General features: G+C 42.0%; 2 protein-coding genes, 1 long non-coding RNA gene and 1 pseudogene across 23 annotated transcripts; 2 read left to right on the forward strand and 2 right to left on the reverse strand.

The window, feature by feature from the left end:
• Window positions 1–25764: 25764 nt before the first annotated feature.
• On the reverse strand, window positions 25765–34468 carry LOC108586760. Of its 2 annotated transcripts, XR_001904453.3 has the most exons (4): window positions 33105–34468; window positions 30837–31006; window positions 28646–28782; window positions 25765–26155 (listed from the first exon to the last, which is right to left on the reverse strand). It is a non-coding gene; the product is annotated as an uncharacterized LOC108586760 (long non-coding RNA). The 2 variants fall into 2 exon arrangements; XR_001904452.3 differs by lacking the exon at window positions 33105–34468 and having other exon boundaries at window positions 30837–31123.
• Window positions 34469–34529: 61 nt separating this feature from the next.
• ADPGK (ADP dependent glucokinase) lies at window positions 34530–70583 on the forward strand. 17 transcript variants are annotated; one of them, XM_031668501.1, is made up of 8 exons: window positions 34530–34851; window positions 43812–44037; window positions 47050–47112; window positions 59749–59829; window positions 62372–62492; window positions 66224–66420; window positions 67075–67173; window positions 69012–70583. In XM_031668501.1, the coding sequence occupies exons 1-8, from the start codon at window positions 34619–34621 to the stop codon at window positions 69564–69566; spliced, it is 1575 nt and encodes a 524-aa protein (XP_031524361.1). In that variant the 5' UTR covers window positions 34530–34618; the 3' UTR covers window positions 69567–70583. The 17 variants fall into 17 exon arrangements, with proteins under 17 accessions (XP_031524361.1, XP_031524362.1, XP_003901210.1 ...); XM_031668502.1 differs by having other exon boundaries at window positions 69015–69645; XM_031668503.1 differs by having other exon boundaries at window positions 34583–35064.
• A 16554-nt stretch (window positions 70584–87137) lies between these two features.
• On the reverse strand, window positions 87138–141988 carry BBS4 (Bardet-Biedl syndrome 4). 3 transcript variants are annotated; one of them, XM_031668517.1, is made up of 17 exons: window positions 141953–141988; window positions 138459–138509; window positions 124446–124523; window positions 123006–123085; window positions 118075–118138; window positions 114722–114833; window positions 113271–113343; window positions 101868–101921; window positions 100079–100206; window positions 96701–96755; window positions 95021–95089; window positions 93572–93724; window positions 93304–93475; window positions 90399–90468; window positions 89621–89762; window positions 88633–88834; window positions 87138–88115 (listed from the first exon to the last, which is right to left on the reverse strand). In XM_031668517.1, the coding sequence occupies exons 9-17, from the start codon at window positions 100147–100149 to the stop codon at window positions 88006–88008; spliced, it is 1044 nt and encodes a 347-aa protein (XP_031524377.1). In that variant the 5' UTR covers window positions 100150–100206; window positions 101868–101921; window positions 113271–113343; window positions 114722–114833; window positions 118075–118138; window positions 123006–123085; window positions 124446–124523; window positions 138459–138509; window positions 141953–141988; the 3' UTR covers window positions 87138–88005. The 3 variants fall into 3 exon arrangements, with proteins under 3 accessions (XP_031524377.1, XP_031524376.1, XP_031524375.1); XM_031668516.1 differs by lacking the exon at window positions 124446–124523; XM_031668515.1 differs by lacking the exons at window positions 124446–124523; window positions 141953–141988 and having other exon boundaries at window positions 138459–139286.
• On the forward strand, window positions 118527–119886 carry LOC101014293 (annotated as a pseudogene). Its single transcript, XR_001904451.3, has one exon. The product of XR_001904451.3 is annotated as a histone-binding protein RBBP4 pseudogene (transcript).
• Window positions 141989–144179: the final 2191 nt, after the last annotated feature.

A 144179-nucleotide genomic window follows, 5' to 3' on the forward strand; every position in this document is an offset into this window, starting at 1 on the left:
AAAAGAAACTACCATCAGAGTGAACAGGCAACCTACAGAATGGGAGAAAATTTTTGCAATCTACTCATCTGACGAAGGGCTAATATCCAGAACCTACAAAGAACTCAAACAAATTTACAAGAAAAAAACAAACAACCCCATCAAAAAGTGGGCAAAGGATATGAACAGACATTTCTCAAAAGAAGACATTCATACAGCCAACAGACACATGAAAACAACGCTCATCATCACTGGCCATCAGAGAAATGCAAATCAAAACCACAATGAGATACCATCTCACACCAGTTAGAATGGCAATCATTAAAAAGTCAGGAAACAACAGGTGCTGGAGAGGATGTGGAGAAATAGGAATACTTTTACACTGTTGGTGGGATTGTAAACTAGTTCAACCATTATGGAAAACAGTATGGTGATTCCTCAAGGATCTAGAACTAGAAGTACCATATGACCCAGCCATCCCATTACTGGGTATATACCCAAAGGATTATAAATCATGCTGCTATAAAGACACATGCACATGTATGTTTATTGCGGCACTATTCACAATAGCAAAGACTTGGAATCAACCCAAATGTCCATCAGTGACAGACTGGATTAAGAAAATGTGGCACATATATACCATGGAATACTATGCAGCCATAAAAAAGGATGAGTTTGTGTCCTTTGTAGGGACATTGTTGCAGCTGGAAACCATCATTCTTAGCAAACTATCACAAGAACAGAAAACCAAACACCGCATGTTCTCACTCATAGGTGGGAACTGAACAATGAGATCACTTGGACTCGGGAAGTGGAACATCACACACCGGGGCCTATCATGGGGAGGGGGGAGGGGGGAGGGATTACATTGGGAGTTATACCTGATATAAATGACGAGTTGATGGGTGCTGACGAGTTGATGGGTGCAGCACACCAACATGGCACAAGTATACATATGTAACAAACCTGCACGTTATGCACATGTACCCTAGAACTTAAAGTATAATAATAAAAAATAAATTAATTTAAAAAAAAAAAAAGGAATGAGGATGAGTGAGCCCTTAAGAAGAGTGCGTTACTGTGATTTATAATAAGAAATATATATTTGGTCTCCATCTAAATACAGATGACCCTTGAACAATGTGGGTGTTAGGGCACTGACCCCCCATACAGTTGAAGTTTCACTTAACCACGTACAGCCCACTGTTGACAGGAAATCTCACTAGTAATATAGTCAATTAATACATATTTTGTACGTTATATGTGCTATATACTGTATTACAATAAAGTAAGCTAGAGGGAAAAAAAAAAAAAAAGAATGTCCTGGGAATGCAACATCCTGAGATAGGGAGGAAGTGGCTGTAACAGTTCTGGCTCTGTTTTTCTCCCTCGTAGAACAGGATATCCTTTAACACTTTATCCCAGCAAGTCATGTTACCATGGGGTAAAAAACCCAGAGCAGGCTGCTTTCAGGGGTCCCTCAGCTGCGGTGCAAGTGGAGCACACTCAGACAAGACTCCACCCAATTTTGCTTCTTTCCTGAGCCATGGGGATTGGCTCACCATGAATCCTAGGCTTCTGTTGTCCCTTGCTGCCTATCTGTAAGTAATAACCTACTCCATGTAACTTGTTATGTGAGAGTGTCCTGTCTCACTGGACTCAAGTAAGTGACGAAAATTGGCCAAGGTGCAGTAGACAATGTGATTGATACTGGTGCATAGTGTTATCTGCCTTGCCTTGGGTATTTAAGTCCACGGACCAGCAGGCAGTTTCTCAGCTGCTTGACTCTGCCCAGAGCCTCTTGAGAGGTACAAGATCAAAAAGACCAGTCCAGCCCCAGAGTTACCCCCCACCCACAAGACAGCTTCCATTGGGCCAGATTTGCAGTCCTCTCACCCCCAGCCCAACCCTGAGACACTCTGCTTCCTGGACCATCTCATTCACATGCACTTAGGAGAATAGCCCCAAGCCAGGGTAAGGGTAGTGCAAGACCTGGAAACTCAATGACCAAGATGCTACAACATTAGGAAGCAATAGTCTGAAAGGGGTCTTCCTGGGAGGAGACAGGCCAATTCTAGAGTTTTATTTAGCTCTGTCAGAAAAGACTGAAGAGAAGTCCAGGAGACACTGGGCTGGGAGTGGAGGGAGTTTGGAACCAAGGGTTCCGGTTCCTTGTCCCTGCTCAGGTCTCTGGCCTCTGGAATGAGATAAATTATCAAATATTTACCTCCCTGCAGAACACAGGCTCTGGGTTCTCTCAGAAGTGAAGGCAGGATTGGACCACCATGAATGAAACCTCCACACCAAGAAGGATGGAGGACTGTGTGGCCTTTCACATTTAACCCAGAACCACTCCCTCCACTTTGGGAACACACGCAACATGCATGGGGCATGTGAACATGTTGGGGCTCAGGAAATGATGCCTCAAAGTGAAGACCTCAGAAGCAGCCTCAGAAGCAAAGTTTCTCTGTGACATTCCCCTGCCCTCCTGTCTCTTGTCCCTCATTCTCTCCTGAGGCCAGCCATAGAAACTAGAAGCCCTCTTCCCCCAGGTGGGTCATTGAAGAAACCAGAACCCCCTTACCCCAAAGCCAGCCATAAAACCTAAAGCTATGACTCTTACCTTCCCCCCACCTTTCGATGTAACAGCTGGCCATAAAGAAATTCTCTGACCTACCTCGTTTGGGAGTCATAAGATCCCTATTCCAGAAAGGGTCCTATCCTATAACTGGGAGAGGGGATGCTGCACAGAGAGGCCCAACAAGAATCTGGACAGACAGGCCCTGCTGGGTTTCCCCACTCAGTCTATTAACATGAGATCATACCCTTTTTGTGCAGTCCTATTTCTACATGGCTGTCCCAGCTTCATCAAACCTAAGCATAAAAATAGATCGTTTTCCCTGTATTTTGAAGTTTTCATTTCTGAAGTCTCCCATGTCACATAAAACTTTGATTAAACGAATCTGTTGTGCTTTTCTCTTGTTAACCTGTCTTTTGTTATAGAAGTATCAGCTGTGAGCCTTATGATGGTGAAGGAAAGATTTCACATCTTTTCTGTTCATACATGTGTATAGCCATGTGTGTTGTGGGGGCATATACTGCTTTATTGCGATGTTGGTGTGTATCTACGAACTTACATAGCATGTATGTGTGTCTCATAATGTGAAAGTGATTGTAGGAACATGGCCGTGCACAAGCATGTGTAGGTGTGTGCAACTCACATAAAGGATAAGGCAGAATGAAGTGCCACCATGTGATAAATGAAGAATATGGAGAGCTCATAAGGAAAGAAGAAAAAGGAGTTAAAGTTGTGTTTTCCCCTTCTCTTCCATGATTCCTTCTCTGACTTTTAACACATGGTGACTCAGAAAAGCTCTGAAAATCTCAAGGTTGGAATGAACCATCTAATGCTGGAAACATTTCTGTAACCTCCCCAACAAGTCACTGTCTGTCTTCTCTTTAAGCACCCCTGTTGCTGTTTCTGGTGCTCACTACTGCTCCAGAGAGTAGACCCTATCATCAGTGGCTCTAATCACTGGAAATACCTTCCTTATATTGCTTGAAATCAGCACCCCTGTAAATTTCGCTTACTGATACAGCTCCTCCTTGATGCATTTCATAAACCCAGGGTCTCTTCTCTGTCCCAGACTCATCATGGCCTCTTAAGATATGAACCTCAGGCCGGGCGCAGTGGCTCACGCCTGTAATCCCAGCACTTTGGGAGGCCGAGGCGGGTGGATCATAAGGTCAGGAGATCGAGACCACGGTGAAACCTCGTCTCTACTAAAAATACAAAAAATTAGCCAGGCACGGTGGCGGGCGCCTGTAGTCCCAGCTACTCAGGAGGCTGAGGCAGGAGAATGGCGTGAACCCGGGAGGCGGAGCTTGCAGTGAGCCGAGATCCCGCCACTGCACTCCAGCCTGGGAGACAGAGCGAGACTCCGTCTCAAAAAAAAAAAAAGATATGAACCTCAGAACTCAATACAGTTCTCAGACTAGACAAATCAGAGTAAGCAGGACCATTGAAAAGTATTTGCCTTGTCCAAAACCAGGTAGAGATAGGGACTGACATCTAGGAAATTCTAAGAACTCCTGAAAATTAACACAAAAAGACAAGCATCTCAATAGAACAATGAGCAAAGGATAATTACCAGACAATTTATGGAGTAGAGAGCCCAAAGCCTCAGTAGCATTTGAAAATATGCTCAGGCGAGGAGCAATGACTCACTCCTGTAATCCCTATACTTTGGGAGGCTGGAGTCGGGGAATCACTTAAGCTCAGGAGTTTGAGACCAGCCTGGGCAACATAGGGAAAACCCGTTTCTAATAAAAATTTAAAAATGTGCAAGCCACATCAGTAATCCAAGAAATGCAAATGAAAACAACAGTGAAATATGACTACACCTGTTACACTGGCAAAAACAGAAGCTGAGTACCAAGTATTGGCAGCAGGGTGTGGGAACAATGGAACTCTACCACTTGTGAGAGTGTTGAATAGTGCACCCAGCTGGGACAACCACCTAGCACTGTCCAGGTACAATAAGGATGGACTAGCCTCTGTTCCAGCAGATCCTCACCTGAGCATATATCTCAATTCCATTCTCATTCAGATTCATAAGGCACATGTATAAGGATGTTCATCACAATTGTTTGTGGTTGCAGGAAATTGAAAGCAATCTGGATGTCCATCACCAGGAGCATGGATAGGTAAAACATGGGGGGATTCAGCATTTAGAAGCAATGAAGTTGGTATACTCATGGCAACATAAGTGGAAATTTAACAACAAAATGCTGGATGAGAAAAATAAGAAATAGAATGTGCTCCATGACACCACACCATTCACACAAATTCAAAACAACAGCAATACAAACTTTGTAAGCATAGGAAGGCATACAGACAAAAAGAATGTATTCCATATGGGAATGGAATGGAGATCAAAGGAACACACAAACAAACAAAACAGGAAAGGGATAGTGTATGGACTAATGATGGTGGTGTGCCAAGCATCAGAGTTTAAACAGTAAAGAGATAGGGAGAAACAGTATATTTCCATTAATGTGGCCCAAGGTTATCTTAGCATTTTTAGGTAGCCACATAAAGACAACTAAGCATCTTTTCCAGATACTCCTACCACCCCCACCCTATACCCAAACAAATGCTTTTTAGACTTCAATATCAGGCTCCACAGTTAGTTCTATTTCAGTTCATCTTGACAGATTTGGTCCATTTTTCCAGGCTACGGAGCTCTTTATAGATTCTCATTCGGTTATCCGTGATCCTGGCTATTCTTTCTACCTTGATGACACGTAGGATTTGGGCCCATGTGACATCCACATTCTCCTTATAACTTCTCTCATTCAACACTTAATAGGGACCCACTCTAGGCCAGACCCTGTACCAGATACAGGCAATACTGAAATGTAAAGTGAGAGTCCCTGTCTTCAAGGAGCTCACAGTCTAGAAGGGAGAGTCATGAAAGCCCCAAGTTACAATGTAGCAGCATCACTGATGCAAAGCAAAGGACCCTGGGAACAGCAGGAGGAGGGGCCTCCAGGTCTCTGGGGAGTTAGGGAAGGAGGCCCCAAGGAGGCAGCACAGAGGCTACAACTTGACAGAGGAGTCAGTCAGTGGGGAGAGCTGGAAAGAGAGCTGGCAGGAGGCGCAGTCCTGCAAGAAAGGAGGGTTCAGTGCTCGCCTGTGTTGGCCAGCCCATTCTCCATTCCATCTGCTCCTAGAGTCACTTCTCCATTGTTTCTGGGGAAAGCTGCCCTGCCCCACTCTTATTCTACGTGCTTTGGGAAAAGCTGATTCCAACCCCTGCTCTGGGGACAAACATATGATTCAGACCTGGATTACCAGAGCATCGCCTTCCTCTGAACACTGTGACTGTTTAAGGGATGGGCACCTGACCCAAGGCAAGCCGATCAGGTTCAAGCAAAGGTAATCCTGGTACTTGGTTTGAGCAGCAATGGGAGAGGGATACTCTTTCTGCTGGATTTGTTCCTGTGAGGAGGTAGCAGTCTAGAGCTGCTGGCAGCTATCCCACCACAACATGAAAAGAAGCCTGCCAGAGAATGGAGCTAACAAAGCAAAAAGCAGAGCTGAGAGATGGAAACAGCTTTCTGATGACATTGCTTGAGCCCTTGGATCCAGCCATGCCTGAAACTGAGCCAGATCTATCCCTGGATGTTCAGTTGTGTGAACCAATATATTTCCTTTTTGCTTAAGTCAATTTGAGTTGGATTTTCTCTTCCTTGCAATGTTGAGTCTTAACTGGTTCAAAGTGACAGAAAATGAAGTTAGACAAGTCAGCAGGCACCAGATGGGCATTTAGATGATATCCAATGGAAGAGATGTTGTGGAAAGTGGAGAATCCAGAACAAGGAGTATAATTTTGTGATCTGTATGGTTCACATCAGATATCAGTACGCTGACCAGGATGAGGGGTAAGACTAGAGGCGGTGAGACCAGTTAGGACACCAATACAGTAATTCAAGCAAGTGAGGATGGCATCCCAGGCCAGGGAGAGGAAGAAAAGGGAAGAAAGGATCTGAGAGAGATTAAAGAAGTGGGATCTATTGGATTCAGGAACAGAGTAGAATGGAAGGAGATGTGAGGGTAAAGGAGAGGGAGGATTCTAAAGTAACCCTTGGGTTTCTGGTTCTGGTGACTAGTCTGCTGTATTTAGAAGGATAACCCCATAGTGCCCTGCCTGGAAACACAGAGCATGGAAGAAGAAGCAGGTTCACAGGAGAAGAGAGGGAAGGGATGAAGGTAGAAGGGAGAGGGCAATGATGCATTTGGTTTGGGACATGCTGAATTTGAGGTTCCTGTGAAACATCCAATGAAATGTCTGATATTAATGAGTGCACAGGTCTGGAGCCCCAGAGACGAATCCATGACTGTGGATATCGACACGGGGTCAGAGAAGACTTCCAAAAGGGACCTGCAGTTGAGCTAAGAACCCAAGCACGACTTAAACAGAGCCTGGTGGCTGGGCGCAGTGGCTTATGCCTGTAATCCCAGCACTTTGAGAGGCTGAGGCAGGCGAATTACCTAAGGTCAGGAGTTCGAGACCAGCCTGGTCAACATGGCAAAACCCTGTCTCTACTAAAAACACAAAAAAAATTAGTTGGGGGTGGTGGTGCATGCCTGTAATCCCTGCTACTCAGGAGGCTGAGGTAAGAGAATCACTTGAACCTGGGAGGCAGAGGTTGCAGTGAGCCAAGATCGCACCATTGCACTCCAGCCTGGGTGACACAGCGAGACTCCATCTCAAAAATAATAATAAAATAAAATAAAATAAAGTAAAAAGAGCCTGGTAAGAGGAAGGAGAGAGGGTATTTTAGGTAAAGTCACTAGGTATGCAGAGGCACTGGGTACACAGAGGCCCAAAGGCCCAGGAAGGCTTGGCCTCTACTCTAACAGTCTGGCCATCCTTTTGAAGATAATGAAGAGAATGGAAACTCCTGGAAAATGCAGTACATTCACCTTTGCACATATCTGCTGCTGGTCCCTAGGAGGGTTGGTAGAGAGAGCACAGCTGGTATATGAGAAACAAGCCATGGGAGCTAACAAGCAGAGGTATTTTCTTTTCAACCTTGAGCAGCAAGGTGACAGACATAAGCAAAAAATAGTTGAAGCTGTTGCAAGAATGACATTCCTTTGAAACATCACAAATGAAAAACAAAATCCTCTTAACCTATTGACAGTTCCCAGTGGAATAAAACCTTTTCTCTGAAATTACCTCCAAATTAGCAAAACCATAATTAGGATTACTAAATGAATAGATCAGAATTCCATGGAGAAAATATTTACTCCGGCTAAACCTCCCCAGTTCAATAGCTCTTTCAATGAATTTTTTCTAAAGTTTTGTATTTCCATTGACTAATCTGCTGTATTTAGAAGGACTTGTAAGCCACTTGCCAAGTAGTTAAAAGGTCTAAAATGTCTTTGCCAGGAAGCTCTTTGGGAACCTTAGCAAGAACATACAGAGAGGCAGTGGATTGTCCAAAATGCATCCCTGCAGCCAACAGGACACCACTTTCCCCAGTGCCAATCCATCTGCCACTGGGCTATGCCTTATGAACCATCCAGAGCAGCCTAGGATTGCCCAGTGCCATGGCCAGTTCCTAAGACGGTGGTTGCCCCTGCAGGTGGGAGCCTTCTTACCCATAGAACTGAGGGTTCCATTTGGAAGAAGCTAATGGATTATAAGAGACAATATGCATTGCACAATGAAGGTGAATTGTGTTGCTTGGAATGTGTTACTGAATCAAGCCTGGGCCACATGGTGCATTGAGGTGTATTTGGATTACCCTAAGATTTTGAGTGGTAGGTCAGCTGAGAGGACCTCTGATGTGGAAGATAAGCAAGGCCCTACCTGGAGTCCTAACCTACTGTTATGAGTGGAATGTTTGTGTCCCCGCAAAATTCATATGTTGAAACCCTACCCCCCAGTGTCATAGTATTTGGAGGTGGGGGCCTTTGAGAGGTAATTAGGATTAGGTGACTCCAAGAGGGTGGAGCTCTCAAGAATGGGACTAGTGCCCTTATAAGAATCCTGAGAGAGCTTGCTTCTCTCTGCTCTCCACCGTATGAGACTACAACTAGAAGTCAGCAGTCTGCAACCAGAAGTGGGCCCACCGCAGGAATTCAGCCACCAACCACGCTGGCACCCTGACCTTGGATTCACAGACTCCAGAACCATAAGAAACAAATTTCTGTTGTTTATAAGCCACTCAGTGTATGGTGCTTTGTTACAGCAGCCTGGATGTACTAATTCATCTATTAACACCATCTTCTGCCTCTGTTCCTCACCCCATTTCTCAACAGACTCACACACATTCCCCACCTGCTCTGGTCTCTCCCTCCCTCTCCAAACTCACCTTTTTCTCTGGTCGTGCCCTCTACCTGAAATGTTCTTTTCCTTAAAGAAGGGAATGGCTAGACTGGAGAGCATAGCATGGAGGTACCTTGTGCTCCATGTAACCCTGAACCCAGTCCTGGCAGCTTCCACTGGGAGCCTCTGATCCACCCCTCACCAACGTCAAAACAAGATTCAGCATTTCTCTTCGTTCCTTTAAAGAAAACCCACTCCACAATGCATTAGAGTAAGAAACTGATAGTGTTCTGAAGTGTCAACAGGAGAGATGTAGTAAAGGATCACATCGCATAGCACACAGCAAACTCCAACTTTTTTTGTAACTCTCCCTGCAAAGTTTCTCCCCAGCCATGTGCATTCCCCTCCCAATTGGTCCTCCTCCACAAAGCTTCAGCCTCTACTTCCCACCCCTCCCCGTACATATCCCTCTCCTTCTGCAGAGCAATTTAACCCTTCCCCACATCGCTTCCAATTTTGTATTCTCCCTTCCATGACCTTCAACAAATAGTCTTGGGGCTTCATTTTCTTTAGAAGGCAATGAGGGGTTATAAATAACAAATATTCTATTTCTACATCACACCTTTTCCATGGTGAACAAGCTCTGGGAGGAGCACAGTACATGGCCTGGGCTGAGGATGAGTGAACAGCTTGAGTGGTCACTCTGGCCACCAGGCCTTCCAGAAGCCACCTAGGCATTTCTGTCCTGGCAGCCCAAGACAGACATGAGGCTGCCCAAAGGTCCTTCTGAAGACCTCAGCAGAGACAGCTCTACCAAAAGTGTTCTCAGGCCCCACATGTACAGAAGTCTCACCAGACCACAAGAGCAGAGTCCCAGACTAAAGCAAGAAAGTAGAATAAATCCATTTTTACAGGAAAAGACGTTCATGTTTCAGTCATCTGAGGGCAGTTCTGTAAACGAAAATAAGTCATAAGACATGTTGGCTGGTTAGCAGTTGGCTTCCCACAGACTGTGGAAAAAGGCACTAACCACACCCTTCCCCTCCTCTTCAAGCCTACCCATCCATTTCTGTGTGAGTAAGCTGGGGTTGCCATGCTGATCCGAGTCAGGTAACACACTCCCTCCAATATGTCTGTTTCCACAGGGGTGGGCCTGAGAGCTGCTGGCAGTAGAATTAAGCTGAGCCTTTAGTATCTAGCCTTTAGTGTAGTTTGCACCACACATTGCTATGGGACAAGCACAATTATCATTCTTGCCCCTTTGAGGACAGAAAAATATGTCTTATGGACTGGGGCAGCCCCAGACAGAGTCTCATTTCAGGAAGAGACAACAGTACAACTAGGAGGGGCTCACCTTAATGCCACCTGAACTGAGGGCTGTGAGTTAGAGCTCCCGGGGCCTGGGGAGAGAGTAGGCAGCAGTAGCTTGGAGTCCAGGCTAGTGGGGAGTAGCTGAGTCTCTGCCCCACCAGCAGAATGCAGATAGCTGTAAAGTGTCATTTTCTCCAGAGCCATCAGGATCATTCTGAGACCTGGACTTTGCCTGAAATTTCACCCTTACTTGACTTCCTCCCCTTCCCTGTCCTGCTCCCCTGCTTCCTTCCCGTTTCTCTTGGGAGCACTTCCATAACAAATTGCTTGCATAAGAATCCTCATCTCAGGGTCTGCAACAGGGAACATTTCAACTACACATCCTAGTCTCACAGGGAGCAGACTTCAGTGAATGTATTAGAACAGACGGGATTGAGTAGGAGAAAACAGGGTGGAAAGGGAGACCCTGGGGACAGACAGCTCTTTTGAGGGGTTTTGCTATAGCGGGGCTAAAAACTGACACAGTCATTGGAGAGAAATGAAAGTTGTATTATATTGCTATGTAACACGGAACCTCCAAAACTTAGCAGCTTAAATTTATTTGTTATCTCATAGTTTCTGAGGGTTATGAATGCCTCAGAGCAGTCCTGACTCAGTTTCTCATGAGGTTGCCATCAAGACGCCAGCAAGGGCTGCTCTCTCATCTGAAGGCCCAGCGGGGGCTGGAGGACGTGCTTCCAAATACTCACATGGTGGCCGGCCAGAGTCTTCGATTCCTCTCCACTTGGGCCTCTCCACAGGGCTGCTCATGATCCTGCTCCCCCAGTTTGAGTGATAAGAGAGATAGGTGTTTTGAAATGTGTAGGCAAGAACTGGGAAGGACACACTGTTAATAGTTGCTAAAAGTCCTTAACTCATGGAAGTGGGATTGAGGAGCACAGGGCTTAAGTGAATTGGCAGTAGTTGGTAATGAGTACAGCTACATCTACGGGAAAAATATCAATGAGAAGGAGAGATAAGGGCAGGACATTGGAATTGGGTCATTAAAAATGTGGGTGACAAAAAAGATACATGGATGATTTTAGAAATATGTACGATTTCCTGGGAGCATGTGGTAAGCTCTGGAACTGCTGCTGACCCCTGGCGGAGTGTGAGTGGGAGTTCCTATCTCTGCTAAGAAATCCCAAGGCCTTCTGGGCAGCTGCCTCATCCTTTCTGTTTCCCCACTGCAGGAAGGCATCAGCTCTACATGGACTCTCTGGTGCTGACAGCTAAGCCCAGGAGAGGTCCTGGCTGGGTGCAAGGCCACATCACATTCTCAGAGTTGAACCCCGGCTCAGAAGCTTCCTCTCTCGGCATGGCATTCAAGGCCCTTCATCATACACTGATATGGGGCCACTCAGGAAGGAGCAGGAGCTGCAAGGCTGGTGGAAATGGAGGGGCCATAGGGAGCTCCACTTGTATCGGGACAGTAAGAGAACGTGGCGTGAAATGAAAGCCACATGGCACAGGCGAACGTGCGCACACAGAGACTGAAAAATATTGTGGGGCAAGATTCAGCCTCGTAGTTACTGGTACCACTCTTAGACAGAGGCAAGAAGGGTCCCTACCCTGAATCTGGTGACTCCAGTGACTCAGAGCAGTCCTCCACAAAGAAGTGTGGTTGGTGGACCTGTGCCAGCGCACACGTGGCCTGTTACTTGTTCTTGATGAGTTATACACAGAAACTAACAGTAAAGTTATTATCTGTTGAATCTTTAAAATTTGGGGCTTGTAACTTGTATAGTTTTTTTTTTTTTTTTTTTGAGACAGAGTCTCACTCTGTCGCCCAGGCTGGAGGGCAGTGGCGTGATCTTGGCTCACTGCAGCAGCCTCCTGGGTTCAAGTGTTTCTCCTGCCTCAGCCTCCCGAATAGCTGGGATTACAGGCACCTACCACCACGCCTGGCTAATTTGTATTTTTAGCAGAGATGGGGTTTCACCATGGTGGCCAGGCTGGTCTCAAACTCCCGACCTCAAATCATCTACCCACCTCAGCCTCCCAAAGTACTGGGATTACAGGCATGAGCCACCCCATGGGTCCTCATATAGATTTTTTTCAATTTCATTTTTCTAGTGAATTATTTCTATTGAATCAAAGAATTGATCTGTGTTGGGTTGGGAAATTAAAAATAATAATTAGAAACTGAGAAGTCCTACTTGAAAAGGTTGCATATATCACAAACACCCATAAAATGTATTGGTTATGGAGCACATGGGATCGAGTGCTCAGCGCTGGCATGGCACTGCCGGCAACAGAAACGTCAGTTCCAATGACAACACCGGTCAGGTCCCCGGGAAATGCAACTCCTCACCTTTTGCCCTGTGTCCTCAAAACAGAAAGCAACTATGTCTGAATGTCACGAAGGTTTCTGGGTTGTGCTTCTGCCAATATTGGAGACAGACACTGCTTCAGAGAACAGGGAGGATTTGAGTGGCGGAAGCACTTAGGTAAGGGAAAAGATAAATTCATTAGCTTGTCAAATCCTTTATCTCTGATAACAAGAATGCAATCATTTCTTGCACAGTGAAATACCATTTCCCAGTAGGGCCACACGTCCATTTTCATGTTTCTCTTTGTGCTCCAGTTCGTGTTCAGGAGGTCTCACGAATTAGTGTGGTATTGACAGTTGCATGGTGGCTGAGGAACATGTTTGCAAAATGAACCTTTATTTTACCTTCAAATCAGTAGAGGTGTGAGTGTAGATGTAATATGTATTAAGCTAATTCTTCATGTTACTGCTTAAAAGATAGCAAAAATTGCAGTATGAAAGGAATTTCTATTATGAAATTAAAATATTTTACAGTATTTTCTACAATAATTACAGTTTACCTAACACAATTCCACTAAAGCATTTGAACAGGATATGTAAAATTCATGGTTCATTTCCAAATGTAAACATCACTTTAAGATTTTAAGGAAAATTCCATTTATTACTGAAACTTTCTCCAAATTGAAATTAATTTTTTTAATTATCTAAGAATTATAATTCAAAAAAGGTAGTCTAATTTGGTGTCATCATCAATAAAACACAAATTATGCAAAAATCTTGATTATAAAAACATAATTAGGTAATTTTGCAATAAGGAAGGTGAGGAAAACAAATTTAATGAAAAGATATATAATAATTTGAATGATTTATAATATGAATTAGGTATATGTTGATTTTATAGCTTACCAAAACATCACCAGCTCATCAACAGAATATCCAAATAGGTGCACAAATAATTAAATTCTGTCATCTTTACTATTTTACCAACTTTTGTTCATATAAAAATCATAGTGCTATACTTCTAAAAAATTTTGATCTTAAGAGGGCATATTTTTCAAGACAGAAAGATGGAAATTTTTATCTAATAGTTTATTGGCCTAGTTTATGGTTTTAAATATTTATACATGTGCTATGGGGGCCTTCACTTAGTGTTAAAGGCCTGCTTAGGGTTACCTTCCTAAGCTAGGCCAGGGCTGTCCAACAACTGACCGGATGTTAGGGAACTGACTCTATTTTAATTCACCTAAGGAAGAGAGAATTTTAGGTAGATGGAGATGTGACAAACACAAACTTCAGAAGAGAGGCATGATTTTTAGAAATAATTATTTGCAATTGATTCCATGTCTCCTTTATTCTTCAGTTAGTAGAGATGTTTGCCTGCCTTTGGCTTAGGAAAGCCATTTTAAATGAGACCTGCAGTGGATGTCGATAAGAGCCACCTCTGTGATCCTTTGTTGATGTCACTTCTTTGATCCTGGAGGGATAGGAACTGAGTCCTGCCAAGAGGGGACATGGGAATATCCGAGCTCTAAACAGTCACTTCTCCAAAGCCTGCTCTGGAATCCATGCTACTGGCTCAGGCTAGGAGGAAGAGGGCTTCTTATCATCCATGACTCTGCCCACCCCACTCCCAGACCACCCCCTCCAGAGGTGAAGACCTCCTGTGAACCGGCAAGAGTTTACCCCAGCCCTCTGGACTGTGAGCCTCAAGGGAAAGTACTGCCATTTATACCATTTCCCTGCTGAGAGGCACAGGCTTTGTTTTCTGTGTGTGTGCGTGTGTGTGCACACCATGAATGCACCTCTGCAATCAATGCTGCAATAACCACCCTTGTATATGGACCCTTAGGTGAATCCTTCTATTTCTGTGGAATAGATTCCCAGGAGTGGGATCACTAGGTCAAAGGATATATGTATTTTTAATTCTAATGGATTTTTCCAGACTGATTTGCAAAAAGGCTGTAATAATTTACATCTCTACCAGCAATGCTGGTATGATGAGCATGCTCCTCACAACCTCACACGCAATAGGTGTAGAAACTCTTTTTAATTTTGCCAGCCAGAAGAGTGTAAATGAGTATCTTATAACACTTTAATTTGCATTCAACTGAATTCTAATGAATTTGAGAATCTTTCCATCAGTGGATATTTTTCTTCCTTGAATTACCTACTCATATCATTTTGCCTATTTCTTTATTGGGTTGTCTTTTTGCATCCATTTATAAGAGCTTTTTGCATACTGTAGCTATTAGCCTTTGTCTATCATCTGCATTACATTTTTTCCAAGTCTTCTACTTGTCTTTTGACATTGCTTACAGTATCTTTTCCCACAAAAATGCTATATATATGTGTATATATATGTATATATGTGCAAAAATACCTATCTTTTTCATCTGCTAGGTTTCCAACCTTGGTTGAGAAAGTATTCTAATCCTTAGATTATATGATGCCTCCTTGCCAAACTTTTTATTGAGATATATGTATGAAATAATGCACATCTTTTTATGGATCAATAAATTCTCACGAGGTGAACACACTCATGTAGCCAGGACCAAAATCAGGAAACAGAATCTTGCCAGTACCCTAGACATTCCTTCACTTCATGCCCCCTTGCCAATCACAACCCTCCTCAAAGATTAACCTGTACCCTGACTTCTAACATCATAGGTTAGTGTTTAAATGTTATTTATTTATTTATTTATTTTATTATACTTTAAGTTCTAGGGTACATGTGCACAACATGCAAGTTTGTTACATATGTATACATGTGCCATGTTGGTGTGCTGCACCCATTAACTTGTCATTTACATTAGGCATATTTCCTAATGCTATCCCTCCCCCCACCCCCTCCCCACAATAGGACCCAGTGTGTGATGCTCCCCTTCCTGTGTCCAAGTGATCTCATTGTTCAATTCCCACCTATGAGTGAGAACATGTGGTATTTGGTTTTCTGTTCTTGTGATAGTTTGCTGAGAATGATAGTTTCCAGCTGCAACAATGTCCCTACAAAGGACACAAGCTCATCCTTTTTTATGGCTGCATAGTATTCCATGGTGTATATGTGCCACATTTTCTTAATCCAGTCTGTCACTGATGGACATTTGGGTTGATTCCAAGTCTTTGCTGTTGTGAATAGTGCCGCAATAAACATACATGTGCATGTGTCTTTATAGCAGCATGATTTATAATCCTTTGGGTATATCCCCAGTAATGGGATGGCTGGGTCAAATGGTATTTCTAGCTCTAGATCCTTGAGGAATCGCCACACTATTTTCCACAATGGTTGAACTAGTTTACAGTCCCACCAACAGTGTAAAAGTGTTCCTATTTCTCTATATCCTCTCCAGCACCTGTTGTTTCCTGACTTTTTAATGATTGCCATTCTAACTGGTGTGAGATGGTATCTCATTGTGGTTTTGATTTGCATTTCTCTGATGGCGAGTGATGATGAGCATTTTTTCATGTGTCTGTTGGCTGTATGAATGTCTTCTTTTGAGAAGTGTCTGTTCATATCCTTTGCCCACTTTTTGATGGGGTTGTTTTTTTCTTGTAAATTTGATTGAGTTCTTTATAGGTTCTGGATATTAGCCCTTTGTCAGATGAATAGATTGCACAAATTTTCTCCCATTCTGTAGGTTGCCTGTTCACTCTGATGGTAGTTTCTTTTGCTGTGCAGAAGCTCTTTAGTTTAATTAGATCCCATTTGTCAATTTTGGCTTTTGTTGCCATTGCTTTTGGTGTTTTAGACATGAAGTCTTTGCCCATGCCTATGTCCTGAATGGTATTACCTAAGTTTTCTTCTAGGGTTTTTGTGGTTTTAGGTCTAACATTTAAGTCTCTAATCCATCTTGAATTAATTTTCGTATAAGGAGTAAGGAAAGGATCCAGTTTCATCTTTCTACTTATGGCTAGCCAATTTTCCCAGCATCATTTATTAAATAGGGAATCCTTTCCCCATTTCTTGGTTTTGCCATTGAATGTTATTTAAATGAAATATCCATGTGTACTCTTTTGTATCTAGCTTCTTTGACTCAACATTATGTTTGTGAGACTCATTCATGTAGTTCATTCATTCTTATTGCTGTGCAGCAGTCCTGTATGTAACACACCACATTGTATCTGTTTTACTGTGATAGACATTTGGGTTGCTTCCAATTTGGGGCTATAACAAATAGTGCTGCTATGAACATTCTTGCACATGTTCTTCAGTGAATTTATGTCTGCATTTCTGTTGAGTATTTACCCAACGGTGTAATTTTTGGGTCATGAAGAATGTGTATGTTCAGCTTTTGTGGATATTGCCGGTCATCCAAAGTGGCTGTATGAATTACATGCTCACCAGTAATGTCAGAGACTTCTAGTTGCTCTACATCCACCCCAATAGTTTATATCATCTGACGTTTGCATTTTAGCTATTCTGGCAGGTATGCGCTACTGTTGCATTGTGGCTTGTCTTGACAGATAGTTAACATTTTATTTTTTACATTTTCAAGCCATTAATCCCTCTGGAATTTTATCTTTGTATATGGTTAGAGATAGGGGTCCACTTTGATTCTCTTCCAGGCAAACAGCCAGATGTGTTAGACTAAATACTATGTGTTTTGTCCTGATAAGTTTTGAGGTATAAGTGAGCATTTGCCAGGTGCAGTGGAGTGGGAAAGAACATTCCAGGCTGCAGGAGCTGCATGAGCAAAGGTACGGAGGCATGAAATTCACGATATGTGCAGGAGATTGCATGAGTGTGGCGAAAATTAAAAGCATGTGGCCATGAGTGGCACAGGACGGCAGGCAGGATTGGACTTTGCCGTTCTCAGAGTAGTACACAGGCACAAAGCTGCTGTTGAATGGACACACTAAAGGAAAAAAGGCTCCCTCCTCCTCTAATGTTTGCGGATGTTCTTTGAGATCCTCATTTTGAAAAGGTGTGGTTATCAAAACGTCACTCTTAGGAGAGGGAACTTATGTGTTGACTGAGACGCTTATTAAGATCCATGATACACATTGTTTAGTTTACTTCTCACAATGACTTCATGATGTGGGCATTGTTTCCCTTGATTTACAGATAAGGGAATGAGGTACAGAAAAATCAAGTGGCCCTTGGACACACAGCCAGTAAGTGACAGAATTGAGGATGGAACGGCCTGTTCCTCTTCCTGTGTTCCCACTCTTTCCCCTAGATGCACTGCCAGTAGATGCATGAATTGAACTTCCAGCCACTTCCCAAATAATGCACACGCGATGAAGCAGAGATTTACAATCCTTGCATCAGCCCCTGCCAGCAGACCTCTTAATGTCTGTTTCCTTTTCCCCAGTCGCACAGAGAGGTTGATCCCTTGGGAAAGTGAGTGACTGTTGCAGGCAGCAATTGTTCCTTCAGCTGAAAGGCATGCAGAGTCAGACCAGGGTGACTGGTTTCAGCCCATGGGCACATTTATGGGTCCACAGAGAGAAAGCAGCCTCTGTCCTCTATCCCTTTCCCATATGCAGTTCTTGGTTACAGAAAATTCCAGTTGCTCTTCTTTTCCCAACTGGGAGAGATCTCTGTCTCCTAAAATAAACTTCTCGGTAACCTGCGCTTTCCTGAGTAGGTCTCTGATCCTCAAGGAAGGGAGAGGTAAACACTCACTAACATGAACACGCTGGCAGTCAGACACACATCACACACACAGAGGTGGCACACAAGCTACACACTGACACAGAGCGGAGACAAACACACACTTGCAGAGAACCTGCCTCTTGGAACATGAGAGCCCAGGGAATCTGTTGAGATCAAGGGTTTTCGAACTATGCCACTTGAGTTCTTCTGCAAAGGGAAGTCACAGAAAATAATGAAGCAATTTCCTACCAAAGGGAATATTGTAACAGCTAGAGATAATTGTAGAAAAGTACACTGAAATTATGAGGTATAATTTTCCCTCTATCAGACTGGCTAAGATTTAAAAGTTTGATAATACACAATGTAGGCGGGGGTGTAAAGATATGGCATGTAGCAGAAAAAGTAAATGATTGCAATTCTGGGGAAGAGAGCTCAGCAAGGTATATCAAAATGTTAAACACAGCTACCGTTAAACCTAATGATTCCACTCCTAAAAAGTTTACACAAACACACACACGTACGATACTGATTAAGGAAGTTCATTATAGCATTTGTTTATATTACTGTAAAATCAGAAACAACTAAAAAAAATCTATTAATAGAAGTATAGTCAAATAAGTTAAGGGACAGCCATACCATGGAATACTCTTAATCATTTAAAATGCTGAGGTGAACCTCTATATTCTGACATCAGAAGATATCCACAATGTATTTTATCCTGTTTGTGTTTTTAAAAATAGATGTTTGCGGCTGGGCGCGGTGGCTCATGCCTGTAATCCCAGCACTTTGGGAGACCAAGGTGGGTGGATCACTTGAGGTCAGGAGTTTGAGACCAGCCTGGTCAATATGGTGAAACCCCATCTCTACTAAAAATACAGAAAATTAGCCGGGCGTGGTGGTGGGCACCTGTAATCTCAGCTACTCAGGAGGCTGAGGCAGGAGAATTGCCTGAACCTGGGAAGCAGGGATGGCAGTGAGCTGAGATCATGCCATTGCACTCTAGCCTGGGCGACAGAGTGAGACTCCATCTCAAATATATATATGTTTGCTAGGTGCAGCGGCTCACACCTGTAATCTCATCACTTTGGGAGGATCACTTGAGCCCAGGAGTTCCAGACCAGCCTGGGCAACATGGTGAAATCCCATCTCTACAAAAATTAGCCCGGTGTGGTGGTGCACAACTGTAATCCCAACTACTTGGGAGGCTGAGGTGGAAGGATAGCTTGAGCCCGGGAGGTAGAGTTTGCAGTGAGCGGAGATTGGGCCACTACCCTCCAGCCTGGGTGACAGAGCCAGACCCTGTCTCAAAAATTATACATATATATGTTTGTATATATCTGTAGAGTGTCTATCAGGTACATAAGAAACTGTTATAGTACGTGGTTCTGGAGAATGAGAAGGGGACAGGGAGAAAGGGGAAGAGAAGGGAAATGAATGTTTTACTTAACTTTCTGTACTATTTGACATCTTTATGGTAAGCATATATTAACTGTATAACACATTATTTTAACCCTCTGAGATGGTAAAAAAATATATATATATTCGGGTCAAGTGCAGTGGCTTATGCCTGTAATTCTAGCACTTTGGGAGGCCAAGGTGGGCATTATTGTATCTGTCACCCAGGTTGAAGTGCAGTGGCATGATCTCAGCTCACTGCAGCCTTGACCTCCCCAAACTCAGATGATCCTCCCACCTTAGCCTCCCAGGTAGCTGGGAGTACAGGTGCATGACACCACACCCAGAAATAATTTTTGTATTTTTTGTGGAGATGGCTTTTTGCCATGTGGCCTAGACTGGCCTAGAACTCCTGAGTTCAAGCTATCTGTCCACTTTGGCCTCCCGAAGTGATGGAATTACAGGCGTAAGCCACTGCGCTTGACTCAAATATATATATATATATATTTTTTTACCATCTCTGAGGGTTTCTATTAGATAGATAGATAGATAGATAGATAGATAGATAGATAATTAGGGTTTGCTGTTACATTTCACTTAGAAAAAGAGTTCCACCACTAAAATGTTTGAAAAATCTTTATGCAACTCAAGCCTGTTATATAAGCGGCCAGAAAAAATTGTGAAAGACTTTTGAAATAGGGAGAAAATGTACCCTATAGAATGCAGGGCTGGTGTGCCCTTCTAGGTTATCTCATTCTATGGTAGTCTCCATTTTTCATTGTCTTTAAATCTGTAAACTGTAGAAAACTGAAAGTAATACAAATTATTATTGTCCACGGCAATGCGAACAAGTTTAGTCAGGTGGAGATGCAAGTGATCCCCACCACCGCCAAACACACACACACACACACACACACACACACACAGTGGATGAAGCCAGTTTTGTATCAATTAACAAACTTATTTCATTACATCTGATGCCAATGTGTGTATCTGGCCTTTGTGTTGTCCTTTGAATCAGTTTTTAACTTAATTAATGACTTAAATAAAATCTTTGACACTCTTTATTTTATATATGTATGACAGGCATGATTTCTCCCTTTAAAAATAATCATTTAGTGGCACGTGCCTGTGGTCCAAGCTACTGGAGAGGCTGAGGTGGGAGGATCGCTTGAGCCCGGTAGGTGAGGCTGCAGTGAGTGGTGATTGCGCCACTGCACTGCAGCCTGGGTGACAAAGTGAGACCCTGTCTCAGGAGGGTCGGGGGGCGGGGGGGAGGAAGGATCATTTAACAAACCAGGAAAACAAACAAACAAACAAGAGACAACAAAGACTGTGAGGAAGAGATTTCCCCAAGGTTAGAGGCCTGTTGTAGCAAATACAGCACCAATCCCTAACCCTCAAATGTGAGCTTCTGGACTGAATTCCTTGGCTATTGTATACACACCATCAAGTAACAAGTATTGAAATCACTTTCTATTTGACTTGACTATTTACCCCACACAGATATATTCTTAATTTAGAAGATGCTTTCCCACAAATATATACACACACAGACTTACACATGCACAAACACAAACACCTGCGGCCATCCACAGGCCCCCCCGCTGACACGCTGCACAAAGTCCCACGCAGATCCAGAGCTCCCCTCCCCGCCACTGGGACAGCCGCCCTCCCCGCGCCAAGCCTGCTCTTGGTTCCTTCATCTCAGCGGAGCTTAAGATTGGGGATGAAGCAAGGTCCCTTCCTGCGGACCCTCGCCTGTGCCACGCAGGGAGAAGAGGTGGCTCCCTCACTTATAATATTGGCCAGGGGTCAGAGTGGCTCTGGGGTGCGACGTTGAGGGATTCAAGGGGATGGAGGCCAAGCCCCATCCTCAAAGACTGCCCATCGTGGAAGAGGCCCGCACACGGGCGGAACCAAGCCAGCCGGGGAGCCACGCCCCCGAGTCCTGGAGTAGTCCGGGAAGGCTGCCCGGAGGCGGTCACCTCAGCGCTGAGGTTTGAAAGCGTGGGGGAAAGACTGGGAGCCTGGGAGCCGCACAGCCGCGGCTGGGCCGAGGTGTTTGGGTGGAAAGACTGAGCCAGGGCTCCTAGCACGGATCTGTTAAGTGGATGACGTTTTTGATTTTGCGGAAAAAGAAATCCCGCGGAATTCAAGGACCTCCCGGGCGCTAGACTTCACTCTCCGGTCCAGAGTAGAGCGGCTCGCACCCTGCTCCGGGGTAGCCCATGAGGCCCCGCCCCGCCCCGCACCGCGGCCGCTCTCGCGGTGGGCTCGCGGCGCCCCCTGCAGGCTCCGACCCACTCTCCCCGCACTGCTACCACGGGGAGGCGCCGGCGGGAAGAGGCGGGCCGGCTGCGGCTGCGCCCAGCCTGCGGACCAGGAGGTCCGGTCTTCCGTCCCCACCAGCCCCCGAGTTCGCTCCTGCAGGCCGGCCTTGGTTCTGTGCACCCCCGAGGGCGCCGCGTCCACACATCCCCATTACCGTGAGATCCCATCCCCATTGCGCAGATGGGGAAACCGAGGTTCAGAGTCGGAGCCTGATGCATCCACGGCACGAAGAGGAGTCTCTGGGATCCCGAGGCCCACCCTCACCCGTGCTTGTCTCTCTCCGCCTAGGTGTGGCCACAGACTCAATGGCTTGCGGTGCACCCCACGCACCCTCTCCTCTGGTTCTCTCTGGGCCACAGCATCGCCTGGTTTGGCCTTTCAAGAGCTGTGTGGACAGGAGTGCGTGTGGGGTGGGGTTACTCATCCACTTTACATGAGGGAAATCTGACAACCACAGGGGAGCGCCTTGGGACCTGATAGTTTCACTTGCGTGGTCTATACTAAGGAGACAATTCAGAAACTCAGCAAATTTTGCTGTGTGAGTGCTTCTCCCTAGTTGTTCATAATAGCAAAACTTGTGGAATAGTCTAACTCTCTACTGCTTGGTTAAATAAATGGTATTCTACGCAGCTATGAAAAATCATTCTGGGTAAAAAGTTTGCATATATTAAAGATGCCATTCTATTGTTAAGCAAATAAGCAGGTTACAATGCAGCATACATAATAACAAAGTTCCATTTCTGTGAAGATGCATGCGTGGGCACACATTTTTTTAAAACTCTGCAAAGGTATACACCAACAACTTGAATATGAAGATTAAAGGTGATTCTAAAATAAGTATGTGTACCTTTCTGTATTTTCTAAATAATATTATACAGTGAATATGTATGTTTTGTATTTGTTTTGTTTTGTTTTGACAAGGCCTCACTCTTGTCACCCAGGCTGATGAAGTGCAGTGGTGTGATCAAGCTCACTGCAGCCTTGACCTCCCACACTCAAATGATCCTCCCACCTCAGCCTCCTAAGTAGCTGGGACAGCTAATTTTTGTATTTTTGTAGAAATGAGGTTTTGCCATGTTGCCCAGTTTGGTCTCGAACTCCTGAGTTTAAGCAATCCTTCCATTTTGGGATTAGAAAGGTGGAAGGGATTAAAAGTGCTGGGATTACAGGCGTGAGCCACAATGCCCAGCCAGTTTTTTGGTTTTATTTTCATTTTTTCCTTACACAGAAAAGCTCCAATATTCACTTACATACTGCAGAAGGAAAAGAGAGGCTGAAATTATTGGATCAAGGAAGTAGGAAAGGGAATTTCTGGGGCATTTCCTTTCCCCCAATCCCAGAATAGCCAGAGAAATCATGGTCACCAAGAGCTGCTGCTTCTGAATAACATGACAGTGACGGTAAATTTTCCAAAAGGTTGATTGTAACAGAGTTTGCAACATGACCAAACTGGTGGATCACAGAGTGGACAGACATCAGGAGCTCTGGAAGAAAAATTGCTACTCGGTATCTACTCAAGTTGTAATGGAGAGAGAAATGGACTGACATGCCGGGATTTTTGTTGCAGAGAGCTGGCAAATTTGCAGTAAGTAACTAGCTCCATTCAAACTGACGGAAGCACATAGATGGAGCCCTGAAATCCATAGCTCCATTGAAGAGGCAGCAGGATTTATCTACTCTGACTCAGGTTTGTGGAATTTATCTACTCCGATCCAGGTGCTAGGCCGCTTGTGGTAGGGAGTGAAGCCATCATGCTGATGGATTCGGTGGTGGCAAAGCAGGCTGTCAAGAAGGAGTAGGTCCCCCAGATTCTCCCAGGCAAGGGGACAACACTGGAAACTACATGTTAGGCTTTTCCTTCTGAAACTTGGCAAAGTAGAATTTGCTGAAAAGTAAGTAGTACCGCTTGTTTTTCATTTCGTTTTTCAAGAAAACCCGGCTCTCATCATGACTGTTTACTCTTGTTTCTTTTGGGAAATTAAGTTCTTAATATAACTTTGACTAAAGATATGTAGATTTGTGGTATGAAAAGAAAATCTGTTTGTTGGATGATGTTCCCAGTGAAGTACTATCCGTTTGTTATTTTAAAAGTTATTCTCTATTGTTCTAAACAGTAAATAGTGCCAAAACTAAGAAAAACATGTATTATAGTTTCAACGTCAGGCTGACTTGCTTGCAGATCTGTTCACAATAAACTGTAATGCCTCTTTAAAGAAATATTTAGAAATACATTATTAAAAGTATTAATTCATTTAAAAAAATGTTAAGCATGAATGGGGACAAGGTGGGGAGAATGATTTGTCTGCTCTTTCTGGGAGGCCGGGGAGAAACATCCACGAGAAACCTGCAGGCCCTGCCACTGCTGCTGAGAGCCAGTGACCCCAAGGGCTGACCACTTGGGATGTTAGCTGCCCCTAGCCCAGGCACTGTGGTCTGGGTCTGTGGTATAAAGAAGGGCTATTGCCATAAAAGGAGATAGACACAACCAGCTTCAGTCTATCCTGCTTCCTGTCTCAGAATTATTATTATTATTTTTTTTTTTTTTTGAGATGGAGTTTTGCTCATTGCCTAGGCTGGAGTGCAATGGCGCGATTTCGGCTCACTGCAACCTCCACCTCCCAGGTTCAAGCAATTCTCCTGCCTCAACCTCCCAAGTAGCTGGGATTACAGGCACCTGCCACGACGCCCGGCTAATTTTTCTATTTTTAGTAGAGACGGGTTTCACCATGTTGGCCAGGCTGGTCTCAAACTCCTGACCTCGCGATCCGCCCACCTTGGCCTCCCAACAAAATTTTTTTAAAAACAAAGTATGGTATGTCTTTGGAAATCTGAGATTCAAATCTTAGCACCCTATATCCCCACCACCACTGCCATTAACAGTGCAGTTTGGAGCAAGTCACTTAATCTTTTCCAGCCCAGTTCCCATTTGTAGAATGGAAAGAATGACATCCATATAATGTGGTTGCTGAAAGATTCATTATTTTATTATTCAACAATTATTTATTGAGTGCCAGGCATTAATCTAGTCACTAAGACGAGGTCCATGTTCTCATGGAATTCATATTCTAACAGGGTAAGGTCACAACAAATAAATAATAAATGAAAAATATCAGATATTGATAAGTTTTAGACAGAAAATAAAATAGGGAGCTGGGAATGGTGGCTCACACCTGTAATCCCAGCTACCCAGGAGGCTGAGGTAGGAGATTGCTTGAGGCCAGGGGTTCAAGACTAGTGTGGACAACATAGTGAAACCCCCTTCTCTAAAAACAAATTAAAAAAAAAAAAACATTAGCCAGTGAAGGTGGCATGCACCTGTAGTCTCAGCTACTCAGGAGTCTGAGGAGGGAGGATTGCTTGAGCCCAAGTGTTTGGAGTTTGAGGCTGCAGTGAGCTATGATCATGCCACTGCACTCCAGCCTGGCTAACAGAGTAAGACCTCATCTCTAAAAATAAACAAATAAATAGGAAGAAGCAATAGAGACCTACAGGCTTATTATATTGATTGGTCAGTATAGCCCTTTTTGAGGAAATTGTATTTGAGCAGAGATATGAATGACATAAAGCAGCCAGGCATGCACAGATCAAGTCACAGAGTATTCCAGATGAAAGTAAGAGCCAGAGCAAAGACTCTTAGGAAGGGTAGGCTGGGCACGGTGGCTTACGCCTGTAATCCCAACACTTTGGGAGGCTGAGGCAGGCAGATCACGAGGTCAGGAGTTCAAGACCAGTCTAGTCAACATAGTGAAACCCCGTCTCTACTGAAAATACAAAAAATTAGCCACTGTGGTGGTACGCATCTGTAATCTCAGCTACTCAGGAGGCTGAGGCAGGAGAATCGCGTGAACCCAGGAGGCAGAGGGTGCAGTGAGACAAGATCGCACCATTGCACTCCAGCCTGGGCAACAGTGCGAGACTCCATCTCAAAAAAAAAAAAAAAAGGATATCAGGTAGCTTTTGTTCAATAATAAACCACTTCAAAATTCAGTGACATAAAAATAATAACCATTTATTTATTATTATTTTGTGGGTCAGTAATTTGGGCTGAGCTCAGCTGGGCTGTCTTCTGGTCTCAGATGATCTTACTTTTGTGTCAGTGGTCAGCTACTAATCAGCTAGGTGGCTTTGCTTCTTAGAGTTTGGCTGGCTATCAGCTGGAGTGATGGGAGCAAGCGGGCCATATATCTTTCATCTAGTAGGCTATCCCAGGCTTGTTGATAAGTCTTGTTGATATGTGGCAGTGCAGGGTTGCAACAGAGAGTGGAAACATGCAAGGCCTCCTCAGGCTTAGACTCAGAACCGGAACAATGTCACTTCTGCCATATTCTATTGGCAAGGCCAGCCCAGATTCAAATGGAGAAAGAGACATCACTCCTTGATGGGAGACTGAGAGACATGGTCACAGAGAAAAGAATTATGATATTTGTAACACACCCTGAGCAAGAATGAAAAATTCCAGCATGTCCAGAGCAATTGTTGGGGAGTGTTATGGGCTGAAGTCCTAATCCCTAGTACCTTGAATGTTACTGTATAGTATTTGAAGATAGGGTCTTTAAAAAGGTAACTAAGGTTAAATGAGGTCAGTAGGGTGGCCTCTAATCCAATATGACAGGTAAGGGAATGGAAAGACAGACAAGAAAATATTTCCAAATCACATGTCTAATAAAGGACTTGTATCTAGAGTACTTTTTTAATTCGGTAATAAGAAAAAATCAATCTAATAAAAATAGGCAAAAGATATGAACAGATACTTGACCAATGAAGATATGAAAAGATGCTCAACATCATTAATCATTAGGAAAATAAAAATTAAGACAATAGATATATCTACATATTTATTATAATGACTAAATTTAAAAGACTTACCATACCAAGTCTTGGCAAGCACATAGAAGAACTAGAACTCTAATAGAATGCTGGTAGGTATATAAAATGGTACAACAACTTTGGAAAACAATTTGGTAGTTTGTTAAAGAGTGAAACATACATCTATTACATGATTTGGGTATTCCATTCCTAGATATTTCCCAAGAGAAATTAAAGCCTACAAAAAGACCTGTACACAAATGCTCATAGCAACTTTATTTGTAATAGTCAAAAACTAGACAGAACCCAATGTCTATCAACAAATGATTAGATAAATAACGCTATATCCATACAGTGGAATACTATTCAGCAACAAAAAGCAATAAACTAGCACAATCTATAGAAGAAAAAATAACACATTTAAAAACTTTTATTCTGTGAAAGACTCCATTAAGAGGATGAAAAGACTGGAAGAAAATATTTGCATACCATGTATCTGGCAAAGGACTTTTATCTAGAATATATGATATATATTCTCAAAATTCAATAACAAAAAACAAACCATTCAATTAGAAAATGAGCAAAAGGCTCAAAGAGACGGCCGGTAGTAGTAGCTCATGCCTATAATCCCAGCACTTTGGGAGGCTGAGGCAGGCGGATCACTTGAGGTCAGAAGTTTGAGACCAGACTGGCCAACATGATGAAACCCCATTTCTACTTAAAAATATAAAAATTAGCTGGGTGTGGTGGTGCGCACAGGTAGTCCCAGCTACTTGGAAGGCTGAGGCTGGGGAATCACTTGAACCCAGGAGGCAGAGGTTGCAGTGAGCCAAGATCGTGCCACCACACTCCAGCCTGGGCAACAGGGCAAGACTTTGTCTCAAAAAAGAAAAAAAGAACCTGAAAAGACATTTCACTGAGGAAGATATATGGATAACAAATAAATACATGAAGAGATGCTCAATACTACTAGCCATTAGGGCAATGCAAACTAAGACCACAAACAGATGTCACTATCCACCCATTAGAACAAAACCTAAATTAGTGACAATATCAAGTGCTGGTGAGGATGTGAAGAAACTGGATTTCTCATATGCTGCCTATGGGGATGCAAAAAAAAAAAACTAAACATATGACCCAGCAATTGTATTCCTGGGTGTTTATCTCAGAGATATGAAATATGTCCACCCAATACTCTGTACATGATTGTTTATTGCAGCTTTATTTGCAACTGCCCCAAACTGGAAACAACCAAAATGTCCTTCAATGAGTGAATGACTAAGCTAACTGTGACACTTCCATACTATAGAATATTACTCAGTCAAAAAATAAAAATAAATAACAAAAATGAACTATTGACACATGCAACAGCGTGGATGCATCTCAAGGGTATTATGCTGTCAAAAGATCACATACTCTATGCTTCCATTTATAACATTCTCAGAATGACAAAATTAGAGTGATGCAAAGCAGATTGGTGGATGTCAGGGTCTAGAAATGGTAGAGGATGGGGGTTGGGTGTGACTCTAAAGGGATAGCGTGAGGGAGATCTTAGTGGTGATGGAACAGTTCTTGCACCTTGATTGAGTGGTGATTACCCGAATCTCCATATATAATAAAACGGCACAAAACTATACACATACCTTGCAGCAATGCCTGTTTACTGGTTTTGATGCTGCACTATAATTATGTAAGATATATCCATTGAGAGAAACTGGGTGAAGGGTACACAGACCCTACCATTTTGGCAACTTCTTGTGAGTATATAACTGTTTTGAAATTAAAAGTTTTTTAAAGAGCAATTAACAATTGATATTCGCTACAACCTAGATAAATCTCAAAATAATTATGCTGTAAGAAAAAAGCCACATCAAAAAGATTATGTACTGTATGATCCCAGTTATATAAAATTCTGCAAAGTATAAACTGAACTATAGTGACAGAAAGCAGATTGCCTAGGTACAGGGTGTGGGGGGATGTACGGGCAGGAAGGAGTAAGAGGGAAGGGTTACAAAGGGCCATGAGGAAACATTTGGGGTGATGGATATGTTTACTATATTACTATATTACCTTGATTGTAGTGATGGTTTTGTCAGAGGCATTCGAACCAGAGAGACTCCATTTTGAGTGAGGGCTAGGAAAATGAGGCTGAGAGTTGCTGGACTGAATTCCCAGAAAGTTAGGCATTCCTAGCCTCTAGATGTTTACTGTTAAGGGAACAAATTATTAATGTTTACTAAAACGGACCCAGACTTGGGAGTGTCCAGATATCTCAATATCTGGGGAACAAAGGCATTCCTAATTTTGCTTTAAAGATAATAATATTGATTCTTGCCAAATATCATAATTAAGAAAAGTAATAGTTTATCACAAACCCTTGTAGCAGAGCGCATCTCTCCATATATACAAGCATTGTACCTAGGGTGGATGCGTTCCTCCTCTTAATTTCGGAAACGTCCTGTTCTGTCTATGGAGTAGCCGTCCTTTCACCACTTTGCTTTCTTAATAAACTAGCTTTCGCTTTGCACTACAGACTCGCTCTGAATCCTTTTTTGCACAGGATCCAAGAACCCTCTCTTGGGGTCTGGATCGGGATCCCTTTCCTGTAACAGTTTCAGGGTGTATACATATGTTAAACTTATTAATTTGCACACTTTAAATATTATGCGCTTAATGCATATCAATTTCACTTCAATAAGCATACTAAAGATATTAAGTGCCTAGTAATAAAACTTACTAAAGACGTACAAATCCTCCACAAAAAGTCTAATATGCCATTGGGAGACATTTAGGTAGATCTAAATAAATGAAGGGCTCTACCATAGTCCTAGAATGATAAAAATCCTAATTGGGTTTTTTTGGGAGGGAGGGCAACAAGTTGATTCAAAAATGTATATGGGAATTTTATTTTATTTTATTTTATTTTAGTATATGGGAATTTCAAAAGGCCAAAGATAGCCAAGACAGAAGAGTAAGGCAAAAGAATTTACATTAACAGATATCAAGACAGAGAGATGCTGATAAACAAATAGACCAATGGAACAGATTGAAGAGCCCCAAAACAGATCCACACATACATAGACACGTGGTATTGGACAGAGGTGGGAATGCAGAGTCATTGAGAAATGACCAGTAAAAGGCACTGGGTAAACTGGGTATCTATAAGCATTCTTCTCACAACACACAAAAATCAATTCCAAGGTAGATTAAATACCTAAACATGAAATGTGAAAGCTTATAGCTCTTAGAAGGTTGTACAGGAAAATACCAGCATGATCCTGAGTACAGGAAGATTTTTTAAATAAGTAACAAAAAGCACCAATGATAAGGGGAAAGTAGTAATAAAAAAAAGAACAAAATGTTAACTATATAAAAAACTAAGAACTTTAAGGCTGTGCATGGTAGCTCACAATCATAATCCCAGCACTTTGGGAGGCCAAGGCAGGAGGATCTCGCGAGGCCAGGAGTTCAAAACCACCCTGAGCAACATAGAGAGATCCTATCTCTACAAAAATACATAAATAAGAATAATTTTTCATAGAACTCTACTCACTAAAGACATTATAAAGAGAATGAATAGTGACTGGGAGGGAGGCAAGATACTTGCAACTAACCAACAAATAGAAATGTCAAAACCACAGTAAGATACCACTACACACCCTACAAAATGACAAAGCTTTAAGAATCTGTTGGAGTGTATGTAGCTGGAGCAACAGAAATTCTCATATGCTGCCAGTGAGAAGATAAACTGGCATACTGCTTTGGAAAGATGTCAAACATTATATAGTAAAGTTGAAGACAGGCATATCATTGACCCAGAAATGTTATTTAGTTTCTACCCTGAAGAAATGGCTATACACATGTAACACAGCATGTACACAGCAACACTGTAATAGTAAAAAACTGGGAAAACTCCAAATGGTCTATTCATAGTACAATAGATAAATTTTAGTATTTTCATTCAGTGGGATATTATATAGATGCCAAAAAATAGAAAAGGCTACTGCATAGTGACCTATGCAGAAATGGCTGTCTTCCTTATAGTAAGAGAGTGACAGACCAGCAAGAAAGACTAAGAAGAAAATTAAATATAGCTCTCAGAACCAACCATAGCAACAGCAGGGAGTGTTTTGAATTCCAACATGTAGCAGACACTGTGCTAGACTGTCTTAAGATAACTCTACCTCCCACAACCATTCTGCAAAGTAGGAATTATTTTGCAGATAAGGAAACTGAAGAACAGAAAAGTTAAGTGACTTACCTGAGGACACACAGATAGCAGGTGACAGTGAAGATTTGCGACAAGGAATCAAATCCCACCTTCTTTCCATTGAAGTATGAACTGTTGATTGCTTGCAACAACCATTCACCACCTCTCCCTTCTTCCAGAACCCTGATTTTGTTAAGATGTACTGCCTCTTCTGTGCTGTCCTAGGGATGGCAGAGCAAAAGACAGAACAAGCCTGGGTCCCTGAGGACTCTCTGGCAATGCTGCCAGGCCATACCAGTTAGGTGTTTTTGCTACCTTTTATTTATTTTTCCTTTATTTTAGCTTTAGGCCCAGTGGTTGTAGAACTGCTAGAGTTCTTGAATCAAAAAGAAAATGTAGTTAGAAGGCAAACTTCCCATTTCCTTCCAAACCATTGCAAGTAATACCAAAACCCAAACCAGATCACTGTAGCAGATGCTACAAGGTCTACAACAGGACTGGTTTATGCAGCCTGCAGAAGAGAACGCAAGCAGGAAGGCCTGTGAGTGTAAAGGGCTCCAGCAAGCAGCCTGGTAGCAGTGTTCTGGGAAGCCTGAGATGGCTAAGAGAGCACTGTAAGGGTGGAGGACTGTGCTTTATCCTGCCCCCTGATTCATTTCCCTATGAAGCTCATAGGTCCTGGCCAGACAGAAGCCCACACAGTCCTGTGCCTCCTGCCTTTCTAGGCTCAGCGCTTCTTCCTGGTCCAAAGCAGTTAATTCCAAAGTGAAAATTCCAGGCCACTACGTTGTCACATCCTCTCAAGCTACAACCCGGTTCCCAGTCTGTGTAGGAAGTTCTATTACTATCAAGAAACTCTCATGTTCTTCTTACTGCTTTGCTGTTGACGTTCCTCTCATCTGGCTCCTGTGCCTCAACACCCCTGCCTCTCCCCTGCACTGGCCAGAGGCAGTCCATCCTCTGAGCACTTCTAGTCCCCTCCTGACCTCACATGAGTGAGGAGGATGTCTGATTGCCAAGGGCTATGGTTACAGACACAAAGCTTTCTCTTTTCGGGTGCTGGGATCCTTTATTCCATCTCTTTAATTTCTTTGGAGTTTTCTGTAACCTTCAAAATTGTGCTCTGACTCTGGCCTTTGGGTATGGCCTGTGGTGGGCTGTGTCCCTGGCATCAACAAAGGCTTTGACACAGCGTGGCCTTCAAAGAGCAGCTTGGATGAACCCGCAGGGGCCTGGAGCTGCAAGGAAAGTGGGTTAGCCCAGCTTTCACAGGGACTGTTTGGGCCCACTTTAGTTTTTGCTACATGTGGGAACAAATGTGCCCCTTCAGGCACACATGGGGGTGGGTATTTTTGTTAAAGCCAAAACCTTCAGCTAATTTGGAAGCTGACAGGATTCTGCTAAGTCTTTGTGTTAACACAGTATCTGCTCCCTGGCCTTCCAGGTCAGGATCTTGGGTGGGACACCTGGAGCCTCCATTTGCCTCTGAATTTTCTGGAACAAAATTGCTTTTCGTCTCTCATTTCAAGGTCCTAGGAGAAATAACCAATAGCAAAGGCCATGTCTGGAAGCCATTTGGGTGGGGGCAGGGGGTGTCTTGAGGTCTGCCCAGCCCAGCCCTTTCCTCTTTGTTCAGCCTAGGCAATGAAGTCACAGCTGCCCACTCAGAGCTGTTTTAATTGTCCCCAGAAACCTAACTTCTAGAAAAACAATTGGCTTGCAAAGGATTCCAGACTCTCTGAACAGACAGATGATCAGAATCTTTTCTGATTTTCATTAAGGAAATATTTCAAGAGGGACTGTGGCACCAAGACAGTGAATGCCTGCCCCTGAGCCCCTGATGAGAAGGAATTAAGGGCCCTGTGACTATGTATGTGACCAGAAGCCACATCAGGCTCCACCAGGCCTGGCAACTGTCCCTGATGGTCTGTTCTTCACCTCCTGTGGCTCCTGACTCTTCAGTTCTCAGTTGGAATTGAGGTCAGCCCTCTCGTTTCCTTGTCTGGCCCCTTCACCACCCACAATGCAAACCCATACTGAGGGACCAACCAGCAAGAGGCCCAGAGCAGCCCCCATAGCAACCAGAGGGGGCCAAGCTTGCTGCCACAGCCCACAACACGCCAACACCCCATTTAGACTTTTACATGAGAAATAAACATCCACTTGGTTCAACTGCTATTGTTTCGTCTCTATGACTAAATCAAAAGTCCTCCTAGAGGACTAGGACTAGATCTACTGTCTGTTCTATGGCCTTCCCACAGTTCAGCTTCCTGTGCTCCCCAAAACTTCACCTTGGAAACATATTTAACTGGTTCTGACCTTCAGCCTTGTGTGACTGTGGGTCCACAGCTAATATCAAATAACTGCAGACACCAGACACTTGGTTAAAATTCTCAATAGAGGAAAATGGTCGCTGGACAGTCAGCAGACTCACTGTTTTCAGGTCAGCTGCTGGCTCAGTCCCCTCTGGGTGCCAGGGAAACCTGACAGCTGAGGGTTGTGATAAGGAGCAGTTTCTCTAGGAACTGACTGACATGTCTCCCTGAGGAGAGAGAAGTGACAGGCAACTCTAGGGAAGATGGCTTTCATGGCTTCACAAATATCTCACTGGCTCTTTGGCTTCTTCTCCAAGGTAGCCCAGATCTCTTCCTGTGTGAATATCTTTGTCGAAAGGGATGGCATGGTCAGGTAGGCCAGGTAGGATCAACTGAGGGAAGGTAGATGACCAGGATGGAGAAAAGCTGATGAGGTGGGGCTGAGGAGAATGAAGACTAATGCCCAAGATCAAAGTTAGGGAAATAAAGTGTCGCTGCCAACTCCAAACGTCAGGGTCACACTGGAAAACTGGACACAAAGCCAACGTCAGGAGCCAACAGAGCTGGAAAACTGGAAACAGGCCAGGGAACAAGACTAGGCCGGGCATGATGGCTGCTGAGAATGAGCTGGTACCAAGCCTAGCTTCATTGTCTCTCAACATAGCCTCATGCACAGAAAAGTCATATCAACGAAGAGAGAGCTGGGTTTAAGTGATGTCACCAAGGGGGAACAAAAGAAAACAACGTTCCTTAACCCAGGTCCGTAACTCTCGTGTTGTGCACAAGATTGTGTACATTTTCCAGAGTTTGCTAAAGGGAACAGCGCCCCCAAAAGGGTTATTTTAAGGTTTGATTGTGGACTCTGGTTATCCAGAAGAGGACGATCTCTGCCGATCTCTGCGGGCTCTCCTGTCTCGACGAAGTCCTTTAGTGCCTGAGGGTCTCGGCCACCTTCCAAAGGGGCGGAATCCCCCTGCCTCGCGTACCCCAGGGGTCTCAGTAGCGCTGCTGTTCTGTGAGCCTACTCCTCTTAGAAGCGCCGAGCACCAGGCCTGGAAGAGGACGAGTCTAGTAAATGAGGGGACACGGGGCGGACGGAGGTATTAAAAGATGGGGGTGTGATCTGTGCCAATGGGGACACTGACTGGTTCGAATATTAACGCGAGGTTTGTCCGCTTCTTCACAATCTGTCCGTTTTACTGGGAAAGCAAATGTGTTCCCATCCCTCTATCTGGGGATACGGTTAGAGTTCCGGGAAGCGGGGTGCAGCGCCCGGACTGGCACAACTGCCATTGTCCCACCTCCTCCGGGGCCGCAACACCGCAGTGCCGGGACTCGGACTGAGCCGAGGGCTCCCCACTCGCTACGTCGTGGCACCGCCCGTCGCCCCGCCCCTTGGGGAGCCCGTGGCGCGCCCTTTTGACGTAGTGCTTGTGTCAACATCAGCGCGCGCCGAGCCCGGAAGAGGCGCGGACTAGGAAAGGAGTCGGTTCGCGCAGCTGCTGCGCCTCGGTCCCCATGGCGCTGTGGCGCGGCTCCGCGTACGCGGGCTTCCTGGCGCTGGCCGTGGGCTGCGTCTTCCTGCTGGAGCCAGAGCTGCCAGGCTCGGCGCTGCGCTCTCTGTGGAGCTCGCTGTGTCTGGGGCCCGCGCCTGCGCCCCCAGGACCCGTCTCCCCTGAGGGCCGGTTGGCGGCAGCCTGGGACGCGCTTATCGTGCGGCCAGTCCGGCGCTGGCGCCGCGTGGCAGTGGGGTGAGTGCCAGCGGGGCCTGGGTCTCTGAACCTCCGAGGTCCGCCTTGGAGGTCGGGCGGAGCCGGCCAGAAACAGGGCTTCCCAGAGGTCCCCGGGAGGCGCTGCTGTCCGCGCTGGCCCCTTGGCAAGAAGCGTCGGACGTCTGAGTGGAACCCGGTTCGTCACCGCTGCTCTTTCCACTCGGCTGGCCTCTGCACCTTTCTCTGATCCCGGTAGGACCAGCCCTAACAGCTTCTTGCTAATCCCTCTTTGTCTGACACCTTTCTCCGAGCCTTGTTCCTCGTTCCAACTTTTAGCCCCTTCTCTTCTGGCGACTGTTGTTTTGCAGTCAAAGATACTTGACCTTACCCACTTTGACAACACTCGTCTTCCTCTTTCTTCTGAACTTCTTGAAGACGAGTGATTTCTGCCTTTACCCACTTGCTTTCGTAACGCCGTGTAGTCTGGAAACCACACGACTGTACTGCAGCTCCTCTCTGATTTGCCTTTTTGAGTCTTCATTATCTGCTCTCTGCAGCCTTCCATGCATTGAACACGTCCTTCTTCGTGAAACTCTTTTCTTCCCCTGACTTCAGTGACGTTGCATATTTAAGGTTCTTCCAAATCACAGTGCCTCCTTTCTTTGTACTTTTCCTTGGGAATGTAATTATTCCCTTTATAGTGTTGATATTGTAAACACTAACTTTAGTCTCTGACTCAGTTCAATTTGACTTTCTTGCCATGACCTCAGAGTTATGTATAACCACCACATAAAAGCAGGCCCTCTACCATGTAGACTACTACTTTCTGTGGAGTGTTGGGACTGGGAGGGGTAAAGTAGAGCAAACTTGTCCTGAAGATTAAATGACATAATTCATGTAATCTCTCTAGCATGGTGCTTGCTTTAAAAAGCATTCGATATTAGCTATAATTTTTTTTGTTTTATTTTTTTGGACACAGGGTCTCTCTCTCTCTGTCGCCTAGGCTGGAGTGCAGTGGCGCAATCACTGCTCACTGCAGCCTCGACCTCCCAAGCTCAAGAGATCCTTCTGCCTCAGCCTCTGGAGTAGCTGGGACAACAGGCAAGCACCACCACGCCCAACCATTTTTTTATTTTTTTTATTTTTTTTATTTTTGTTAGTAGAGTCGAGGTCTTGCTATATTGCCTAGGCTGGTCTCGAACTCCTGAGCTCAAGCGAACCTCCCACCTTGGCCTCCCAAAGTGCTGGGATTAAATTGTCCTTCCTTGCTTTATGTGCGTTCATTCAGCAGATATTCACCAGCTACATGGTTAGTGTCAGTTCTGTTCTAGGTTCTTAAGATACAGAGATGGGTGAAGCAAGGTCCCCGCCTCACTTATTGGAAAAACACATATTATTGTATCAGTCTACTTGGACTGCTAGAACAGAATACCACATATTAGGTGGATTAAACAACAGAAATCTGTTTTATCACGGATCTGGAGGCTGATAGTCCGAGATCAAGGTACTGGCAGGATTGGTTTTTGATGTTGCCTCCCTTCCTAGCTTGCAGCGAGCTGACTTTTCACTGTTAGCCTGCGCATGCATGCTCCTGGTGCCTTTCACTCCTCTTATATGGACACTAGGTCCTTTTGGAACAGGGCTCACCCTTGTGACCTTATTTAACCTTAATTACTTCCTTAAAGGCCCCATGTCCAAATATAGTCACATTGGGAATTAGGGTTTCAGCATATGAATTGGTGGGGGGTGGACAGTTCAGTCTATAACAATTATGGTTAGAAGAGGAACATCCCACGAGGACCAGGCAGACGCCTTAATGCCTTTTACGACCTAATCTTAGAAGCACATAGGAACTCTTCTACCAGAGTCACAGGTCCACCTGGTTTTAAGGGAGGGGACATAGAACAAACATTGATGGGAGGAGCATCCGTGTCACGTTGTGAAGAGAACATGTGGAATGGGACATCTTATTGCGACCATCTTGGAAAATATATTTTACTACGGTGACTTTCATAGGACAGACACTAAAGAAGAAATGAGATTTCTCCAAGCCAAAGTGGGAACAAGTCCACCTAGGCAAGAGAACCAAATGTGAAAAAGTACATGGTTGGTTTGGGAACAGGTCAGCCTTGTTTTCGAGCAAGAATCTTATGGTAGAGGGTTGTAAAGAGATGATGCTGACAACGAAGGGCCGGACCAGATTGTGAAGGGCTTTTTATGGGGAAGCCATAAAGGCTTATAAGCAGTTAACTGATGACAAGTTCTTTGTTGAGAATTGGTGGGAATGTGAAGGGTGGATTTTGAGCAGTGGTTCTAACCTGTTTCACTGCTTCTCATCATTTATTTCCCAAAGAGGATTTTTTTTGAGATGGAATCTGGCTGTGTCGCCCAGGCTGGAGTGCAGTGGCGCGATCTCGGCTCACTACAAGCTCTGCCTCCCGGGTTCACGCCATTCTCCTGCCTCAGCCTCCCGAGTAGCTGGGACTACAGGTGCCCACCACCATGCCCAGCTGATTTTTTGTATTTTTAGTAGAGACAGGGTTTCACTGTGTTAGCCAGGATGGTCTCGATCTCCTGACCTCGTGATCTGCCCGCCTCGGCCTCCCAAAGTGCTGGGATTACAGGTGTGAGCCACTGCGCCCGGCCCCAAAGAGGATTTTTAGCCCAAAGATAGGGGGATTTAGGAGGGACGAGGGGAAGCAGGTGCAGTACTTGTATTCTTGTATCAGAATCTCATTTTGAGGTTGTAGTTTGACTTCTCTAGAGACGTATTCACACTCTCACACAGACACACTCAAAATGCAATTTAATGTGATTCATAAGGAGGAATATCTTGAGACTCTGACACTGGTATAAGAGGCCGTTGTAGGGTTTGTGTAAAGGGAGAAAGGAGCCTGAACCAGACTTGGCAATGATGTAGAACAGGTGAGATTTGAGAGATAACCTGAATAATAGGTTGGATGTGGTGGAGTAAAGAAAGGCAGTCAAAAACGACAGGTTTTAGTATTGGATATCTTGTTTAGTTTTTGTTTTCTGTTTGAGACAGCATCTCGCTCTGTCACCCAGGCTGGAGTGTGCAGTTTCATGATCAAGCTCACTATGGCCTTGACCTGTCATGCTCAGTGTCCCAAGTAGCTGGAACTACAGGCATGTACCACCACGCGCGGCTAATTTTTATATTTTTGGTAGGGACAGGATTTGCCAAGTTGCTCAGGCTGGTCTTGAACTACTGAGTTCAGGCCTTGCCTCCCATCTTGGCCTCTGAAAGTGCTGGAATTACAGCTGTAAACCACCTCACCCAGCCCAGTATTAAATATAACAACTAATATGATTAGGCTTTGTGTCCCCACCCAAATCTCATCTTGAATTGTAATCCCCATAAGCTAATCAAAGGAGAGACCAGGTGGAGGTAATTGAATCACGGGGGCGGTTCCCCCGTTCTGTTCTGATAGTGAGTGAGTTCTCATGAGATCCTTTGGTTTTATAAGGGGCTCTTCCCTGCTATTCGCTTGGCACGTCTCCTTCCTGACACCTGAAGAATAGGGTGCCTTGTTTCCCCTTCCCCTTCTACCATGAGTAAGCTTCCTGAGGCCTCCCCAGCCATGCTGAACTGTGAGTCAATTAAACCTCTGGCCTTTATACATTACTCAGTCCCGGGCAATCATTATACCATTATGAAAATTGACCAGTGCAACAACTTTATGAGGCAGGCAGATAACAGACATTATCACCAAGTCTTCACACATTGATTTATTTGCCCAAGATCTTGCAGCTATCAAGTGCCAGAGGAGCAATTGAAGCCTGGTCTTTCCCATTTCTGGTTCCTGGTTGATGCCATGTTATTGCCATTAAGAGAGATTTAAGAAAAACAAGTTTAAAAAGATAAATTGGATTTCAGAGGAGAAATATACATACATTGTTATGGGATTTCAGATGAAGCTTCTCTGTCAGCTACTGAAAATGAGAAGCTGGTTTTTAGGAATATATTGAGAAACAGGATTGCAAATTTTGGAGACACTGGTACTTAGGTTGAAGCCAGAGACTGTATAGGATCACCCAGGAAGAGAAGAAGAGAAGGTAAAAATGGTAAAGGTGGAATTCTGGGAGGCACTTAAGGGGCTGGTGGAAAGGGGTCAAAGAAGTAAAGGACAGGAGTTTTAAGGTGTTTAAGGTGTTTCTAGGAAACTTCCCCTGCTTCTAAATCAGACTCTGGTACCTGTTGTTCATTGGTTTAAAAATGATGAAACCCAGCGGGCACGGTGGCTCACGCCTGTAATCCCAGCACTTTGGGAGGCTGAGGTGGGCGGATCACCTGAGGTCAGGAGTTCGAGACCAGCCTGACCAACATGGAGAAACCCCCATCTCTACTAAAAATACAAAATTAGCCGGGCGTGATGGTGCATGCCTGTGATCCCAGCTACTCGGGAGGCTGAGGCAGGACAATTGCTTGAACCTGGGAGATGGAGGCTGTGGTGAGCCGAGATCGTGTCATTGCACTCCATCCAGCCTGGGCAACAAGAGTGAAACTCCGTCTCAAACAACAAAACACCCTTATGCTAATATTTATTGCCTCTGGAACTGGCTTCACCCCTACCCTTGAAACATATCTTGGTCTTCTCCCCTGTATGAATTCTCCACTGTAGCTAGATCATTCTTTATTGTATCCAAACACAAGGTTAATCCCTTCGTGTACAATTTTGCTTGTGTGTACTTCCTACGTGGGCTTCAGTATCAGATAAATCTGGGTTTGAATTTCAGATCCGCCTGTCTGTGGCTTTTGAAATGTTAGTTAATCCACAGCTTCACTTTTCTTAGCTAAAAGCAGTGATGACTACTTAGCAGTCTTACAGCATTTTGCAAATAGGTTTAATCTATCTGAAAATGCCTGCCTAGCATGGAGTGCTTCTTAAAGATCAGCCGCCTTTCTCTGTCTAGATGCAGGAGCTAGGGTTCAGCCCAGGGACCACTGCCTTTTTTTCCCGTCTCTTTACAGTTCTGTGTCTTAACGATTATGATTAGCTCTTATAACAGCTGATGCATGTAATGTAAAACTAGCGAAAACCTTAGAAAAATCTCCGGACGCGGTGGCTCACGCCTGTAATCCCAGCACTTTGGGAGGCCAAGGCAGGTGGATCACGAGGTCAGGAGATCGAGATCATCCTGGCTAACATGGTGAAACCCCGTCTCTACTAAAAATACAAAAAATTAGCCGGGTGTGGTGGCGGGCGTCTGTAGTTCCAGCTACTCGGGAGGCTGAGGCAGGAGAAAGGTGTGAACTCAGGAGGCAGAGCTTGCAGTGAGCCGAGATCGCGCCACTGCACTTCAGCCTGGGTGATAGAGCGAGACTCCGTCTCAAAAAAAAGAAAACCTTAGAAAACATTTTACAGGTGATGAAACAGAAGGGAGGAGATAGGAAACATCATCTTTACCTTAGAGGCACTTAAGGTCTAGATGGGAGAACTATGCCCTCTTTCCCAGCCCCCCCAGCCCATTTTGACATTCAGCATCTATTGTCTTGACCTATTTTCCAGTTGTTTCGTCTGTGTTTTCTCCAAAATCACACTGTCATCTAATACACATTTTTTACTGATGTGTGAGATTCTGCTTGCACGTCAGATGAGCATAATTTTGTTTTCTGATTCTTTAACTGTGTCTCCCTTTATTTCCCCTTGATAATACAACATCTTAGGTAATAATGCTTTTTACATTTTGGGATGCTATTGAGATGAGAAAGTGCAGAGAAAGATTCTTATTCTGGTTAAAGTATTATAAAACAGAACAAGAAAGTACATGTAAAGTACTCGTTTGGCATCTAGCATGTAGTAGATGTTCAGTGTTTTTTTGAGAAAGGGTCCTGCTCTCTCGCCCAGGCTGAAGAGCAGTGGTGCCATCTTGGTTCACTGCAACCTCTGCCTCCCAGGCTCAGGTGATCCTCCTGCCTCAGCTTCCTGAGTAGCTGGGGCTGCAGGTGTGCACCACCACACCTGGGTAATTTTTGTATTTTTTGTAGAGATGGGGTCTTGCTATATTGCTCAGGCTGGTCTGGAACTCCTAGGCTCAGGTGATCTACCCGCCTTGGCCTCCCAAAGTGCTGGGGTTACAAGTGTGAGCCACTGTGCTCAGCCTGGTTATTTTAATTATAAAAAGTTATCAAGTAAACCATGAACCAGTCTGAGAAACTGGTTATTTTCCCTCAGTATTCCTGATGTGATTAGGTGAGGGATGGAAAATGTTCCATGATAGTGATATTTTGTAACTCAAAATTAGTTCTGTTGGGTTTTGCCTTGTGTCACAAAATATACTGAACAGCTTTCCCCATTCTCATCTTTGAGGAGTCAGACTGTTTAAAATCTCAGCAGTACTAGATATGGAGAGTGGGGTGTTTATAGTTTTTGTTTGTTTGTTTGTTTTTTGAGACAGAGTCTCACTCTGTCACCCAGGCTGGAGTACCGTGGCACAGTCTCAGCCCACTGCAACCTCCACCTTCCGGGTTCAAGCGATTCTCCTGCATCAGCCTCCCAAGTAGCTGGGATTACAGGTGCCCACCACCATGCCCAGCTAATTTTTGTATTTTCAGTAGAGACGGGGTTTCACCATCTTGGCCGGGCTGGTCTTGAACTCCTGACCTCATGATCCACCCGCCTCAGCCTCCCAAAGTGCTGGGATTACAGGCTTGAGGGTGTTTATAGTTTTTGAAGTAGTTATTTTCAAAGGCAGATTTCCCTCCGTTTCTGAACCTTCACTCTTCAGACTCGGGACCCAAATCCATTTGGATACAATTTTTAGACTGGGCTGTCTGGAGGAAATGGTATCCCTCCTTACTCAAGCCCTCATTGTCTGAAACTTAAGAACCTGCTGGCATCTGAAAGCCAGAGATACTTGTATTCCTATTGATTCTACCTACCAATCTAATGCTGCATTCATTAGAAATAAAGGGCACCATGTCTGAGGTAAAATTGAGACAGTTTGCAAGGTGTGTTTGGTTTCTTTACATTGAAGGCTGTGAAAGGAAAGATTTTAAAGATATTTTTAAGCAACTGCCACGTGCGTGTCCAGAATAGCCCCTTCTGTATGTGTCATGGAGAAGTTCTGGCTTATATTTTCAGTGTTTCTTTGCTATAAATCATCCCTCTTTTAAAGAGAAGAGCCAAATAATTAGAGTAGCTAGATGTTTTATGCACTGAAAGGCGTAGTAGCTCTTAGGTTATGCTTCTTCAGTTGACCAGTCATTATGTATGTCGAACAAGAAACTGTGAGTATTTAAATGCTATTTGATAGGCAAAACTCCTTTCAAAACATGAATCCCTAGGGGAAGAATTAATAAAAAGGACCCTTATAATGAAGATGCAGTCTGCTTGTGTCTTGGGGGAGGATTTCTCTTCCTTGCCCTTGTAAATCTTCCTTAAGTGATGTAAATAATATCTAGTCTGCATACAAACCTTTTTAAAGTTATATCATTTTAAAAATTATAAAAGGAACACATGCATGTTAAAAGTAGGAATATACCTGGTAAAATTCCTCTTCATCCCAGTCTCATTCCTCTTCATTTTTGAAAGAGACTAAAAGGGAAATGTAACTATGCATTTTACACCAAAATTTCATCCATTGGGACATTTTTATGAATGAGTTTACCTTGTGGTTTCAGAGCTGGTCAGAATTAACTCTGAAGCCCAGTCACCCGTATCATTAGGGGCCGTCTCAGTTGGCCGGCTGGAAGCTGTCTGTATGGTAATCCAACCTCACTGGCCAGAATGACATCCCAATAGGCAGAGGCAGGAATAAAGATTACCATGATAGGGGTAGGGGCAGGAAGACCTCATCTAACTACCTTAATTATTTAAATGTTCTCTTTAAAAGAGGGATGACTTAGCAAAGAAACCCTGAAAATATAAGACAGACCTTCTCCATACACACATAGGAGAGGCCATGCCAGACAACCTTAGTACAAGTTGAGCATCCAAAATGCTCTGAAATCCAAAACTTTGGGGCACTGACATGATGCTGCTGATGTATATTAAATATTTATATGTGAAAATTCCACCCACACATAAGGAATACAAACTTTATTTCATGGACAAAAGTATTTAAAACACTGTATAAAGTTACCTTCAGGCTGTATGTATGAAGTATATGTGAAATGGATTTGTGTTTGGACGTGAGTCACATTCCCAGGATATCTCATGTATATGTAAATATTCCAAAATCAGAAACACTTCTGATCTCAAGCTCTTCAGATAAGGCATTCAACCTGTACTTTATAATTTCCACCGAGACAACCAAGAGTGGCAGGTCTTTAACGTTCATGGGTCAGTCCTGTGAACACTGGCCAAAGGGTGAGTTCTTACAATGCCGCAGGTGTGCCTAAGTCTGTAAACCACCACTAAAGTCTAAGAGACAGGGTTTCAGCTGGGAGTACTCGGCATTTAGTAATTTATTGTATCTTGCCACCATCCTCATTTGTCTTTGGAGGGAAGATGCCTGATACTTAGCCTTTGACTGAAACACGTATTTTGCTTACTCTGCCAATTGCTGTTCCTAAGTATACATTCACATATTTAATCTTAACCATAGCTCTATGAGTTAAATGCTCATATTATTGCCATTTTGTGGATGAGGAAACCAAGGCACAGAGAAATTAGTGACTTGCCCAAGTCACACAGCCAGCATGAATCCAGTTTGGCTCTGCCAGCGTTTTCTCAGAAATGTTACATTTTTGTTACAGTAGCTTTGTTCTGAAATGCTAAGCACCTGTCTTCTCACTGTGTAACTAGTGTAAATGTTTGCCAAACTATTGAGGAGTCCTGTGTTCTGATCCTAATACATACATCCAGTTAATGTAATTTTTCTCCTGCCATGTGCTATTTCCTCTCCCAGGTTTCAGATCTACTTCCCCTGTTTTTCTGTTGAATAAGGTTCTGAGAAACATTTTCCTTTTGTTAAATGCAAAACGGTTACTTGGTGCTTCTGCTGCTTTCACACAGTTTTTTTCCTCCTTCCAGAGTCAATGCATGTGTTGATGTGGTGCTCTCAGGGGTGAAGCTCTTGCAGGCACTTGGCCTTAGTCCTGGGAATGGGAAAGATCACAGCGTTCTGCATTCAAGGAATGATCTGGAAGAAGCCTTCATTCACTTCATGGGGAAGGGAGCAGCTGCTGAGCGCTTCTTCAGTGATAAGGAAACTTTTCACGACATTGCCCAGGTTGCATCAGAGTTCCCAGGAGCCCAGGTCTGTTTGGTTCAGCAGTAGTAAATTAAGGGTGGGAAAAGATGCCTTCTTCATATGGTTCCTAGAAGCAAGCAAGCAACTTTTCATTCCAGTTTGAAGAGGAGGGGAGCAAAATCACCCCTGGTTGAAAACTGTGGGTCTAGGTTGATGGTTCTCAGACTTGAGCATGTGTCAGAATCATTTGGAGAGGCTGTTGAAACACAGATTTCTGGGCCTACTACCAGAGTTCTGATTCAGTAGATGTGGGATGAGACCCAATAATTTACCTTTCCAATGAGTTTCGTGGTTGATCGTGTAGGTCTGAGAATCTCATTTTGAGAACCACTGGTCTGCAGCGTAGAACCTGTCAGAGTTAGAACCTTAGTGGTTTCCAAGCTCACCTGGTGAATATATACAAAGCCCTGCATGGTCCAGGCACTTCCTGGAGGTTCACGTGGAATAAGAGGCAGTGCTGAGGCTGGAGACCGAACCATGGCTCTTCCTACCTCACCCCAGTATGCCTGCTCCTACATGTACCCTCATGCCTCTTGAGGCTAAGTTTTGGTTGTTTGGTTATCTCCCGTGTCTTGCCCTCACCCCATTCTTCCTCCTCATTTAAACCTTCTTTTGGCTGGGCACCCAGTCTAGGTTGGTAGTTCTAGCCAGGGACGCTCTTAATGCCATTTTTAATTGGCACCTTTCACAGACAAACCTTTGTGACTGCTTTTTTTGATGACTTAAGATTTTAGGCCAGGCATAGTGGCTCATGCCTATAATCCCAGCACTTGGGAGGCTGAGGCAGGTGGATTGCTTGAGCCCAGGAGTTTGAGGCCAGCCTGGGCAACATGGTGAAACCCTGTCTCTACAAAAAATAGAAAAACTTAGCTGGGCATGGTGGCATGTGCCTGTGGGAGGATCATCTGAGCCCAGGAGGTCAAGGCTGCACTGAACCATGATCATGCCACTGCACTCCAGTCTGGGCAACAGGGTGCAACCCTATCTCAAAAAGTTTTAGAAAATAATAAGTTTTTTGTCTTTGAAGCTGCCTATTTGAACATTAGAAATGGACATAGGCATTACCCAGCTGAGTTTCTAAAGGAGACAGCAAGTTAAGATTTCAGTTATTATCATTTTGACAGCTGAGATCAGTAGTGAGATTCTTATGTCTTATGGGAGAATCTTGATAGTTCTAACATGAGGAGTCCACTGCTCAAAAGTCTTTATGATTATGGAATTTAAACCACCAGTTTGATTTCTCTTCTCTCTTGATTCTGCCTTTATTTCTTGATGAAAAATTTTTTTACAGCAACTTTATCTAGCTTTGTGATGGTCCAAGTTATTTTGTAACATTATAAAACCCCCTTTCACTAGGGGAGTGCCTTTTTAAGGCAGGTTGATAAACATTATATGAAAATTCTGAAATCTACCTTGTAGATATCTTACTATTTTCCCAAGATTTTTTTTTAGTAAATTCTAGCCATCGTGGTTAAATAAAACATTAAGGCTGACATGTTAAAGGGCCAAATTTCAGCCTACATATCACAGAAAGTTTCAAATTTATCTCTAAAAAGCTATTACTGTCCCATCTGAATTCAGAGGTTAGTCAGCACAAAATTGGCGTAAGAGTGATGTCTACCATCTAGAATTGTTTACTCCAAACTTGTCCAGTCTGCAGCCCAGGACGGCTTTGAATGTGGCCTAACACAAATCATAAACTTTCTTAAAATATTATGAGATTTAACCCCCTGCCCCCTCTTCTTTTTAACAGCTCATCAGCTGCTGTTATTGTTAGTGTATTTTATATGTGACCCAAGACAGTTCTTCCAGTGTGACCCAGGGCAGCCAAAAGATTGGACACCCCTGGTTTAGTCTATGCCTCTGTGTGGGCTGAGGACTAGAAAGCTGGGATTGTAGCATTCCACCCAGGTAACACTATTAGGCTTTTCACCTTTTATAATAGAACAGCAACCTTAGATGTTATGTGTCAGATTTCCAAGGCGCATGGATCCATCCTTAGCAACATGGAACACCAACCTTGAATTATTTGTTCTCTGGGTCCTCAGCTGAGAGATGTGGTGTTTAAGGGAAAGTACTGTCCTATATTAGGGGCCTATTATCTTTAGAATTTACTGCCAGGAAAACCTTTATATTTCCCAACACATCAGTGTGTTTCTTCATTTCTCAAAATTTAGCAACAAACATTTACTGAACACTTATAAGAAGAAGACAGTCCCTGCCCCGAAGGACCTAGTTGTGTACCCAGATGATAGCAGCCCAAGTGGACAGGAGCCGCATTAGAGGTTTGTTCAGGTTATAGGGGTAGGAAGAGATCTGTAATCCTATCTGGTGAGGGTGGTTGTGAAGGCTGAAATGTCATTGAGGTAAGGGGAACAGAGAAGGCATTACAGAAAAGGTGACACTGCAGCTGATTCTTGGAAAGTGATCAGGGTTTTGCCTAGTATATGAGAAGGGGAGGGTGTCCTAATGGAAGGAAACAGCATGTGCCAAAGGCACAGAGACAGAGGAAGGCTGACTTGGAGAGCTGTAAGCAGGGTGTGGAAGGGAAGGGCAGGAGATGAAGGTGGTAAGGAAAGCATGGGTTAAATAAAGGCCATATGTGCCTCACTCAAGAGTTAGATTTTAGTTCATTATAGTATCTACTCAATGATTTTCCACAGGATAGTGAAGTTTTTCATTTTAGAAGGACTACAATGTAGAAGATAAGCCCTGTCCACACTTTTTCTCTTTCCTGTTGTCTCTTCTGGCTGGCTGTAAGCTCAGAGCTGAATTTGATCAACAGTTAAAAGCAATCAGACTCATTTTCATGGTTGTCCTATTTATTTTCTTCACCTTATTACTCACTTTCTGTTTCTCTGTTGCATTAACTTCATCTGTGTGTCCTTTGATGTAAAATCACCTCAAAATGTCTTTGGGAAAATGGACTATAAATTAATTTTTAAAATAAAAAATGATTAAACTTGGGTGATACAGTTGTATTAAAATACAGTCTAAAAGCCTTGAACTCTCTTACAGCACTATGTAGGAGGAAATGCAGCTTTAATTGGACAGAAATTTGCAGCCAACTCAGATTTAAAGGTAGGTCAAACTTTTAGATTAAAACCTGTGCCTTTCACTAGTGTTTCAATAATTTTAGGAGCAAGAATGAGTATCTATTCCTTGATTCAACTTATGGATCACCTAGTATGTAGCAGACCCTGGGTCTTTTGTTATGAAGCAGTAATAGTAGGAGATCAGTAGTAACTAATACTTTCTGAGTGTTTATTCTGTGCCTGACATTGTCTTTAGTGCTTTGCATAGATTATCTAATCCTTGCAACGACCCTGTAAGGCTAGTCAGTACTGCCATTGTTCTTCCTTTCTACATGAGGAAACTTGAGGCAGACAGAGGTTCACAACTGATAGGTAATGGAATGAGGAATTTAACCCAGGCAGTCTGACCCAATAACCCATGTTCTTAGGCACCATATCATGTAATAGGAGCATGTGGGCCTTGAGACTGAGGATTATACAAGTAATGAGAGAAAACACAGGTGGCCATGTTGGTGAGCCTGGATCCAGAGTGCCAAAAAATAAAAGCCACTAGACGAGAGTCAGTGGGGGAGTGTCTTCAAGACTTAAATTGTTTGGTTTAAGTAGAATTAAAAATTGTTGCCATGTTCACAATAACACCTGAGTAAGAAGTTTCTGTTGCTATGAGTAGAATAGGCGTGAAGGGGGAGGCCAGCAAGAAAGTTATCACTGTTGTCCTGTAAACTGATTAAGGTTTGGATTAGAGCAGCCAGAGAGGAGAAACATATATCTAAAACCTACTACAATACATGGGGAACAAAGAAGAGATTTAACAAAGATGATTCTGGAGTAAATAACCTTGATCAGTGCAGAATGGTTGTGGCTGCTAACACTAGAGAACAGATAGTGAACAGTCTTCTAGTTTTGGGGGACCAGCCTAAAAATAGAAATATGGGTCAGAGTGGTGAAACCAGAAGCCAGAGATGAACTCAGAAATACGGATAGGTCATCAGCAGTTTCAGGGAAAAATTCATATGGAGCCACATTGTACACCGGGAGGTAGGGGTAGATGTGCTTTCAATTTAGAGAGGATATTAAAATGTGAACATTCATATTTTAATAGGAATCAAAGTTCTCATGAAATATTAGGGTAGAAAATACTTTTCAGAAAGAAAATAAAAAGAAAATACAGACTTTTGCAGTCATTATGTTTATAAATTGTAATTAACTCCCAAATAGAGAAGATTAGAAATTCCAGGGCTGACCTTTGGAAATATTACCAGCTAATGGGTAGAAGAAAAGGAGATTGATCATAAGCCCTTTAGAGAGATCCCAGGACATTCCCATCAGAATCCCAGGAGTTTTCATGGATTCCTAAGAGGCCACCCTCCTGATACTGACAAATAATTCTGGCCTCTGGGAAGACACTACCCTGGATGGTCATGGGCTGAGTACAAGATTGACCTTTCAGTACTGACCTCCCCTGGGACCAGCATTTGCTCCTGGTCTCTGGAGTAGCTGGTCCTGGGACCAGTCTGATTGGAAGGCATTCTAGTAAAACAAGTCTGGTTTTGGTAGGAGATTGAGGAAAGAAAAGCAATCTGTTACTCAATCCTAACAACAATCTTAGGATTTCAAAGATAGAGGTCTAGAGAGGCTAAGTAAGGTGCCCAGGGCTACTTGGCTAGTAAATGATGCAGCCAGGATTCAAGTGTCAGGCTCTGCCTTTACTTCACCCTGTATGCACTCTCAAAGAGATTCAGTTTAACTTGCTGAAATGCTTCTCAACATGGACTGAGAGATCATCTGAGAACTACAGAGATTAAGAACTAGGTATTTTCCAGAGGTGGTAATCATAGCTAGCATTTCCTTTATAGTTTTTTACCATACACCAGGCACTGTTTTAAGTTAGGTGCTTTAAATGTGTATGAACCTATTTAAATCTTAATAGGGCCACCACACCTAGCTTCTCTTCAATTTTTTTTTTTTTTTTTTTTTTAAGATGGGGTCTCACTCTGCCCAGACTGGAGTGCAGTGGTGCGATCTCAGCTCACTGCAATGTCCGTCTCTCAGGTTCAAGTGATTCTCGTGCCTCAGCCTCCCAAGTAGCTGAGACTACAGGTGTGTGCCACCATGCCCACCTAATTTTTGTATTTTTTAGTAGAGAGGGAGTTTTACTGTGCTGGCGAGGCTGGTCTCCAACTTCTGGTCTCAAGTAATCCACCTGCCTCAGCCTTCCATAGTGCTGGGATTCATCCACCACACCTGGCCCTTTCTTCAATTTTTAAAACAGAGTTTGTGTCGAATTGGTATTGTACCTGCCTTAAATGTTTATAGAATTTAAGCCTTCTAGTGAAGCCTTCTAGGCCCAGGGTTTTCTATGTAGGAAGGTTTTAAATAACTGATTTCTTTAATAGATATAGGGAAATCTAGATTTTCCTTTTTTTTTTTTTTTTTTTAATGAACTTTAGTAGTTTGTATCTTTCAAGGAATTTGTCTGTTTCATCTGAGTTGTTGGATTTATTGGCATAAAGTTAATTATGGTATTCTATTACTCCTTTAAGATCTCTACAATTTGTAATGATGTTTTCCTTCTCATTCCTGATATTGGTCATTTGTATCTTCTTTTTTTTTTTTTTAATTATACTTTAAGTTCTAGGGTACATGTGCACAACATGCAGGTTTATTACATATATGTATACATGTGGCATGTTAGTGTGCTGCACCCATTAACTTATCATTTACATTAAATTATATCTCCTAAGTACTTTCATCCTTCCCCTCCCCACTCCCTAATAGGCCCGGTGTGCTTGATGTTCCACTTCCTGTGTCCAAGTGATCTCATTGTTCCAGTTCCACCTATGAGGTGGAACTTGTCACGATTATTTAGTTTTTCTGTTCTTGTGATAGTTTGCTGAGAATGATGGTTTCCAGCTGCATCAGTGTCCCACAAAGGACAGACTCATCGTTTTTATGTGCATAGTATTCCATGGTGTATGTGCCACATTTTTCATAATCAGTCTGTCACTGATGGACATTTTTAGGTTGATTCAAATCTTTGCTATTGTGGATAGTGCACGATAAACATCACGTGTGCATGTGTCTTTATACCAACGCAGTTATAATCCCTTTAGGTATATCCCCAGTAATGGGATAAGCTGGAGTCCAAATGCTCTTCTAGTTCTGGATCCTTGAGGAATTGCCACTGTTTTCCACAATGGTTGAACTTCAGTTTATAGTCCACTAGCAGTGTAAAGTGTTCCTATTTCTCACATCCTCTCCAGCACCTGTGTTCCTGATTTTTAATGATTGCCATTCTAACTGTGGGCATGAGATGGTGTCTCATTAATAGTTTGATTTGCATTTCTCTGGTTGGCCCGGTGGTGAGTGAGCATTTTTTCATGTATCTGTTGGCTGTATGAATGCTTCTTTCAGGAAGTGTCTGTTCATATCCTTTTGCCACTTTTGATGGGGTTGTTTTCTTGTCGTTGATTTAGTTCTTTATAGGTTCTGGATGTGGCCCTTTGTCAGATGAGTAGATTGCAAAAGTGCCTCTCCCATTCTGTAGGTTACCTGTCTTCACTCTGATGGTAGTTTCTTTGCTGTGCAAACTCTTTAGTTTAATTAGATCCATTTATCAATTTTAGCTTTTATTTATACATTGCTTTTAGTGTTTAGACATGAAGTCCTTGCCCCGTACTATGTCTGGATGACATTACCTGGGTTTCTTCTGGGGTTTTATGGTTTTACAGGTCCTGTGTTTAGGTCCTCTAATCCATCTTGAATTAATTTTCATATAAGGAGTGGGGAAAGGATCAGTTTCAGCTTTCTATATGGCTAGCCGAATTTTCCCAGCACCATTTTATTAAATGGGGAATCCTTTTCCCCATTTCTTGTTTTTGTCGGGTTTGTCAAGATCAGATGGCTGTAGATGTAATTTATTATATCACGGGAATATGTTCTGTTCCATTGATCTATTATCTCTATTTTAATTTACCAATTACCATTTTCATTTTAGATTTTCTGTAGTATAGTTTGGAAATCCAAGGTAAGCGTGATACCTCCAGCTTTATTCTTTTGAGCTTGGGATTGTCTTGGCAGTACTTGGGGTCTTTTTGGTTCCATATGAGACTTTAAAAGCGTTTTTTCCAATTCTGTGAAGAAAGTCATTGGTAGCTTAATGGGGATGGCATTGAATCTATAAATTACCTTGGGCAGTATGGCCGTTTTCACAATATTGATTCTTCCTATCCATGAGCATGGCATGTTCTTCCATTTATTTGTGTCCTCTTTTATTTCACTGAGCAGTGGTTTGTAGTTCTCCTTGAAGAGGTCCTTTACATCCCTTGTAAGTTGGATTCCTAGGTATTTTATTCTCTTTGAAGCTATTGTGAATGGGAGTTCATTTATGATTTGGCTCTCTGTCTGTTACTGGTGTATAAGAATGCTTGTGATTTTTGCACGTTGATTTTGTATCCTGAGAGTTTGCTGAAGTTGCTTATCAGCTTAAGGAGATTTTGGGCTGAGACGATGGGGTTTTCTAAATATATAATCATGTCATCTGCAAACAGGGACAATTTGACTTCTTCTTTTCCTAACTAAATACCCTTTATTTCTTTCTCTTGCCTGATTGCCCCAGCCAGAACTTCCAACACTATGTTGAATAGGAGTGGTGAGAGAGGGCATTCCTGTCTTGTGCCAGTTTTCAAAGGGAATGCTTCCAGGTTTTGCCCATTCAGTATGATATTGGCTGTGGGTTTGTTATAAATAGCTCTTACTATTTTGAGATACGTTCCGTCAATACTGAATTTATTGAGAGTTTTTAGGATGAAGGGCTGTTGAATTTTGTCAAAGGCCTTTTCTGCATCTATTGAGATAATCATGTGGTTTTTGTCTTTGGTTCTGTTTATATGCTGGTAATTGATTTGCCTATGTTGAACCAGCCTTGCATCCCAGGGATGAAGCCCACTTGATCAGGGTGGATAAGCTTTTTGATGTGCTGCTGGATTCGGTTTGCCAGTATTTTATTGGGGATTTTTGCATTGATGTTCATCAGGGATGTTAGTCTAAAATTCTCTTTTTTATTAATGTCTCTGTCAGGCTTTGAGTATCAGGATGATGTTGGCCTCATATTAAAATGACTTAGGAGGATTCCCTCTTTTCTAATGTTGATTGGAATAGTTTCAGAAGGGAATGGTACCAGCTCCTCCTTGTACCTCTGGTAGAGATTTGGCTGTGAATCTGTCTGGTCCTGGACTTTTTTGAGGGTTGGTAGACTGTGGTGTACCTCCAATTTCAGAGCCTGCTATTGGTCTATTCAGTTCAACCTGCTTGGTTTAGTCTTGGGGAGAGTGTAAGTGTCAGAAAAGTATCCATTTTCTTCTAGGCTTTCCTAGTTTATTTGCGTAGAGGTGTTTATAGTATTCTCTGATGGTAGTTTGTATTTTTGTAGAATTAGGTGGTGTGATATCCCCTTTGCTCGTTTTTATTCGCGTCTGTTTGATTCTTCTCTCTTTTCTTCTTTACATTAGTCTTGCTGCTTGATCTATCCCAATTTTGTTGATCTTTTCCAAAGCGAGGTCCTGGATTCATTGATTTTTTGGGGTTTTGTGTCTCTCTATCTCCTTCTGATTCTGCTCTGATCTTGGTTATTTCTTGCCTTCTTGCTGGCTTTTTGGATGTGTTTGCTCTTGCTTCTCTAGTTCTTTTCATTGTGATGTTAGGGTGTCAATTTTTGGAGTCTTTCCTGCTTTCCTCTTGTGGGCATTTAGTGCTATAAGTTTCCCTCTACACACTGCTTTAAATGTGTCCAGAGATTCTGGTATGTTGTATCTTTGATTTCTCAATGGTTTCAAGAACATCTTTATTTCTGCCTTCATTTAGATTTATGTACCCTTGATCATTCAGAACAGGATTGTTCAGTTTCCATGGATTGAGCAATTTTGACTAGGTTTCTTAGTCCTGAGTTCTAGTTTGATTGCACTGTAGTCTGAGACAGTTTGTTATAATTTCTGTTCTTTTTTACGTTTTGCTGAGGGTGCTTTGCTTTACCAGCTGTGTGGTCAGTTTTTGGAATAGGGTGTGAGTGTGGTGCTGAGGAGGGGCAGTATATTCTGTTGATTCGGGGTTGGAGTTCTGTAGATGGCTGTTAGGTCGGCTTGGTGCAGGTTGGGTTCAGTTCCGCGGATGCAATGTGACTTAGCATTAGTTGGTCTGTCTGAATGTTGACAGTGGGGTGTTAAAATTATACATTATTATTATGTAGGTCACAAGTCTCTTTGTAAGTCTCTGGGACTTGCTTTATGATCTGGGCACTCCTGTGTGGGTGCATTATATATTTTAGGATGAATTGGCTCTTCCTGATGGATTGATCCTTTACCATTATGCCAATGGCAGCTGTACGTGTCTTTTGATCTTTGATAGTTTAAAAGTCTGTTTTATCAGAGACTAGGATTGCAACTCCTGCTTTTTATTTCCATTTGCTTATTAGTCTTCCTCCATCCCTTTATTTTGAGCCTGTGTGTGTCTCTGCATGTAGAGATGGGTCTCCTGAATACAGCACTGATGGAGTGTGACTCTGTATCCAATTTACTTGATCTGTGTCTTTTAATTGGACCATTTAGTCCATTACATTTAAAGTTAATATTATTAATGTGTATGAACTTGATCTTATCATTATGATATTGGCTGGTTGTTTTCTTTCGTTAGTTGATGCATTTTCTTAGTAAAAGTCCGATGGACTTTACATTTTAATGTTTTGCAATGGCTGGTACCGCTGTTCCTTTCATGTTTGAGTGCTTCCTTCAGGATATCTTGTAGTGCAGGCCGGTGGTGACAAATCTCTGAGCATTTGCTTGTCTGTAAAAGGATTTTATTTCTCCTTCACTTATGAAACTTAGTTTGGCTGGATGAAATTCTGGGTTGAAATTCTTTTCTTTAAGATATTTGAATGTTGTCTCCTCTCTTCTGGCTTGTAGGTTTCTGCCGAGATCTGCTGTTAGTCTGAAGAATTCCTTTGTGGGTAACCATTGACTTTTTCTCTCTGGCTGCCTTTGCTTATTCTTCCTTCATTTTCAACTTTGAATCTGACAATTATGTATCTTGGAGTTGCTCCTCTCGAGGGAGTATCTTTGTAGTTCTCTGTATCAGATTTGAATGTTGGCCTGCCTTACTGGGTTGGGAAGTTCTCCTGGATGATATCCTGTAGAGTATTTTTCCAACTTGGTTCCATTCTCTGTCACTTTCAGGCACACAATCAGACATAGATTTGGTCTTTCACATAATCCGGTATTTCTTGGAGCTTGTTCATTTCTTTTTACTCTTTTTTCTCTACCTTCTCTTCTTTCGCTTCATTTCATTCATTTCATCTTCAATCACTGATAGTCTTTTTCCTAGTTACGGTCGAGGTTGGATTTACTGAAGCTTGTGCGTTTGTCCTTTAGTTCTCGTGTTATGATTTTCATCTCTATCAGTTCTTTTATGGTCTTCTCTGCATTGATTATTCAGTTAGCCATTCTTTCCATTCTTTTTCAAGGTTTTTGGTTTCTTTGCTGGAGTCGTAGTTCCTCCTTTAGCTCTGAGGATTAGATCGACTGAGCAGCCTTCTCTCAACTCGTCAAAGTCATTCTCCATCCAGCTTTGTTCCGTTGCTGTGATGAGCTCACGTTCCTTTAGATGAGGAGATGTTCTCTGATTTTTAATTCCAACTTTCTGCTACTTTTTCCCCATCTTTGTGGATTTATCTGCCTTTGGTCTTTGATGATGGTGACGTACTGATGTGGTTTTGGTGTGGGTGTCCTTTCTGTTAGTTTTCCTTCTAACAGTCAGGACCCTCAGCTGCAGGTCTGTTGGAGTTTGCTTGAGGTCCACTCCAGGCCCTGTTTGCCTGGGTATCAGCAGCGGAGGCTGCAGAAGATAGAATATTGCTGAACATCGAGTGTTGCTGTCTGATTCTTGCTCTGGAAGCTTCGTGTCAGAGGTGTGCCCAGCTGTGTGAGGTGTGAGGTTCTGCACCTAATGGGGGATGTCTCCCAGTTAGGCTACTCAGGGGTCAGGGACCCACTTGAGCAGGCAGTCTGTCCATTCTCAGATCTCAACCTCTGTGCTGGGAGAACCACTGCTCTCTTCAAAGCCGTCCGACCTGTATCTTCTTTTTTTTCTGATCAGTTTGGCTAGAGGTTTATAAATTTTATTGCTCTTATTAATAAGTAATTAGCTTTTGGTTAATTGATTTTTCTCTATTTTTCTATTTTCCTTGGATTTTGCTTGCTTCAGATTTAACTTGCTCTTCTTTTTCTAGTTTCCTAATGTGAGAAGCTACAGTCATTGATTTGAGACCTTTCCTGTTTTCTCATATAGGGGTTTAGTGATATAAATATCCCCTAAGTACTGCTTTAGCTGCATCCCAAAGATTGGGATATGTTATTTTTATTTTCATTCAATTCAAAATACTAATATCCCTTTGATTTATTGAGATGTGCCATTTAATAGCCCATTCATGGACTACTTAGAGGTATGTTATTTAGTTTCTAAATATTTGGGAATTTTCCAGATGTCTTTCTGTTATTGATTTCTATTTCAATTTCAGTATGGTCAGAAAATATGCTTTCTATGACCTGAATCCTACTAAGTTTTAGATACGTTTTTATGGCACAGAATATGGTCTATCTTGGTGAGGTTCTGTGTGTACTTGAAAGTTTCAAGAATGTACATAAGCCTTTCTGTTGTTGGGTCGAGTGTTCTGTAAATGTCAATTAGGTGAGGTTGATTGATAGTGTTCAAGTCTTTTATATTCTTACTCTTTTTTTTTTTTTTTTGGTCTATTTGATCTATCAATTATTAAGAGGGATGTTGACATCTCCAACTGTAATTTTGGATACTTGTCTATTTCCTTTATAGTTCTGTAACATTTTACTTTATGTATTTTGGAACTCTTATTAGGTATATAAATGTTTAGGATTGTTACATCCCTTTCATGAATTAATTCCTTTATTATTACTAGGGATAAATAAAATCATTTCATAATTTTCTTTGCTCTGAAATCTATTTTGATTGAAATAGCCATTCCAGCTTTCATTTGATTAGTATTGGCATGGTATATCTTTTTCCGTCCTTGTGCTTTTAATCTATTTGCATCTTTTTACTTTAAAGTGTATTTTTTAATAGACAGCATATAGTTGAGACTTGCTTTTTAACCCACTTTGACAGTCTCTGCCTTTTAATCGGAGTGTTTAGACTGTTTATATCTAATGTGATTATTGATATATCAGGTTAGGTTTAAATTTGGCATCTTGCTATTTGTTTGCTATTTGTCCCATCTCTATCTTTTTCCCTCTTTTTCTGTACTCTTTTGGATTATTTTCTATGATTTCATTTTATCTTCTTTACTAGGTATAATTCTTTTTTCCTTAGTGGTTGCATTAGAGTTTATACTGTACATCTTTAGCCTATCACAGTCTACTTTCAAGTGATAACAGGCATACCTCAGGATACTGCATGTTTGGTTCTAGACCACTGCAATAAAACAAATACTGCAATAGAATGAATCGCATGAATTTTGTTTCACAGTGCATTAAAAGTTATGTTTACACTGTACTGTAGTCAAGTAAGTGTGCAGTACCATTATGTCTAAAAAAAAAAGTATACACAATTTTAGAGTACTTTGTTACCCATAAATGTTAACAATTATCTGAGCTTTCAGACAGTCATAATCTTTTTGCTGGCAGTACTTTGCCTTGATATTGATGGCTGCTTGCTGATCAGGGTGGTGGCTGCAGGTTGGGGTGGCTGTGGCAATTTCTTAAAATAAAACAATGACATTTGCCACATCAGTTAACTCTTCCTTTCACAAAAGATTTCTCTGTAGCATGTGATGCTGTTTGATAGCACTTTACCCACAGTGGAACTTCATTCAAAATTGGAATCAGGCGAGGTACAGTGGCTCACACCTGTAATCCCAGCACTTTGGGAGAATAAGGCAGGAGGATCACTTGAGCCTGGGCAACATAGTGAGACCCCATCTCTAAAAAAAATGTTTTTTAATTAGCTGGGCATGGTGGCACGTGCTTATCATCTCAGCTACTTGGGAAGCTGAGGCAGGAAGATCTCGTAAGCCTAGGAGTTTGAGGCTACTGTGAGCTATGATTGTGCCACTGCACTCTAGGTTGGGTGATAGAGCAAATTCCTGTCTCTAAAAATGAAAAATTAAAAAACTTTTAAAAATTGGAGGCAGTCCTCTCAAACCTTCCTGCTATTTGCCATTATCAACTAAGTGTATGTAATACTCTAAATCTTTTGTTGTCATTTCAACAATATTCACAGCATCTTTACTAGGAGTAGATTCCATCTCAAAAAACCACTGTCTTTGCTCATCCATAAGAAGCAACTCTATCTGTTCAAGTTTTATCATGAAGAATACAGTAATTCAGTCACATCTTCAGGCCCCACTGCTCATTCTAGTTCTCTTGCAATTTTCACCTCATCTGCAGTTACTTCCTTTACTGAAGTCTTGAATCTCAAAGGTGTCCAAGAGGGTTAGAATCAACTTCTTTGAAACTCCTGTTAATGTCGATATGCTGCCTTCCTCCTATAAATCATAAATGTTCTTAATGGTATTTAGAATGGTAAATTCTTTCCAGAGGTTTTCAGTTTATTTGCCCAGATCCATCAGAGGAGTTATTATCCATGGCAGCCATAGCCTTATGAAATGTATTTCTTAAATAATAGACTTGAAAGTCAAAATTCTAGCCAGGTGCAGTGGCTCATGCCTGTAATCCTAGCACTTTGAGAGGCTAAGGTGGGCAGATCACTTGAGGCCGGGAGTTTGAGACCAGTCTGGCCAACATGGTGAAACCCCATCTCTACTAAAAATACAAAAACTAGCCAGGTGTGGTAGTGCACGCCTGCAGTCCCAGCTACTCAGGAGGCTCAGGCACAAGAATCACTTGAAGGAGATTGCAGTGGACTGAGATCAGGCTACTATACTCCAGCCTGGGTGACAGATCCAGACTCTGTCTCAAGAAAAAAAGTCAAAATAACTTCTTAATTTATGGGTTGCAGAATGGATGTTGTGTTAGCGGGCATGAAAACATCATCCTTCTCCCTATACATTTCCAGCAGAGCTCTTGGGCGACTAGGTATACTGTCAATGAGCAGTGATACTTTAAACAAATTTTTTTTTTTTTTTTTTTTTTGTGAGCAGTAGTTCTGAACAGTGGGCTTAAAATGCCTATTAAACTGTAAACAGATATGCTGTCATTCAGGCTTTATTGTTCCATTTATAGAACACAGGCAGAGTAGATTTAGCATCATACTTAGGGATCCTAGAATTTTTCAGAATGGTCAGTGAGCATTGGCTTCAATTTAGTCACCAGCTGTGTTAGCCCCAACAAGAGAGTCAGTTTGTTCTTTGAAGCTTTGAAGGTAGGCATTGACTTCTGCTCTCCAGCTCTGAAAGTCCTAGATGGCACCTTCTTAAAATTATCTTATGTACTTATCCAGCATTACCCTACAACAGAAGGCTGTTTTGTGTACATCAAACCTGTTGTTTAGTGCAGCCATGTTCATCAGTGATCTTAGCTAGATCTTTTGGATAAGTTGCTGCAGCTTCTGCATCAGCACTTGCTGCTTCACCTTGCATTTTTATGTTGTGGAGACAGCTTCTTTCCTTAAACCTCATGAACCAACCTCTGCTAGCTTCCAACTTTTCTTTTGCAGCTTCCTCACCTCTCTCAGCCTTCATAGAATTGGAGAGAGTAGGGCATTGCTCTGGATTAGGCTTTGGCTTAAGGGAATGTTGTAGCTTGTTTGATCTGCTATCCAGACCATTCAAACTTTCACATATCAGCAATAGGGCTGTTTTGCTTTCTTTTTGTTGTTGTTTTTTGTTTTTGTTTTGTTTTGTTTTGCTTTCTTATATTCGTATGTTCACTAGAGTAGCACTTTTAATTTCCTTCAAGGACTTTTTGCATTCACAACTTGGCTAACAGCATAAAAGGCTTTTCTCAGCTTTCTACATGCCTTCTTTGCTAAGTTTAATCATTTCTAGCTTTTGATTTAAAGTTAGAGATGTGCAATTCTTCCATTCACTTGAACACACAGAGGCCATTGTAGGGTTATTAACTGGCCTAATTTCAATATTGTTATGTCTCAGGAAATTTTAGTGAGGCCCAAGGAGAGGGCGAGAGACGGGAACAGCCGGTCCATGGAGTGGTCAGAACACATAAATTATTTATCGATTAAGTTCACTGTCTTATGTGGGAATGATCTGTGGTGTCCCAAAATAGTTATAATAGTAGCATCCATCAAAGATCACTGATCACCATAACAGACATAATAATGAAAACCTTCGAAATGTGAGAACAACCAGAATGTGACAGAGACACGAAGTGATTACATGCTGTTGGAAAAGTGGTGCCCAGAGGGGACCACAGGGTTGCCACAAACTGTCAATTTGTAAAAACTGCAGTATCTGCAGAGCACAGTCAAGTGAAGCACAATAAAATGAGGTATGCCTGTACTTCTCTCCCTCCAATCTTTATACGATCATTGTGAAATACTTGACTTCTGCATGTTACAAACCTCACACTACATTTGTTAGTACTTTTCTTCAGTTATCTCTTAAAGAGATTTAAATAATAAGAAAAATAATCTTATGTACTTATCTAGCATTACCATTTCTGTTGTTCTTCATTTCTTTGTTTAGATCCGTATTTCTGGCTGGGCATGGTGGCTCATGCCTGTAATTGCAGCACTTTGGAAGGCCAAGATGGGCAGATCACTTGAGGTCAGGAGTTCAAGACCAGCCTGACACGGTCAGGTTGTTTCACCCAACATGGTGAAACCCCATCTCTACTAAAAATACAAAAAAAAAAAAAAAATTAGCCAAGCGTGGTGGTGCGTGTCCATAATCCCAGTTACTTGGGAGGCTGAGGCGGGAGAATCACTTAAATGTAAGAGGTGGAGGTTACAGTGAGCCGAGATCACACCACTGTACTCCAGCCTGAGCGACTCCGTCTCAAAAAAATACAAAAACATATTTCCATCTGGTGTCATTCTCCCTTCTGCCAGAAGGACTTCTTTTAACATTGCTTGTAGTGGGAGTCTGCTAGTGATAAATTCTTTCAGGTTCCGTATACCTGGAAATTCTTTTACAGTAATATGCTGAGATGTTTGTAGGGCTTACTAAATTTATTCCTGTTTCTTTTTTGCTTTGTCGCCCATGCTAAAGTGCAGTGGCATGATCTTGGCTCTCTACCTCCCAGGTTCAAGTGATTCTTCTGCCTCAGCCTCCTGAGTAGCTGGGATTACAGGTGTACGCCACCACGCCTAGCTAAATTTTTTGTATTTTTGGTAGAGATAGGGTTTCACCATGTTGGCCAGGCTGGTCTTGAACTCCTGACCTCAAGTGATCTGCCTGTCTCAGCCTCCCAAAGTGCTGGGCTTACAGGCATGAGCCACCGTGCCTGGCCAGTTTATTCCTGTTTTTTAGGGATCGTCCTTTATTGTCTGATGTTCACACAATGTTTTGAAAACCATTGTTTCATACATTTTGTCTTTTTTGTTGTTTCAGGCAGGAGGGTAAATATGGCCTGTGGCCCCCGTTGTCTCATCTTGGAAGTGGAGCACTAGCCAAGAATTAGAGAAAGGAAGTAAAGTGGTTGGGGCAAAACTTTCAGAATTGGCAAGTAAAGGGCATGTGTCAAGGCAGAAAAGGGAGAGGAGTATATTTTTATCCAGAAGCCGGGATTTCTTAGATAACACAAAAGTACCTCTGTACAAAGCCGTCTATAAAAGCAGTTAATTAGCAAGTTAATGCCTTTTGAAGCTTCTGGGTGGGACATATTAAATCTGAAATGGGCCGAGTATGTTGGCTTATGCCTGTAATCCTAGCAATTTGGGAGGCTGAGATCTCTTGAGCTCAGGAGTTCGAGACGAGCCTGGGCAACATAGTGAGGCCTGGTCTCTATTAAAAATAAAAATAAAAAATTAGCCAGGCCCAGTGACTCATGCCTGTAGTCCCAGCTACTCTAGAGGCTGAGGCAGGAGGATCGCTTGAGCCTGGGAGGTCAAGGCTGTGGTGAGCTATGGTTGTACCACTGCACTCCAGCCCGGGGAACAGAGCAAAACTCTTGTCTCAAAAAAAAAAAGAAAAAAAAAATATGAAGCAGTGTTGACAGTCTCTGGGGACTTTCCTTTAAATCTCAGTGCAGTCTTCATTGTTCAGTGGTTTTGAGTCTGCTAGCCTGGCCTTGAATGGTGTGGCAAAAACAATGGCTTATTGGAGTTGAGGAACAAGAACAGATAAGAAATGGCTTCTAGAAAGAATAGCCAGAGGGAGGCCCTGGTTGGAGTTGAAGAAAAAGGTTTTGGAAAAGCTGCAGAGCCCCTTCCCCTGAAGTCTCTCAGTTGGGATGCTCTTTAATTCTCATATTGAAAAGACTGTCCTATTCACGTAACAGTTCAGTAATGGGAGAGAATTTTATTCCACAAATGAGGTCACCCGGTTGAGGATATGGTGATCCAGAAACTGTTTTTATACCGTATAAAAACTCAAACAGTTTTCATCTGGCAGCTTTGTTGCAGACAACGTCCCATGTCTCTTTGCGTGCACAAGGTGTGAGTGAGTAAAGAAAGTGGGGGTAGGGTCTTCTTTGGCTGTCATAGTAGCAAAATACCATAAACTTAGGGTCTCAAGCAACAGAAGTTTATTTTCTCACAGTGGAGACTGGAAAGCCCCAGATCAAGGTTCCAGCAAGGTGTGGCTTCTGGTGAGAAGTCTCTTCTTGGCTTGCAGGTGGCCACCTTCTCAGTGTGTTCCCACATGTCCTGTCCTTGGTGCACGCGGTCGCGGGAGAGAGATTGATCTCTCTTTTCTTATCAGGCCACCAGTTCTATCTGATTAGGACCTCAACTCACCATTATGACCTCATTTCATATTAATTACCTTCCAAAAGCCGTATCTCCAAATAAGCCACATGGGGGTTTGGGCTTCACCATCTAAATTTGGGGAGGTGACACAAACATGCAGTCCTCAGCAGAGGGAATGAGATGCAGCAGCTGCATAGGTGCCTGATGGCTGTGACACAGTTCTTTTGTCAGCCTCTCAGTTCTGGGTACATTATGGTCATACTCTCCAGAGGCCTTAGCCCTGGTGACATGCCTTCTGCTGCACACCTCCAAACCAACAGCTTTCAAAATTAGATTTGGATTCCAGTATTTTGTTGAAATGATTAGAATCAGCCTGAATGTACTGTCCTGGGGTACTGTTGAGGTCCTGTGGGGCAAGGAACGGGGATCCTGATGGACTTCGTGTTGCTTGTCTCCAGGTTCTTCTTTGCGGTCCAGTTGGTCCAAAGCTACATGAGCTTCTTGATGACAATGTCTTTGTTCCACCAGAGTCATTGCAGGAAGTGGATGAGTTCCACCTCATTTTAGAGTATCAAGCAGGTAAGGAAATGAGTAAGTAATGGTGGCAAGACCAGTCAGGGGACTGTGTATTGTCAGATTGGGGTGTGACTGTGCCAGAAATTTATCTTGGTAAATCAGCAGGATCCTGTTTTTGCCATACTGAACGTTTCCTGACCTATTGGTTCTACTGAGCTGATACTGGCCATTGTCTCAAGGGAGACTGATAGAGTATTACAACATGGAAGAAAATTTCCAGGTCTACAAACAGAATTGCTCTGAAGCCAAGATAAATCAGACTGTAGGAAAGCAGGCATCTCAAATAAAAATGAAAATGTGTTAAACACACATACATAAAGTTTTCCTTTATGACTAAGAGAAGAGAAAGGCAGGTAGCATCCATTCAGCTCTGTGCTGGATTCTGCCCTAGGCCTTTCTGACTGACTCTTCCTAGCTGCTTGGGGTTGATTCCAAGCTACTGGCAAGTTTCTCTGGAGCATTTTATTTTTCCTTGGGTGTGTGAGTGGAAGTGTTTTGTATTTAACATCACTATATTGTTTCCCATCAGATGTTCTAATGTTAATAAATCCACATCCACTGCATCCCATCCCCTCTTCCCTGCAGATTTTATGTGTTACATAGATTAGGCATCTGGTTTCTGAGAAAATCTTAAATACTTGGACATACTTTGATCCTGTGTATTTCCTGCTGTATTTTTCCCTCTGCTCAGAACTCAGACTCTTGAGTTTCTGATTCAACACATTGTTAATTCATATTTAAGACTCAAGCATCTAAACAGACTAATTGGTACCTTGAAGCAGCACTTAATACTCTTTAGTGAACTACTTCCAAGTCAATTAAGAGAATCTTCTCTACTAGAGTAATTAACTTTAACACAAGATATGAACTATGTTGTTTCTTGAAATTTATGCCTTTCTCCAGGTAGAAAAAGAGTTGTAACATGTTCTGGTTCTCTTTCGGGTCTTTACTAGAATCAGCTGGGAAGTAAGGAAGGATAGGGTCTGAAAATTAGGGAAACACTGTTGACGTAGGCAGTTCGTACTTAATGCTACACGAGTTTTTGAGTTTCTCAGCTTTAGTTTTCCCCAGTGGGAAGTAAGAGTGATAGTTTTTGCTGCCTGATCATTGTGGTAAGGATTAAGAGATTGGTTGGTGTGTGGAAACACTGTGAGCAGCCTGGATGAAAAGATGACCTGGCTGTGCACCGTGGCTCACACCTGTAATGCCAGCACTTTGTGAGGCTGCAGCAGGTAGATCACAAGGTCAGGAGTTCAAGATCAGCTTGGCCAAGATGGTGAAACCCCTTCTCTACTAAAAATACAAAAATTAGCCAGGTGTGGTAGCGGGCATCTGTAATCCCAGCTACTCGGTAGGCTGAGGCAGAGAATTGCTTGAGCCTGGGAGGTGGAGGTTGCAGTGAACCGAGATTGCACCACTGCACTCCAGCCTGGGCGACAGAACGAGACTCCATCTCAAAAAAAAACAAAAATAAAATAAAAGAATGCCCTGACTGTGGACTGGAAGGGTCTGGAATTGCTAAAGATGAGCCTCTGAGGTATTGCTGCCATGAGTTCCAGATTCATGTCACTTTTTTTTTGGCATCCACAGCATGAACTGGGGAGCTTTGTGATTCCTGGTTTGTCATTTTCCCTGGTAACTACAGAGTGGAGAGTCTTATGTCTTCAGCAAGACTTTGATGATGTATTGGACAGCTGTGCCTTGTATGTAGTTAAGGAGACAGCACAGCTCACCTCACAAAGAGTGTCTCCATCCTTGGGTTTATAAGCGTCACACTTCAGTTTTTCTTTCCTATGCCTTTTCTGCGTACAAAGCAGTGGACTTCCATTAAACTTTGTGAGCTGACATTTTCCTAGGTCCAAGGAGGGAGCCTAGACTGGTGGCAGCAGTCCTGGGCTCAGCTCTCTCAACAGAAATCCATCCCCAGTTTCTCTCTGACATCAATAGGGACATTCCAAAGGATGTGTCCACTTTTTTTTCACATTCTTTCTTACCAAACCTCCCCAGAGAAGCCCATCATCAGGCTTGGCTGGGAATCCAGTGAGTCACTATGTAGAGGTTTTGCTGACTTACTAGCTGAGGGCAGGATGATACATTGAGAAGAGATTGCTTGCAGAAATGAATACAACACTTTGTGAGGAAAGAGGGGCGCTAACTACCATTACAGGCAGAATTCGATCCATTTGCTTCTCGGGCCACCCCTCTGCCCTGTGTCCTGTGGAAACAGCAAGCAGCTCTGCAAGGTTCTTCTCGTCCTTGCCTTGCAGAAGCCTGTTTGTTTTTGCCTCTGTCACTTCCTGAAGCAGTGTATTTTGAATACGGTGTGGCTCCTTTTTCCTAGATTCAATCAGGTCGTGTTTCCTGGCAGTGTCACTATTCAAGGGTTGAGTTCGTGTCTTGCTCTCTGGAGAATATCAATGTAATGTATTTTTCTCATTGTACAGAGTCTTTGTTGATTTGCAAAATGTTGGATTTGGAGTTCATAACCATATTTTTTGTTGTCATGGGCATTTAGGTCATCAATCTGTTCTCTTATTTGCTTGTTCTTTTAATTCATTCCCATGGCTATATGCCAGACGCAGCGTGACGCAGAAGGAATATGATAGAGGATGACACAGGCCCTGCCCTCAGCTCACAGTTTACTGCCAGAGATAGACACTTGGAAAAAGTAATTACAGGCTGGGCGTGGTGGCTCAGACGCCTGTAATCCCAGCACTTTGGAAGGCCGAGGCAGGCAGATCACCTGAGGTCAGGAGTTTTAAGACCAGTCTGGCCAACATGGTGAAATTCCATCTCTACTAAAAATACAAAAATTAGCCGGGTGTGGTGGTGGATTCCTGTAATCCCAGCTACTTGGGAGGCTGAGGCAGGAGAATCACTTGAACCTGGGAGGCAGTGGTTGCAGTGAGCCGAGATCGCACCATTGCACTTCAACCTCAGCAACAGAGCAAAACTCCATCTCAAAAAAAAGAAAGAAAAAAAGAAAAAGTAATTGCAAAATCATGTGCCTCAGTCCTGTATTAGGGTACAGTGGTGGCTCCAGAATGGAGGTAATCAAGTCTGCTTAGGGGTGGTAGAGTTAGGAAAGGCTTCATATTAAGGGAGGAACTAGCACTTAAACTTTGTCTTAAACAGTCATTCCTCCAAAGCAACTCACATAGAAGCAACTGGAGCAGCCAGATAGTCTGACCCTTTGGATCAGGTGCCCAGAAACCACTGATGGGCAGCAGGGAAGAGGAGATGCAGTGAGCTTGGCTGTTGGGAAGGAATTCAGCCTGCTTAAGTTCCAACTGAATGAAAGATGCTCAGGGCAATGCTGTGAGGAAGAATGTGCTTTAAACAATGACAGCCAGTACTGTCTGCAGGGCGTGCGTTCTGCGCACTGTATGCTGGTATTTGGAAGTCATGCTGCTGTTCTGTACTGTCTCTCCTGTGTTTGAGAGCTCAGTGGACGGTAGGGCTCTCCTGGGACTCGGGGAGCTAATTACCCTGAAAAAGGCATATAGCACCATACTATGTTTCTGTTTCTTGGTTGGGTTTGGGTTTAGGTATTTGGTTTGTTTCTTGCAGTGCCATGCTGACCTTAGACCATTGTTGCCAGGGTCTCCTCAGCCAGAAACCAGCCTGCTTGGAGCCAAGGCTCCAAGCCTGTGAGGTGGCTGAAAGTGCCCCCACAGCTAGGAGACCTAAAGCCTCTTCCTTTTCTTCCCATTGTGTTGACTGGGTTTTTCCAGGGGAGGAGTGGGGCCAGTTAAAAGCTCCCCATGCCAACCGATTCATCTTCTCTCACGACCTCTCCAACGGGGCCATGAATATGCTGGAGGTGTTTGTGTCTAGCCTGGAGGAGTTTCAGCCAGACCTGGTGGTCCTCTCTGGATTGCACATGATGGAGGGACAAAGCAAGGAGCTCCAGAGGAAGAGACTCTTGGAGGTAATGGCACTGTTACAGAATTTCACAGATCTCAGCTGGTGGTTTTCTTCAGGTTCCAGCCTCTCTTGGCATCTGCTGCCTTGTCTTAGGTCCTGGCCTCGCAGGGACATAATCTTGGCAGCTGGCTGTGGAGCTTGCCTCCTGCTGCAGTGAGGCACCTCACTGTATCCCTACAGATGTGGGCAGCAGCTTGAGTAGGACAGGTCAGAACATCTTCTTGCCTGAGCCTCTGCATCCTGTGCTAAACTGACCGTGGTTGCAAGCTGCAGGGTTTGTAGTTTGTGTCCTTTGTGTTATTTGTATCATCTCACTTCACATCAGCTATGCTGCGACTCCTACAGATTCGTACAGCAGTCGAAGTGAACTGCTCCATTTAGGTCCCAGGAATAGGCTGGCCACATGAATATACAGGGACACTTCTTTGTCATCTCTGATTCTGTATCCCTGATGGCTCTGCACAGCCTAGTCTTCCCTGGTGGGAAAAGTGTCCCTTGTCAACAGAGGCGGTGGGGGACCCACATTGCTTGTAGCTCTCGTGAGCATGCAAAGAAGGCCATTACCAGGAGGAACCGCCTCTCAGGATCTGATCTATTTTCCCCCTTTCTTTACTTCCTTCTATTTCTAATGGCAGTGCTTATCTTCTTCTCTTTGCAGGTTGTAACTTCCATTTCTGACATCCCCACTGGTATTCCAGTTCACCTAGAGCTGGCCAGTATGACCAACAGGGAGCTCATGAGCAGCATTGTGCATCAGGTAACCACATGGGACCATTGTTTGGCCCTGATCCTCATAGAGCCTTGCAGAGAAGCTTTTTTGTGCAGTGGGACCATCTGTTTGGGCTCAGGGACTGGCTCACTGACATGTAGGTTTGTGTCACTCAGAATCAAGTCCATGGAGATCCAAATAAGGATCCAGGACTGTTCTGAAACAGTAGTGTCTCCTACTAGGTTAAAGTTACGTAACTGACAGATTTGTCGATATTTCTCCTCTGGAATGGGAAAGTTGAAAGTGAGTGGAGAAAACTGAAAGCCCAGCTCAGCTGTTTTCAGTTGAATTTCAAGAAGCTCAAAGCAAAGAAACTTTGGGGGAACCTCCCTCCTTCCTCAGGCATCTGGGTGTTCGGCGCCTGCCTCTGGGCAGCAGCAGTGATTAGTATAAATCCGAGCAGGTGAGGCTTCAGAACACAAGCTTTGGAGACCTGGGTTAGCATGCCAGCCTTGCACTCCCCGGCTTCATGAACTCAGGCAAGTTATCTCACCTGGCAATCTATTGTTACCTAATCTTCTTAATTGGTTATATATTCATTTGGTTAAAAAATACTCCAAAACTATGAAAAGATATGCAATGAAGTCTCCCTCCTACTTCCTCCCCTTCCCTACTTGTAACCTTCATCAGTTTATTTCCAGAGTTCTTTTGTACAAGTATAAGAAAATACGGAAATATATCCTGATTTTCCTTTTCCATCCACTTTTCCCCAAAAAGATAGCATAGCCTACTGAATACACTGTTCTTCACTTTGCTCTTTTTTTTCACTAAATATATCTTGGAGATCTTCCTGCATCACTAACATGGAGAGTATCCTCTGTCTTTTCACAGCCACATGGTTAAAATGAATGTGTAGATGTACCTCTGTTTACTTAACCTGAACCTTCTTGATGGACATATTGGTTATTTACTGCCCTTTGCTGTTACACACAGTGCTGCAGTGAACGACTTTATACATGATTTTATTTTGCGTGTGAGCAAGTCCATATGTATGAGAAGTTTTCAGAAGAAGAACAGCTGGATTGGAGCATAAGAAAGCATTTGTAATTTTGAGATTGCCAGCTTGCCCTCCATGAGAATTATACCAGTTTGCTTCTCACTGGCATTCTTTACAAATGCTTGTTCCCTCATATCCTTACTACCAGAATGTTAAAATTTGCATTTATATCAGTCTGACAGATGAAAAAATGGTATTTCAGTATACAGTCATCCCTCATCATCAGCAGTGTGTGGGCCAGGGGGTGGGGAGTGTATTCCAGAACCCTTCCCAGATACCAGAATCTGCAGATGTTTACATCCTGCAGTTGGCCCCATGGAATCTGAGGATTAGACAAGTTGGCCCTCCCTATCTGCAGGTTCCACATCCTCGAATACTCTGTTTTCCATTTGAAGTTGGTTGAACCCACGGATATGGAGGGCTGACTGTTGTTCTTTTTTTTTTTTTTTTTTTAATAGACTTCATTTTTTTTTTACGGTAATAATTAGGTGCACAGCAAAATACAGCAGAATCCAAGAGAGTTCCCATATATTCCCAGTCCCCTCACACACACAGCCTCCCCCACTACCAACAGCCTGCACCAGAGTGGCACATTTATTATAACTAGTGAGCCTACACAGGCACATCATCAGCACCCAAAGTCCATAGTTTACAGTTGGGCTCACTCTTGGTGTTTCTCAGTATAGCTTTTGTTTGGGTTTTTCTTCTCACCTTTAAAAAAAAATGAGCCATTTCTATTTCATTTTCATTTAGTAACTGGCTATGTCATGGGACATCTTAGGAGCCAGGTTATCTCCATCAGAAAGAGACCCGTCATTGTTTTTGTTAGCAGGTCTTTCCTGCGGTGACTTCTCTTGGGCTGAATGAACAGGAGCTGTTATTTCTCACCCAGTCGGCATCTGGACCTCACTCTTCTCTCTCTTCGTGGAACGGTGTTCCTGATGTGGGTATGGTCAGTGACATCCTCTTCTGGATCTTGAAAGAACACGGGAGGAGTAAAAGCAGAGCCTCGGATCTCACCAGGATCCATTTCCACACACTGGTCTACCACATCCTGGCAACTGTGGATGGACACTGGGCCAACCAGCTGGCAGCCGTGGCTGCAGGAGCTCGTGTGGCTGGGACACAGGCCTGCGCCACAGAAACCATAGACACTAGCCGAGTGTCTCTGAGGGCACCCCAAGAGTTCATGACTTCCCATTCGGAGGCAGGCTCCAGGATTGTATTAAACCCAAACAAGCCAGTAGTAGAATGGCACAGAGAGGGAATATCCTTCCACTTCACACCAGTGTTGGTGTGTAAAGACCCCATTCGAACTGTAGGCCTTGGAGATGCCATTTCAGCCGAAGGACTCTTCTATTCAGAAGTACACCCTCACTATTAGGAAGATTGTTAGGGGTAATTTTTCTGAGGAAGGAGAACTAGCCAACTTAAGAATTACAGGAAGAAAGTGGTTTGGAAAATAGGATTGAGAGGGTCAGAACTGTTCGTAAATCTAGTTGGAAGACAGCCAAAGAAATAAAAGCAGATTAAACTGTATCAGATACATTCCAGCCTGTTGGCAACTCCATAAAAACATTTCAGGTTTTAATCAGAATTTAGCTAATGAGACTGGATTTTTGTTTTTTATGTTGTGTGTCACAGAGCTAAAAACTCAGTTCCTAAATCCCCAGTTTATGCGGCGCCATCTAGTATTTTAAGCCAAACTTCTTCACCCCTGAGAGCGTGTCAGCTGGAGAAAAGCACTCCTTCCTTGCCCACTTGAGAAGTGCACGCCCACTCACCCAACATCCTGGTCTCTAGGAAAGCCTCATGTGAGGTTCCTCTCTCTCTCTCAGCTCAGTGCCCATGGGCAAGGATCATCATTTCCATTCAGTGTTACAATGACAATATTTAATGAGTATAACCTTCTCAGTCTCCTGCTCTCAAATTTAGGACAGAGCCGCTAAGGACAAAACAATCCCTCCTGTGCTTTATGATGGCAGCAGGGGCTGGGGAGCCTCTGAGGGACTCGTTCATTCTGCAGTTGTCTAGAAGCCTGGGTGGCGTCGTGAGCTGAAGGATCGTGCTTTCCTGTCCTGGCTCCGTAGGTTATAGGCTGGCTGGTGAAAGGTTCACGTGGCCCGAGCCGAACTTCATTGCCTAGCTTTGGATGTGCTTTCTGCCATGAAGACTGATTTTTGTTCGTTCTGAGCCTTCAAGGAATTTGCTTTTTACAACTGGAATATGCTCCTGTGTGTATAACAGATCATGTATGTTTTATGTTTTCATTGATCATTAAAGAGTTTGACCTCAGAGCTCCAGGATCATCAATAAATTTGTCATGTTATATATTTATTTTTTTATAAATCAAGACTTCTGTGTGCTCTTAAATATATTAAAAACAATTTACATTTCAGGATTTCTGTCTGTAATTGATTTTTGTCTCCATCACCACTCTGAAACCAGATAAGATAAAAATCATTCTGGTGTTCATTTATGATGTACATGTTACTTTGCTCTTGAGGTACTTGCAGTCCCTCATGCTGAGCCTGGGCTATAGGCCTGTCCTGTGGGGTTGAAACTGACACAAAGTACTAGTATGAAGTAGCCCAGTTAAAGCTGAATTAGAGCATAGCAGTTTGAGAGCATGATGAACCTTTTCAGCTTGTTCAGAGGGCAGTATGAACATGGCAGTTGGTGGTGGGCATTCCTAGTTCATCGGGTTTTCATTTCCCCCGGGCCCACAACAGCTTCTAGAATCTCAAAGCTACCTCAAGCTCTTCATTTGTGACCTCCCTTTCCCTGCTTTGGGTAAGAAAGCTTGATTACTCCTTCAAAGAAAATTTAAGCCTAGAATGCAGCTTGTAACTCAAAGCTGCATAGGCTTAAATTAAGGAAATATCTGGCTGCTGTCTCATCCTTCTGTTTCCCAGATAAGTTAAAAATAACCACCAACCTTCTAGCCTATTTTTATTAGAAAGGCTTACATGAGATTTTTATTTTCTCAAGAATTGAAATATTTATATTCTAAACCTAAGAAGACTTTATTAGGAGTTGTGAAGTGTTCTCCACACGATCTTTTCTAAGTTGACTGAGCCCCCGGTCCTGAGTGTATATTCTTAACAGGTTCTCCATTTTTTGATTGGTGCTGCCAATAAAGACTAGTTCAGGGAGTATAGACCGCACGTACCCTATAGCAGTGTTTTTCAAATAATGGATCTTGAACTAATAGCCACTAAATCCATTTGGTTATCACAAAAAGTATAAAAACACATCATACATTATAAGGGTAAGTATAAGTAAGCATTGTTTTGTAAAGTGTCAGTGACTGTCTGAGTGTATATAGATTTGAACATACATCCCCCTGCAGAATGTCCCATCTTTTTTGTGAAGTAGCTAAGCAATAGAAGTGATGGGTATTTATCACACAGGACAGATTATGCAGAGGTGAGCTGGAAGGGTAGGATAAGCTGAACAGGTAGGGGCTTCAAGTTTCTCAACCCTTTGCTTTGGTGTTTTACAAAGGTATTTTACATATGATTTTATATGAAGAAATGCTTGAAAATCCATTGGCCTAAAAAGGATGCCCAATGAAGAGTGAGTCTTCCTGAAAACTGTTGGTACACTCTGGCTTTCATTTGAAACTGATTTAAAATGCAGGGAAAAGAAAAGCTGCAGCATACAAAGCACTACCAAGAAGTAAGAGTACAGCCAAGAATCTGTCATCCTTATCATGCAGGTACAGTTTGCATTGTATTGTCTCCTAACAAGTTTGAGAAGAAATCCAAATTCTACACAAGGTTTTGAGATGGTGAGTACTGAATGATGTTGGACAGGTTACCCTTACTGAGCCTTACTTTGCTCATCTGTAAAATGGGGTTAATGATGGTACCTACCTTCATAGGGCTGTTGATTAAAGGAGACTGCCATGTGGAATATTTAGCACAGTATGGGGCACATATTTAAGAGTTAAATAATTGTCAGTTATAACTAAGCTGAACAGACAATTTCCTGGGTCTCTTTAGAACTATTTTAAGTCACTGAAAAGCTACTTGTAATAATTTAACATTTTGTTTTCTGGTCTTTTAAGGTAAAAATGTTTATATAGTGAAACTGCACAAATTTTAAGTGTGCCATTTGGTAAGTTCGGTTTTTTGTTGTTTTTGTTTTTGAGACAGTCTTACTCTATCACCAAGGCTGGAGTGCAGTGGTGCAATCCCAGCTCATTGCAACCTCCGCCTCCTGGGTTCAAGTGATTCTGCTGCCTCAGCTTCCCAATTAGCAGGGATTACAGGCACCCACCACCACGCCCAGCTAAGTTTTTTGTATTTTTAATAGAGACGGGTTACCCAGGCTGGTCTCGAACTCCTGACCTCAGGTGATCCACCCACCTCGGCCTCCCGAAGTGCTGGGATTACAGGCATGAGCCACCATGCCTGGCCTTTGTTTTTGTTTTTGAGACAGTGTCGCTCTGTTGCCCAGGCTGGAGTGCAGTGGCTCAGTCTCAGCTCACTGTAACTTCCACCTCCCGGGTTCAAGCGATTCTCCTGCCTCAGCTGCCCAAGTAGCTGGGATTACGGTGCCTGCCACCACACTAGGCTACTTTTTGTATTTTTAGTAGAGATAGGGCTTCACCATGTTGGCCAGGCTGGTCTTGAACTCCTGACCTCAGGTGATCTGACCACCTTGACCTCCCCAAGTGTTGGGATTACAGGTGTGAGCCACCACACCCAGCCAGGTAAGTTTTGACAAATGCATATACTCACCTAACCCAGGTGGCTATCAAGATTCAGAATGGGCCAGGTGCGGTCTCTACTAAAAATACAAAAATTAGCAGGGTGTGGTGGTGGGCGCCTGTAATCCCAGCTACTGGGGAGGCTGAGACAACAGAACTGCTTGAGCCCTTGGGGCAGAGGTTGGAGTGAGCCAAGATCATGCCGCTGCGCTCCTGCCTGGGCAACACGGCAAACTCTGTCTCAAAAAAAGATTCAGATGGACAGCCCCAAGCACATTGCCTGAGTTAGTCTTGATCTACAAGGAGCAGCAAAAATAAAAAGTCCCCATCACCCTAGATAGTTCCTTCACGCCACTTCCAAGTCATCCCCACCCCATATCTCAAGCCCCAGAATAACCAGTTACTTTTTTTCCCCATAAATTAGTTTTGCCTGTTTTCAGAATGCAACTTAAAAATGGAGTCATTCAGTATTTAGTCCTTTGTATAAAGCTGCTTGCATTTAGCATAGTATTTTTTAGAATAATCCATGTTGCATGTAGTTGGTTGCTTTTTATAGCTAGATAGTATTCCACTGTGAGTACACAGCATTGTGTATAATGGCCTTCTGTTTCACACAAGTGCTTTTGCTGTTTTCAGAGTAGAGGTCTTAACGTGTAGTCAGTTAAATTCCTAAGTATTTCATATCAATAGCATTTGACACTTTTGTGATTTTTTTAAAATTTTATTTTCAAAATTGTTCCTTGCTTGTATATAAAAATACAATTGATTTTTGTACATTGACATTGTATCTTGTGACCTTGCCAAATCCACTTAGGTGTAGTCACTGTATTTTCATAATTTATTTTTAGGATTCCTTAGGATCTTCTACATAATCATGTCATCTCTAAAGAGTTTTATTTCTTCCTTTCTAATCTTTATGCCTTTTTATTTCTTGCCTTATTGCACTGGCCAGAACTCTAGTCCAGTATAATGCTGAATAGAAGTGGTAAGAGTAAACATCTTTGCCTTGGTCCTAATCTTAGGGACAAAGTAGTCAATATTTCACTAAATATGATGATATCCATTGCATTTTTTTTCTCATGGATGCCCTTCATCAGGTTGAAGATGTTCCTATCTATTCTCGATTTGCTGAGAATTTTTATGATTTTGTTTTGTTTTGTTTTTTACTTTCTCGGGGGCTGAAAAGGGTATTGAAGTTTTAGGTTCATAGCAAACTTGAGAGAAAATACAGACACTTGCCATATATCAGCTGCCCCAACACATGCATAGCCTCCTCCCTCCCTGTCAACATCTCCCATGAGAGTGGTACATTGGTTACAACTGATGAATGTATACGGACACATCTTTATCACCCAAAGTTCATAATTTACTTTAGGCTTCAGTCTTGTACATTCTGTGGCTTTGGATAGAGTCTCACTCACTTTGTCACCCAGACTGCAGCGCGGTGTTGCGATCTTGACTCACTGCAACCTCCACCTCCCGGGTTCAAGCCATTCTCCTGCCTCAGCCCCTTGAGTAACTGGGATTACAGGCATGCGCCACTATGCCCAGCTAATTTTTGTACTTTTAGTAGAAATGGGGTTTTGCCATATTGGCCAGGCTGGTCTCAAACTCCTGACCTCAGGTGATCTGCCCACCTCAGCCTCCCAAAGTGTTGGGATTATAGGAGTGAGACACCACACCTGGCCTGGACAAATATATTAATATAACAACATGCATCCACCACTATGGTATACAGGGTATTTTCACTGCCCTAACAGCCCTCTGTGCTCTGTTAATCCTTCCCTCCCCACTAACCCCTGGCAACCACTGATCTGTTTGCTGTCTCTCTAGTTTTGCCTTTTCCAGAAGGCTGTATTGTTGGAATCATGTGGGATGCAGCCATTTCAAATTGATTCCTTTCTATAGTAAGATACGCTTCAGTTTCTTATATGTCTTTTCATGGCTCATTTCTTTTTTTTTTTTTTTTTTAATTATACTTTAAGTTCTAGGGTACATGTGCACAACATGCAGGTTTGTTACATATGTATACATGTGGCATGTTGGTGTGCTGCACCCATTAACTTGTCATTTACATTAGGTATATCTCCTAATGCTATCCTTTTCCCTCCCCTCCTCCCTACAATAGGCCCCGTGTGTGATATTCCCTTCCTGTGTCCAAGTGATCTCATTGTTCAATTCCCACCTATGAGTGAGTAGAACATGTGTTTGGTTTTCCCTATTCTTGGGTATAGTTTGCTGAGAATGATGTGGTTTCTTAGCTGCATCCATGTCCCTACAAAGGGACATGGCTTCCCTTTTTATGGCTACTGTGTATCCCCATGTATATATATGTGCTACATTTTCATATAATCTAGTCTGTCACTGATGGACATTTGGCTGATTCCAAGTCTTGCTATTAGATAGTGCTGCAAATATATATGTGTGCATGTGTCTTTATAGGCAGCATGATTTGTCCTTTGGGTATATCCTAGTAATGGATATTGGGTTAAATGGTATTTCTAGTTCTAGATCCTTGAGGGAATTGCCACACTAGCTTCAAATGGTTGAACTTAGTTTTACATATAATCCCACCAACAGTGTAAAAGTGTCTTATTTCTCCACATCCTCCAGCACCTGTTGTTTCCTGATTTTTTTAATGATTGCCATTCTAACTGTGATGGTATCTCATTGTGGTTTTGATTTGCATTTCTCTGATGGTGAGTGATGATGAGCATTTTTTCATGTGTCTGTTGGCTGTGAAGGAATATCTTCTTTGGAGAAGTGTCTGTTCATACCCTTTGCCCACTTTTGATGGGGTTCTTTATCTTTGTAAATTTGTTTGAATTCTTTGTAGGTTCTGGATATTAGCCCTTTGTCAGATGAGTAGATTGCAAAAATTTTCTCCCATTCTGTAGGCTGCCCGTTCACTTGATGGTAGTTTCCTTTTGCTGTGCAGAAGCTCTAGCTTCAATTAGATCCATTTGTCAATTTTGGCTTTGTTGCCATTACTTTGGTGTTTTAGGATATGAAGTCCTTTTGCCTTCTATGTCCTGAATGGTAAATTTCAATTGTGGTTTTCTTCTAGAGTTTTTATGGTATTAGGTCTTACCATTTAAGTCTCTAATCCATCTTGAATTATTAATTTTCATATAAGGAGTAAGGAAAGGATCCAGTTTCAGCTTCTACCCATGGCTGTGGCCAATTTCTCCCAGCACCATTTATTAAATAGGGAATCCTTCCCCCATTTCTTGTTTTTGTCAGGTTTGTCAAAGATCAGATGGCTGTAGATGTGTGTATTCATTTCTGAGGGGCTCTGTTCTGTTCCATTGGTCTATATATCTCTGTTTTGGTACTCAGTACCATGCTGTTTTGCTACTGTAGCCTTGTAGTATAGTTTCAGTCAGGTAGCTTGATGCCTCCAGCTTTGTTCTTTTGGTTTAGGATTGTCTTGGCAATGGGATCTTTTTTGGTTCCATATGAACTTTAGAAGCTATAGTTTTTCCAATTCTGTGAAGAAAGTCATTGGTAGTTTAATGGGGATGGCATTGAATCTATAAATTAATTTTGGGCAGTATAGCCATTTTCTTACAATATTGATTCTTCCTATCCATGAGCATGGTATGTTCTTCCATTTGTTTGTGTCCTTTTATTTCACTGAGCAGTGGTTTGTAGTCTTCCTTTTCCCTTGAAGAGGTCCCATCCCTGTAAGTTGGATTCCTAGGTATTTTATTCTCTTTGAAGCTATTTTGAACGTGGGGAGTTCATTCATGATTTGGCTCTCTGTCTGTTACTGGTGTATAAGAATGTTGTGATTTTGCACATTGATTTGTATCCTGAGACTTTGCTGAAGCTGCTTATCAGCTTAAGGAGATTTTGGGCAGAGACACGGGGTTTTCTTAAATAGACAATCATGTCATCTGCTGCAACAGGGACAATTTGACTTCTTCTTTTCCCAACTGAATACCTTTATTTCTTTCTCTTACAGCCTGGATTGCCCCAGCCAGAACTTCCAACACTATGCTGAAGGAGGTGAGAGAGGGTATCTCGTCTTGTTACATTTCAAAGGGAATACTTCCAGTTTCCTGGGCCCATTCAGTTTGATATTGGCTGTGGCCTATTGGCAAATAGCCTTTGGCTATTTTGAGGTACATCCCATCAATACCGAATTTATTGAGAGTTCTGATATCCTTGTTAACTTTTTGTCTCGCTGATCTGTCTAATGTTGACAGGGTGTTCAAAGTCTCCCACATTATTATATGGGAGTCTAAGTCTCTTTGTAAGTCTCTATGATCAGTTTTATGAATCCAAGCGCCCTGTATTGGGTGCATATATATTTAGGATAAGTTAGTCCTCCTGATGAATTGGTCCCTTTACCATTATGTAATGGCCTTCTTTGTCTCTTTGGATCTTTTGATGGTTTAAAGTCTGTTTTATCAGAGACTAGGATTTCAACTCCTGCTTTTTGTTTCTTCCATTTGTTTGGTAGATCTTCCTCCATCCCTTTATTTTGAGCCTGTGTGTGTGGCTCCTGCATGTGAGATGGCCTCCTGGGATTACAGCAAACTGGATGGGTCAGGCGTGACTCTGTATCCAATTGCCAGTCTTGTCTCTTTTTAATTGGACCCATTTAGTCCATTTACATTAAGGTTACTATTGTTAATGTGTGAACTTGATCTGCCACAAGTGACATTAGCTGGTTGTTTTGCTCAAGAAGCTGATGCATTTTCTTCAAAGTCCGATGGACTTTATCTTTGGCATGTTTTGCAATGGCTGGTACCACTTGTTCCTTTCCCATGCTTAGGGCTTCCTTCAGGATATCTTGTAGGCAGGCCCGTGGTGACAAATCTCTGAGCGCTGTTTGTCTCAGAAGGATTTTATTTCCTTCAATTTAAGTGAAACTTAGTTTGACTGGATGTGAAATTTGGGTTGAAAATTCTTTCTTTAAGAATGTTGAATGTTGTCTCCCACTCTCTTCTGGTCTGTAGAGTTTCTGCAGGATCTGCTGTTAGTCTGAAGGGCTTCTAGGTAACCCACTTTCTCTCTGGCTGCCTTTTAACATTCTCTTTCCTTCATTTCAACTTTGGTGAATCTGACAATTATGTATCTTGGAGTTGCTCCTCTCAAGGAGTATCTTTGTGGCGTTCTCTGTATATCCTGAATTTGAATGTTGGCCTGCCTTACTAGGTTAGGGAAGTTCTCCTGGATGATATCCTGCGAAGTGTTTTCCAAGTTGGTTCCATTTTCCCTGTCACTTTCAGGCACACCAATCAGACATAGATTTGGTCTTTTCACATAATCCCATATTTCTTGGAGGCTTTGTTCATTTCTTTTTACTCTTTTTTCTCTACACTTCTCTTCTCGATTCATTTCATTCATTTGATCTTCAATCGCTGATACTCTTTCTTCCAGTTGATCGAGTTGGTTACTGAAGCTTGTGCATTTGTCACGTAGTTCTCATGTTATGGTTTTCATCTCTATCAGTTATTTTAAGGACTTCTCTACATTGGTTATTCTAGTTAGCCATTCTTCCATTCTTTTTTCAAGGTGTTTAGTTTCTTTGCGCTGGGTACGTAGTTCCTCCTTTAGCTCTGAGAAGTTAGATCGACTGAAGCCTTCTTCTCTCAGCTCGTCAAAGTCATTCTCCGTCCAGCTTTGTTCCGTTGCTGGCGATGAGCTGTGTTCCTTTGGAGGGGCAGATGTTCTCTGATTTTTTGAATTTCCAGCTATTCTGCACTGCTTTTTCCCCATCTTTGTGGATTTATCTGCCTTTGGTCTTTGATGATGGTGACGTACTGATGTGGTTTTGGTGTGGGTGTCCTTTCTGTTTGTTAGTTTTCCTTCTAACAGTCAGGACCCTCAGCTGCAGGTCTGTTGGAGTTTGCTTGAGGTCCACTCCAGGCCCTGTTTGCCTGGGTATCAGCAGCGGAGGCTGCAGAAGATAGAATATTGCTGAACATCGAGTGTTGCTGTCTGATTCTTGCTCTGGAAGCTTCGTGTCAGAGGTGTGCCCAGCCGTGTGAGGTGTGAGGTGTCAGTCTGCACCTAGTGGGGGATGTCTCCCAGTTAGGCTACTCAGGGGTCAGGGACCCACTTGAGCAGGCAGTCTGTCCGTTCTCAGATCTCAACCTCCGTACTGGGCGAACCACTGCTCTCTTCAAAGCTGTCAGGAAGCAACATTTACATCTGCAGAGGTTTCTGCTGCTTTTTGTTTAGCTATGCCCTGTCCCCAGAGGTGGAGTCTACAGAGGCAGGCAGGCCTCCTTGAGCTGCAGTGGGCTCCACCCAGTTCAAGCTTCCTGGTGGCTTTGTTTACCTACTTAAGCCTCAGCAATGGCAGGTGCCCCTCCCCCAGCTTTGCTGCCTCCTTGCAGTTAGATCTCAGACTGCTGTGCTAGCAATGAGGGAGGCTCTGTGGGCGTGGGACCCTTCAGGCCAGGTGTGGGATATAATCTCCTGGTGTGCTGTTTGCTAAGACCCTTGGTAGAGCACAGTATTAGGGTGGGAGTTACCTGATTTTCCAGGTGTTGTGTGTCTCAGTTTCCCTTGGCTAGGAAAAGGAATTGCCTTCCCCCTTGCGCTTCCCAGGTGAGGCGATGCCTCACCCTGCTTCAGCTCTTGCTGGTCGGGCTGCACCCGCTGACCAGCACCGACTGTCCGACACGCCCCAGTAAGATGAACCCGGTACCTCAGTTGAAAATGCAGAAATCACCCATCTTCTGTGTCACTCACGCTGGGAGCTGGATGCTGGAGCTGTTCCTATTCGGCCATCTTGGGTGCCCCCCCCATCTTGTTTCTTTTTAGAATTGAGTAGTAGTCTTTTGTCTGGATGTACCACAGTTTATTCATTTATTCACCTATTGAAGGACATTTTGGTTGCCTCCAGGTTTTGGCAACTGTGAACAAAGCTGCTGTCAACATCCATGTGCAGGTTTTTGTGTGTACATACATTTCTAACTCCTTTGGGTAAATAGGAGTGTGACTGCTGAGTTCTAACATTAAAAGTATGTTTAGTTTTGTAAGAAGCTGCCAAACTGTCTTCCAAAGTGGTTTTACTATTTTGCATTCGCAACATCAATGAATAACAGTCCATTGCTCAATATCCTCACCAGCATCTGGTGGTGTCAGTGTTCTGGATTTGGGCATTCTAATAGGTATGTAGTGGTATCTCTTTTTAATTTGCATTTCTCTGATGACATATGGAGCACTTTAAAATATGTTTATTTGCCATCTGTGTGTATTTTTGGTGAGGTGAGGGGTTTTGGCCCATTTTCTAATCAGGTGGTGGTTTTGCTTTTGAGTTAGTTTTGCTGTTGCCCAGACTAGAGTGTAGTGGTGCGATCTCTGCTCACTGCAACCTCTGCCTCTCAGGTTCCAGCGATTCTTCTGCCTCAGCCTCCCAAGTAGCTGGGATTACAGGCACACACCACCATGCCTGGCTAGTTTTTGTCTTTTTAGTAGAGATGTGGTTTCACCATGTTGGCCAGGCTGGTCTCCAACTCCTGACCTCAAGTGATCCGCCCACCTCAGCCTCCCAAAGTGCTGGACTGCAGATGTGAGCCATTGCGTCCAGCCTCAGGTTGTATTCTTAATGTAGAGTTTTTGAAGTTATTTGTATATTTTATGTAACAGTCCTTTATCAGTTAAGTCACATGATGGGTTTTGTATGTGTGTGTTTTAAGACAGGCTCTTGCTCCATCATCCAGGCTAGAGTGCAGTGACATGATCACAGATCATGACTCAGTGCAGCCTCAAATTCTTAGGCTCAAGTGATCATCCTGCCTTAGCCTCTCAAGTAACTAGGACCACAGGATGCACCACCACACCCAGCTAATTTTTCTTTTAAAGTTTTTTTGTAGGGATGGGGTCTCACCATGTTGCCTGGGCTGGTTTTGAACTCCTGGCTTCAAGTGATTCTTCTGCCTCCACCCCTCAAAGTGTTGGGAATACAGGTGTGAGCCACCAGGCCTGGCTATGCTGGCTTTTTAAAAATTTATTTTTTCGTAGCTTGAGCAACAAAGTGAGACCCTCATCTCTTAAACAGAATTAGCTGGGTATGGTGGCACATGCCTGTGGTCCCAGCTACTTGGGAGTCTGAGGCAGGAGGAACACTTGAGCCCAGGAGTTCGAGGGTGCAGTGAGCTGTTTGAACCACTGCACTCCAGCCTGGGCAATAGTGAGACCTTATCTAAAAAAAGAAAAATAAAAAAAATGCTTATCAGCTGTGGTGGCTCATGCCTGTAATCCCAGCACTTTGGGAGGCCAAGGTGGGTGGATCACTTGAAGCCAGGAATTCGAGACCAGCCTAGCAAACATGGCAAACATGGCAAACCACCCCCCCACACCCCCGCCTCCCCAGAAAAAATACAGAAATTAGCTAGGCCTGGTGGCTCACACCTGTAGTCCCAGCTACTCAGGACGCTGAGGTGGGAGAATCACTTGAACCCAGGAGGCAAAACAAAGGTTGCAGTGAGCTGAGGTTGTGCCACTGCACCCTGGCCTGGGCAACAGCGCAAGATTCTATCTCAAAAAAAAATTTTGCTTTTTTTCTGTATCTACTAAAATCATATGACTTTTTCTCTTTTGTTAATGCATGTGAGTACTTTGGTTTTCAATAGTGAACCAAGCTTAGGGTCCTGGGATAACTCCAACTTGGTCATGATTTACATATTCGCCTTTTTATGTATTGCTGGATTGCTTTCCTAATATTTTGTTGAGGATTTTTGTACCTATGTTCATACAGGGTAATAGTCTATAGTTTTGTTGTTCTGTAATGTCTTTGGTCCAGTTTTGACATCATACAAACAAGTTCTTGCTCCTATTTTCTGAAAATTTTTGTAAGATTGAATTTATTTTGCCCCATAAATGTTTGACAGAATTTACCAGTATAATCATCTGAGCCAGGAGTTTGCTTTCAAGGATAACTTTTGAGTTACAAAATTGGTTTCTTTAGTAGGACTTAAGATTTTACATTGCATCTTGTTTCATGTCTGCAGAATCTGTAATGTTATACCCGCTTTCATTCCTGATACTGGTAATTTGTCTTTTTCTTGATCAATTTAGCTAGGGATTTTTTTCTTTTTTCTTTTTCTTTTTTTTTTTTCAAGAGAGAGGGTCTCGCTCCATCGCCCAGGCTGGAGTGCACTGGCACAATCGTGGCTCATTGCAGCCTCAATCTCCAGGGCTCAAGCAATCCTCCCACCTCAGTCTCCCAACTAGCTGGGACCACAGGTATGTGACACTGTGCCCTGCTAATTTATTCTTTATTTTTTAAATTATTTTGTAGAGATGTAGGTCTCACTATGTTACCCAGGCTGGTCTCAAACTCTTGGGCTCAAGCAGTACTCCCCCTCTCAAAGTGCTGGGATTACAGGCATGAGCTACCCACTGCACTCAGCCCTTGGTGGGGATTTATCATACATTTTTTTCCCATAGAATTTGGGGCTTCTCAAATTTTTAATACTTGTTTGTTCCTTCTACTTACTTTGGGTTTTTCTCTGCTTTTTCTAGCTTAAGGTGGAAACTGATTTTCTCCTGTCTTCTGATAGAAGCATTTACAATTCTAAGTTTTCCTCTAAGCATTGCTTTTAGCTGAATCCTACACATTTTGTTTTCATTATCATTTAGTTCAAAGTATTTTTTCTTTTTTTCCCTTGATTTATGAGCTGCTGTGTGTATGTGTGTTATGTGTGTAAGAGACAAGGCCTCCCTCTGTTGTTCAGGTTGGAGTGCAGTGGTACCATCATAGCTCACTGTAGCCTCAAACTCCTGGGCTCAAGCAATCCTGTTGCCTCAGCCTCCTGACTTGCTGGGGCTACAGGCATGTGTCTGGCTAATTTTTGTATTTTTAGTAGAGATAGGGTTTCACCATGTTTGCCAGGGTGGTCTCAAACTCCTGGCCTCAAGTGATCTGCCTGTCTTGGCCTCCCAAAGTGCTGGGACTGCAGGAATGAGCCACAATTTCTTTACCCACTCGTCAATTGATGGGCACTTGGGATGGTTCCATATTTTTGCAATTGCAAATTGTGCTGCTATAAACAAGCATGTGCAAGTATCTTTTTCGTATGATGACTTCTTTTCCTCTGGGTAAGATATCCAGGAGTGGTATCGCTGAATCAAGTGATAGAACTACTTTTAGTTCTTTAAGGAATCTCCACACTGTTTTCCATAGTGGTTATACTAGTTTACTTTCCCACCAACAGTATAAAAGTGTTTTCTTTTCACCACATCCATGCCAACATCTATATTTTGATTTTTTGACTATGGCCATTCTTGTGGCAGTAAGGTAGTATCACACTGTGGTTATGATTTGCATTTCCCTGATCTTTAAGCAATGTTGAACATTTTTTCACATTTGCTGGCCATTTGTATATCTTGTTTTGAGAATTGTCTGTTCATGTCCTTAGCCCGCTTTCTGATGGGATTTTTTTTTTCTTGCTGATTTGAGTTCCTTGTAGATTCTGGATATTAGTCCTTCATCAGATGTATAGATTGCAGAAATTTTCTCCTACTCTGTGGGTTGTCTGTTTACTCTGCTGATTATTTCTTTTGTTGTACAGAAGCTTTTTAGTTTAAGTCCCACCTATTTGTTTTTGTTTCATTTCCTTTTGGGTTGTTTAGTCATGAAGTCTTTTCCTAAGCCAATGTCAAGAAGTATTTTTTTCAATGTTCTAGAATTTTATGGCTTCAGGTCTTAGATTTAAGTCTTTGATCCATCTTGAGTTGATTTTTGTATAAGATGAGAGATGAGGATCCAGTTTCATTCTTCTACTTGTGGCTTGCCAATTATCCCAGCACCACTTGTTGAATAGGGTGTCTTTTCCCCACTTTTTTGTTTGCTTGCCGAAGATCAGTTGACTGTAAGTATTGGTTTTATTTATGGGTTCTCTCTTCTGTTCCATTGGTCTGTATGCCTGATTTTATACCAGCACCACACTGTTTTGGTGACTATGGCCTTGTAGTATAGTTCGAAGTCAGATAATGTGATGCCTCCAGATTTGTTCTTTTTACTTAGTCTTGCTTTGGCTATGTGAGTCCTTTTTTGGTTTCATATGAATTTTAAGATTGTTTTTTCTAATTCTGTGAAGAATGATTTTGGTATTTTGATGGGAACTGCACTGAATCTGTAGATTGCTTTTGGCAGTATGGTCATTTTCACAATATTGATTCTACCCATACGTGAGCATGGGATGTATTTTCCCTTTGTTTGTGTCATCTACGATTTCTTTAGGCAGTGTTTTGTAGTTTTCCTTGTAGAGCTCTTTTACCTCCTTGGTTCACTATATTCCTAAGTTTTTGTTTTTGTTTTGTTTTTTTGCAGCTATTGTAAAAGGGGTTAGGTTCTTGATTTCTCAGCTTGGTTGCTGTTGGTATATAGCAGGGCTACTGATTTATGTACTTTAATTTTGTATCCTGAAACTTTGCTGAATTGATTTATCATTCTAGGAGCTTTTTGGATGAGTCTTTAAGGTTTTCTAGGTATACGATCATGTCATCAGCAAACAATGACAGTTTGACTTCCTTTTTACCGATCTGGATGCCCTTTATTTCTCTCTCTTGTCTGACTGCTCTGGCAAGGACCATGTTCAACTTTTCACAAACTATTTAGGATTCGTTTTGTGTCCCACTACATAAAATATTAAAACCTTGCAACCATATATGCTTTATAGTTGTCATGTTATTTATGTATGTGCAGCCTCAGAATACACTAATATTTTTTCTTTGAACAGTCGTATGTTTTAAAAGTTAAACCAAGAGAATATATTTACCCACTTGTTTACATTTGTTGTTTGTGGAAGGACTGGTCCAACATGAGGTACTCAGCCATTATAATAATGATTTTTCCTTGAAAACAAAATAATCATTGTAGTGACACACTCCAAAGTTGTTTGCTGTCTTTGGAATGCACAGTTTTGCCCAATATTATTCAGTAAGAAGAGTAGTTTTTTCTCATTGCTAGTTCATACTTCTGCTTTCTTGCCTCTCTTTTTCAGTTATCTAAAACCACATCCGTAGCTGTGATTATGTTCTTGGTTTCATTTTCCTAATTCTGTTAAAAATTCTGATGACATGAGCACCCAACCCCCATACTAGAAGTTAGAATAGTTCCTATCTCACCAGTGAATGAAAAATTGCACATTCACATGCCCAAAAGACTGACCCTGCACACCCTAGTAGAGTTTATTTTTAAAAGAAAATCTAAGCCAAATTAATGTGGAAAGCATTGCTTCTTAACTGCTATCCCTGGAAGCAAAGCACCATCTTGCCTCCAAAGAATATGGAAAAACTCAAAAGCCCTGCTCTTGCATTCTGTTTCCACCATGCTATACTTTACTTTAAAAAGACCACCTTTTTACCCTTCTCTCCCCAAATATTAAAAGTTTCTCAGATCAGAGTAATGAATACAGTTCTGTCCTCTGAAAACCTCTTCCCTCTACTTCAAAGCTTTCTGAACTAAAAGTAGTCCAATATCTACTCATTCAGTCTTCGAGTCCTTAAGTTTCTATTGCCACTACTGCTTCATCAAAGATACATCACTGCTTGATTACTGATGATTAAGAGCAAGAGCTCTGCATCGAGTCCTGGATTTAAATCCTGGTCCTGCCACTTAGCTTGGAAAATTTGGTTTGTCTCTCCCAACCTCAGCTTTCTCTTCTATAAAATGGGGATAACAGTATCTCTCTGTTGGAAGGGTTCAATGAGGCTGACCATTCCCTTCCAAAACCTTTCTTTGTTGGCTTCCCATAATACCACTACTCTCCTGGGTTTTCTCTTGTATCATATGCTGCTTTTTTGTGGGCTCTTCTGCTTCGCCCTTTAAATACTTATTTTCCTTCTTTGGTTGCCTGTCATCTTATTCCTAGCTTTCCGTGGATGACTCCTTTCAAATCTATGGTTTTGATGATCCCCCAAATCTAAATTACTCCTGAATCTTAAAGAAATATTTTTCTTTTTTTGAGATGGGGTCTTGCTTTGTTTCTCAGGCTGGAGGGCAGTGGCATGATCATAGCTTACTGCCACCTCAAATTCCTAGGTTCAAGTGATCCTCTTGCCTCAGTCTCCCAAATAGCTGAAACTACAGGTGCGCACCACCACGCCTGGCTAACTTTTTAATTTTTTGTAGATATGAGATCTGAGCCATCTTGCCCAGGCTGGTCTCCAACTCCTGGGTTCAAGTGATCCTCTGGCTTTGGACTCCCAAAGTGCTAGGATTACATGTATGTGCCACCATACCTGGCCTACTCCTGAATCTTTATCTTCAAACCAGGTTTCATTCCTGAAATCCAGCTATTCAGGTGTCTGATGGATATCATCATTTGGATATCTTAAACATCTAAAACTAGGCCAGGCACGGTGGCTCACGCCTGTAATCCCAGCACTTTGGGAGGCTGAGGTGGATGGATCACGAGGTCAGGAGATCGAGACCATCCTGGCTAACACAGTGAAACCTTGTCTCCACTGAAAATACAAAAAAGCCGAGATCGCGCCACTGCACTCCAACCTGGGCGACAGAGCGAGACTCAGTCTCAAAACAAACAAACAAAAAATCTAAAACTAGATTCCACAACCAACCCTTGACCCTAGTCCAATATTCCTTTAGTCTCCCTGGTTATCTAAGCCCCGAAATGGGTACCCAATTCTTAACCTGCCACATCCAATCAATCCCTAATTTCTGTTGATATTAGCTCCTAAATCTCTCATATTTCTCTCCTCCTCTCCATCTCATTTTTCACTAAGACCTTTCCAAGCCTAAACCAAGGCTTTGTCATCACAGGGCTACTCAACAGATGTCTTAGTTTCTTGTAAGGAAGAGGTCAGTCAGCTAGGAGAGAAAAGTCCTTTTGAAAGTAACTAGACCATTTCATTCTAATATACTAGACTCCATGCTGATGTAGAAGTGTTCTCAATTGTTCAGGGTACAAATTCAGCTTTGCCACATACTACCAGCTGAATGACAAGGGCATCACTTCTGATACTTTTTGAGATACAAGAAATGAAGGGGCTCTGGCTCAGTTAGCTGTTGCTTCAATGTCAAAACAGACCCTGTAATAAAATAACTCCAGACAGTTTGGTTTGGTAGTAGGTAAGTTTTCTATCTTTAAATTATGGTGATTAAAGGGCACTTTCAGTGCAAAATGGGGACTGGCCCTCAGTAAGCAAATTGCTGGCTTACCATGCCCGTACCAAGCAGGAACTTGGCCTTGAGGTTCCTCCTCCAATTTCAAAATAGGTTTAGACACAGGTAAGGGAAGACTGTGATCACAGGTTCAAGTTTTTATTGTGATCTCATTTTTATACCTGAATAACAATTTTCTCCAAAGGAATGATGATACATAATCTTTATTCTAAAAAGGACACATAGTGTATTGATAGCATGTGGTCAGTGGTTATCACTGACTGTCTTCAGTAACAATTACTCATCTAAGAAACTCTTCCTTTTTAAAAAAAAAATCCTTGGTGCTGAGCCAGACAACCCTGGGCTGCTGCTCCTCATACTGATAGGATCTGGCTTCTAGACTGACCCCTCTCAAGAACAAAATACAGGGAGGGACTTGTTCTGGATTCCCTTTGGGCAAATGCAGCTGCAGTACTCACCAGGCTGGGCCTCAACTTACAGGACTTTTATTTTTTTTCTTTTAAATGTATACTATTAAAGTTGGATTATTCATCTAATATTTATGTTTGCCTTGAGGACTAATAAACCTCACAACCTGAGGATCACCCCAGTTAAACCAAGGCTTTGTCATCACAGGGCTACTCAACAGATGTCTTAGTTTCTTGTAAGGAAGAGGTCAGTCAGCTAGGAGAGAAAAGTCCTTTTGAAAGACAGCATCATGTACCTTGCTGACTCTGCTGCATACATACAGCCTCCAGCCTTGTTGCCGGTTCTTAAAGGAACTGTGCTGTCTTTTCACTTTTCCTCGTTTGTGGGGCAATAGAGGGTTTCCTACCTCAAATGCCAATACCAGGTAGGTAGAAGGATCTTAGGCTCAACTGCTGGCTCCTCGTAATCATAACACACACTCTGTTCTGTGGTGGGTGCCACTCTGCCTGTGCCATGTCACCTTTCCTAAGCCAGCACATCCTCACCCAAGAAAACCCTACTTTGGGGTCATTCATTCTATTCTTATTTCTCTCTTATTTGTTCTGATGTTTCAGTTGGACTTGACTCCATGGCAGGCTCTGGCTCCAGAGGAAGAGATGGGGGCTTTGTGAACTGGGATGTTCCTCCAGCACCTAGTAACAAAATAAAAACTTGAATCCTCATGTTCCACAATTTCAGAAGAAATCATTCTTTTTTGCTGTTAGAGTTCAAGAGGAAACCCCATATTTTCTGGAACCAGTGGGACTGACCCATTAGCTATGAGGGAAGACTATAACTGAGAAATAAAGCAACAGTCAAGTTTGCCTTCAATGAGTCACTGAAAAATATTTAATTACATGTCAACTTCTGATAAAGCAGTAAAACTTAAACATTGCATAACAGGATATACTTAATAACGTATTGCTAAAATTGGAAAGACCAGTGTATTGACCATCCAACTAACTCTGAGTAGCTGTTACCTACTACATGGCTTGCCTTAGGGAAACAAGTGCCAATTTAGCCACCCTGTGGTTTTTTTCTCCCCTTGTGGCCAATACTACATTGGACATGTTATGAGTCTGAAGAGAACCTCACTGAAAGCTATAATCTCTTTGCTGACACATGTGGCTTGTACCTGCTAGGTCTTCGTAGAGCTCTGTATGGTCCTACCTGAGGGGAGTGTCCTGTATGCAGCTGCTGAAGACATTGCCTGTCCTAGAGCTTGATTAGAGCCCAGAGGCTGCTGGAAACTGGCAGGTTTGCTGGTTGAAGTGGTCCGGTGCTTTGATTTGGGATCTTTAACTGGTTTAGTCCAGACCAGTGCCTCCCCAACCTGGAGAGCAGCTCCCAACTTCTGAGCCATCTCCACCATCTTGTGTCCACAAAGGAAGTAAAAGCACGAAAAGCATGACTGTCAGAGACAACCCAACCCACTTCTTTGGTCTTCCAGCTGGGGTTTTAGCTGAAATAGTGTCTAGTTGTACTAGCAGTTGAGGCAGGAAGTACTTACAAAACAGCAAAGAATACAGATTGCCTTTAATGGATGGCACAGTGGTTCACACAGGATCTCAAAACCCAAAAATTCAAGCCTAGTGCATTACTGGGCTAAACTGTGCATTTCCTACAAGAAGCGAAATAGGGCTGGGCACATGGATCACAAGGTCAAGAGATTGAGACCATCCTGGCCAACATGGTAAAACCCCATCTCTACTAAAAATAGAAAAATTAGCTGGGCCTGGTGGCACACGCCTGTAGTCCCAGCTACATGGGAGGCTGAGGCAGAAGAATTGCTTGAACCCGGGAGACGGAGGTTGTAGTGAACAGAGATTGCGCCACTGCACTCCAGCCTGGGCAACAGAGCAAGATTCCATCTCAAAAAAAAAAAGGTGAAATAGAAGGAAGCTACAGACAGACACAGACCTCAACTTTGATGAGCTGAATTAGCAATAACAACTCAGTAAGCCTGAATTTCCTTTTATTATTATTCTAGGAAAGTTCTTCTCAGGCTGTTATTAATTGATGAACTCATGCTGCTGGGAACATCAAAGCCAGAAGAGCCATGAATGTGTAATACCTTGGATTTGGATTACTTGGGCTTGATTTTTGAAAGTCTCCTGAGAGCTTACTTATGACTCTTGGGAGCTAATAAAAGACATACCTCAGAGTCAAATTCCACAGAGCTATTGTCCTTGAGTAGGTTGACTTTCTTCTCCATCTCCTGATATTGGGCCAGGGCGTTCTTCTTCTCGCCCTGGTTGTACAGCAGCACGGCATAGTTCAGGTTTACTAAAGGGTTACACCTATGGCAGACAGACAGGGATTCGATGGAGCTGGGGGCTTTGCAACCAATGGTCATTTAGAGATCCTTCTCATTACACAAAAACAAAACAAAACTGGTTAAGTAGAGATTTCTCCATTATGCAGCAAGGTAGGAACATATATGCTAAGCAGACCTGTTGAGAAGAATCAAGAAATCAATCAATGGCCTAACGAGCAAAGCTGGTATTGGGACCAAGTCTGGCATGTCAGCCCTCAACAGCGACTACCTAGGCCAGGGTTGAAAAAGGGATCTCTACCCTGCTGTCTGGAAGATGCCAGTGGAGTAAATCCTGGAAGAGTCAAGTTTATCTTCAATTAAACAGCCCAGAGTCCCATCTGATATTCCAGCTAGCCCAAAGCTATCAGCAACCCAAGCCCACTGCTGGTTCGGACTTTCTCTAGCCTCCTGATTACTCAGTTTGGGACTGGAAACAATTTCTCAATTCCTGCTGAGCCAATACATACTTAGGAGACACATCCCTCCACACTAAGGTCTGCTGTGTACTAATGCCATAGAGGAACAGCTGGGCTGACTCAGGCAGCACCGATGCTATGGTACCACCTCATGGCTTTGGAGAGTCCGACACCCCCAGTACCATTCTCAACAAAGCGCATACTTATCCAGGTGGACTGCTTCTGCGTAGGCTCTCTTGGCATTCTCTATATCTTCCAGATTGGTCAGAGCCACTGCAACAAAGAAAGCATTGCAGCTGGAGAGCTCAGCTTAGAAGACAAAAGGAGTATTAAAGACTGCCCCCAAAGTAAACTTCACCCACTCAGCTCACGGCACCGGAGTTTACTAAGTCAGCTTCGATACCTGGTGCTATCTTCAACAATCCCTTCTACAGTCAATCGGTTGCCAGGTTCTGTGCATCCTTTTTTGCAGTTTCTTTTCTGACACTGCCCTTATTTAGGCCCAAGTAGTTTCAGGCTTTCCATTTATCCCCCAGTGTCAATGTCCCCACCTGCCTCCATTCCACTTTCCACAGTTCTGCCAGGTATCTCACTGACTTATAAATCTGACCACATTACCATCCTACTTAGGAATCCTCACTGGCTCCCTACATCTACAACTATGATCTTTACCCTTTCATTTAGCAATAAAACACTCCCCCGACTTTTTAAAATCAGTATTTCCTTGACACCTCATATGTAAAACAAAAACAGCTGCTCTGGAAGCCCTGCCCATTCCACCTCCCCACCAGCTATGCATTCACTCCTACCAAGCACCTAAAAGGAGATCTAGGAATACAGCTGGACAAACATGGCCTCTAAGATAAAGTCCTTGCACTGTATGCATGACTTCCATAATCTGACCCCAGAATATCTTTCCTGACTCATCTCCTATCATATTCTCTAACACGACCACCCACTAACAGCAAGGGACACTGCCATGGCTGCATGCCTTTGTTCGCGTGGCTCCTCAGCCATTCTGTGCTATTCCATTCTAGCTTGTTGTTCAGGATCCAGTTTGAATGCCATCTCTACTTTGTAAAGTTAGCATTGCTGCTGTGCCTTACATCATGGCTGTTTACATTTCTATGTCCCATTAGAACCCAGCTATCTAAAAGAAACTATCAACACAGTAAACAGACAACCTACAAAGTGGGAGAATATTTGCAAACCATGCAGGCCTAATATCCAGGATCTATAAGGAACTTAAGCAAATTTACAAGAAAAACACAATCCCATTAAAGTGGGCAAAGGACATAAACAGACACTGTTCAAAAGAAGACATACATGCAGCCAACAAGCATATGAAAACTCAGTATCACTGATTAGAGAAATGCAAATCAAAACCACAATGAGATAACCATTTCACACCAGTCAGAATGGCTATTATTAAAAACTCAAAAGGTAACATCCTGGTGAGGCTGCAGAGAAAAGGGAATGCTTATACACTGTTGATGGGAGTGTAATTAGTTCAACCATTGTGGAAAGCAGTGTGGCAATTCCCCCAAGAGCTAAAAACAGATCTACCATTCAACCCAGCAATCCCATTACTGGGTATATGCCCAAAGAAATATAAATCATTCTGCCGTAAAGACACATGCATTTGTGTGTTCAATGCAGCACTATTCACAATAGCAAAGATGTAAAATCAACCTAAATGCCCGTTCTGGATAAACAAAATGTAAATGTACACCATGGAATACTACACAGTCATACAAAAGAACAAGATCATGTCCTTTGCAGCAACACAGATGGAGCTGGAGGCCATCATCCTTAGCTTAACTAATGCAGGACAGAAAACCAAATCCCGTTCTCACTGTAAGAGCTAAATGATGAGAACACATGGAAACAGAGAGGGAAACAGACACCGGAGCTTATTGGAGGAGCAGGGAGGGCCAGAAAAAAAAAACTATCGGGTATGGGGATTTCTACCCATGAAAACTATAATAAAGAATCGTGCCCACATTTACCCCTTGCTCCCTCCACCTTCTGATTGACCTGGTGCTTCCCCATGTGGCCCTGCATGGTGTGGCATGCCCTCCTTCTCAGGAATTGTAACAGACTATCTTTCCAGTGGCAGATGTCTTCTGATCTGTTGCCCATACCATATCTGAATAATAATAATAATAAAACCTATGTTGTTGTTTTTTTAAAGCAGTTATCTTTGTATTCAGGCAACCCTCAAATAACCATGACTCAATTGCTTTTGCACGCTTTCTCTTTTGAGTAAGAACCCCACAATAATAAACAAAAAGCCGCTGGAAGACCACTGCCAAATGAGGACATAGAAATCTGCTTTGGGTCTTATATTTAGTAAGTAAATGTATATGGAGAAAAAATTTCCTAGGAAGACTATTTAGTCAGTACTTTAAAATTAAAATGGTTGTGCATAATTTTTAGTGTTTGATTAATTTTAACTTATTTTTATGATAATTTTAGTATTTGCATGGCATAAAATGAGTTTCAGGAAGAGAACAGTATTCTATATAACATGCTTAGAAGAGATAAGGGTTTAAACATAAGGTAGCTTGACTTAGAAGTACCACCTAGGGGCCAATTATAGTAACAATATTGATAATAATAGACCAATTATATAACCACAGTAAAACCAACCGTTTTCAAAAATCAGTATTTCAACAAAACCAGTATTATTAATCGAGTGCTTAATCATGCAATCCTCACATCAGCCCTAGGTACATATAATAAGTAGTAGAGGCAGGACCCCACCTAGACCCCAAGCTCTTAACACTTCCTATCTGGAACTTAGTTGGACTCAATATATATATAAATGAATTGTCAAGGCAAGAGGAAAAAATTGGTAAAAGGTGAACTAGGGATGATCTTTATTTAACCTGTTGGTCTCTTAGTGAAACTTCCCCAAGTGAGAAACAACCAAGTTCCTTTGTCATCTTTTATCTATTTCTTCAAGCTCCAGGACAGTAATCCAGATTCCTATAGGATCTCTAAGGGAATGGCTCCTATGAGACAGCCACTGATCTTCCATGATTCTAATCCATTTTTCCCTCATTACAGATGGCAGAGAGAGTTTTCCACATAAATGTTTCTTACCTGCCAAGAGCATGTAGAGCTCCCCCATCTTTGGCTGGAAGTTGATGGCTGCACTGAGAAAATGAAAAGCTGATGCATACTGCTGCATGGTCAGATGGACAAGGCCCAAATTATACAGAATCTTCCAATCGAAGGGTGCCAAGTAGTTGGCTCGTTTCAGGCAGCTGATGGCCTATGAGAGAGAAGGGGCACTCAATGAGTGGGGCAAGCTAAACAGACCAATAACCACATATATGAATGCGAACAAAGAATATGAGGGGACACTCACCGCCACATATTTCTTCTTGCCAAAGAAACACATTCCAATGTTATTCCAGAGTGGAGGACTTTCTGGAACAGCACAAGCCACAACTCTGTATTTGGTGAGGGCAACATCAAAGTCCCCGTGGGTCTGCATCATGCTGCCTGCTGCCAAGATGGCCTGAAAACATGGCACATAGAAAGTAATTCAGTCATTCCCAAAAGGCTGTAGCAGTGAGGCAGCCTTCCTGAGTCTATACTCAGCAGGCCCATCAGCACAGATGGGACTGAAAAATTTCTTCCAGGGACATAAATAATATATCCAAGTTATTGGGACAAATGTTCCTGAGGAATGCCCTTGCACCCTACACTGTGGCTCTCTCTGGCACAGCACAAAAAAAAAAAAGAAAAAAAAAAGATAAAATTTTACTTGCTTTACCCATCTGTTTCCTACTTCTAGCCAGGAAAGTCAGTATTTCAGAATGAATACCAGAACCCTTTGATTAATTTTAACTTCCTTTAATCTGTTCTCTGCAGCCCGGTACACCAAGTGTTCTAGACACCTGAAATACACCTGTACGTGGCTACTTAAGGTACATTTCTTTCTACCATAGAACAGAGGGTGAGTCAGCTTTAGGCTTCGTCGGCCCAGCCCTTTCATTTCTCTAAGGAAAGGTATCAAGGTGGGAGCTGAGAGGCTAATGTTACTTCCTAAATCAGAACTCTGTTTGTATCCTTCTATAAACAGCTTGTCTTGCTGCATCTCCTCAATGATACTCATCCATTTGATGCTATTCCTTCTCATTCCCCAAGTCACATCTAGACAAAAGTTGTAATATCAAATCATTAAGATTCTAGAAGTCATTTCAACCTGATTATTGTTGCCTTTTAGAGACAGGGTCTCACTCTGTCACGCAGGCTGGAGTACAGTGGTGCCATCATAGCCTACTGTAGCCTCAAACTCCTGGGCTCAAGTGATCTTCCCTCTTCCAACTTCCGAGTATCTAGGACTACAGGTGTGTGCCACCATGCCTGAATAATAATTTTTTTTTGTAGAGATGGGGGGTCTCACTACGTTGCCCAGCCTGGTCTTGAACTCCTGGCCTCAAGCTATCCTCCTGCCTCAGCATTCCAAAGTGCTGGGATTACAGGCATAAGCCACCATGCCCAGCAGATTTATTTTTGACAATAGTTGTGGAGGCATTGCTAATTTCCTAACACACAAGCTTTACTAGCACTATGATTCTGCTTTCTGCAGGGGTTACACGTCTATTGTAACAAATGTGCACTTTTAGAAGATAAGTAGAGCATACTTGACAATACTTTCAAATAAGAAGAACCACCTTATATTTATATTTTTTCTATTTCTCAGGTATCCAAATTTAAGAAGCTATTCCTTTGCTTTCCAGGGTCAGATCACCTCTAGGAGCAGTGGGACCATCTATCTGAAGGCCAGAGCCTTCACAGTCTGTAATACCTTGTAGTTGGTAGGGTCATAAGTCAGTGCATTGCCAAGATGTTCAAATGCCTTCTGGTAAATGCCGAGCTTGGAAAAAAAAGCAAACAAGACAATTTACATCAGCAAGGAGATGGCAGTTAAGAGTCTGGCCAGACCAGGCGTGGTGGCTCAAGCCTATAATCCCAGCACTTTGGGAGGCTGAGGTGGGTGGATCACTTGAGGTCAGGAGTTCGAGACCAGCCTGACCAATGTGGAGAAACCCCATCTCTATTAAAAATACAAAATTACCCGGGCATGGTGACACATGCCTGTAATCCCAGCTACTCAGGAGGCTGAGGCAGGAGAATCGCTTGAACCCAGGAGGCAGAGGTTGCAGTGAGCTGAAATCATGCCATTGTACTCCAGCCTAGGCAAAAAGAGTGAAACTCCATCTCAAAAAAAAAAAAAAAAACAAACAAAAAAACAAAACCCGGTGGCCAACCTCACCCAGAACAGAAATGCTCTGGCTTCTTTTTTGAGTTCTCCTGACAAAAAAGAGAGAGAAAAAAAAAAAGCAGCTACAGTTACCAGATAATAAAGAAAGAAAACTAAAATCCCCACAGTCTTGGTTTTCCTTCTATTTGTGTTCATCTGTCCCCTGATAAGGTCAAAGTATCTATTTGATAAGAACCATTTCTGCCACACTAGTACTGTTCCACATTAATGCCTCTTGGTAGGAAATGAGCTGGGTATCCTCATCTCCTGTGGAGCCTACCTCCCAAGCCAAAGCCCAGGAAGACCCAGGGTTAAGCTCCTGATTCCTTTTAGTGAAAAATGAAATAGACATAAAGGCCACCATAGAGGCAGGGCTGGAGGCAGAATCAGCTGAACAAAGAACTTGGCAAATGTGTGTATTGGGGAAGGGGAAAAAGCCCTTTGGATACCTGGGCCCTGGGTCCTCAGTCAGAGAATCAATGGAGCTAAAAGAATCCCATTCACATTCAGGAATGTGGAGGGGACAGAAAACTTCTTATTCTAGATAAAGTATACTTTGCCTTCTCTCTTTCCAGTAAGACCCTGGCTGGGAAGAAAGATCGAAAGAAATGGCTTTGCCCCAAAGCCCTAAGAAGTGCTCACTTGTATCCGTTTCTCTCCTCACAACAAAATAACAGCCTTCAAGACCAGAGTTATTTCTCATATATGCTCTTTCCTGGATGGCATAAGAATTTGAGACAGGATCTGGCTCTGTCACCCAGGCTGGAGTGCAGTGGCTCAATCTCAGCTCACTGCAACCTCTGCCTTCTGAGTTCAAGCAATCTTTCCATCGCAGCCTCCCAAGTAGCTGGGACTAGAGACGCATGCCACCATGCCTGGCTAATTTTTGTATTTTTTTGTAGAGACAGGGTCTCACTGGCTGGTCTCCAACTCCTGGGCTCAATTGATCCACCAGCCTCAGCCTCCCAAAGTGCTGGTATTACAGGCATGAGACCACACCCAGCCTATATAAGAATTGTAATTGAACTAGGCTAAAATAAAATTGCTTCCAATTTAAATGCAGAAAATTAATTCCTTTAGCAAAGAGTACCAAATAGAGAGTGTAGTTCATGAACTTTATATGACCTTTAGTAAAATAAATATCAGAATGCAGGAAAACCACCATACACACAAACCCAAAAGCATTTCTAATATCAATGCATGAATGAGTAGAGTTTTCATTACCTGTAAGTAGAGTAATCCTAAAGTTGTAAGAAGCTCTGTATTTTCTGGTGAGAACCTGCAACATAGAGATGCTCAGAGGGAAACAAGATGTAGATGAGAAACATGGAGACACATGCATGGTAATATGCCCTCGTGCAATACTTAACAGACCCCACTGAGCTTCTTCCTCCCCAAGGAAATACCTGAAGGCAGTTTGGGAACTGCCATCAAAAGTAGGTCATCTCAACCCTGGTGATAGGGAAAACTGCTCAGCAAGAAAAATGGGGCTTAGAATTCAGATTCCTTTCTTAGGGTAAAAGTCCTAAGAAAGAACCTATGGAATGTTCTGCATGACTGTCTCGGTCACACTGATAAAATTAAAGAACAATGCTTTATAAACCAAGTCAGTCTAGAACACACATAGTTTCACCAGTCCTTTCTTGTGGGATTTTTTTTTTCTATTCTCATTGTGCTCACAATGCCAGGCAGCATACTTTTCTATGTAATTTAGGATCCCAAGGCCCCTAATGCTGTTCTCTCCACTTAAACAAAGAGATATACCAAGTAGCCAAACTAAACCAAAGAAGGACGATACATACCAATCCTAGGAAAGAAGGTGCTACTGACCTTTGGGAGTAAACACTGATGTACATAAAGTATTATCTGTCTGCTCAATCCCTCACTAATATTTGTCTCTGTCACAAAACCAAGGCAACACTGAGTTGAGATGATCTGACTAAAGGATCATCAGACAGTTTCAAGAGTAAAACACCAAAGGGCTATGAACAATGTCTTCTGCTTCTAAGGAATGACATAGGGCACTGGTTACCTATAGGAAGACCTGAACCAGAAGATGCAAAGCCCCAGCCAGGGGAGGCCTGAGCTGACCAAACAGAGCTTTCTCAATTCAACTGGGAATCTGCCTTTCACTTTCTGCCATAATAAACATTCGTTTTGATCACTTCCCTCCCCAAAGCCAGGTAGCTTCTGTAATTTTAGCAACATCGGCTTTCCCACTACAACATGACTACTCTCTCTTCAAAGCTGTAGGTCATGAACTATGGTCTCTATCTTCTCAGTAAGGCTTCAAATTTTAGCTGTCCATATTTCTCCCTTGGGAAATTTAGTGACTGAAGTCCTTGATCGGTTACTGGAAGAACGTTCCCCTTGGGATTTATGTATGCTAATCTCAAAGAGCCAACCCCTAGAAGGCAGGAGTCAGAGATCAGTGCTACTACCTAGCACCACAGAGGCACTTAACATGTTACATGGCTCCTTACTACTTGCCCATATATATAACCTCTTGATGACAAAAGTCTCTTCTGTAGCTTAACAAACCAAGTGATTTTTCTGTTTTAGACACAAAATATGGTCAAAGAAAATTCAGAAAGCAGTGTTGTGACTCACATAATCAGGAAATTTACTACCATGGTAGAAGATAAAGATGATTAATAAATTAACAGAAATCTAAGTTTAGTTCAGAATCTAATTATTAGGAATAATAAGCCTTGAACCACAGACCAGACATTCTATTAAGTGACCAAACAAATGAGACAAAGCATTTTGCTACAGCTATTCCATTTAAAGAAACAACACAAGGCCGGGCACAGTGGCTCATGCCTGCAATCCCAGCACTATGGGAGGCCAAGGTAGGCAGATCACTTGAGGCCAGGAGTTCAAGACCAGCCCAACCAACATGGTGAAACCCTGTCTCTGCTAAAAATGCAAAAATTAGCTGGGCGTGGTGGCGCGCTCCTGTAGTCCCAGCTACTCAGGAGGCTGAGGCATGAGAATCGTTTGAACCCAGGAGGCAGAGGTTGCAGTGAGCCAAGATCGCACCATTGCACTCAAGCCTGGGTGACAGAGTGAAACTGTGTTGAAATAGAGAGGAGGGCAGGAGAGAGGAGGGGAGGGGAGGAGAGAGGAGGGGAGGAGAGAGGAGGGGAGGAGAGAGGAGGGGAGGGGAGGAGAGAGGAGGGGAGGGGAGGGAAGGGAGGGGAGGGGGAAAGAAAAGAAAGAAAGAAAAGAAAGAAACAAAGAAAGAAGAGGAAAGGGAAGGAGGGAAAGGAAGAAAAGAAAAGAAAAAAGAAAAGAAAAGAGAAAAGTAGGGAGGGAGGGAGAAAAAGGGGGAAGGGAAAAGGGGGAAGAGAAAAAAGGGGGAAGGGAAAAAAGGGAGAAGGGGAAGGGAAAAGGGGGAAGGGGAAGAGAAAAGGGGGAAGGGGAAGGGAAAAGGGCGAAGGGGAAGGGAAAAGGGCGAAGGGGAAGGGAAAAGGGGGAAGGGGAAGGGAAAAGGGCGAAGGGGAAGGGAAAAGGGGGAAGGGGAAAGGGGGAAGGGGAAAGGGAAAAGGGGGAAGGGGAAAGGGAAAAGGGGGAAGGGAAAAGGGGGAAGGGAAAAGGGAGAAGGGAACAGGGGGAAGGGGGGAAAAGATACCGGTCTCATGCTAATAAGGCTAAATGTTTCTTTTCTTCTTTTTTTTTTAAATCAATCAGGAGATTTCTGTCCCTAATAATATCTCTGAAAACAGAAGACCTGTTGTTAACATATGATACCAAAATGGCAGACTGTCAGCCAGCTCCTAAATCTGTTATTTCCTTCTTCTTGAGTGCATGTGTCTGCCCACTTCCCTTGCAACTATCTCCTAGTTTTGAACCATGGAATGTAAGCAGGAACGATGTGTGCAATTTCTGGGTCATTTAAAACTTATTACCAAGTACAGGTGCAGTGGCTCACACCTGTAATCCCAGCACTTTGGAAGGCTGAGGCAAGAGGAGCGCTCGATCCCAGAAGTTTAAGACCAGCCTGGGCAACTTAGCAAGACCTTGTCAACACAAAAAAAGTTTTTTAAAAATTAGCTGGGCATGGTGGCACATGCCTGTAGTCCCAACTACTTGGGAGGCTGAGGTAGGAAGATCACTTGAGCCCAAGAGGTTGAGGCTGCAGTGAGCTGTATTCTCCACTGCACTCCAGCCTGAGTGACGGAGTAAGATCCTGTCTCAAAATATATATATATTGCCAGATGCTTATTCCATACTTAGCTTCCCATACCATCTCCTTCCACCACGGCCTGGATGTGGATGTTACATTCAGCAACAACCATGCAGGTAAAGACAACAATCTAAGGAATGGTGAGTTAATAAGGAAGAAACCTGGATCCCTGGCTGACCTTATAGAACAGAGCTGCCCAGCTAACCTAAAGCAGCAGCCATCCTTAAAGGTAAGAAAGAAACAGTCTACCTTATTGAAGCCATTGGGAGCTCTTAAACTTCAGCTTAACCTTTAACTCATACAATAAGTAATTAATCAAACACATTCACTCTTTTAGGCTTGGGAGTTCACATATCCACTCAATTTTTTTTTTTTTTTAGCTTCTCATTTCTAAAGGAAACAGATACACTTACTCCACTGCTTTCTTGTAGATTTCAATGGCCTTGTCCAAGTCTCCCTCCAGCAAGTGGATCTTCCCCAGCATTATATAAGTCAGATCATGCCTATTAAGATTCAGGGCATTGTGCAACTGGTCTTGTGCCTGACAAGTTTGACAAAGTAAAGAAACCAAATCACTACCACTGAATGAACTCTACCTTTATATGGTTAATGTAAAGATAGTTTCTGCTGCATTGACATAGGAACATCACATTTCAGCAAACAGCCCCCACTACCCAAAGACCAAAACACACTGAAACTGTCCTTATTGAAAAGACAGCTGGCAACATGGGATATCTGCTTCTGGAGCTACTTGGAAGAAAGGTATACAAGATGATTAACCTTTCTGAATGTTTTCTGCCTGATATTCACACCTATGACTCATACTTCATAAGTCAAAAGGGCCATCATAGTACAGTGTAGAGTACTACACTAAACTAAATCCCAGCTGTAACACTGACCAAGTGCACAACCTTCCCTATGGTGGGCCCCGATTTCCCCACTAATGTGATGATAAGTAAATAGATTGTTCTCATTTATTCACCCAACTGCTTGCTGTTCTAGATACTAGATATATTTGAGTTAATAAAACCAACTCCTTGCTCTGGAGGAGCTTACCTTCTCCTAGTAAACAAAAGGGCTTTGTTTAGTCATTCACTGATTCAACAAGTATTTATATAAATGCCAGGTACTGTATTTGCCTAGCCTGTTAGCTGTACAGTAAAATCTAAATATATTTCTTCTCAGCACAGATCCAACGAAAGACTAATCCTTCTTCTCCCCTGACTCAGAATACTCCTGTGAATAGAAATGTGCCTGTTTGAAATCGTCTCTGAAGAGAAAAATCTCCTAACCAAGTATATAAAACTATAGATCCATCTACAAAACCTAAGGGCCCACTAAATGTATTTTATGTACATATATTATCATCTCAGGAGAAAAGTTACAAATGCTAATGTGCATATTTTTTTTCACACCAGTGTGGGATACAGGTTACACCAGTCTGCAAATTGACACAAACTAAACATTGTCAAATGGGTACTAACCAATTCAGATTCTCAGTCCTGGTGGCATTGAAGAAAGGAGAATAAAACTTCACAATCACTAACTGTGAGCTCTATGAAGGAAACTACCCAAAGCTCTCATCACTAAGTTTTAGATCTCTCAATAGTTTTGTCTACTCCTAATGATATATACTTTTTCTTACCTGAGTATCAAATTTGAGGTAAGCTCAAATTGTCTTCTCTGATATAGGAGCCTATAGCTTAATCACAGTGAAATATAAATTCTCATCATGGAAAATAACTTTAAAAAACCTGAAAACTCAGAAATCAGATCCACTTAAAATTTAAAATTTATTTTCAATGACCCTAAAAACTAAGTTGCTGTCAGGGCATGGAGATAGCTCACATGGTCATGATTACACCTTTAAGACTTAAGGGTCCATTTTTTGATATTTATGTTTTATTAAGCATCTGTTTCTAAACTGGGAAATTTAACTGGAGGTAGAGAAAAAGAAGAAAGGAGAAAAACTGTCTTTCCCTCACATTTCTAGAACTTTCCATGTTCTTATTAAAAGCAGAAAACAACAGATGAATAATGACAAGTGAGAATTAAAACAGAAAAAAATGTATAAAGGTACTTTCAATTTTCAGTTCCAAAAACCTCTGCAAGCACTAGGGATGATATAAAATGAGCAAGGTAACAACTTCTGCAACAACAAGTGCACCCTCAGTGAAATCCATCACCACTTCTGTAAATTACCTTGTTGAACTGCTTCAGGTAAATGTAGCAAACTCCTAGGTTATGGCTGATCTCCTAGGCACATTAAAAAAAAGGAAAACAACTCAGGTGCAATTCCACAGTAAGTATTAGAGTGAAACAACAGACATCTAGAGATTGTTATTGCTCGACAAGGTTTAAACTTTAAACCATGCATTACAGTCAGCTTTTTATTAGAGTTCATACTCAAATATATTTAATTGTCAAAAATGAGTTCCTTAATATAAAAAAATATAGATTATAAGAAATAAAAGCAGAATAAACAGGTGATCTTCCTGGATCTATGGGGCACCCTGGGGCACATACCGAGGCCATCCCCATACCTTTTATCTCTAAGAGTTGCCCATCACCCATACCCTTGGCTCCTCCTTCTCCGAAGAGACTACCCACAGCCCCTGCTGAGAGGGCTGCTAGCCACACATTTCCACCCTTAAGTCAGCACCGGTGGATAGTGACACCTGACTCAATTGAAGTCCTTTCCCCTAGGAATCTGGAATTGGAAGAGAGCTAGTTAGTTACAAGTACTAAATTTACCAGGTGATGTGGACTTGAGGACTGAGCGCCACCTGGAGTCTGCTATAATGGAATACATGTAATTGGAGCCATCTGCAGAAGTCTAGAGCTGACATGGGAAAACTATGGTCCATGGGCCAAATGCATTCCCTGCCCTTTCTTATAAAGTACAGATTCATTGGAACACAGTCACAACTATTGTTTTTGTATGGCTCTTTTGCATTAGAACTGCAGAGTTAAGTCGTTGCAACAGAGTCTGTATGAAGCTATACAAATTAAAATATTTATTAGCTGGCCCTTTACAAAAAGTTTGCCAACCTTTGATCTACAGAAAGAGAAGATGAAGCAGAAAAGGCAGAGTAGCCACCTTGGTTGTTGAAGCATTCCAGTTCTGCTTCACTAAAAGACCAACCTACATCTCTTGATACTGTTTTACGGACTCTCAAATTCCTTTATAATAAATCTCCCTTTATTTAAGGTAGCTTTGGAGAAGGAGAAAGCAAGGGTAAGGAAAATGCTCTTGGGAAACATAGTAAGAACTACCCTATTAGTAGTGGAGATGTGTCCCTGTCTGAGGAAACATGGACCCCAGGCTCAGAGATAACAACTGATTTAATGTTTTCCAAGTCTCCTAAAACAGTAACAGCAACAAAACAGCAACCATTGGTTGAGCACCTACTAAAGTCAGGCTTTATGCCAGATATTTTCATATATGTTACTTTAATTTTCAGCAAGCCTGCAACATAGTTATAATTTTTCCAATTTTACAGATAAGGAAATTGAAGCTCAGAAAGGTTGAGTAGATTACCTAACAACACAGAGAGTACCAACAGTGGGATTTTTTTTCTTGTTTAGTTCTATATACTAGGGAGAATTTCAATCATATATAAGTGCAGACAGAATCACATACTCATCATCCTGTCCCAACAACCACCCAATCCACACTCCATCTACTCCCACAACTTTTGTAAGCAAATAACAGATAGCCCAACGTTTTATCCACAAATGTTTCCGTATGTATTTCTAAAAGATAAGGCCTTTTTATAAACCTACCCACGTCGTCATACTCAAAAAAAATTACTGACTGCTTGATATTAGATATTCAATTAGGTTAAAATTTCAAATTATCTCACAAACGCCTCACATTTAAAAAAAATTTTTTATTCAATCACAAATCATGTCCATATTATAGAACATTAGGATTTGAACTCAGGCCTGCCTCCAAAACTTGTATACTTCCATCTTTGTCATGCTATAAGAATGCATACATGGAGAGAGACAAGGCAGAAATAAAGCCTTTCTTGTCCTTTAAATGTCCTGCTCTGCAGTAGGAATTGTCAAGGCAAGTAAGTAAATAAGTAGATGTCCTGAAGGCTAACCTCTGACCTTTTAAAATCTTTGACATAGATAGTTGAGAAGGCAGCAATATACCTTTAACAAACTGCAAAAGAAATTTGGAAAGGGCAACAGAACAAATCAGAGTCAAATCCTATCTTTCAGGAGGTGAGGGAATCCAGCAGACATCCTGCAAAGGCAGTTGGTACACTGGAAAGATCACAGTCTTAAGACGAAGAATCTTACATCATCCTAGATACAGGTCTGAATTCCAGTTCTGGCTTAGCAACTACCTCACTGTAGCAACTTCCTACCCTTCAGCAAGACATTCCATCTTCCAAAGCCTTAGCTTCCTCACTTGTCAATGGGGGAAATTCTCCCTACTTAACAGAGCTGTTCCAAAAGTCAAATAAGATAATGGCAGAAAGAATTACTGTTCCCCTGTTGCAGCAAGACTGTGGAACACCCTGATGAGTCCAAGAAAGTAAGGCTACAAGGTTTTTTTTGTTTTGTTTTGTTTTTTGAGACAGGGTCTTGCTCTGCTTCCCATGCTGAAGTGCAGTGATACAATCACAGTTCACTGCATCACTGCAGCCTCAATCTCCTGGGCTAACGTGATCCTACTACCTCAGCCTCTAGAATAGCCAGGACTACAGGTGCACACGACCACTCATTTTTATTTTATTTTATTATTATTTTTTTCTAGAGACTGGGTCTTTATGTTGCCCAGATTGGTCTCAGACTCCTGGGCTCAAGTGATCCTCCCCGCTCAGCATCCCAAAGTGCTGTTATTACAGGTATGAGCCACCATGTTCCAGCTACTATAAGGTTTTCTACAGGTATTTATGAAATATGTAGGGTAGAGAAGGGCTGTTAATAAAAATAAAATTAAAAATCATTAAAATATTCTAAAAAGAAAAGAAAAAGGCCATGATGGGGAAATTTTTAAACAAAGATTTAAAATTGTCAAAAAAAAAAAAAAAAAAAAGAGGCAGTGGCTCACACCTGTAATCCCAGCATTTAGGGAGGCTGAGGTGGGCAGATCATGATGTCAGGAGTTCAAGACCAGCCTGACCAACATGGTGAAACCCCATCTCTACTAAAAATCCAAAATTAGCTGGGCATGGTGGTGGGTGCCTATAAATCCCAGCTACTCAGGAGGCTGAGGGAAGAGAATCACTTGAACCCAGGAGGCAGTGGTTGCAATGAGCCAAGATTGAGCCACTGCACTCTAGTCGGGGCGACAGAATGAGACTCCATCTCAAAAAAAAAAAAAAGATAGCTAAACAGAAAGCAGCAGAAACCTTGGCAGACGTAAATGCCCCCATCTGACAGCTTTGAAGAGAGCAGTGGATCTCCAGGCACAGAGGTTGAGATCTGAGAATGGACAGACTGCCTGCTCAAGTGGGTCACTGACCCCTGAGTAGCCTAACTGGGAGACATCCCCCACTAGGTGCAGACTGACACCTCACACCTCACAAGGCAGGGTACACCCCTGTGACGAACTTCCAGAGCAAGAATCAGACAGCAACACTCGATGTTCAGCAATATTCTATCTTCTGCAGCCTCCACAGCTGATACCCAGGCAAAACAGAGTCTGAGTGGACTCCTCAAGCAAAACTCCACCAGGACCTGCAGCTGAGGATCCTGGACTGTTAGAAGGAAAACTAACAAACAGAAAGGACACCTACACCAAAACCCCATCAGTATGTCACCATCAAAGCCCAAAGGCAGATAAAACTACAAAGATGGAGAAAAGTATGCAGAAAAGCTGGAAATTCAAAAATCACGCATCTCCAAAGGAACGCAGCTCATCGCCAGCAACGGAACAAAGCTGGACAGAGAATGACTTTGACGTGTTGAGAGAAGAAGGCTTCAGTCGTCAAACTTCTCAGAGATAAAGGAGGAACTACGAACCCAGCGCAAAGAAACTAAAAATCTTGAAAAAAGATTTGATGAATGGCTAACTAGAATAACCAATGTAGAGAAGTCCTTAAAAGAACTGATAAAGATGAAAACCGTAACACGAGAACTACGTGACAAATGCATAAGCTTCAGTAACTGACTCGATCAACTGGAAGAAAGAGTATCAGCGATTGAAGATCAAATGAATGAAACGAAGCGAGAAGAGAAGTGTAGAGAAAAAAGAGTAAAAAGAAATGAACAAAGCCTCCAAGAAATATGGGATTATGTGAAAAGATCAAATCTATGTATGATTGGTGTGCCTGAAAGTGACAGGGAAAATGGAACCAACTTGGAAAACACTTTGCAGGATATCATCCAGGAGAACTTCTCAACCTAGTAAGGCAGGCCAACATTCAAATTCAGGAAATACAGAGAATGCCACAAAGATACTCCTCGAGAAGAGCAACTCCAAGACACATAATTGTCAGATTCACCAAAGTTGAAATGAAGGAAAAAATGTTAAGGGCAGCCAGAGAGAAAGGTCAGGTTACACACAAAGGGAAGCCCATCAGACTAACAGCAGATCTCTTGGCAGAAACTCTACAAGCCAGAAGAGAGTGGGGACCAATATTCAACATTCTTAAAGAAAAGAATTTTAAACCCAGAATTTCACATCCAGCCAAACTAAGTTTCATAAGTGAAGGAGAAATAAAATCCTTTACAGACAAGCAAATGCTCAGAGATCTTCTCACCATGGGCCTGCCCTTCAAGAGATCCTGAAGGAAGCACTAAACATGGAAAGGAACAACCGGTAGCAGCCATTGCAAAAACATGCCAAAATGTAAAGTCCATCGATGCTAGGAAGAAACTGCATCAACTAACGAGCAAAATAACCAGTTAATATCATAATGACAAGATCAAGTTCACACATAACAATATTACCCTTAAATGTAAATGGACTAAATGGTCCAATTAAAAGACACAGACTGGCAAATTGGATACAGAGTCAAGACCCATCAGTCTGCTGTATTCAGGAGACCCACCTCACATGCAGAGACATACATAGGCTCAAAATAAAGGGATGGAGGAAGATCTACCAAGCAAATGGAAAACAAAAAAAAGGAGGGGTTGCAATCCTAGTCTCTGATAAAAGACTTTAAACCAACAAAGATCAAAAGAGACAAAGAAGGCCATTACGTAATGGTAAAGGGATCAATTCATCAGGAAGAGCTAACTATCCTAAATATATATGCACCCAATACAGAAGCACCCAGATTCATAAAGCAAGTCCTTAGAGACTTACAAAGAGACTTAGACTCCCATACAATAATAATGGGAGACTTTAACACCCCACTGTCAACATTAGACAGATCAACGAGACAGAAAGTTAACAAGGATATCCAGGAATTGAACTCAACTCTGCACCAAGCAGACCTAATAGACATCTACAGAACTCTCCACCCCAAATCAACAGAATATACGTTCTTCTCAGCACCACATCGCACTTATTCCAAAACTGACCACATAGTTGGAAGTAAAGCACTCCTCAGCAAATGTAAAAGAACAGAAATTATAACAAACTGTCTCTCAGACGACAGTGCAATCAAACTAGAACTCAGGACTAAGAAACTCAGTCAAAATCATTCAACTACATGGAAACTGAACAACCTGCTCCTGAATGACTACTGGGTACATAACGAAATGAAGGCAGAAATAAAGATGTTCTTTGAAACCAATAAGAACAAAGATACAACATACCAGAATCTCTGGGACACATTTAAAGAGTGTGTAGAGGGAAATTTATAGCACTAAATGCCTACAAGAGAAAGCAGGAAAGATCTAAAATTGAAGCTCTAACATTACAATTAAAAGAACTAGAGAAGCAAGAGCAAACACATTCAAAAACTAGCAGAAGGCAAGAAATAACTAAGATCAGAGCAGAACTGAAGGAGATAGAGACACAAAAAACCCTCCAAAAAATCAATGATTCCAGGAGCTAGTTTTTTGAAAAGATCAACAAAATTGATAGACTGCTAGCAAGACTAATAAAGAAGAAAAGAGAGAAGAATCAAATAGACACAATAAAAAATGATAAAGGGGACATCACCACCAACCCCACAGAAACACAAACTACCATCAGAGAATACTATAAACACCTCTACGCAAATAAACTAGAAAACCTAGAAGAAATGGATACTTTCCTGGACACTTACACTCTCCCAAGACTAAACCAGGAAGAAGCTGAATCCCTGAATAGACCAATAGCAGGCTCTGAAATTAAGGCAATAATTAATAGCCTACCAACCAAAAAAAGTCCAGGACCAGACGGATTCACAGCCAGATTCTACCAGAGGTACAAGGAGGAGATGGTACCATTCCTTCTGAAACTATTCCAATCAATAGAAAAAGAGGGAATCCTCCCTAACTCATTTTACGAGGCCAACATCATCCTGATACCAAAGCCTGACACAGATACAAGAAAAAAAGAGAATTTTAGACCAATATCCCTGATGAACATCGATGCAAAAATCCTCAATAAAATACTGGCAAACCGAATCCAGCAGCAGGTCAAAAAGCTTATCCACCATGATCAAGTGAGCTTCATCCCTGGGATGCAAGGCTGGTTCAACATAGGCAAATCAATAAACATAATCCAGCATATAAACAGAACCAAAGACAAAAACCACATGATTATCTCAATAGATGCAGAAGAGGACTTTGACAAAATTCAACAGCCCTTCATCCTAAAAACTCTCAATAAATTCGGTATTGATGGAATGTATCTCAAAATAATAAGAGCTATTTATGACAAACCCACAGCCAATATCATACTGAATAGGCAAAACCTGGAAGCATTCCCTTTGAAATGTGGCACAAGACAGGGATGCCCTCTCTCACCACTCCTATTCAACATAGTGTTGGAAGTTCTGGCTGGGGCAATCAGGCAAGAGAAAGAAATAAAGGGTATTCAGTTAGGAAAAGAAGAAGTCAAAGTGTCCCTGTTTGCAGATGACATGATTGTATATATAGAAAACCCCACTGTCTCAGCCCAAAATCTCCTTAAGCTGATAAGCAACTTCAGCAAAGTCTCAGGATACAAAATCAACATGCAAAAATCACAAGCATTCTTATACACCAGTAACAGATAAACAGAGAGCCAAATCATGAATGAACTCCCATTCACAATAGCTTCAAAGAGAATAAAATACCTAGGAATCCAACTTACAAGGGATGTAAAGGACCTCTTCAAGGAGAAAGGAGAACTACAAACCACTGCTCAGTGAAATAAAAGAGGACACAAACAAATGGAAGAACATATCATGCTCATGGATAGGAAGAATCAATATTGTGAAAATGGCCATACTGCCCAAGGTAATTTATAGATTCAATGCCATCCCCATTAAGCTACCAATGACTTTCTTCATAGAATTGGAAAAAACTGCTTTAAAGTTCATATGGAACCAAAAAAGATCCCACATTGCCAAGACAATCCTAAGCCAAAAGAACAAAGCTGGAGGCATCACGCTACCTGACTTCAAACTATACTACAAGGCTACAGTAACCAAAACAGCATGGTACTGGTACCAAAACAGAGATATAGACCAATGGAACAGAACAGAGCCCTCAGAAATAATACCACACATCTACAGCCATCTGATCTTTGACAAACCTGACAAAAACAAGAAATGGGGAAAGGATTCCCTATTTAATAAATGGTGCTGGGAAAATTGGCTAGCCATGAGTAGAAAGCTGAAACTGGATCCTTTCCTTACTCCTTATATGAAAATTAATTCAAGATGGATTAGAGACTTAAATGTTAGACCTAATACCATAAAACCCCTAGAAGAAAACCTAGGTAATACCATTCAGGACACAGGCATGGGCAAGGACTTCATGTCTAAAACATCAAAAGCAACAGCAACAAAAGCCAAAATTGACAAATGGGATCTAATTAAACTAAAGAGCTTCTGCACAGCAAAAGAAACTACCATCAGAGTGAACAGGCAACCTACAGAATGGGAGAAAATTTTTGCAAACTACTCATCTGACAAAGGGCTAATATCCAGAACCTATAAAGAACTCAATCAAATTTACAAGAAAAAAACAACCGCATCAAAAAGTGGGCAAAGGATATGAACAGACACTTCTCAAAAGAAGACATTCATACAGCCAACAGACACATGAAAACAACGCTCATCATCACTCGCCATCAGAGAAATGCAAATCAAAACCAGAATGAGATACCATCTCACACCAGTTAGAGTGGCAATCATTAAAAAAATCAGGAAACAACAGGTGCTGGAGAGGATGTGGAGAAATAGGAACACTTTTACACTGTTGGTGGGACTGTAAACTAGTTCAACCATTGAGGAAAACAGTGTGGCAATTCCTCAAGGATCTAGAACTAGAAATACCATTCGACCCAGCCATCCCATTACTGGGGATATACCCAAAGGATTATAAATCATGCTGCTATAAAGACACATGCACACATATGTTTATTGCGGCACCATTCACAATAGCAAAGACTTGGAATCAACCTAAATGTCCAACAGTGACAGACTGGATTAAGAAAATGTGGCACATATACACCATGGAATACTATGCAGCCATAAAAAACGATGAGTTCATGTCCTTTGTAGGGACATGGATGCAGCCGGAAACCATCATTCTCAGCAAACTATCACAAGAATAGAAAACCAAACACCGCATGTTCTCACTCATAGGTGGGAATTGAACAATGAGATCACTTGGACACAGGAAAGGGAACATCACACACCGGGGCCTATTGTGGGGAGGGGGTAGAGGAGAAGGATAGCATTAGGAGATATACCTAATGTAAATGACAAGTTAATGGGTGCAGCACACCAACATGGCAAATGTATACATATGTAAGAAAACTGCACGTTGTGCGCATGTACCCTAGAACTCAAAGTATAATTTAAAAAATTAAAAAAAGAATGGCTGTTTTGTGAACAACCACATCTACTAGTAACAATAGTATGGTTATCCCAAGTGAGTCAGTAATACCAAATGAGCTCTTTCAACCAACTGGATAGATTAAGAAACACATTCCATTCCCCCTGTGACCCTGAGCTCTCCTGTTTTACCTCTTCCGTATCTCCCTCTATGGGTTCTCTTCTTCTGCTCAGTCCTTCAAAATTGCTTTTTCATGGCTCACACCTGTAATCCCAGCACTCTGGGAAGCTGAACAGGAGGGTCACTTGAGGCCAGGAGCTTGAGACCACCCTGGGCAACATAATGAGACTTAATTTCCACAAAATAAATTTAGCCAGGCATGGTGGCATGCACCTGTAGTCCCAGCTACTCAGGAGGCAGAGGCAGGAGGATCACTTGAGTCCAGGAGTTGGAGGTTACAGTAAGATATGATCACCCCACTGTACTCCAGCCTAGGCAACCTTGTCTCTTTAAAAAAAAAAAAAAAAAAAGTAAAAAACTCTTTTTTCCAGGATTCCATCCTCAGCTCATTGCAGGGTAATGTCAACCAATCTAATGGCTTCAATTACCACCTTTATGTTGTTGACGCCAGAATGTACATCTCTACTCCAAAACACTTGAGTTTCAGATTTCTATATCCAACCACACTGGACACATCTCAATTTAGATATCCCCTCAGAACGTAAAACTTATCATATCCAAAATCCTCTGAAAGACAGGATTTAACTCTGATTTCTCACCATCACCTTCTTCCAAAACTTGCTCCTCTTCCTTCCTGTATTTCCTATTCTAGTTGATTATCTTATAATCCACCAGTCCATTGTTGCATCTCCAGGGCATAGACCAGTGCTTGGCATATAGTAGATATATTCATTTTTTGAAAAACCAACTGAATGAAAAAGTACATGAATTTTTCTTTATCTGCAGCTTCACTCTGGCTGTTAGCTATTACAAACTCCACAGCATAAAGACTCAACTCAATTCTCTGACGTACAGAAGAAAATCGACTGACAAATTGAACACATTTCAAAAATAATAGTGCCTCATAAGAACTGCAAAGGAAATCCATGCTAATTCTCTGTACTAATAAATCTAGTCCTTCACTCACAGATATGAACGTCTCCCTGAGAATCATCAAATACTTGAAAAATACCAACAGCATAAAATAGAAGAACCAAAATGCAGAGTTAGAAAAAGATAATTCTGAGAAGCAGAACAGAACTTTAAGAATCAGAGACACTGAAGACAAGATTTATGGAAATTAAAAATACAATAAAAGGAAATGAAATAAAAAATATTAGATGGATATGGTATATAACAGAATACAAATAGCTAAAAACAAAAATGATGATACAGAAAATAAGACTGAATATGTGTCCTGAACATACAATAAAAGGACAAGGAGGGTCAGGTGTTGTGGCTCACACCTATAATCCCAGCACTTTGGGAGGCCAAGGCAAGTGAATCACCTGAGGTCAGGAGTTGCAGACCAGACTGGCCAACGCGGTAAAACCCCGTCTCTACTAAAAATACAAAAATTAGCCAGGCATAGTGGCAGGCGCTTGTAATCCCAGCTACTCGGGAGGCTGAGGCAGGAGAATCACTAGAACCTGGGAGAGAGAGGTTGCAGTGAGCCAAGATCACGCCACTGCACTCCAGCCTGGGCGACACAGTCAGCCTCTGTCCCAAAAAAAAAAAAAGGACACGGAGGTAGAAAATGAGAGGCAAGTTAAGAGTTGTTGTAGAGAATAGTTAGAGAACATGTCTCATAGAGAATGGAAAACAGTGTGGCAGATGCTGCTAGTTATCTGTCTGCCTACCTGCTACCTACTCTTCTCTTTTTCCTTACTAATAGAACCCTATTTTTGTTTAGAGTGGCAATGTGACCAGATTAAAAACTACATTTAGCCAGCCTTCCTTCTAGAAAGAGAGCTGACATGACATAAGTGGAAGTCTGTGGGGGCTTTTGGGAAAGTTGTGCTTTCCCAATATAGGCTCTGTCCTTTTCTCCTTGTTGCTTTCTCTTTCTCCCTCCCTAGAATGCAGATGTGATGTCAGATGCAGCAGTCTTCTTGTAACCATGAGGAAAAACTCTCGGCCTTGACATCCGAGGACTGCCAAATCAATGCCAGCAACTACTTACGTGGACATCTTGTTTCAAGAGAATTAAAAAAATAACCCCCTAATTTGTAAAGCCAATATTTAGTTGCATTTACACACAATCCCCAATTGACACAAAGAGAAGGGGAGGGGAAAAATAAAGAACTACTCCAAGGCCCTGACCCAAAGAAAGGCAAGGGTCTTCAGAATGAGTCAACTGAGTGTCATACCAATGGGGATGGGAAAAAGACATGAAACACAACTAGATGCCTATTGCTGATATTGTGGAATTCCAATGATGAAAAAAATACCCAAAGCTTCTAGGGGTCATCAACAAGAATCAGACTGGTAAGAGATTGCTGGTCAGCAAACTGTTAGAAAATCATGCGGCAACGCCTACAAAGTTATGAGGAAACATGGGTTTTTGATCCTATACTTAGACAAATCATGAATTCAGTATAAGGATAAAATCAAGATATTTTTGGAATGTAAGAATTCATAAATAAGACAGCCATATGATAAATGGAACCATTAGCATGTTTACTAATAAGGAACTGAAAGTTCTCTACTTACCCAATCTTTCTGGTTGAGTTTAGCTGCTTCATTATATACTTCAATGGCAGCTTTATGTTTTCCCAAAAGAAATCTGTAAAAGATACATTTTCCATAATTATTACCTGAAAATTCTTAGAAGACTAACCCTACTAGTCCCACATTTTACTCATATTTCATCCAGCAGAGAATTCTAGAAGCCTTTTCTCCATGAGCTGGTTGTGCTGGTTTGGTCAGTGAAGCTGCTATACACTAACAGCAGAAGCTCTCTTAGTAGGGATTGCATTGGCAGCTGTTCCAAGGCCTTGGTCTCATTCTATACCAATTTTAGTGAGAGTCTTGTGGAATTTTTCTCCTACAATGTACTATAAATGCAGACCAAAAAAGAAATAAGCCAAATGATATGCCATGTTAAGCAGTAACTATCATTATTTATCATCACCCATTAGGGACATGTCCTTTCCTTCCAAGACTAAGTCTCTTTCCTTGATATTGGATCCTGAGTTTAGAGAGAAACAGGGAAAACCAAGCTTTATGCAAAAACAACGCAGGTATGAATGGCAACGTGGCTAAGAAAGGGGAGATGGGAACTCCATGGAACAAAGGACTGAAAAGGGAATACCTAGTAGTTTATAAAGACCTTTGAGATTCTTTCCATCTAGGAATCTTTAGGACATTCACTCAACAAATACAAATGCTCCTCAACTTATGATGGGGTTACATCCCAATAAACCCACTGTAAATTGAAAATACTGTAATTCAAAAATGCACGTAATACATCTACTCTACCAAACATCATAGACAGCCTAGCCTATCTTAAGCATGCTCAGAACACTTACTCTGTTCCACGGAGTTCCTATCTCCACTTTCTTAACTATGTTTGCTGACAGTTGGGCAAAATCATCTAACACAATGCCACTTTTATAATAAAATGCTGAATATCTCATGTAATTTACTGAATACTATACTGAAAATGAAAAACAGAATGGCTGTATGGATACTTGAAGTACAGTTTCTACTGAATACATAACAATTTTACATCATTGTAAAGTTGAAAAATTATATAAGTTGAACCATCAGAAGTCAGGAACTTTCTGTCCTTACTCAAAACTTACTGTGTGATAGATATTAAGTGTTAGAAGAGTAGACGAGAAAAATTCCAAGGATTGCCAATAAGTTTAGAAGACTTTAGGGTACAAGGTGTCTCTATTTACATGATAAACAATATCAGTTCCCCCATCAAACTAGAATGCACAGTGTTTAAAACACTTAGTTCCTTAACACTAGTTATCTCATTTTCTCAAATTTCAAACTTAATCCATGCTCTTTAGAGTGAATCCCATTATACCTATTAAACCATTCCCCACTTGTGTATCAGGCTAATGTGGCTGCCAGCAGCAAGCTGTACCTAAGAATGCATTTTACACTGTTCTCTGTGAGTGCCCTAGGGCCTCCAGGTTGCCAATACTCACAAAGATCTCGCCACCTGCTTGAGGTTATCAGCACTCTGAGGGCTTAGAACTGCACATGTCTGGAAGAGTTCTAGGGATTCTTGGATATTTCCTTCCAGGCGAAATATCAATGCTGCCAAGAAACAGAAAATACAAAAAAAAGTAAAACCATGTTCTGGGAAGAATGGAGCCTGGGGTCAGAAAAATTGGAGAAAACTGGGAAACCACATCAAGTAAATCCTTTGGACAACTGTATCCTTAATACAATCAGATATGACTTCAGACAGGCTGAAACAATGACCAAAACTGTTGACAAGCTAAACTCTCTTTTAGTAAGGTAACTCAACCCTACCTACTTCTCTCTCTACTCCCACTATCCATCACACAGATAATCAGTTCCTCTGCAAATTATCACACAAACTCTTCACATTAAGAGCATTTTGGGGCTTCCCCATCAGATGCTTCATTTATCATAATTGACTTCCAACTGATAGTTTTCAGACTGAACCCCCAAATGGGGCAAATGGAATCAATACCTCAAATTCAGCACGGAGATTCTGACAAAGAATACAGTAACACTTCAGACTTCGGTTGTCAGTATAACAACCAGTTAGAACCAGAGGTTTTTCCTAGGCCTATGTTTTCAGAAGAATTTATCAGACACTGAAAGTCTGATACTTGTGACACTGGGAATAAGAGCATTTTTTTGCCATGATGTCCTAAATTTGTCAATATCTTACCAATTATGTCAGAAAATTATAGGTTAATCTGAAGACTACAAATGCAATGAATGGTAAACAAAACCATTCATTCACACCCAAGAGCCAAAAAGAAAGTTCCTGGAAAAATTAAGAATGCTACTTATGCCACTAAAGAGGAAAATTTAAGTCAGTGGGATGGGCCCAGTGGTTCATGCCTGTAATCCCAGCACTTCGGGAGGCCAAGGCAGGCAGATCACCTGAGGTCAGGCATTTGAGACCAGCCTGGCCAACATGGCAAAATCTTGTCTCTACTAAAAATGCAAAAACTGGCCGGGCGCGGTGGCTCAAGCCTGTAATCCCAGCACTTTGGGAGGCCGAGACGGGCGGATCACGAGGTCAGGAGATCGAGACCATCCTGGCTAACATGGTGAAACCCCTTCTCTACTAAAAAATACAAAAAACTAGCCGGGCGAGGTGGCGGGCGCCTGTAGTCCCAGCTACTGAGGAGGCTGAGGCGGGAGAATGGCGTAAACCCAGGAGGCAGAGCTTGCAGTGAGCTGAGATCCGGCCACTGCACCCCAGCCTGGGCGACAGAGCAAGACTCCGTCTCAAAAAAAAAAAAAAAAAATGCAAAAACTAGCCAGACGTGGTGGCATGTGCCTGTAATCCTAGCTACTAGTAGGGCTGAGGCAGGAGGATTGCTTGAACCTGGGAGGCAGAGGTTGCAGTGAGCTGAGATCATGCCACTGCACTCCAGCCTGGGCAACAGAGCAAGACTCCGTCTTTAAAAAAAAAAAAAAAAAAGTTAAGTGAGTGGTCCTTAGGTTTCTGATGAGCTGAATTTACACTCTGCTTTATCTTGTTTATTTCTAGGCTTCTTCCCCTCATCCTGATTAACTTTACAAAAATCCTCAAGCTCTTCTTCATCTCTTTTAGCATGATTACAAGGAATCCTTCCAAAAGCATCTTCTGGCCCTGAAATCACTGTATCAGGCAGGAATCCTAAGCATCCATTCCAAAAAACACTAGCCAGAAACTAAAACATGGGTAACGATAGCAATTTTTTAACATTACTAGTCATTTCCGAAGTCAAATCCAACACAGTAATTATATTCAGATTCCATAAAAAGATTAATACGGATTAAAACCTTTCTGGAACATTTACGCTCATGCACCTGTAATGACATTTTGGTCGACAGCTGTATAAATGACGATGATCCCTTAAGATTATCTTGAAGAGGAAAAATTCCTATTGCCCAGTGATGTCATAGCAATCAAAACAGTGCAATGCATTACTCACCTACCTGTAGTGATGCTGGTATAAACAAACCTACTGTGCTGCCAGTCACATAAAAGTACAGCACATACAATTATGTATATATAGAACTTAATACTTTATGATAATAAATGACTACATTACTGGTTTATGTATTTACTACGCCATACATTTTAACCTTTATATTAGAGTGTACTCCTTCCACTTACTAAAAAAAAAAGTCTAACTGCCTCAGGCAGGTCCTTCAGGAGGTATTCCAGAAGGTATTCCTATTGCTATAGGAGATGATAGCTCCATGCATGTTACTGCCACTGAAGACCTTCCATAAGGAGGTGGAAGACAGTGATGTTTATAATCTTGACTCTGTGTAGGCCTAGATAAGCGTGTGCGCGCACTGGCACGCGTCTGTGGGTGTGTTGCAAAGACCTTAGATGGGTCACAAAGCACTGAATGCCAAAAAAGACAACAAGGATACATTCTGCATGTTAGTACTACCATTATAGTAGTGTGTGTGTCTTAGTTTTTAACAAAAAAGTTTAAAAGTAAAAAAAAATAAAAATACAAAGTTTTAAGAATAGCATAAAGAGCCGGGTGTCGTGGCTCATGCCTACAATCCCAGCACTTTGAGAGGCTGAGGCAGGAGGACTGCTTGAGCCCAGGAGTTCAAGACCAGCTTGGGCAACATAGTGAGACTCTGTCTCTACCAAAAAAAAGAAAAATTAAAAACCTTATAGAATAAGGACATAAAGAAACTATTTTTGTACAGATCTACAATGTTGTTGTGTGTTTTAAGTATCACCCCAAAAGAGCCAAAAAGTTTTAAAGTTTATAAAGTAAAAAGTTACAGCAAGTGAGTTTATCATTGTAGAAAAAATATTTTTAAAGAAATTTAGTGTAAGCTAAGTGTACAGTGTTTATGAAGTCTACAGTAGTATATAATAATGTCCTAGGCATTCACATTCACTCACCACTAACTCACCCAGAGCAACTTCCAGTCCATCCACAGTAAGTACTCTATACAGGTGTACTAGCACTATTTATTATCTTTTATACCGTATTTTTACAGTACCTTTTCTATGTTTAGATATACTTACTACTGTTTTACAACTGCCTACAGTATTCAGTACACCTGCTCATACAGGTTTGTAGCCTGGGAGCAACAGACTACATCATATAGCCTATGTGTATAGTATACTATATCATCCATCTATGTTTGTGTAAGTACACTCTATGTAATGGTCACACAATGACAAAACTGCCTAACAACACATTTCTTAGAACATATCTCCATTGTTAAGCGGTGCATGACTGTACTTGAACTTGTTTCTTAAACTGCCTGCTCTTTTTCAAGAACCTAGGAAAAGTGTATTTCTCTAGCAAGAAGACAAGTGTCTTACCTTGGACATAGATAGCATATTCACACAATCCCTGAGTCTCCTGAAGCTGTTCTTTGATAATAGCCTGAAAGAGGAAGAAAAATGCTTCTGAGCAGTGGTTAAGTTTCTTCAGGTGTCTTTAAGAAAAAGTAGACATGGACAGGCCAGGTGCAGTGGCTCATGCCTGTAATCCCAGAACTTTGGGAGACCAAGGAGGGCAGATTACAACGTCAGGAGTTCAAGATCAGCCTAACCAATATGGTGAAACCCCGTCGCTACTAAAAATACAAAGGGTCAGGCGCAGTGGCTCACGCCTGTAATCCCAGCACTTTGGGAGGCTGAGACGGGCGGATCATGAGGTCAGGAGATCGAGACCATCCTGGCTAACACGGTGAAACCCCGTCTCTACTAAAAATACAAAAATTGCTCCCGCAACGCTCGACCCCAGGATTCCCCTGGCTCGTCTGCCCACCATGGCCGACAAGGAAGCAGCATTCGACGACGCAGTGGAAGAATGAGTGATCGACGAGGAATACAAAATATGGAAAAAGAACACCCGTTTTCTTTATGATTTGGTGATGACCCATGCTCTGGAGTGGCCCAGCCTAACTGCCCAGTGGCTTCCAGATGTAACCAGACCAGAAGGGAAAGATTTCAGCATTCATCGACTTGTCCTGGGGATACACACATCGGATGAACAAAACCATCTTGTTATAGCCAGTGTGCAACTCCCTAATGATGATGCTCAGTTTGATGCGTCACACAACGACAGTGAGAAAGGAGAATTTGGAGGTTTTGGTTCAGTTAGTGGAAAAATTGAAATAGAAATCAAGATCAACCATGAAGGAGAAGTAAACAGGGCCCGTTATATGCCCCAGAACCCTTGTATCATCGCAACAAAGACTCCTTCCAGTGATGTTCTTGTCTTCAACTATACAAAACATCCTTCTAAACCAGATCCTTCTGGAGAGTGCAACCCAGACTTGCATCTCCGTGGACATCAAAAGGAGGCTATGGACTTTCTTGGAACCCAAATCTCAGTGGGCACTTACTTAGTGCTTCAGATGACCACACCATCTGCCTGTGGGACATCAGTGCCGTTCCAAAGGAGGGAAAAGTGGTGGATGCGAAGACCGTCTTTACAGGGCATACGGCAGTACTAGAAGATGTTTCCTGGCATCTGCTCCATGAGTCTCTGTTTGAGTCAGTTGCTGATGATCAGAAACTTATGATTTGGGATACTCATTCAAACAATACTTCCAAACCAAGCCACTCAGTTGACGCTCACACTGCTGAAATGAACTGCCTTTCTTTCAATCCTTACAGTGAGTTCATTCTTGCCACAGGATCAGCTGACAAGACTGCTGCCTTGTGGGATCTGAGAAATCTGAAACTTAAGTTGCATTCCTTTGAGTCACATAAGGATGAAATATTCCAGGTTCAGTGGTCACTTCACAATGAGACTATTTTGGCTTCCAGTGGTACTGATCGCAGACTGAATATCTGGGATTTAAGTAAAATTGGAGAGGAACAATCCCCAGAAGATGCAGAAGATGGGCCACCAGAGTTGCTGTTTATTCATGGTGGTCACACTGCCAAGATATCTGATTTCTCCTGGAATCCCAATGAACCTTGGGTGATTTGTTCTGTATCAGAAGACAATATCATGCAAGTGTGGCAAATGGCAGAGAACATTTATAATGATGAAGACCTTGAAGGAAGCGTGGATCCAGAAGGACAAGGGTCCTAGATATGTCTTTACTTCTTGTGATTTTAGACTCCCCTTTTTTCTTCTCAACCCTGAGAGTGATTTAACACTGGTTTTGAGACAGACTTTGTTCAGCTATCCCTCTATATAATAGGTACCACCAATAATGCTATTAGCCCAAACAGTGGGTGTTTTCTAAATAATAATGGGGGGCTTGATTCAGCAAAGCCACAGACTTACGTTGAAATTTTCTTCAGGAATTTTCTAGTAACCCAGGTCTAAAGTAGCTACAGAAGGGGGAATATTATGTGTGATTATTTTTCTTCTTATGCTATATATCCCCAGGTTTTTCAGACTCATTTAAGTAAAGGCTAGAGTGAGTAAGGAAGAGAGCCAAATGAGGTAGGTGTCTGAGCCATGAAGTGTAAATACTAAAAGATGTCACTTTTATTCAGGAAATAGGGGAGATTCAAATCATATAGATTCCTACTCCAAAATCTTGACACTTGACTTTCCAGGATGCACATTTTCATATGTAGACCAGTTTCCTCTTAGTTTCCTCAGTTAAGTCAAAAGTACATGTTCCTGTTTCCCCATATATTCATATATTTTTGCTTGTTAAGTGTATTTCTTGAGCTGTTTTCATGTTGTTTCTTTCCTGTCTGTGAAATGGTGTGTTTTTTTTTTGTTGTTGTTGTTGTTTTTAACTTGGGACCACCAAGTTGTAAAGATGTATGTTTTTACCTAACAGTTACATCACAGGCAGACTGTCAAGTTGAGAAGAGTGAATCAATAACTTGTATTTGTTTTAAAAATTAAATTAATCCTTGATAAGAGTTGCTTTTTTTTTTTTTAGGAGTTAGTCCTTGACCACTAGTTTGATGCCATCTCCATTTTGGGTGACCTGTTTCACCAGCAGGCCTGTTACTCTCCATGACTAACTGTGTAAGTGCTTAAAATGGAATAAATTGCTTTTCTATATTAAAAAAAAAAAAAGATACAAAAATTAGCCAGGTGCGGTGGCGGGCACCTGTAGTCCCAGCTACATGGGAGACTGAGGCAGGAGAATGGCGTGAACCTGGGAGGCGGAGCTTGCAGTGAGTGGAGATCACGCCACTGCGCTCCAGCCTGGGCAACAGAGCAAGACTCCGTCTCAAAAAAAAAAAAAATTAGCAGAGCAGTAGTGGTGCATGCCTGTAATCCCAGCTACTCAGGAGGCTGAGGCAGGAGAATCACTTGAACCCAGGAGGCTTCAATAAGTATGATTACTTATTCTAGAACAGGGATTTGCAAACTATGGGGCTTACAGGCCCTGTATATTTTTGTACAGCTCTCAAGCTAAGAGTGGTTTTTATATTTCTACAGGGTTATAAAAAATAAGATAACAAACATGATGTAGAGACTGTATGTGACCTACAAACCCTAAAATATTGTTGGCCCATTACAGAAAGTTTACCAACCCCTGCCTAAAATCTAACTAGGCAAGCTAAGAAAAGTATGAAAAAATTTCCAAGTATTATCACAGATGAAAAAGAAAGAGAACATTTCAAGATTTATACTGGTGGCCAGGTGCAGTGGCTCATGCATGTAATCCCAGCACTTTGGGTGGCCAAGGCGGGCAGATCACCTGAGGTCAGGAGTTCGAGACCAGCCCGACCAACATGGAAAAACCCCATCTCTACTAAAAACACAAAAAATTAGCCAGGTGTGGTGGCACATGCCTGTAATCCCAGCTACTCAGGAGGCTGAGGCAGGAGAATCGCTTGAACCCAGGAGGCGGAGGTTGTGGTGAGCCGAGGTCACGGCATTGCACTCTAGCCTGGATGACAAGAGCAAAACTTCACCTCAAAAAAAAAAAAAAAAGATTCATACTAGTATCTGCCTTCGGGTCAGCGGTGTCAAAAATTACTGGTATGGGCCAGGTGTGGTGGCTCACGCCTGTAATCCCAGCACTTTGGGAGGCCAAGGCGGGTGGATCATGAGGTCAGCAATTCCAGACCAGCCTGACCAATATGGTGAAACCCCATCTCTACTGAAAATACAGAAAAAAAATTAGCTGGGCGTGGTGGTGGGCGCCTGTCATCCCAGTGACTTGAGAGGCTGAGGCAGGAGAATTGCTTGAAACCAGAAGGCGGAAGTTGCAGTGAGCCAAGATTGCACCACTGTGCTCTAGCCTGGGCAATAAGAGCACAACTCCATCTAAAAAAAAAAAACAAAAAACTAAAAAAAATGGTATGAATCTTTGTCATACCAGTATGAATTAGTTCTGTGCATTGCCATAGGTATAAACGCCATAGGTATAAACTGAAAACCTTAGATGGATTACAAACCTCTGGATGCCAAAAAAGATGACACCAAGGATACACTCTGCATGTCGGTACTACCTCTGTCTGCCTGCAAGTTTGTAACACATATGGTATGTCACCAAAGATATAGAGAAAGAGAAATACAAATGGTTTTTAAATATACACATGATGATCAACCTTGCAATAAGAGGAAAATTAAAAAATAAAACTCAGGGCCAGATGCGGTGGCTCACGCCTGTAATCCCAGCACTGTGGGAGGCCTAGGCGGGCAGATCACGAGGTCAAGAGTTCGAGTCCAGCCTGGCAATATGGTGAAACCCCATCTCTACTAAAAATACAAAAAATTAGTCAGGCGTGGTGACGCTCATCTGTAGTCCCACCTACTCGGGAGGCTGAGGCAGAAGAATCGCTTGAACCCGGGAGGCAGAGGCTGCAATGAGCCAAGATCACGCCACTGCACTCCAGCCTAGGTGACAGAGTGAGACTCCACCTCAAAAAAAAAAAAAAAAAAAAAAAGAACTTGACAAAATACCATTTTTCATCTATCCAAAGATTAAAAAGTTAATATGTTAAGTTGAACACCTGCCTCCACCAGAAGACCAACCTGTCCCCAGAGACTTGCTCTTGACATGAGAAGACACATGGAACACACCTGAACCTGACCCACAGCCTGCAGTCAAACCCAGCCACCCATAGCTGATCTGAAAGCCCATGAGCACTTAATAAATATCTGTTTGTTGGGGGCCACTGAAATTTTGAGGTTGTATGTTAAACATCACTATCATAGCAAAAGATAACCAGTGTATGAAGTGTGGGGAAAAAGGAATTCATATTTTATCACTGAGACATAAACTGCCACACTTTGTTCAGTAGGCACTGTTAGTTGCCTACCCAACATCCCCCTGCCTCTCATTTTTATTATCATGGCAATCTCTTACCTTGCAGGCTTCATAATCTTTCCGGATATAATGAAGATGAATCAACCAGTTCTGCTTCTCCAAAATAGGAAACTCTGGAGCTAGGTAGCATATTTTGACAAAACAAACAACACAGCCATTAGATTTTCTCCTTTAGCACTGTCCTCATGTCTAACCATAAACGTACTGCAATATCTCATTAAAATTTTCATGCTACTGTCTACAAGAATATATTATAATGCATCAAAAACGTATAGACTATTAAACTGAGAGATACTTGTCCTACTACTACATGTTGAATACATATCTTGAGTTTTTGAAGCTTGTATATCAGTTTCTCATCAAATAATGACTTGGACTGAAAAACATAAAATCATCCTTTGTCTCTTCTCCTCAATCTCTCCTTCCCTGGTTATAGAAAGTGAATAGAAAGACTTTCTAAAGGAGATTGCAGGAATATCACTAAGGAAATATATCAGGGGAACTCATCCCCAATATTTCAACATAGGTTCTATTTTCCGTAAGTGTCAGCCGGTTGAGAAATAAAGAGAGAGTACAAAGAGAGGAATTTTACAGCTGGGCCTCCGGGGGTGACATCACATATCGGTAGGACTGTGATGCCCACCTGAGCTGCAAAACCAGCAAGTTTGTATTAAGGATTTCAAAAGGGGAGGGGGTGTAAGAACAGGGAGTAGGTCATAAAGATCACATGCTTCAAAGGGCAAAAAGGAGAACAAAGATCACATGCTTCTGAGGAAAGAGGACAAGGGCAGAAAGAGGACAAAATCAGAACTTTTGATAAGGGTCCATCAAAGATCACAAGGCAAAGGGCAAAAGCAAAATTACTGATAAGGGTCTATGATCAGTGGTGCAGGTACTGTCTTGATAAACATCTTAAACAACAGAAAACAGGGTTCGAGAGCAGAGAACTGGTCTGACCTCAAATTTACCAGGGTGGGGTTTTCTCCCCACCCAAATAAGCCTGAGGGTACAGCACGAGACCAGGGCATATTTCAGTCCTTATCTCAGCTGCCTAAGACAGACACTTCAAGAGCAGCCGTTTATAGACCTCCCTCCAGGAATGCATTCCTTCCCCAGGGTATTAATTATTAATATTCCTTGCTAGGAAAAGAATTTAGCAATATCTTCCCTACCTGCACATCTGTTTATAGGCTCTCTGCAAGAGAAAAATATGGCTCTATTTTGCCTGACCCCACAGGCAGTCAGACCTTATGGCTGTCTTCCCTTGCTCCCTAAAATCGCTGTTACTCTGTTCTTTTTCAAGGTGCACTGATTTCATATTGTTCAAACACACATGTTTTACAATCAATTTGTACAGTTAACACAATTATCATAGTGGCCTTGAGGTGATGTACATCCTCAGCTTACAAAGATAACCAGATTAAGAGATTAAAGTAAGAGAGGCGTAAGAAATTATAAGAGTATTATTTGGGAACTGACAAATGTCCAAGAAAGCTTCACAATTTATGTTCCTCTGCCGCAGCTCCAGCCATCCCTCTGTTTAGGGTCCCTGACTTCCTGCAACAGAAATATATATATAAGATACTGAATATCATATCTGGCCAGGTACAGTGGTTCACATCTGTAATCCCAGCACTTTGGGAGGCCAAGGTGGGTGGATCACAAAGTCAGGAGATAGAGACCATCCTGGCTAACATGGTGAAACCCCGTCTCTACTAAAAATACAAAAAATTAGCTGGGCATGGTGGCACGCATCTGTAGTCCCAGCTACTCAGGTGGCTGAGGCAGGAGAATTGATTGAAACTGGGAGAAGGAGGTTACAGTGAGCCGAGGTCACACTGCACTCCAGCCTGGTGACAGAGCGAGACTCCATTTCAAAAAAAAAAAAAAAAAAAATCACATCTGATGACGAGACTACCAAAAATATTTTAAATAGTTAAACACAATCTTCAGAAATGGCTCAAACGAGAACATTATGCTGTTGCCCAGAAATGAGGAGTCAACGATGGAAACAATCTAGTTGAGTCATTGAAAATGGCTCATGATACAGAAACTATAAAATGAGTTACCTGCCCAGTGAAATCAGAAGTTTAAAATATGGTCAAATTCATTAAGAAATTACTCTTCTGTGGTAACAAGGAGTAGAAAGATCCAAATTAACCTCAGAATAGTGAAGATCTCAAGGAAGGAAGAGGGAAGAACAGAATTATGAAAAGATAGAAAGGAGACTTCAATCTTTAATGCTTATTTCTCAAAAAAAAAAAAAAAGCTTTAAAGTAAACATGACTAAATGTTTCTTATTAAGTCTAGCCAGTGAGTACATGTGTGTTTATATTATTTTTTGTTAACTTTAATATGTTGGAGACAGTCCTTGATTTTTAAAAATGGAAAAGAGGCCTGACATGGTGGCTCATGCCTATAATCCCAGCACTTTGGGAGACCGATGAGGGGTAGATCATTTGAGTCCAGGAGTTTGAGGTCAGCCTGGGCAACATGGTAAAACCCCATCTCTACAAAAAAATACAAAAATTATCAGGGTGTGGTGGCGCATGCCTGTCATCCCAGCTACTAGGGAGGCTGAGGCACCAGAGTCACGTGAACCTGGGGGGTGGAGGTTGCAGTGAGCTGAGATCATGACACTGTACTCCAGCCTGGGCCACGGAGCAACGTTCTGTCTCCAAAGAAAAAAAAAAAAAAAAGAAAAGGCCGGGCGCGGTGGCTCACGCCTGTAATCCCAGCACTTTGGGAGGCCGAGACGGGCGGATCATGAGGTCAGGAGATCCAGACCATCCTGGCTAACACGGTGAAATCCCGTCTCTACTGAAAATACGAAAATTAACCGGGCGCGGTGGCGGGTGCCTGTAGTCCCAGCTACATGGGAGGCTGAGGCAGGAGAATGGCGTGAACCCGGGAGGCGGAGCTTGCAGTGAGTGGAGATCGCGCCACTGCACTCCTGGGCGAGAGAGAGAGACTCCGTCTAAAAAAAAAAAAGGAGGCCAAGGCGGGTGGATCACGAGGTCAGCAGATCGAGACCATACTGGCTAACATGGTGAAACCCCGTCTCTACTAAAAATACAAAAAAATTTAGCCCGGCGTGGTGGCAGGCGCCTGTAGTCCCAGCTATTCGGGAGGCTGAGGCAGGAGAATGGTGTGAACCCGGGAGAGGGAGCTTGCAGTGAGCTGAGTTGCGCCACTGCACTCCAGTCTGGGCAACAGAGTGAGACTCCGTCTCAAACTAAACTAAACTAAACTAAACTAAACTAAACTAAAATAAAATAAACATAGGGAAGAGCATGGGGAAGAGAAGAAAATGACTGTAACCCATTTCTTCATGTTCTGGAACCTAAGGAGAAACAACCTAAAGAAAAATCAAAAAACTTCTACGTCCATAATATGACAGGCAGGGAAAAAAAGCTTACTGTGACTCAGAGTTAATGTTGACTGAACACAAAAATTAAAAGGTATAACCAGGCACGTTGGCTCACAACTGTAATCCCAGCACTTTGGGAGGCTGAGGCAGGAGGGTCAGTTGAGCCCAGAAATTTGATACCAGCCTGGGCTATATAATATAGCAGGACCCCCATTTCAATAAAAAATTTAAATTAAAAAAAAATAAAAAAGAAGTAATGCTGCTCATTGCTATCCAAGAATAGGGATTATCAATGGAATTTGTAAGAAGAAATTATAACACAAAGTATGGATATGACCTTACATGCCAGGAACAAGAAAAAAAGTAAAATTTTAAGCAACTGACTCTTCACTTTCTGACTACACACATTCTCTTAGTAGAACCGTCCTTCTAGTCATCAGGGCCTATTTGAAATTCTAAGACTTTTGTTTCCTTTCTTCTCTTCCCCTAGGCCTCACCAATAACCAGACCTCGGCCATTCACATTCTACTTAACCACTTCCAGAATCAAATTTACTTTGAAAAAGCCACACGAGTCACCAAGCTTAAAGACGTGTGAGTGTGTTAAGTGCATAAAGCATACTGTCATAAACAGTTCTAGGGTCCAGGCGCGGTGACTCACGCCTGTAATCCTAGCGTTTTGGGAGGTCCAGGAAGGTGGATCATGAGGTCAGGAAATCGAGACAATCCTGGCTAACACAATGAAACCAAGTCTCTACTAAAAATACAAAAAATTAGCCAGGCGTGGTGGCATGCACCTATAATCCCAGCTACTCGACAGGCTAAGGCAGGAGAATCGCTTGAACCCAGGAGGCGGGGGTTGCAGTGAGCCGAGATCATGCCACTGCACTCCAACCTGGGCGACAGAGCAAGACTCCTTCTCAAAAATAAGTAAATAAATAAATATTCTGGGACAAGTGGTTTATGAGTAATCTTGGACCAAGTCTCAACTGCATGACCTAGTCCTCTGTCACCTACCTACTAAAGGGAAAGAGTAAAAGAGAATGAGGCACTGAACCCTTTTGAGTTTATACTAAGTATTGCAAACCTTAGATACTTAGTATAATATCACTTAGTAGTCTAAAAGAAAATTTATAAAATAATTTTTAAGTCTTAGCTGTTATTAAAATTTCACAATAAAAGACAAGTCAGGGCTAGCCACAGTGGCTCATGCCTGTAACTCCAGCACTTTGGGAGGCCCGGGTAGACGGATCACTTGAGTCCAGGAGTTCGAGGCCAGCCTGGACAAACCCCATTTCTACAAAAAATACAAAAAAATTAGCCAGGAGTAGTGGCACAACCTTGTATTCCCAGCTACTCGGGAGGCCGAGTTGGGAGGATTGCTTGAGCCTAGAAGGCAGAGGTTGCAATGAACCATGATCGTGCACTTGCACTCCAACCTGGGTGACAGAGTGAGACCCAGTCTCAAAAAAACAAACCAAAAAAAAGGACAAGCCACATTTTGTGTTTCCTGAATGAAAGCTGGAGAAAAAAGTGTTCAATTTGGAAGGCAGCTCAAGAGCCCAAAGGCTCATTAAATGGAACTCTAGGGATTAGAAAAAGGAAAATCCACCAAATCCAGTGCTGAAGGTCATTTCACGCTCCTGGAGATGTAGCTGTCCAAAAGCTAAAAGAATTTTAGTTCCATCAAAGATTTTAGAGAACATTTCAGTGTACATAACTCTCCTATTACCAAATGTATGACCTGGGAAATTTATAGTTTCCTCATCTGTAAAACCAAGATGCATTCATTCAACCAATATTCACTAGGTACCTACCACATTCCAGGCACTGTTCTAGGCACTGGGAATACAGCAGTGAACAAAACTGACTCCCTGATTTCATGGAGCTTATAATTGAGAGAAGGGGCTGCTACCACACAGGATAGATAATAAAGTATGTTATACTTATGAGTGATATTTTTCTATAAAGAAACATAAAGGAGGAAAGAGAAACAGTGCCGGGTGGGCGGGTTTTACTTTTAAATAGAAGGGTCAGGAAATAAAATACTGATCTTATAGAGTTGTGAGGATCGAATTATCTAATATATAAAGAAGTTCAAATACTGCCTGGTACATAGTAAGCCTTAAAGAAATGTTACCTATTATTGTTGCTGGGTTTTTTGCGTGTTTTTTTGTTTTTTTTGTGTTTTTTTTTTTTAGATGCAGTTCTGTCATAAAGGTCAGAGTGCAGGGGCGTGATCTTAGCTCACTGCAATCCCCACCTCCCAGATTCAAATGATTCTTATGATTCAGCCTACTGAGTAGCTGGGATTACAGGCACACACCACAGTACTCAGCTAATTTTTGTATTTTTTATAGAAATGGGGTTTTCCCATGTTGGCCAGCCTGGTCTTGAACTCCTGACCTCAAGTGATCCACCTGCCTCAGTCTCCCAAAGTGCTGGGATTACAGGTGTGGGCCACTGTGCTGGGCCTGTTGCTGTTATTTTTATTACCATTATTATCTACTTATTGTCAAAGATGAAGGAATTCTGGATACCTCAGAAATTCCTAGAGTCTATGAATCCTGAATTTACAATTAGAATTTTACCTGCAAATGTATAAGTTGAATTTCTGGTATTCCAAATCATTGCTCACTCCAACTCCCCCTAAAAATGGGAATACTGGTTCTTATATGCTTTCGCAGGTATTATAAGAACTACTAGTTGAAAGATCCTCCAAAAAATATAAGTATGTAAATGCAGAGCAGAATCTCCCCTATTTTGCAATAAAGCAGAGTGATCATCTCCAATGCTACATTTCAGGAGCCTATGTTACCACAAGGTCAGGTAACAGCTGACAGGTGCCAGCTGATGAGATGAAGACAAGGTAATGGCTTTTAGTGAGTTATAAAAAAGACCTCATTCATATCCCAGCTCCCACACTACCCCTCCACCATCACCAAGACAGTGGGGGCAGAAGGCTGGCAACCTAGCAACAAGTGGCAATCTTGCCACTTCTCTTGCCCCATTCTACTCTTTTGTAACATCTCTTCCCCTTCTTTCTCCCTTTAAGGATGCACCTGACATATTTTAAACAATTCCAGAAGTGAATAAACATGACACCTCAAGAATTCTCCCCTGTAATTTGCCCTAGGTGCTGAATTCTCTTTGAAGAATTTCAAATTCTGCTTAGGCTCAAAAATCAAACCTTTACGTGACACTTTGATTAACGCTAGGGGTAGTATGCTAGCTATATAAGTGCTAAGCAGAAAACTATTATGGTTCAGACTTTTACTTGAAAAATTTACTAAATAACTAAGGCTTTTGTAAATACATTGTAAGTAAAGCCTTCTTTAAAGAATAATACTCATCAAAGAAAGGATTTCTTCCAGGACTAGCAGACATGTAGCACATAAAAGTTTTCACATGTAGAATTTCAATCTCGATTCAATACCAGCCTTCTATGGGACCTAGGGCAAGTTATTTCACTTCTCTGGGCCTCCATTTATCCCCGCTATAATTTTCACCCAAAAATCCAAAGAATCTGAAAATGGTCATTCAATAAATGTTCATTTCCTCATGCCAAACAGGAATTATAACACTTTTCTACCTCAATAGGATATCTGGGGCATCAAAAGAGAGAACAAATCTTGAAAAGAATATAAATGTAAGACATTTTCATTACTATCATTTTGAACCCTGTATCAGTCAGAGCCTAAGAAAAAAACACTTGAGGACTTGAAACACAAGGACTTTAATGCAGAGAACAGGCAATGGAAGAAATGAGAGGCCCAACAGGGAATGGTGAGACAAATCAGAAGTCTGCATGAGCAAAAAGCCACTACTACTCTGAGGCCTGAAGGCCAGGGAGGGAAGCCCTGGCTTCTCCTTCCTCTTGCCTTCTAATCTCCTGCCAGTTCCTCCACTTGCTAATCCAGCCAGAAACTGCTGACACAGAAGCCTACGAAGAAAAGGAGCCTGCAAGAGTCAGTTCCTCACTATACCAAAAAGAGAAGAGAAGGCAAGGAATGCATCTGAGGGCAAACAGGACCAGGATCAAGAGGAACATCTACCCTGTTCAGGGACATAAATGATTAAGGAAGAGGAAGAGACTGGGCTGAATCAGTATTGACTCAACAGTATATGCTAGAAGCTGGCCTTTAAGTTTTAAATTTTATTGCTGCTATCCAGTTTGTTTGCTTCTCATTAGCTTAACAGGAAATGAGGAAGAAAAAAAAGTCATATAAGAGATTAGCTAATTCTGGTTTTATGTTATAACTTAGATTATTTAAAATTATTTTACTTCCTCAAAACTTAACAATTATTTCCTTGTTAAGGGGGTGTGTGTGCGTATATGTATCTCAAAGTGTTTTCTCTCCTATTATTCCAATGAATATTCATATAAGGCCAGTGAGTTATGCAATTCAGAGAATAGTCCCACATTACAAAAGAGGAAATTAAGGCCCTAAAGGTTAAGTAAATTGTCCACATTCAATAAGTAGTTAAGGGAAGAGGCAGGACTATAACCCAGGTCTCCAAGGTTACCCATTAAACTACACCAAGTTTCTGCCCAATCATAAAGGATTTTCTAATATTAAAATGTAAATGTTTGGGCTGTCAATTAGACATAACTGAGCAACACAACATTAATGATTTTAAAGCGGCCAGACGCGGTGGCTCATGCCTGTCATCCCAGCACTTTGGGAGGCCTAGGTGGGCAGATCACGAGGTCAGGAGATCGAGACCATCCCTAGCAACCAGCAGATGAAAACCCCGTCTCTACTAAAATACAAAAAAAAAAAAAAAAAAAAAATTAAGCTGGGCCTGGCGTACACACCTTAGTCCCAGCTGCCTGGGAGGCTGAGATAGGTGGATTGCTTGAATCCAGGAGGCAGACGTTGAGATGAGCGGAGATGTGCCACTGGGCTCCAGCCTGGTGACAGAGCAAGACTCCATCTCAGAAAAATAACAATGATTTAAAAATGATTTTAAGCTTTTTCTATTTTTTTTAAAAGCAGTGCTTCAATTTTTTTTTTTTTTTTTTTTTTTGAGAGGGAGTCTCGCTGTGACGCCCAGGCTGGACTGCTGTGGCCCAATCTCGGCTCACTGCAAGCTCCGCCTCCCGGGTTCAGGCCATTTCGTGACTCAGCCTCCTGAGTAGCTGGACTACAGGCGCCCGCCACCACGCCCAGCTAATTTTTTGTATTTTTAGTGGAGACGGGGTTTCACTGTTAGCCAGGATGGTCCCGATCTCCTGACCTCATGATCCACCCGCCTCGGCCTCCCAAAGTGCTGGGATTACAGGCGTGAGCCACCGCGCACGGCCAGTAGTACTTTCAATATACCAAAGTAGGAAGACTTTCAAATGATTTTTAAAAATAACTAGTTGGTCGGCGGGGCGCGGTGGCTCACGCTTGTAATCCTGGCACTTTGGGAGGCCAAGGTGGGCGGATCACGAGGTCAGGAGATCGAGACCATCCTGGCTAACACGGAGAAACCCCATCTCTACTAAAAATACAAAAAAAAAAAATTAGCTGGTCGTGGTGGCAGGGGCCTGTAGTCCCAGCTATACTTGGGAGGCTGAGGCAGGAAAATGGCGTGAACCCAGGAGGCGGAGCTTGCAGTGAGCCCAGATCGCGCCACAGCACTCCAGCCTGGGCGACAGAGCGAGACTCCGCCTCAAAAAAATAAAAATTTTAAAAAAAATTAAAATAAAATAAAACTAGTTGGTTTTCTTAAAAATACATACTTACAGGAAAACAAAATTCAAAGGGCACATAGGATACTAAAGATCCACTCCATTCCTATCCCTCACCAGAGGGGAAGAATTTCTTGAGTATTTTCAAGTACTTATGCAAGATACTACAAGTGTGTGTGTGTGTTCCTGCATTAATCTTTATTTTACACATGGGGATTATATTAACCACATTTCAAAAACTGCTTGCTAATATTTACTGAGCCCTAAATATATCCTTGGTGACCCTGAAAATCCTACTCCTAAGTATGTATGTGTACACGACTCTTCATGGTGGCATTATTCATAATACATCAAAATAAAAATATCTCAAATGTTCATCAAGTATAAAATGAATAGACTTAGGTAGAGCCCCATAATGGAATATAAACAAGGAAGAAAACAACCAACCACTACCACATGCAACAACATACATGAATCTCACAAACGTAATTCTGAACAAAGAAGCCAGACATTAAAAGTACATACTGCATGATTCCATTTACATTAAATTCAAAAGCAGGCAAAACTGATCTAGAAGACAGAAGCTAAATACAAGTTACTACCTTTGGGAGGGGTGGTTAATGACTGGTAGGGAATAAGGAGGCAGCCTGGAGGGCACTGATAATATTCTATACCTTAATCTAGATGGCGATTACATGCGTATGTTTACTTTGTAAAAATTCACTGCACAGTACAATTATGATTTATGTATGTACTTTTCTGCATATGTATTTCAATAGAAAGGTATCCAAAATTACTGATTGAGCCAAATTAGACATTTTCTAAAACCAAAAAATTAGTTTCTGCGATATTAATGCAGAAGAGGGAGGGGACACACAACTCAGCCTGGGGTAAGGATCAAGATTTCCCAGACAAGACACAGAAGGCATTCATCACAAAAGAAAAATAATAGTAAATCGGCCTTCATCAAAATTAAAACTTCTGATCATCGAAGACACCTTAACAAAATGAAGGTAGGCTGGGGGGAAATATTGACCACACATATAACAGACAAAGGACTTACATTCAGCATATATAAAGAAGTCTCACAAATCAATAAGGAAAAAAGAATTTTAAAAATAGGCAAAAAACTTGAGCAGGCACTACACAAAAGATATGACCAATAAGTATATGAAAAGGTGTTCAACATCACTAGTCATTAGGGTAATGCAAATTAATATCACAATAAAACACAATACAAACCACCAGCAAGTCTAATATGAAAAAGACTGATAGTAACAAACGTTGGCAAGAAAGTAGGCAAATAGAATCCTCACACGTTGCTGGTGGTAGGATAAACTGTACAACCACTTTGAAAAATACTGTGGCAATTTATTAACTTAAAACGAACAGTTCACATATGACCCAGCAATTCCACTCCCTAGGCACTTATTCAAGTGAAAACACATGCCACATACACATACAAAAAAAGACCAGTAAATAAATGTTCAGGCCGGGCTCGGTGGCCATGCCTGTAATCCCAGCACTTTGGGAGGCCGAGGCAGGCGGATCATGAGGTCAGGAATTCGAGATCAGCCTGGCCAATATGGTGAAACCCTGTCTCTACGAAAAATACAAAAATTAGCTGGGCATGGTGGCACACGCCTGTAGTCGCAGCTACTCAGGAGGTTGAAGCTGAAGAATCGATTGAACCCGGGAGACGGAGGTTGCAGTGAGCTAAGATTGCACCACTGCACTCCAGCCTGGGCAACAGCAAGACTCCATCAATCAATCAATCAATCAATCAATCAATAAATACTCATAGGAACTTTCGCAATACTCAAAAACTAGAAACGCTGCAAATGTTCATTAACAGGAGAATGGACAAACAGTGGTACATGCATGCAACTGAATATTAGACAGCATTTTTAAATAAAAGAACTACTGATACATATAACAACATGGATAAGTCTCCAAAACAACATGTTGTATAAAAGTTGCCAAAAGCTAAATAGTAGATACTGTATGGCTCCTTTGTGTGAAGTTCAAGCACCACTTATAGGACAGTTCAAAATCAATTTATTAGGCAGAAATCAGAATGATGGTTGCATCTGGGGAAGTGAAGCAGAAGACTTACTGGAAAAAGGCATGAGGAAACTTTCTAGGTGATAAAAATGTTTAATTTGATCTCATGATTACAGGAATATAAATATGTACATGAGTATACATATCTGTCAAAATCCAAGTGTGTACTTCAGATTTAAAGATTTACTAGCATTGAAATAGGGAAAAATTAGATATATACTACCTTCCATTTAAATTAGAAGTTAACATTGTTCCTCAAAAATTAAACAGAATTGGGCTAGGCACAGTAGCTCACACCTGTGATCCCAGCACTTTGGGAGGCTGAGGCAAGTGGATCATGAGGTCAGGAGTTCGAGACCAGTATGACCAACACAGTGAGACCCCGTCTCTACTAAAAATACAAAAAATTAGCCAGGTGTGTATGCAGCCTGTAATTAGCCACTCAGGAAGCTGAGGCAAGAGAATCACTTGAACCCAGGAGGCAGAGGTTGCAGTGAGAGAAAAAAAACAATGCCTAGCTCATCAATTTACTCAGCGGAGTGGTACAGCAAAAGCCAGATTACAATAGACAAATAGACTCAGAGGTGAGGATACCAAGACAAGTAAGATAAACTATTCTTTCAAAAGCTAATCAATGAAAGTCACTCACTATCACAGTAGAAATAGTGAGATTTGGTAACTACTTATCAAAGACTCTATGACAGTGGTTTCATGTAGACTTCAGGGTGAATTAGATAACAACTAAATTACCTTGTAACTCTACAATTCTGTATACACAAGGACCAAAATTAGCAAAAGGAAAAGATTAATGAAGTCAAGAGCATGTATAGCATCTACAAAATCACTTATGAGAACCAAATATATACACAGTAATTAGTCTGTAGAATAATTATATACAGTACAGGAAATGACATATTTCTAGAACATCTACAAAGTTCCTACTTTCTACAACCTTTAAATTCGTTAAGAATTACTGACATATAAAGACTCTAAGGAAAACAATCCCAAATGCCCATCAACAGACAGATAAACAAAATGGGATATATACATACACTAGAATATTTTTCAGCCTTAAAAAGGAATGAAATTCTGATACATGCTACAACGTGAATGAACCTTGAAAATGCTGAGTCAAATTAGCCAGACAGAAAAGGGCAAATATTGTATGATTCACTTTTATATGAAAAACCTAGAATAGTCAAATTCATAGATACAGAAAATAGAATGGAGATTACCAGGATCTGGGGAGGCAAGAGGATGTGGAGATTTATTGCTTACTGGGTACAGTGCTTCTCTTTGGAATGATGAAACACTTCTAGAAATGGACAGTGGTGACGGTTACACAACTTTGTAAATGTACTTAATGCCACTGACTTACACACTTAAAAATGGTAAATTTCATGTATATTTTACCATAATAAATTATTCTATTAAAAATTAATCTAAAACCAGATATCAAACTGAGATCAAGCTTCTCACAGAGTGTATCATCTCAGGTTGTTGACAAAACTCATCCTCAGCTATGGCCACCCCAAAATGGGTAGAGTTTTCAATGAAGACTCCTTTAAGGAAGGAAATAGACTTAAGCAGTAAATCAGTTCACTCATCTCAGTGATGGCTAAGATCATCAACTGAAAGCCAGAAGTCACCTAAGGTCACATCATGGGGCAAAAGGAAGGGGACTTCAGTAGCCTCATGTAGGATATTATTTTCTCAGAACCATCAAGTCGTTCTGATCAACAATTTCATTGCCTGTTCTTGAAAAAGTCCTGATATATTTGGACAAAAATACCAACTAGAAATCTGTTTACCCCTTCCACAGTTAGCAGTCATCACCCTCAAAACTAAAGAGTCAAACTAGGATATGGACCTCTCAAGCTGAGGAGGAAAGGGGGAGGGGGAGGGACAACATCCATTCTCAGTCAAAATGCCTCCAGTTGCTACTTGTTCAAATCAAGTCTCTCAGCTTGCTAACCCAACTGCTGTGTGAATTCTTGACACACTTACCAACTTCCTGCCTTCTATTTGCAAGTATTATACTACTCAACCAGAGCAGTAGTTCTCAAGTGGAAACAATTTTGCCCCAGAAGGAATAACTGGCAACATCTGGAGACACTTTTGGTTGTTACAATTAACTGCTACTGTCATCCACTAGGTAGAAGCCAGGGATGTTGTTAACCATCCTACAATATACAGGACAACTCTCCCAACAAAGATTGATCTTGCTCAAAATATCATTCATGCTGAAAAAACCTGAACTAGAGGTTTAAAAAAAGTCTAAGGATTTCACAGTAAAATGTGACAGCTTTTTATTCAAAGTACTACTTTGATTTTTAATTTGTTAATTAAAGTCCATTAATCCTTAAGGATGATATTTCTCCGTTTTTGTAATACTTCCCTATATTGTGCTGGATGCAGTGGCTTATGCCTGTAATCCCAGCACTGAAATGTCAGGTGACCTACTGAGGTCAGGAGCCCACACTCAGCCCGGCCAACAACATGGTGAAACCCCATCTATACTAAAAATTTAAAAATGAGCCAGACATGGTGGTGCACGCTAGGAATCCCAGCTACTTGGGAGGCTGAGACAGTAGAATCGCTTGAACCCAGGAGGTAGAGGTTGCAGTGACGGAGATCTGACCACGGCACTCCAGCCTGGGCGACAAGGGCAAAGCTCCGCTCAAAAAACAAACAAACAAACATTGTATGAGGTTTAAAAAGCCACTGAAAAGCTTTCTATACGAACCCGCATGTGCAATAGCCCATGCCTGTAATTCCAGCAATTCTGTGAGCGAAGATGCACTATCACTTGAAGCCAGGAGTTCAAAACCAGCCTGGGCAACAGAGCCAGGCCCCAGCTGCTCTAAAAATTTCTAAAAAATTAGCTTTCAGGCACAGTGGCATGCACCTATAGACCCAGGTACTAGGGAAGACCGCTGAACTCCAGGAGTTTATACGCAGTGAGCTATAATCACACCACTGTACTCTAGGCTTAAAGTATGGAAACAAGACCTCTCTAAAAAATAATAATGTATGAGTCCATTTATTTGGCATTCTGAGAAAGGCAAAACTAGGAAGAAAGAAACAGATTAATGGCTCCCAGCAATTGAAATGGAAGAAGTGGTTTACTACAAAGTAAAGGTGAATTTTGGGGGAGTAACTAAACTTTTATAACTTGATTATGGTGCCAGTAGTGATTACACGGCTGGTTTCCATTTTATTTCCAAACCGAACTTGTACTAAAAAAAGGGAACTTTTACTCTACGAAAATTATACGTTGATATCATTCAAAGACTGGCCACAACAAAACTAAAACAGCTAAATAAATAACTAAAACTAAAATATTATCAAAGTAGACTTCAAACAAGGAATATTATCAGAAATTGAAGAGGAATACTACATAATGACAAATGCGTCAATTTACCAAGAAATCAGACAATCCTAAATGTATATGCATCCAACAACAGATCTTCAAAATACACAAATCAAAAATTGATAGAATTGAAAGTAGAAACAAATCCACAAGTACATTTGCACACTTCAACACTCTTCTATCACCCTTCCAACCAGTAACTACATCAGCAAGAATATGAATATCTGTAAGCACAGAACACTATCAACCACCCTGACCTAGTTCACGCACATAGAATGCTACTCCAACAAGCAGTCGAGAATGGCTATTCTCCCAAGTGCACGTGGAACATCTACTAACAAGGTTACCGTATTTCTGTGCCATGCAAAACAACCATATAAAGAATGTTCTCTATCCACAGTAAAATTAAACTAGAAACCAATAAAGCAAAAAGATATCTCGAACTTCACAGAGTGGTTTTTCCAGAAGCAGAAAATTAGTACACACTTACTTAATAATCAAACCCCATTTAAATAATTTCCAAGACAAACCAACCTCCTAATATCTAATAACTCTATTAAATAAAAGCTAGATGCGACAGAACATTTAGACTATTACTTCTTTTCCCAAACACCCACGTGAAACCCAGAAGAAAAGAGAATCAACAAGAGAGAGAAACCTGGCCGGGTGCGGTGAAGTGGCTCACACCTGTAATCCCAGCGCTTTGGGAGCCGAGGTGGGTGGATCACCTGAGGTCAGGAGTTCAAGACCAGCCTGGCAAACACGGTGAAACCTCATCTCTACTAAAACACAAAAGTTAGCCAGGTGTGGTGGCGTATGCCTGTAGTCCCAGCTACTCGAGAGGCTGAGGCAGGAGAACTGCTTGAGCCCCAGAGGCAAAGGTTGTAGTGAGTTGAGACTGTGCCACTGCACTCCAGCCTAAGCAGTGACCTGCCCTGGCCAAAAAGATAGAGAGAGAGAGAGAAACCTGCGCAAATATACACCTACAATGAAATTGCATACAGACCTTTTTTCTGCTGGGGTTTTGAGACTCAGTAGATGCAGGAAATTGAGTTCTCTGAAATGAAATAAGTAGTCTATATTGAAGGACCACAATATAAAGCTGCTAACTTAAAGAAGCATCCAAATAACAAGAATAATCAGTAGCTCACCAATTACGCAATTTAATCCATTAAATCCATATTCTGATACAAAGTGTTATTTTGAATATGGTTTAAAAAACAAACGTCAAGTTATACTTTTGGTATCCAAACAATTAACAATGTATTATGCATATTTATATTTACAATGTGCATTTTTAATGTATAATTATAGTATATAGTAAACTGTGCATAAGAAATATACTAAGTTCTTAAACACCTCATATTAGTATTATACTTGACGCCATACTTCTCAGCAGCCAAACCAAAAAAGTGATCATTGTTTGATAAAAGGAAGCTTATGAGGTCATCTACACAGAAACTGTCTAGCACTCAATTCTAAAACGGAGATAGTTATTTTACACTATAACCTCGTAGAAAACCATCAAATTAATTTTTCTTTTATCATCTTCCTATGACATACCACAATATAAGCAAAAATAATGGCTGAAATTTTTCCAGATGTAATGAGAAACACCAATCCTTAGTTTCTGGATACTCAACAAATCCTGACCAGGTTAAATGAAAATAAATACATACTTAGATACATCATAAGGAACAGCACCAGAGACAAGAAGCAGCTCTTAAAAGCAGCCAAACAATAAAATATATCACCAGATTACCAACAAAGGAAGGACAGTTATTTGGGAGGCCGAGGGGAGAGGATCACTTGAGGTCAGGAGTTCAAGACCAGCCTGGCCAACATGGTGAAACCCCATCTCTACCAAACACAAAAAATTAGCCAGGCATGGTGGCACGCCTACAGTCCCAGCCACTCTGGAAGGCTGAGGCAGCCCGCCTGGAACTCTGGGAGGCAGAGGCCGGGCAGTGGTAGAGCCAAGATCATGCTACTGCCCCCAAGTCCAGGACAGAGGAGACCACTCCAAAAATAACAAAGAAAGGCCAGACTGCGCTCCTCGCACCCAAACCCAGCAGCACCCTTGGGGAGGCCCCAGGTGATCACCCGGGAGGTCAGGAGCCTAACACCAGCCTCGGGCCAACATGCAGGAAACCTTACCCTACTAAAAATACAAAAATTATCTGGGTATGGTGGTGGGCACCTGTAATCCCAGCTACTTGGGAGGCCAAGGCAGGAAAATCACTTGAACCCAGGAGACAGAGGCTGCAGTCGGCCAAGATCACGCTACTGCACTCCAGCCTGGGTGATAAGAGCAAATCTCCATTTCAAAAAGAAAAACAGAGGAAAAGAAAACCAAAAAAGACAGACTGACAGTTGGCTCTTCAACAATTAAAAATGGAAGACAATATCACAAGAAGACATCATCATCAGAATTACTCCAGTGTCAGGTACTAAGTAAAATGAATGTTAATTTAGACCAGAGGTCAGCTGAGTATGGCCCACAGGTCAAATCCATCCTGTTTTTTATTTGGTCCACAAGCTAAGAATGATTTTTACATTTTTAAATGGTTGAAAAAATTCAAAAAATATTTTAACACATGAAAATTCTGAGTCAAATTTCAGTGTCTATAAACAAAATTTTGTTGGAACATACCCACACTCATATTTATAGAATGTCTATGGTCGCTTTTGTCCTACAACACCATTGTTGAGTAGTTATCACAGAGACTACATGGCCTACAAAGCCCACGATATTTACTATCTGGCTCTTTACAAAAAAAAGTTTGCCAACACCTGATCTAGATTCTCACATCCATCAAAACTAATTTTCAACAACAAAGGCAAATTTTTAAAACTTCAGAATTTGAGAGTTTTTAGATTCTCACCAAATAAACTTTTAATGAAAATATATTAGGAAAAAGAAAAATAATCCTAGGATGAAGGAGTTGAATGAGCAAAGGAATTAGTAAGATAAGCCAGTATTCTAAGCATCTACTGACTGAATAAAACCAAAAAAAAGCATAATTTGTGGTGTTTAATTAAAATACATTAGGAATTACAAAACTAAACAACAATGGCATACATTTGCAGATGGCAATAGATGGTAGTAAAGCATTTGATAGTCCCTGTGTTAGCAACATTTAAGCTTGGACTTACAGTAAACATCGTATTTTTTAATTCCTTTGGTACTCATTAAAGGAAGGCAAAGTATAACTTCCAAGGAATGAAGAGGAGCAGAAAGGAGGGGGAACAGATGGAAATTCAGTTTTTTTAAAAAAAAAAGCAAGAAAAGAGGTAGAAAAAAATGAAATTCTCTAGTTTAAGACAGATAGATCGGCCGGCTGCGGTCTGCCTGTAATCCCAGCACTTTTGGGAGGCCGAGGCGGTGGATCGGGCGAGGTCAGAGATCGAGACCATCCGGCTAACATGGCGTGAAACCTCGCCTCTACTAAAATTACAAAAACTAGCCGGGCGCGGTGAAGGGCTTCGTAAGTCCCCAGCTACTCGGAGGCTTATGCAGGAGAATGTGGCATGAACCCGGAGGCGGAGCTTGCAGTGAGCCGATCAGCCATCGCACCCAGCCTGGTGACATTGCTGCCGAAAGGTTCCGCCTCAAAAAAAAAAAAAAAAGACAGATAGATCAGGCCAGGTGTGGTGGCTCGCGCCTATAATTCCAGCACTTTGGGAGGCTGAGGCAGGAGGATCACATGAGCCTAGAAATTTGAGACCAGCCTGGGCAAAATAGCGAGACCCTGCCTCTATTAAAAAACTTTAGGAATTAGTCAGTCATAGTGGCACGTGCCCGTAGGGGTCCTAGCTACTCAGGAGGCTGAGGTGGGAGGATCTCTTAAGCCCAGGAGGCCAAGTTGCAGCAAGCCATGATCGAACCACTGCACTCCAGCCTGAGGAACAGGCTCAAAACAAACAGCCAGGTGTGGTGGCTCACGCCTGTAATCCCAGCACTTCGGTATGCCAAGGCAGGCTGTTGAGTTCAGGACTTTAAGACCAGCCTGGGCAACATGGCAAAACTCTGTCTCTACAAAATATACAAAAATTAGCCAAGCCTGGCCTGCACCTGTGGTCCCAGCTACTCGGGAGGCTGAGATGGAAGGATAACTTGAGCCCAGGAGGCGGAGGTTGCAGTGAGCCAAGATCACACCACTGAACTCCAGCCTGGGTGATACAGCAAGACTCTGTCTCAAAAAAACAAAAAACAGGGCAATGTAAATTATCACATTAAGACATAATTTCATATCCACCATAATGACTGATGGTAGAAGCATAAATTGTTACAATCACCATATAGTTTCCTGTAAGTAATACTCTATTACCTAGCAATCTATTTCTAGGTATACCTTAGAGAAACTTAGATATTACATCAGAAGACCTACATAATAATGCTCAGGGCTAGGACGAAAGTGAGGCATGTGAGGTACCCAGGGTACAAACCTTGAGGGGGTACTTACTCCATAAAATGTGAACCCTAAGCACCTCACTTACCTTTCCTTAGTCCTGGCCCTATTTTTAACAGCTTGTTTTTTTTGTTTTTTTTTTTTTTTTTCCCTCGAGACCTGTCTCGCTTCCGCTGTTGAAGTGCAGCAGCATCTATTCAGGCTCACTGCAACCTCCTCGCCTCCCTGATTCGGGGCAATTCTCCTGCCTCAGCCTCCCGAGTAGCAGGGACTACAGACGACACCACCATATCCAGTTAATTCTTGTATCTTTAGTAGACACGGGGTTTCACCAAGTTGGCCAGGATGGTCTCCATCTCTTGACCTCGTGATCCACTGCCTCGGCCTCCCAAAGTGCTGAGATTACAGGTGTGAGCCACCGCACCCAGCAGCAGCATTCTTTTTAATAACTGAAAACCAGAAATAATCCCAATCTCCATCTAGAGGAATGGATAAGTTAACTGAAATACTTTACTACAATAGGATACTACACAGTGTTGAAAAAATGAATAAACTGAAGGTTAATAAAAAATTTTAAAAACTAATATATTAAGGATATATATAAAATATATATGGTAAAACTATAAAAATACAAAACATTAATAGAAAATTGAAGAAATACTACATCTGATGTGGAGGAAGGAAAACGCAGGAGAGAGGCATTTAGGAGGTTTCAAAGTTATTAATGACCCATTTCCTAACCCGCGCAGTAGGAACACAAGTTTCCACTATATTATCCTTTAAAGCATACATACAACATTTTAACCACTCTTTTACAGGTATATTAGGTGTATATTTCACAACAACAAAAATTAATTCTCAAAATAAAAGAGAATACTTATTTGTTGTTTTGGTTAATGATCTTGATTTTAAAATGCACAAAAATGTATAGAGACATTTCACCAAAGAGATATGCATGGAAAATAAACATATACAAATTCTTCAATATCATTATTCGTGAAGGAAATACAAATTAAAACCACCATATGCCATCACTACCCATCCACTAGAATGGCTACATAAAAACAAACTGACAAACCAAGTGTTGACAGGGATGGGGAAAAATCACAACCCTCATGCATTGTTCATGGAAATGTTAACTGGTACATAGTCTGCAGAAGTTAGGCAGATTTGTTTCTGTTTTTTTTAACAAATACTTAAACAATACAACCCAGCAATTCCACTGACACAAGGAACCCTTTTGGAATGATGGACATGTTCTAAAAGTAGCCTCTGATGACAGCTGTGCAACTATATAAATTTACTAAAACTGATCAAACGATGTACTTAAATTGGGTAAATTTTATGGTATGTGTATTATACCTCAACAAAACTGTTTTTTCAATGTTAAAGAACTATTTTTTAAAATCTAACTAGAATTTTTTAACTTTGGGGAATACATTAGTAAAGAATGTTAAAGACTCAAAAACCACCTTCAAAAGTCAGCAATCCTTCTTTTGGCACAAAGTAGAATTATTTTAAGTCTTTTACTCAAGACTTTCCAGAACATTCTGAGATAGAAAGGATTCTATTAACCCACTCAATCTCATTCATGGGATTGATATAGAACAAATTATTTTTTTTCTGTTATTTCTTCATTTTTATATAGGTTTATGATCATTTATTCATCCAACAAATATTCATGGAGCACCTGATGCACAGGCACTATATCTGAGCTAGATCAACTAGTGTGCTAATTTCTGTTTTCTGCTCTTATCAGTTTAATCCTTTAATTTACAGGATGACAGGTATTTATCCAAATACATCATATAATGGGAATCAGGGCATTATAAAAAAATCTATAAGCACAAATCATGAAAGCCAGAGCTAGTTGCTCATTCAATTTTAGTTTTTGTACTTTTCAGACAAGGTCTCATTCTGTCCCTGCTGGAGTACAGAGGCAGGATCATGGCTCACTGGAGCCTCAACTTCCCCCAGGCTCAGATGATCCACCCCAGCAGCTGGGACTACAGGTACATGCCACCACGTCTGGATAATTTTTGTGTTTTTTGTAGAAATGCGGCTCCAACATGTTGCCGAGGCTGGTCTCCAATCTCTGGACTCAAGCTATCCTCCCACCTCGGTTTCCCCAAGTGCTAGCATTACAGGCATAAGCCACCAAGTACAGCCCATCTGTTCATTTTTTAACAATTCTAAACTATTATATACACTGAAAATACAAATATCAGTCCTCAGTTTTCCCTTCTAGAACTGGTAGCAATCCATAAGTAATTTTGGTAGCATATTAGAATTTCTGTGTCCCACACTGCGCTAGT

This window comes from Papio anubis, chromosome 7 (genome assembly GCF_008728515.1).
Source record: "Papio anubis isolate 15944 chromosome 7, Panubis1.0, whole genome shotgun sequence".
Taxonomy (NCBI): Eukaryota; Metazoa; Chordata; class Mammalia; order Primates; family Cercopithecidae; genus Papio; species Papio anubis.

Excerpts from the sequence above, each read along its gene's own strand:
- ADPGK (XM_031668501.1), top strand. The coding sequence starts at position 34,619 with ATGGCGCTGTGGCGCGGCTCCGCGTACGCGGGCTTCCTGGCGCTGGCC. Across the intron at positions 59,830-62,371 it reads AGATGGGCAGATCACTTGAG|GTTCTTCTTTGCGGTCCAGT; the intron begins GTCAGGAGTTCA and ends GCTTGTCTCCAG. Across the intron at positions 66,421-67,074 it reads AGAGGAAGAGACTCTTGGAG|GTTGTAACTTCCATTTCTGA; the intron begins GTAATGGCACTG and ends TTCTCTTTGCAG.
- BBS4 (XM_031668516.1), bottom strand. The coding sequence starts at position 100,149 with ATGCTGGGGAAGATCCACTTGCTGGAGGGAGACTTGGACAAGGCCATT. Across the intron at positions 93,476-93,571 it reads GCAAGAAGAAATATGTGGCG|GCCATCAGCTGCCTGAAACG; the intron begins GTGAGTGTCCCC and ends TCTCTCTCATAG. Across the intron at positions 89,763-90,398 it reads GAAGCAGTCCACCTGGATAA|GTGTAACCCTTTAGTAAACC; the intron begins GTATGCGCTTTG and ends TGTCTGCCATAG.